The sequence below is a fragment of the Citrus clementina genome, unplaced genomic scaffold (assembly GCF_000493195.1).
Source record: "Citrus clementina cultivar Clemenules unplaced genomic scaffold, Citrus_clementina_v1.0 scaffold_3, whole genome shotgun sequence".
In the NCBI taxonomy this organism is placed as follows: domain Eukaryota; kingdom Viridiplantae; phylum Streptophyta; class Magnoliopsida; order Sapindales; family Rutaceae; genus Citrus; species Citrus x clementina.
Genome location: NW_006262339.1, coordinates 44,780,757 through 44,902,652, shown reverse-complemented (window position 1 = coordinate 44,902,652; position 121,896 = coordinate 44,780,757). Strand labels below are relative to the sequence as shown.

Genomic DNA, 121,896 nt, shown 5'->3' with positions numbered 1-121,896 from the left:
ATGGGCGTATCTAGACCCAAAGAGTGCAACCATACCCATATTTACTTCATTTAAAACGATGACTATATACCCACACACCCCTTACTACGCGTTAGAGATTAAGTTTAAAACGCGGTACGTACAATTGAAAGAAATTTCTACATATCATTTAAAAACTATGAAATTCATTACATGGTTTGTGGCTTTTTCAGTAGTCTATTAGAGTTTATGATTTTTTTTTTTTATTAATTTACATATAATTAAGTGGTAATAACTAACCCAAATTTTTTATTTAAAAAAAAAAGATATTTGCACTTTAATTTATTAAAAAAAATAAGAATATGTATGTGTGAAATTGTGTATACGCATATGTACAGCAAGTAATGAACTTTGAAGCAAGTGATGCACGACAATTTGTAATAGTGACTTGTGAGGTCATTTATTAGGAGGAGTTTCAGTTGGATTTGGAGACGGTGTCCGGTGATGTAAAAAACTTACTGCTGACACCTGACTCATGAATTGTTGGTTTTTATGATTGAAAGTTTGAAATACGTTGCATTGGTAGTACCCACACACATAGCGTATGAATTAGGTTTTGTAGATGGATCCCCTTAAGTTACATGCATGCAACTTATAACCCTCTCACATGAATAATGAGTGAACTTACACTATTTATTATTTATGTGAGAGGATTATAAATTACATACATATAACTTAATATTAACCTTTGTAGATAGAAAAGTGAGCACCGGTATCAACCATTACATGAATTTTAGCTTACATAATCACTGGACTGTCTTTTCCTATAAACTTAATCCAAAATAAAAAAATAATAATAATAAATAAATAAAGAGTTTCAAGCGTAATGGTAATGGGCAGAATTAAAAAATAAAAATAAAATTAAAACAAAAACAAAACTCGACCTCAAAGGCAAAGGCGAGTCTTTGTAACTTTTCTTTTTCAGTAGCAAGTTGTTTCACATTAAGTTTTCCTTTTTCTTTTTTTTTTTCCCCTTATTTAAATGCCGTAAAATAATCAGTGGATAAAATCATTTATGGGGTGGCTACCCTTTTATGAGTTTCCAATAAAGGACTAAGGAGCTAGCCCGTGAAGTTCATGAAGAACCAAATCCAGAAGGTCAAAAAAAAAAAAAAAAAAAAAAAAATCAGCCAGGTGAAGTTAAAGAAAAAGAATAAAGCCTTTCTCATGTGACGCTTCTGATTCAGGCGGAGCAGACGTGGACAATTTTAATGTTTATGTGGTGTTGGTCAGGTCAAGATTTACAGGCTGCTCAGTACTGGAACTAAAAGAGTTAAATTAAATTAGTTAATTAGTATAATGTTTCTAGACCCCCCAAGAAAAGGAAATTAAAACAAAACAAAACAAAACCTGAGATTGATTGGATTGGAATCAACTTCGGACTGTTTTGCCCTTCCCTGCAGTGTAGCGTATTAGGTAGCGAATGAAGTAACTGGCCTCACTAATTTTGAAGTAAAAAGATTGTTAATATTTAACTGCGTCTTATCAACATTCTTTGTTTTGATTAAAATATACGACATCGTTTGCAGAAGAGGCACAGCAAGGGCAACAACGTGCCAAGTATAATAGACAAATTTTTTATCATATTAATTGAGAAGGCTTGAGTCCTGGCCGATGTTAATAAAGCTTAAAACATAACAAACAAACAAAAAACTGATAATCTCACGGCCGGTGAGATGATATATAAATATTAAAAAGAAAAAAAAAGAATTATCTATATTTAATTTTTAAAGATTCAACTCATTAATTAAATCGCGCGCGCGCGTGTAAATATGTTATATCAAATCCAAAGATAATTCCAAGTATTACATTATATATATGTTACTATTATTAATTATAATTCCTAAGCTCAAGCTAATTAATTGATGATAATCTTTTGGATGCACTTAATTGTAATTAACCGGATCAAATTTTGAAACCAAAAGAATTCACGGGGCCTTCTAGCTTCTTCTAGCTAATTCATCCAAAAAAATATAAAATTATATAAAAATAATAAAAATACGTGTGATGTCAGCTTGATGCGTACACTCAAATTCGATGAATGAGTTCCAATTGAAAACAAATAGATATTCATTTTTCTTGTCAAATTATTGAAAGAGACATCTCTTAATTTCTTCCATCACCAGCAACGGTTGAGCGAGCCTTGTCTTACATTGTGCAGCAGCCCCCTCGAAGTGAAAAAAAAAAAAAAGCCCATTATCTTGGCTTTTGGCTGGATCCAAATTTTTGTTAAATACAAATAAATATAATATCAAATTAAATATTCCAATAAACCTTCTCATATCATATCTTATTTGAACAGTTTTATTTTTATTTTATGAGGAGGGAAGAGTGCCATCGTTCGTGCGTGCCATATGATGCTATGCTAGCTAAGCATCTTGAATTTTATTAAAGGCATTAGTTGATCAAATTCAACTCTAGGCCTACGTACGTACTCTTTGATAATAATGCCCAAAGGAGCTACCAAACCAAATACACAAATCAAGGGTCATTACCAATTTGCAATTACATTACTACATCGGCTTCACACAATTTGATTATTCTTCAACCGGCTTTTCGAACGGAAACTCAAAAATAATGTTTATCAAACCGATGGTGTCGTTGGTGGATAGAGACTAAAAGAATGACGGGGAAACTTGCGTAACCATTGTATATGTGTGTGCAAGTATGTTTTATTTATGATGGTTCTTGTCTTCGATTAAAAAAGATTTATATGTTATTTATATTAATCAAATTTTACAGACACAACACATTAGTCAATGCATCCAGAATATTTCAAATTGAAAAATGCAAAGTGTAGAGAAAGATGAGAGAAATAAATAAGAAAATAAAAGAGAGAGAGTGGGTGGGTGTAAAGAGAGAAGATAAATTTCTTTCATCTTTCTATATACCAAGCACGATTCTTTCAAATTTTAGGTTAATACTAAAATTGACTCATGACACTTCAGCAGAGACAAATAAAAGATCCTTAAAAAAAAATAAATTCTTGTTTGAAAACAGAAGGGGAACCAAAAATAAAAAAAGAGCAAATTGATAGAAACAATACATACAAGCAAGACAGAAGTTGAAACGAAAGCAGGAAGCGGAAAACAAGGCAGACATATGATGCAGCAACCAAACCAATTTTGGAAATAACAGGAAATACAAAATAAAATTAAATAAATAAAATTGGTTCGTGAGCCTGTGGAGATAGATTATCATGGGCTTAGCCCACTGCTAATGAACTTATATTGGGCCGGTCGAGAAGTCCATTCTTAGAAGCTTGTTGCTTCAGTGTGTGTCGCTCACAACTTCTTAACTCCATTGGTGAATGGTGAGTATTGCACTTCGAAATTTGTAAGATTGAAAACAAAGAAATTATAAACATATAAAGGTAGTAATAGTATGGTGAAAAAAAATTCCACATCCATATCATCCATGGTTTCCATTATTCAAGTATTCACGTTTTGTCAAAAAGAAAAAGAAAAAGAAAAGAATTTCTCTTGGGTATAAATGTTCTTGCGTTAAATTTCGACCATCACATTGTTAAAGCAAATTGCAATTTTAGGTTTCTTCGGAACCAAAATGATATCATTTGGGGTTTATAAGATTTTTGTTCTAAGAGTAACAATATCTCGGTCACAAAAATTAAATTTCAAATAATATAATACTTGATGGGTCAATTCAATTATTGATTCGTATTAAAAAAACTACCACATTAATAAAGAAAATAAAAATAAAAATAAACTCTTATGACACACACACACATCAGATAGGTGACCGATATTACTCTTTTCGGAATGGCTTTTATATTGTCTCACACACAAAGTTTTATTCCCAAATGGAACTGCATTTCGATTTTAAATTAATTGGTAACCAATCTTGATTTAATTAAACCCTAGACAAAATGAGGAATAAAAGCGATGTGCCGGAAAGAGAAACCTCAAAACCACTACGATCAGTTAAGCTATAGGTGGATTTAAATATGATTCATCAGTTCATCCAAATTTATATATATATATATATATTCATGTACTTTGATTATGAGAAAATAAAAGATGCACAAACAATATAATTTTATTTGACATGATCAATCCCAGAAATCAAGTGGGATGATAGACCCTCACAAGATATTAATACAATGAAGTAATAAACAGCATAACACAAGAAGATGAAATTAATAGCAATATAATTGGCAAATATTATCAAAGCAACACAAACCCCCATTATTCATGAAACCTTAATTTCAGGTAATATTGTGACAGAAGAGGCGGCACCCCATCAGAGCTTATAATGCAGAGGCATTGAAAAGATTTCATTTGTTGGAGTCAGTCCCTGCACCAGCAAAGCTTGACATAGTCCTGATCATCTTCTGCTTAGCACGGTTGATATAATCCGAGAAATGATCTTTGCCCGCCGTGCCTTCTCCCCCTCTTGCTGACGGTGCATTAATCTTTCCGTCACCTCCAACACTTGACGGAGCTCTAATCTTTATCCCTGCACGTTTGATGTATTTGCTAAATACATCTTCATCTTCGTCAATAATACTATTCGCATTCGTTTTGTTGTTACTGCTTTCCATCCTGCGGCCAGTGGTGGCCTTGTGCCTCTTTTCTTGAGCAGCAGCTGCCTCGGGCTTATGCTTGGACGCAATATTTTTGGCTTGAACAAATTGTGATACAGGAGGTTGCATGTTTTTGTTTGGTGCAGGTCCACTGGCCACTTTGCCATTATTCGGCGCAACCGGTAACTGTGATGTTGTTGCTGCTGACTTGGCATATGGATCAGGAGCTGAATATTCAAACTTGATGGGAACAACTTCAGCTGGGGCTACTACTGGCTTGGGATGTTTCTGAGTCTGGTGATGATGAGTTTTGGCCGAAGGATTGGAAGGCTTGGAATCTTGGGGGCGATGATGACTTGAGATGCGGCGGCTTGGCCTGAAAGGAGAATTAGCAGCAATTGCTTTGAAGAATTTCTCACATGCACCAACTGGGCCGCTGCTGCGTTTGTTTTCCATTGATATCACCGAATAAGTTGAAAATACGTAGAAGCTGATTTGCTGATTGTGATGAGGCTTAACAAGTAGTGATTTACAATTGCACCAGTCTGAAGATATAATTCAAGAGTTAGGTGAAATTTATAATGCACATCAAATGGCACGGTTCTCTTCTCATTGATGATCTGCCGAAGCTTCGGCCTTAGATTCCATGACACTCGTTTCTTATGGGTAAAGCGATAAACTTTCCCATTTTTTCAAAATGATGTGATGGTTTGGGATCATATTCCCTCGCCTTTTTCTTCTGTCCTTTTTGATCTTCGAAGTCTGGAAACCGGAATCTTGATTACCAATATTTTACTAGTGTCTAGCTGTTATACACAATTCAATACGACACAAAACAAGTAGCTTAGTATACGTATGTCTATGACAAATAAAGATTAAGAAGGTATCAGATTCACTAATATGTGCAAACACACGACTTCTTGATGAACTTAAAGACACGAGAGCTTAAAAAAAAGGGTTTTGTGGCAAATTTTGTAATTGTGTGCCGCAGATTCTCGTGTTTGTTAATGTTTCATTGCCCAATTGGGTAGTTTCCTTCCCGCCGATTGAATTGTTATTATTATAAGCTAACATATGAAACATTTACTGTTGAAGTATATGCCCCCCTAAATCCTGAGGCGCCTGGATTCGAAAATAATCTAAAGCTATTGATAAAAGTTTGACACGTCTCAACCCATATTTTAGGCGAAAAGTGTGAAACTGAATACGTGTTTGGTTAAAGGAATCTAAAAGAGAGAGGGTGGTGAGAACATGAGGGAAAAAATTTATTATTTAATGTGACATTTAACCATGTGATCTTCTTTCTTTATTTTTTTTCCTTTCCTATCCACATTCGCTTCTCCTCGCTTTTGTTAATTAATTCATTCATTTATACCAAGAAAAACAAATTTCCTTTATTGCTGTTAGCTTATAAATGGTTTGTGTCATCATTCACATAAGCCTGGGGCACCACCCCTAGCCTGTAGGACTAGGCCTTAGCCACTGCCATAATTATTAATTTATGGAAACTTAATTTCCGATGAATGGCAGGCGGAATAGATGGTCTAATACACACTAATAAATTAGGAGATTGTCACTTTTCCTCCCACTGTAATTAACATATATTATTTATTTTTTTGTTATTTTTATAATGGCCAAAAACCTTTATAACAGCATAAGTTTATAATATTACCCTTATTTTTAACTACTCTTTTATTTATATTTATTATAAATTAAATAAATTACATGAATAGAAACTAAATAAAAAAATTAAGTATTAAAAATAAGAAATGTATGTTTTGATATGAGCAAAAAAATAATAATTTTTTTTCTTGTAATTATTTATTTTTTGAACATTTTCTTATAATAAATATTTTGTAATATTTTAAAATTAAATGTAAAAAGTATAGGCAAAATATTTTATTATTTATCTTATAATAAATTTTTATTTGTCATTCAAGTTTTCTTATAATAATTTTTTTATCATGTTATAATAATTTTCTTATATATTTATTATAAGAAAATTTTTACAAAATAAATAAGTACAAGAAAAAAAATTCATTATTAATTTTTTTGGTCATATCAAAACATATATTTCTTGTTTTTCATGTTTAATTTTTCATTTTGTTTCTATTCATGTAATTTATTTAATTTATAATAAATAAAAATAAAAAATAATTGAAAATAAGGGTAATATTGTAAACTTATGCCGTCAGGGGGTTTTTGGCCATTATGAAAACAGTAAGGAGGAAAATGGTATATGTTAATTACTATAGGGGGAAAATTGACAATCTACCCTAATAAATTCAACGCATAGATATTGTAGAAGAATATACATAGATAAATAAACATGATGAACAAATGAAAAAGGAACTCAAGTACCAATATACTTAAAAATAAATTTAACTGCAACCACGTATAAATTCATTCTTCTCTGCTCTAAACATTTACATAGACCGTTGAGAAGTGAGGAGTTAGAACATTTCCAAAAATCTCTTCAAAGATTTTATTACTTATTTGAAGAGATACATCAACATTTAAAATTTTAAAAGATACTCTAATTAAGATTTTTAAAATAAAAAATGATTCTCCCTCTTTAATTTTGTAGAGTTACTTTTTCTCTCTTCAATTTATATTTTATTACTTTTTATTAGAGAAAGAAAAATATTTTAATTACTATTTATTTTTCCTTTGAAAAAATATTTATTTGATAAAATAATATTAACTTATTTATATTTGAAGAGTTTTTTGAAAAATAATATATTATTTTACTCTTCTTTTTACCACATAAGTAAGTAAATAGATATTTAAAGAGTAAAATGAATACGGCCTTTTGGAGATGCTCTTACACAACATGTTACCATGTTAAGTTACTGCAATCATGAGGAGAATTTTACACCCTCAAAATCATAAATGGCTAAAAAATTAAGATCCTGAACATCCGCACATTTCTTAGCAGTACAGTTGCTACAAATATATCAGAAGCATGCAAATCCTCAATGCCGGAAAGTCCTCACCACCTGATCGATCCGTCTCCGACAAAGAGGACAGTTTGTCAAGCGCGAAGAGCATATAAGGCAACAGCACAGATGACCACACCTACAGAACATAAGCAGCAGGCAATTTGTTCAATTCCAAAGCTGCATAAGTCGAAACTCAAAATGCGATTTATACAGACTGTCGATTTATAGTCTTTTTCTCACAGTTATTCGACAGTCTGTACAAATCAAATAATAGAGAGCGAGTGTGCGTACGGGAAAAAAACAGCATTGTACTCTTGCTCAAGGCATATCACACATAGATCTGGCATCACACGATCTCTTTGAGTACTATCTGATCCATTCTCAGCTTGCCCATTTGTGCCTGAAAAATAAATGCAACATTGTGAGACTAGATCATATCTATTTTATTTGTTCTTTTATAACAACAACTATGTAACTAACCAGACAATTTACCTTCATTATCTTGCTCTGATCTCTGGACTGCTGCTGCAGCAAGAACCCTACATGGACAGAGCTTTACAATTCAGTTTATCATGAAAAAATAAGAACTATCTGTGTTACTGATGAAATAATATCATGATGAATTTTTGGCAAAAGAATTGGCCAACCATGATTTCACTTTCAACTTGCATGTAAATACTTATGTTCAATGACACAGGTTTATCACTGGTGGCTACATACAGAATCTCGTTATGCATGTATGTTGACTGTTTGTATTCTGTTCTGCGTAATGATCAATTAAGCATACCGTCTACGTAATTCCCAACGTCGCTTTCTTTGCAAGATACAACGAATAACACGCTTAGCAATCAAGAAAGCGCCGAAGATTGTTAAACCAAAAGAGGCATACTTGTACCACCTGGTAGATACATCTCATTAGTTTCTTTCTCTCTATTATTCTAATGGATTCAAACTTGTGAATTTGTGTGAAAAAAGGAGCAATCATTGTGTGCTTGTGTTATAAACAACCTCGCCCATTTCCCAAGGTTTTCAAGGAGCTCATCAATTGTTTTGGGAGATACATAAAAAGGCCCTTTGTGTGGTCGCTGAATCCTAACTGTTCCAATATCGTCTTTCACAGCCTGATTGCAAATTAAAATAACAAAAGCAGATGCAAGTAAATAACTTAGCATAATCATTGGCAAACACATATGATGAACACAGGAAAAATGGCTCACATTAAATCAACAGAAATTGGAAGCGGACTACATATTAAACATTGACAAAATGTTGCACTATGACAATACAAAACTCATTGGCTGGAGCAAGTGTAATGGTTTTCCACCCACAAACTAACAACAAGGTCAATTGTGCTGCTATAAAGAATTCGTATTCCTATTCATGCAAAATTCATTCTTCGACAATCAGAATTGACTTGCAGAGACCCACATTCTGGATTCCAAGCAATGTTATCTTCCCTTTTATTTATTTATTTTTTCCCTTTGTCATGCGTATTACTAAAGGCAATTACTTTCAATACATCTTCATCTAGTAGACCTTGTTATTTTAGCAGTATATCTATCTCAAAAGTTAAATCTGATAATGTTCAATCGCATTGTATACAAAAAGACAAGATGCCATATTATTTTATTCACTAAAGTAAGCCATACCTCTCCAACTACAGTCAACGAAGTACCAGTTGGGAGTAGCCGTCCAATACGCTTGACTCCAAGCATCTAAAATCATAAACTCCCATCAAATAAGCCAAGCAAGAACAATGTGGGTGTTCTCGTATAATGAAAAAGTTGAAGAACAAAAACCTTGAGGCCTTGGAGGTAGTCTAATGTTCCATGTACAAGTGATCTTCCTGACTCTTCAAAAACTTCACTTCCAACAGTCAATGCAAAACCTGTGGCACCACGGGCTCCCACTACAAACACACAGCCAGTCCCATCATCCTGATAAGTGCAAAAGAAATCATCAATGAATCCCCTCGAATCCAGCATTGGAGTTTATATATGATACAATAGTAATCATAAACCTTCACTTTTGGCTTTCAAATAAGCAGTTTCATCGAACCATCAAAAGCAATATTTACAGTGGATTTACTGACTAAACAAGCAGGTTAGACAGAGAGATAGAGAGGGAGTCTCACTAGATACCATGGAACCTCCTTGCTCATTGACAACATTAATGCAGAATCTTGGATCCAAGACCCGGCATCATTGTGTTTCAGAAAGTGTCGTTCAGTCTGAAGAACCAAAGGACAAGAATGTTTATGTATTCATACAAAAAGGAACGTTGATAAATAATGCAATTTATGCTCGTAATTGAAAAAAAAGAAATTAAGTTCCACCGTTTCCTCAACAATCACGCCTCTCAACCCACTATATTCACAGCTAATTGGTGTTTCAGAGCCAACTCTTCCAGAGACCGAAACAATGGATGGCAAAACTTTACTTCCACCATCCAATAAGTGTGCTGAAAGGTGAAAGAAGAGAAAACCTTATTCTTTGGGAAAGATATTGCAGCATCAACAATGCCATCAGCAACAAACTAAATCGGCAACCAACATATGTTCCACATGTAACCTAAGTTGTCTGCACTACGCCTGCAATATGAACTTCAACAGACATTTGCACTAATGTCCCCTAGCTCATTTTTCAACATAACAATCAACCCAGTTGCCAATCAGGGTATAAGTTTTAAATGTTTCAAGGTGGATAACTATTCCAACAACTTTATCAGAATTCGATCACGCAATATCAACAAATCAGTATTCACAGGTGGAAATAGAAAGAACGAGTATACAACCAGACTTATATGTTCCTTTCACAAAATTCAGTCATAGCATCAAGTCTAAGTCATTAACATTACGCATAGGGAAATACAAATACAAATACATCCATATTGCCTAATTATGTTGTAAATATGTCTACAGAACATCTTTTGTGTCAACATCCAAACCAAACAAAAAACTAACAATCTGCAAGCAGGCAGGCGAGCATTTAAGCCCATCAAAACCAAAATAACAATTGGACCTTCACATACCCAACTCCTCGAGTTGATTGACACGCGTGACTGTCTTAAGAAGCTCCGCATCTCTGCAACAAACCAAAACACACAAAATTTAACAAACAAATAAAATTACATGAAATTCATGTTTCTATATACCTAATCTTTTAATGCCAAAAAAGAAAAAGGAAGAGAAATTAGGGAGTTGTGACCTGCCACTGCTCCGGCCGAGCAGATAAAGAGCAGCTCCACTCAAGCAGCAGCTGATGCCGCCCCATGAAATCATCTTTAACTTACCCCTATCAAAACCTAATTTCTCCAATCACATACTATCTATTGTAAGCAATTCTCATGTGCAGAATCAGAACGAAACGACACTTTATGTAAAACGACAGTGCAATTTGGAAAAAAAAAAAAATGAAAGCAGATTTGGAAATTAACGAGCAATTAAATAAGTTGACGCTTGTTAGTTTATCAACACTCAAGGGAGAATTAGATGCGAGAATTGACAGTGCAATTAAAACAAGTAGCTTAATGAACGTGTGTCTATGACGACTTCAAATAAAGATCAAGAAGGTATCGGATTCGCTATTATGTGCAAATGCACGACTTTGAAAGACACGAGAGCTTAAAAAAACGATCTTGTAGCAAATTTGTAATTGTGTCGCAGGTTCTCGTGTTAGTTGATGGTTCTTCATTGCCCAATTGGGTGGTTTCTTTCCCGCGGATTGAATTGTGATTATTGTATGCTAACACATAAGACATTTACTATTAACGTACATGGCCCCCCCAAAATCCTAGGGCGCCTAGATTCGAAAATAATCTAAAGCTATTGATCAAGTTTGACACGTCCCAACCCATACTTCAGACGCGAAGAGCGAGTAACTGAATGAATACATGTTCGGTTAAAGGAAAGAAAAAGAGAGAGGGGTGCTGAAAACACGAGGCAAATGTAAAAGTAGCAAGTTGATATAAATGTGAAAAAAAAATATGGTGTAAAATATATGTTAAAATTTTGTAGTGGTTGAATGAATATAAAGTAAAATAAAGATGGTGCAATGATAATTTCTCATTAATTAATTAACAAAATCGAGGAGAAGTGAATGTGGATGGGAAAAGGAAAAAAAAAAGGAAAGAGGATGCGATTTTATATCAAATCTAAATTTAGTAAAAATCAGTTGAGCACCTCTATTTGTGATTTATTTTTTATTAAATTTAGAAATATTTTTATGATTATAATTTTTAATTTTAAAAGTTTTTATAAGATAAAATAGTATTTTAATTTATTTAGGAGTAAAATTATTATTTTATTAAAATTATTTAATAACATTAATGCAAAAGTGGCTAGTTGATATAAATATGAAAAAAAAAAGTGATGCAAAATATATGTTAAAATTTTGTAATGATTGGATGAACATAAGATAAAATAAAATCGATACAATGATAATTTCTCTTAATTAATTCATTTATACCAAAAAAAAAAAAATTCCCTTATTACTGTTAGTTTATAAATGGCTTGTGTCATCGTTCGCACAAGCCTGGGGCACCGCCAGCCCGTAGGACTAGGCCATAGCCACTGCCATAATTATTAATTTTTCGAAACTAAAACTTAACTTCAGATGAATGGCAAGCGGAATAGATGATCTAATACATACTAATAAATTCAACACATAAATATTGTAGAAGAGGATACATACATAAATAAACATGATGAACAAACGAAAAAGGATCTCAAGTACAAATTTACTTAAAAATAAATCTAACTGCAACGATGCAGACAGTCATTCTTCTGCTGGGAAAGGAAAATATTTCTAAACATTTACATAGGGCGCTGAGAAGTGAGGAATTTACACGTGTTACTTTGTTAAGTTACTGCAATCACGAGGAATATTTTACACCCTCAGAATCTTAAATGGCTCAAAAATCAAGATCCTGATCATCCACGCATTTCTCAGCAGTACAGTTGCTACAAATATATCAGAAGCATGCAAATCCTCAATGCCGGAAAGTCCTCACCACCTGATCAATCCGTCTCCGACAAAGAGGACAGTTTGTCAAGTGCGAAGAGCATATAATGCAACAGCACATATGACCACACCTACAGAACATAAGCAGTAGGCAATTTGTTTAATTTCAAAGCTGCATAAGTCAAAACTCAAAAAGCAATTTGTACAGACTGTCGATTTATAGTCTTTTTCTCACAGTTATTTGACAGTCTGTATAATTCAAATAATAGAGAGCTAGCGTGCTTACGGGACAAAAACAGCATTGTACTCTTGCTCAAGGCATATCACACATAGATCTGGCATCACACGGTCCCTTTGAGTACCATCTGATCCATTCTCAGCTTGACCATTTGTGCCTACAAAATAAATGCAATATTCTGAGACTAGATCATATCTATTTTATTTGCTCTTTTATAACAACAACTATGTAAACAACCAGATAATTTACCTTCATTATCTTGCTCTGATCTCTTGACTGCTGCTGCAGCAAGAACCCTACACAGACAGAGCTTTACAATTCAGTTTATCATGAAAAAATAAGAACTATCCATGTTACTCACAAAATAATATCATCATAAATTTTTGGCAATAGGACTGGCCAACCATGATTTCGCTTTCAACTTGCATGCAAATACCTATGTTCAGTGACACAGGTTTATCACTGGCGGCTATGTCAACATACAGAATCTCGTTATGCATGTACGTCAAATTTTTGTATTCCCTTGTCCCTTCCCCCCCACCCCCCCCTTCTTCTTTTCCCCTCATATGAATAATGAATTAGGCATACCTTCTATGTAATTCCCAACGGCGCTTTCTTTGCAAGATATAATGAATAGCACGCTTAGCAATCAGGAAAGTGCCGAAGATTGTTAAACCAAAAGAGGCATACTTGTACCACCTGGTAGATACATCTCATTAGTTTCTTTCTCTCTATTATTCTAATGGATTCAACCTTGTGAATTCATGTAAAAAAGCAGGAATCCTTGTATGCTTGTGTTATATACAACCTTGCCCATTTCCCAAGGTTTTCAATGAGCTCATCAATTGTTTTGGGAGATACATAAAAAGGCCCTTTGTGTGGTCGCTGAATCCTAACTGTTCCAATATCGTCTTTCACAGCCTGATTGCAAAACAAAATAACAAAAGCAGACACAAGTAAATAACTTAGCATAATCATTGGCAAACACATAATGATGAACAAAGGAAAAACAGCTCACATTAAGTCAAACAGAAATTGGCAGCAAAATACATATTAAACAACAACAAAATGTTGCATTATGACAATACAAGACTCATCATCCAGAGCAAGTGTAATGGTTTTCTACCCACACACTAACAGCAAGGTCAATTGTGCTGCTATAAAGAATAGGAAAGAATAGGAATGGAATATTCCTGTTCATACAATATTCATTCTTCATCAATCAGAATTGACTTGCAGAGACCCATATTCTGGATTCCAAGCAATATTCTCTTTCCTTTTATTTATTTATTTTTTTCTCTGTCATGTGTATTACTCAAGGTGATTACTTTCAATACATCATCATCTAATATACCTTGTTATTTTAGCAATATATCTATCTCCAAAGTCAAATCTGGTAATGTTCAATCGCATTGTATACAAAAAGACAAGATGTCATATTATTTCATTCACTAAACCAAGCCATACCTCTCCAACTACAGTCAACGAAGTGCCGGTTGGTAGTAGCCGTTCAATACGCTTGACTCCAAGCATCTAAAATTATAAACTCCCATCAAATAAGCCAAGCAACACAAATGTGGGTGTTCTTGTATAATGAAAAAATTGAAGAACAAAAACCTTGAGGCCTTGGAGGTAGTCTAATGTTCCACGTACAAGTGATCGTCCTGACTCTTCAAAAACTTCACTTCCAACAGTCAATACAAAACCTGTGGCACCACGGGCTCCCACTACAAATGCACGGCCAGTCCCATCATCCTGATAAGTGCAAAAGAATTCATCAATGAATCCCCTTGAATCCAGCATTGGAGTTTATATATGATACAACACTAATTATAAAGCCTTCACTTCTGGCTTTCAAATAAGCAGTTTCAACGAACCATCAAAAGCAATAATTACAGTGGACTTATTGACTAAACATGCAGATTGGATAGAGGCATAGAGAGGGAGTCTCACTAGGTACCAAGGAACCTCCTTGCTCATTGACAACATTAATGCAGAATCTTGGATCCAAGACCCGGCATCATTGTGTTTCAGAAAGTGTTGTTCAGCCTGAAGAACCGAAGGACAAGAATGTTTACGTAGTCATACAAAAAGGAACGTTAATAAATAATGTAATTTATGCTCGTCATTGAAAAAAGGAAATTAAATTTCACCGTTTCCTCAACAATCACGCCTCTCAACCCACTATATTCACAGCTAATTGGTGTTTCAGAGCCAACTCTTCCACAGACCGTAACAATGAATGGCAAAACTTTACTTCCACTATCAAGCAAGTGTGCTGAAAGGTGAAAGAAGAGAAGAACTTATTCTTTGAGAAAGATATTGTAGCATCAATAATGCCACCAGCAACAAACTAAATCGGCAACCAACATACGTTCCACATGTAACCTATGTTGTCTGCACTACACCTGCAATATGAACTTCAATGGATGTTCGCCCAAATGTCCCCTAGCTCATTTTTCAACATAACAATCAACCCAGGTGCCAATAAGGGTAAAAGTTTTAAATGTTTCAAGGTGGATAACTATTCCAACAAGGCAACAACTGCATCTGAAGTTATCAGAATTTGATCGCACACTATCAACAAATCAGTATTCACAGGTGGAAATAGAAAGAACGAGTATGCAACCAGACTTATATGTTCCTTTTACAAAATTCAGTCGTAGCATCAAGTCTTAACCCATTAACATTACTCATAGAGAAATACAAATACAAATACAAATACAAATACATCCATATTGCCTAATTATGTTGTAAATATGTCTACAGAACATCTTTTGTGCCTACATCCAAACCAAACAAAAAACTAACAATCTGCAAGCAGGCAGGCCAGCATTTGCACCACAAAATTATTTTCAAACAAATAAAACTTCATTTAAGCTCATCAAAACCAAAATAACAATTGAACCTTCACATACCCAACTCCTTGAGTTGATTGACACGCGTGACTGTCTTAAGAAGCTCTGCATCTCTGCAACAAACCAAATTACACAAAATTTAATAAACAAATAAAATTACATGAAATTCATGCGTCTGTATATCTAATTTTTTAATACCAAAGAGAAATTAGGGAGTTGTGACCTGCCACTGCTCCGGCCGAGCAGATAAAGCGCAGCTCCACTCAAGCAGCAACTGATGCCGCCCCACGGAATCATCTTTAACTTACCCCTATCGAAACCTAATTTCTCCAATCACGTACTATCTATCGTAAACAATTCTCATTTGCATAAACAGAACGAAACGACACGCCGCTTAATGTAAAACGACAGTGCCATTTAAAAAAAATGAAAAATGAAAGCAGATTTTGGAAATTAAGGATCAATTAAATAAGTTGACGCTTGTTAGTTTATTAAGATTTGAGGGACAATTTGATGCGAGAAGTGAGAGACAGGAAAAAACCAGGGAGATGAGAGAGAAAGCAAAGCACAAAATAGCCGGACGTGTTTCTTCGAGATGCGCGGAGCGCGTGAGGATTTAGCTTTTTATGCGCACCGCCTCTTTTCAATCGCCTCTGTCTGTCCAGGTTGATGATGACGCTGCCGTTCACGACATAATTATCGGCTAATGGAAATAAAAATAAAATTAATTTCTCTCTCACTCTTTTTTTTTTTTAACTTTGAGTTTATTAACTTTCTTCCTGTTTTACTTGTGTCGCAAGTCTCTAATTTGACGAGAAACATTGTAACCCAATTTCAGTAAATGTAATTTGGTTGGTTAGGATGTACAAATTGACATGGCAAATGAAAATATCGGTTTGAAAAAAAATTATAAAAATTAAAATAAAAGAAAAATAACATAATGATGTTAGGCTAATTGAATTTGTGTATGAGAAAGAGTCGGATCATAAATGTAAAGGAATAGTTCTTCCACAAATGCTTATGAAAACGTATATAAAGTAGAATGAGACTTGGCTTTCTTCCATAAATGGTAACATTTGGCTTTCTTTATATGCAATTTAATTGCTTGGATTTGATTGTTACTGGCTTCAAAGAACTATTACTTTTACAACTTATTTTAGGTTGTATTCGGTATTAAGGTATTATAGTTTTTAAATTACGGTTATTGTAAAAAAAATTGTAATTATAAAATAATAGTTAATACTTTGTAGTAAAAATATAATAGATTTTTCTTTATATAAGTATAAAATTAAATTAATTTAACTTTTAATGTATAGAAGATGGTGTTTACTAAGGTCCCGTTTTGGGATTGAGTTGCTGTAGTTTTTAAAGTACAACTACTGTAGAAAAAAAAAAAAGGTATAACTATCAAATAAAAGTTAATAATATGTAGTAAATATAAATTTTAAATAATAACTTTGACAAAATTATTAAAAATAAAATAGATTTTTCATTATACAAGTAAAAAATTATATCAACATATCTTATAAGATAAAGCAGTTAGTGTTTAACAAATATTTTAATATTGTAGCTTAAATTATAGCTGTCCAATCTCAATTTCAAATGCACCCTAAATACTTTAATGTTGTAGCATATTCACCCTCAATTCCAAATAAGGCTTCTGTGTAATGGTTTCCATCCCAATTTACATATTCAGCAGTGTTGTTGCATGGAGTTGCACTCACTGTGCTTCCGCTCAGATTCTTAGTTTCCCCACAAGCAACCCGATTGTCGAAATTCAATGGTGGCCCGCCATACCCGCAGCAAGCAGCCAAAGGCTCCTTGAATCCTGAAAGCCATTGTTGAAATTACAAGGATCCAATTAGTATGCTTTACTCTATTTCAGACGCATAAAATAAAATAAAATAAAATTATTCAATGGACAAAGTGACAACTTACCATATTGAGAATAATTTGCAATGAGGTCTAACTTTACCGAGAAAATGTCAACATAGGTAACATTAACATCAGGAAATTGATCCTGAAAGTTTGTACAGAGATCATGGAGTCGTAGGTTGAAATTATTCGCAGCACTATTGTGTGATCTAACACATCCAACCTGGTCCAGCTTTGATGAATCTGTTCCAAATGTTGCAATGATTCTAGCTATGCATCCAAGGGGACCTGTGTTATGAATCCAGAAATTTCTCGCACCCTCATTGTATAATCTCTGAAAAGGGAAGGAGAAAGCTGTAAGTATCTAATTAATTAGGTATAAGCTAATTAGATAAACCAACCAACCTGAATTCCGGCCTCAAATTGTGACAATATTGTTGGAATAAAAGCCATTACTTGATCCTCTGTTTTGGAATTGAATGCACCATCAAGATCATTCTGACCCACATCCAACATGTAAAGGCCCTGCTTGAAATAGTCTTCTGAAGGAAGGTATTTTTCTAGTTTCTTATCTGAAACGGATCCCATATTTCTAGTCACTAACTTGATTTTCATAACAACAATGTATATACTTTGCCAGAAACAATTGGTGATACTGTGATACCTTCTGCCAGTAACTGAAGAACTCGGGCCTTGAATCTTGCGAACTGAGCTACCTGAATGTTGAAGGAAAAAGGGTTTCTTGCACCTGCATTCGCTGGAAGAATGGTAGCCCCACCGGTTGCAAAATTACAACCTGTTTGAAAGCTGGGTGCACCAACAGAATCCAAGTACGGATTGAGAAACGGATGGTCCATCGCATCCACTGCAGCTTGTAACCAAAAACGAATACATCATGCAATTTGGTGTACATTCAGGCCCCGCAGATGTGCAGGATGCATGTCAGATAACTGAAAAGGTGATTGCGAAAAAAGTGCTATTAACGAGTATAGATAGATATATTACTTAGAAAATCAATGACCACACGGCCATCACAGAATCGGCCAGATGGTTCATGGAAGTATGTTTGCCCGTTAGGGGGTCCAACCGGAAATGCAACTCCTGCAGCGAGGCCGCCTGTGTCTGAATTTGAATCGCCAAAGTTGAAAACAGCTGGAAAGCTGAAATTCAAAGAGCTAGCCGTAGCCAACAAGCATGAACAAATTACGACTATTAGTTGGGACATATAGTTTTTAAGAGCCATGGAAAGTGAGTGAGCCAGCAAGAAACAAAAGAACCCTGGGCAAAACAAACCATAATGAACTACTTTTAAGTGGCTAGAAGGCAGCAAAATTTAAAGTTTGGTAAGAGATGGGGGTGCCTTGCAAGTTAAAAATAGAATATTGTGGCATTTTTTGAATCCGTCCTGTATTTCAAAGCTAACAAGTGTACAACTAATACAAATGAATATGCTTACAAGCATAGACAAAACATCAGCTGAAGCCCCGATTAAACAATTAATATTAAAAGTTTAAAACAAAAGGCATAGATCTCTATAACTAGAAGTATGTTGGGATATGGGCAAAATGTTGTCTTTGACTTTTGGAATTTGATTCTAATTTGGTTTCGATTCTATTTACAAATAATGTACTGCCAGGGGCAAGAAATTACTTTTAACATTTTGCATGTCACTATTAATAGAGATGAAATAAATATAAATGACTTGCATTTGTCATTCTGAAAATTAGGGGTGCAAAACGAATAAACGAATTATATTTGAATCAAATCGTAAATGAATTGGGTTGATTTAGATTCGATTTATTTATTAAATGAATACTCGATTTGATTTGTTTAATTTATTTATTAGAATTAATAAACGAAACGAAACGAATCAAATCTGAATTCATTTACTATTCGTTTATCATATAACGAATCCATAATGAATTGGATTGAATATGAATTCCTTTACAAAAATATAATTAATAAAAAAATTAAGCAAACAAAATTTAAAAAAAAAACCATAAATTTAACAATTTATAAAATGCAAATTCATTATCATTTATAATTATGGAGATTGTCAATTTTCCCCCTACAGTAATCAACATATACCATTTTCCCCCCCACTATTTTTATAATGGCCAAAAATCCCCTTAATAGCATAAGTGTACAATATTACTCTTATTTTCAACTACTCTTTTATTTATATTTGTTATAAATTAAATAAATCACATTAATAGAAACCAAATAAAAAATTAAGCATTAAAAACAAGAAATATATGTTTTGATATGAGAAAAAAATTAATAATAATTTTTTCTTGTACTTATTTATTTTATGAAAATTTTCTTGTAAGAAAGTTATTATAAAATGATAAAAACAATTATTATAAGAAAATTTGAATGGCAAATAAAAATTTATTATAAGATAAATAATAAAATATTTTGCCTATACTTTTGACACTTAATTTTAAAATGTTACAAAATGTTTATTATAAGAAAATGTTCACAAAATAAATAATTACAAGAAAAAAATTTTATTATTAATTTTTTTTGCTCATATCAAAACATACATTTCTTATTTTTAGTACTTAATTTTTTTATTTAGTTTCTATTCATGTAATTTATAATAAATGTAAATAAAAGAGTAGTTAAAAATAAGGATAATATTGTAAACTTACACTGTCAGTGGGATTTTTTACCATTATAAAAACAGCAAGGGGGTAAATGCTATATGTTAATTACTATAGGGGGGAAAGTGGCAATCCCCCTTTATAATTACTATGTTAGCCTTCAAACTTTAAATTTTTTTCATCCATATTTATGGATAAATAAATAATTTAATTAAAAAATAATAGATGAATTTTATAAGAATGGATCGTATTCGCTTATGACCTATTTATTAAACGAATTATAAACGAATAAACAAATCAATATCCTCATACTCAGATTCAATTTAATCAGTGAATCAAATTGAATTCACTCATTTATTAAAAAATCAAAATTTTCAAACCCAAACCCACTTAATTTGCATCAAATCAAATTGAAAAAACGAATGCTGACCCAAATTACTATCCCTATTGAAAATTCTAGTTTCTTCATCATTTTTCTGCACAACATATTAATTATTATTTTTTAAAAAATTAAAGGAAGTAAGATTGAACAAAGTTCAAGTTAATTTTTTACCTCTCTAAAATTATTTGAAAGGTGAAAATCGCTTGGTCAATCTTCTAGGCTAGATAATCCACACCTTATTTCATTCTGAAAGAAATTCTTATTACATGCAAAGAAATTTTAAGGGGATAAAAAAAAAAAAAACAAACGATATGAATGGACTTGATGATGAAGTTGGGTTGGGCCAAATGGGCTTAAGAGAGTAGCGGCGACAAGAACTCCCATCCCCTCTCTAAAACCCTCGAAGAACACTAAAACCCCAATTAACACAGTACAGATATCCGCCCCTATCACTGAGCGAGGTTTTACATACAGCTCGTTTTGAACATACTTTCTCTCACTCGCTCACTCGGAATCAATGGCTTCGGTGGTTCTTAGAAACCCTAACTCCAAGAGAATTGTGCCGTTTTCATCCCAAATCTACTCTTGCTGCCGCGGCTCTCTCTCCATCTCCGACGCTTTCTCCGCAAATGAAACTTCTGCTACTCGCTGCGGCCCCTCTGTTAACCCCTGGTGGAGATCCATGGCCACCTTCACTCGCACGTGCGTTCTCCTTCTGATCTCAACATCACTTATTTTTATATGTCTTCTTATTTCAACAGTTTTTTGTGTTCTTATTTGTATATTTTTTTTCCAAAAGTAGACATTTTTTTCTTTCTTAGTGATCGATTCACCGGGTAATATTTTTGTAAAGGTGACAAAAGGTGAATTTTTTTTTTTAAGAAAGAGAAATTTTGGTGGTTATATGAAGTGGAAGTGGGAATTTTGGGTTCTGTGTTGTGAATTGGGTGTTGCTTTTGATTTCGTTATGTTTTAAATATATATAGAAAGCTTCACGTGAATGTGGGAACAATTGGACACGTTGATCATGGGAAGACTACACTTACTGCTGCGATTACCAAGGTTTGGTCTATCTTTGATTAGACTTTTGTTTTCCAATTGTTTTGTGATATGATATGATATGATATGATATGATATGATATGATATGATACGATACATGGTAATGGAATATGCATGGCGTAAATCAATGTTTTTGTTTTATTATAGCTGGTTTTTGGTGTCTTATCTGCAGGTGCTAGCAGAAGAAGGGAAAGCAAAAGCTATTGCCTTTGATGAAATTGACAAGGCCCCTGAAGAGAAGAAGAGAGGAATTACTATTGCAACGGTTGGGATAATATTTCTCTTCCTTTATTTAATAATTGTTGCATTTGATTTTGCCACTGGAAGGATATGTGCAACTTCTTCAACCCCCCCACCCCCCAAAAAAAAACAACAAATAATAAATCAATGGTGTTTGATTTTTTATTTTTTTTTGCAGGCCCATGTAGAGTATGAGACTGCTAAGCGTCACTATGCACATGTTGACTGTCCTGGACATGCTGATTATGTTAAAGTAAGAAGTAAATATTCAATGCTGCCGGGTAAATTTAGTTGTTAGAGCGATCCTCTGGGAAATTGATGTATTCTCAGTGAAAAAAAAAAGAGAAACAAAAGAAAGAAAGAAAAATTAAAAAGGCAAAAATGATGTTAAGAGAATTCGAAGCTGCTGAGGTGTTAGTATGTTCCCTCAACAGCAACCTAATTTTATGGATAAAGTTTTACATTTGAAGCATAGCAGAAGCAAAAGATTTAGCATGCTAACATTTTAAAGGACCTGCATTCATGTCTTGCACGGTTTAGATATTTCATTTTTTTCTTGAAGTTTTGTCCCATCTAATTTTCTAAACTCATATTCATTCCAGAGATGTCAACAGGTTTCCGAGTTTTTTAGTTAACCACATGAAATAATCATGTAACAAACTGTTTCTTGTGATTGATTTGTAGAACATGATTACTGGAGCTGCCCAAATGGACGGTGGTATTTTGGTTGTCTCTGCTCCTGACGGGCCAATGCCGCAGACAAAGGAGCATATTCTTCTTGCACGTCAGGTGGGCATCTTTATCAATTGTTTGTGAAGCATATTTGATTTGCAAGTTCTGACCAGCATTTTTGGATTGGAAATATGTTCTTTGAACTTTCTGGGTGCACTGTACAGGTTGGTGTGCCCTCACTTGTGTGCTTCCTAAACAAAGTTGATCTTGTTGAAGATGAAGAGTTGTTGGAGCTTGTGGAAATGGAGCTCCGAGGTAAGTTGGCCATTTGAGGTTATTGTGATCTTGGACTGCTATTGTTTGCTAAATTATAGGTGTAACCTCAAAAAGTGTTACATGAGCTTATGTTCTGCAGAACTTCTTAGCTTCTACAAGTTCCCTGGTGACGAAATACCCATTATTAGAGGCTCTGCTACATCAGCTTTACAGGGTAAAAATGAAGAAATAGGCAAAAAGGCTATTTTAAAATTGATGGACGCTGTAGATGAGTACATTCCTGATCCAGAACGTCAACTTGACAAGCCTTTTCTCATGCCAATTGAAGACGTTTTTTCAATTCAGGTAAAGGGGAAATGCTGTTTGCATTTATTTTGTTAAGTATTCATTTTAGAACTGCATCGCTGCATACTTTTTTCATAATTCCTTCATTCTTAGTTTTGAATTCTTTTTATACCGACTGTTGCTCCATTATTCTGGAGCATTCCTATTTTCCTAGTTTCTTTTCCTCAGTTTATGAATATTCGGAACTCAGGACATGGTTTTTCTGTTCTGTTACTCATCTTTCTGTAAAATTCGTTCGGCTGTAAAAATGCTGTTGCTGTCAGACGAGTGGTCGCTTGTCATTGATAGAGTTTGTGTTTTGAAGGGACGTGGAACTGTTGCAACTGGTCGTGCTTCACAGCACACTGGCGCTGGTGAAGAAGTTGAGGTTTGGGGGTTAACACAGGTAGATGTGCAAAATCATCATTTTCTTAGAGCTGTTATGGACTTCCTTCTTGTGAATAATCTTTAAATTGATAATGTTCTCTGCAATTTCAAGTAAGCCATTTGTGAGTGGAGCTGTGAGGCTCTTAGTTAAAAGTTGTGTGTTTAATGTATGTTATTTTCGTGCAAGTTCCTTGATATATTTTTGAGCAGATGACTGTTATGAACAATAATTGACCCTAACATCGAGCTTTACTCCGTAGGGTCCTTCTTTGAAAACCACCGTAACCGGTGTTGAGATGTTCAAGAAGATCTTGGATCGAGGGGAAGTAAGTAACTGGTTCTTGGTTCTCTTTAGGCTATCCATTAATTTTGTGCTTGTATTCAGATATAGACCAGTTTGTATATTTTCCCAGGCTGGTGACAATGTTGGTCTTCTTTTACGTGGTTTGAAACGAGAAGATGTGCAACGAGGACAAGTAAGTGGCATTATTTAAGCTTCATGCAGATCTTATTCCTGTGGGTTTCTAGTGTAATATCTTGAGACTTATGAAACGAATTCAATCTGTATCTAGACTTTGGAATGAACATTCACCACATTTTCTCTGCATTTCAATCTTTTGTCATTGATTAATTAGCCTGTGGAAGTTTTGTTGATTTTATTATAAATAAGAATAGAAATGCATAATTGTTCTTTCAATATATTCTGTGTAATATATTTGTGATTCATTGCCTTTTTAAAGAATTTTAAATTTGTGATGGTTGTCAGAAACCCTCAACTTTATTTAGTTTGTAAGAACTTCACGAGGATGTTCTTACCATTCTTTACTTCATACTGATTAGGTGATTGCCAAGCCAGGATCTGTAAAGACATACAAGAAATTTGAGGCTGAGATTTATGTCCTCACAAAGGATGAAGGTGGACGCCATACTGCCTTTTTCTCAAACTATAGACCACAGATTTATTTGAGGACTGCAGATGTCACTGGAAAAGTAGAATTGCTTGGAGACGTTAAGATGGTTATGCCTGGTGATAATGTGAATGCAGCTTTTGAGCTGATATCACCCTTGCCTCTTCAACAAGGTATATTCCAATTAACATCATCTTCCTTGAAAGAAAAATGCACTTCGCAGTTGCTCACTGTTTTGCCAATTTTCATGCATTTATTAAGTGAAATCATTTGTTCGTCATCTTTATATTTTTATAATGAGATTTATATTTTAGTACAAGGTATATGCGATTACCTATATGCATCCATGCATCATACACACTGCAAAATCCACAAGCACCTTATTTGACAGCAGCCATCTAGTGCAAGTATTAATAATGTCTTTATGCAATTGAGCTGAAACTTTCTAAGTAGTTCAAATTTTGTATACAATTACTCTTATTATAATATTGTCTTTTATTGACAAACAGGACAAAGATTTGCCTTGAGAGAAGGAGGCAGAACAGTTGGTGCAGGTGTAGTCTCAAAAGTAATCAGCTGATTTGACATGGTTCTAGAATCTTTTTTTATAACTTGTGTCTGGTTAGTTGCAAATTTGGGTAGAAACATAAGGCTTAATGCTGCTTCGTGGAAACCGGGATGCCATGTTATGTGAGAAGTCTGAATTTCATTCTATTTTCCAGGAATTGTTCAGAAGGTTGTTAGTTATTTGAAAATTGAGAGAAATTAAAGGGAAAGCTCATCTTTATATCGGATTTTGTGATCCAGTAATTATTGTTTTTACTTTTCTGTTCAGTCAAAACAATTTTTTTCCGACCCTGTAAGAAATAATATTCTTGTTAAGAAATAATTTTATGTGAATAAGTCTGTGAAATGTGCTGCAACCGACCAGCGGAGGAATAGGGTAAATATAAATTGTCAACTTTCTTGAGATTTTTGTGGCAAAACTCGTCTTACAATTACAGGCGCCTCCCCCGCGGGACTCGGAATGGGGCAAAACTTTGCGAGGCCCCTCGCGGCGCCCGGGGGGAGGCGCGTGCAGAGGCCCGCCCAAAAATAGTGCCCGCAGGTCGGGGGTCAAAACGCCCCAAGGGCCTCAAGACGGGTGCAGGGGCGTGGCGTCCGCGGCACTCGGAATGGGGCAAGACTTTGTGAGGGTCCTCGGGACGCTCGGGGGGCAAAACGTGTAGAGCCCCGCCCAAAAATAGTGCCCGCAAGTGCGGGGGCCAAAACGTCCCTGGAGACCCCGAGACAGGTGGGCTATAGCCTTGGTGGGGGCGGCGGGGGTGGCCTTCGCGGCACTCAGAATGGGACGAGACTTTGGGAGGGTCGTGGACTTACAATTTTTGCCGATGTCAAACTCACCAGTCATCACTAGTCCAATTGTATTCCAGCTTCCACGGAAATTTAGTCAAGACTCTGAATTCTAAGTTCCTACTTCTAGTATTTGAAAATCAAACCAGCCAATATCAATATTTGGCTATTGCTGGTGCAAAATTTTTATATGCAAGTTGTTCTGACTCTAGTAAGGTCCTATTGAATTGCACCTAACACCCGCAATTCAGTTGAGGCCTGTTTTTTTTTTTTTTTTTTTTTTTTTTCTTTTTTCATCTCCACAGGAATCAATTGATAAAGTACAACATTATCCCCAAAAATATTTGATACAGTTATACAATAATTCATACAATATCCTTCCGCTTGTGCTCCGGCGGCCATATTTGGCTACACCACTTTCTCAGTTCTCACCAACAAACCAAAAAAAACAAAAAAAACAGGTACAAAACAAAGAAAAATAGTTCGCGGTTCAATGCACAAAATTGTGTTATATGTTAACAGTCTCATCACTACGACATTTACCTTATAAACCTTCTATCAATTTACAACCTATCATACATTAATCACAACCACGAGGATGTCTGGCTGACTTATGATTATATAGCGCTACGGCTCATTGACCTCAAAGTCATCTTAAGACAGGGTTACTTAAGACCAAAACCATTTGGCTCCCCTGCTATTTCCTGGCCCGGGAGTATCCGCTACAGAATCATGCAAGGCCAAACAACTAAAGCCATCTAATCATCGCTTAACCAAGCTACAATATTCAGAAAAGTAAGTCACCCAGCAGTCATCTTGACATTTATGCAAGCCTCAACACAGCTACTGCCATCAAAGTCGCAGCTCTGAAGTAAATATCTTTCACACTTTTATCTACTCTCTTCATCATCTCCTCATCCTTCAAACCCGTTTTGCTTGCATTCTTGCTGATATACACAATTGTATCCCTCAGTCTATTTACTGCCCAAGAGAGCCAAACCAGCCCAAAAGCAAGACCAGTGTTCAAGACTTTATACCCACAAAAAGGAACTTTCGTACAAGCTACTTTGCAGATGACGGAAAAAAGAACAGCAAGGCCAGTCCCCGCAATGCCAGCAGAAAACTGATTTAGAAGCTCGGGAAGTTCAGGGCCAGATTTCTTTAAAGACAGGATGGCTGTTTTCTTGTTTTGTCTCTTGTTGATCATCAACGATAGGAGGCTCTCACATGCATGGACGTAATTCCTTCTATAGAGATCTCTCTCTTTAAAAATCTTCTTGCTGTTCTTCTTTGATGGCGGTTTGACCTTAATTTTCTCAGGACTGTCAAAAAAGATTACATAAGGACAAAATAGAGACGTGCCTTACAGAATGCTTTTGTACAAGTATCATTACCTCACCTAATTCACATGATGGAAATGTAGTAATATGCTCATTCACATCATGAGAAAATTGAAGTCGAATACCAAGTCAATAAATGAAATATATAAGAACAAACCCATGCACCTTGGCATTCCCAGACAACCCACCCATTCAGAGTAGCATTCATTCTTAAAATTAAAAATATGACTGAGTTCTCAAACTATCTCAGTTTAAACCTATAACTCAAAGCTCTATCCTCAGTTTTAACTTCGGTGTTTATGGATATTTTCTTGGCAAATCTCCAAAATTCTTTATCTAATCCAAGTTTCAAATAAAAGAACAATATCACACGTTACCATAAAACTCATAAGAAAATCCAACCTGTAATATAGAAAATATTCACTAATACATGCCAATCTCTCACCTCTAATTAGAACTATCTAAATTAGCAAATTAATCCCAAACATACAAGTAGTACTTAGATTCAACATATAACAAATAACTTCTCTGAAAAGCACAACTATCTTAATTCCTTTCAAATCATTTTTCCCAAAATGGCAGTAATATGAAATGCAAGAATGCAAAATTTTCCTAGTGGCTAAAAGTTTGTAGCCACAGCAAAATATTAGTCAAATAAAAACAGTGTAAAGGAAGAAAAACCAGAGAAGCATATGACCCAGCATGGGTCTGAAGCTTGAAGTTTAGGCCAACTATTTGAAACTATTAGGCCAATAATTTGAGACTTCAAAACAGGAAAATGTTGAATTTCCTTTCTTTCACAATTTCTCACAATCATATTTATTATAAAGCTATGATCAGAACCAAAGTCACAGATGTGGGTAGATTGAAATACTTCTGAAAAAAGATCGATGATTTGGTTACCTCTTCAAAGGTGTAACTGTTGTAGCTTCCATTGTCAAAGACGACACATGAATATTAGCCTTAGCTTCACTGCTTGGCAGCCTGTTCAATACAATAGTTCAAGAGGCAGGTGTTTAGTGACTGAATGATGAAGAACTGAACAAATAGGAAATACAGGATGTGAACATAAGAGTCTGTGTTGGGGTCATCGCCACTTTAATATACTATGTCAAATTAATTGGAGACCATACACTTCATGCACGGGTTTCAGCAGCCGAATATCGAATAAAATGACAGATATAAACCTGTCCACCGATGCAATAACCAGAGCTTTATAAAACCCAAACTGTAGGAAATAGTGGAAGCAGGGAGAGAAAGGGACAAGAAAAATCAGCGATCAATTCTCCATCCCATAAAACTATACATCTGAAAAATCTTATTTTCTAAGTAAAACCTCCTGATACATTAACACCTTGTCGTTCTACAATGCCGTATTCCTGAACTACATTTCTACCTATTTTCCCCTTCTGTCTATATGATTAACTTATGTTTGCTAAGCCTTAACAGGAAAAAAAAGAAAAGCTAAATACTTTCCAGAGTGAAGCCAAATGCTTCTAGAATGTGTTACCATTTAAGAGATGATATCAATAGGAAGCAATATACTCTTCATAAGCAGAGGGACTGTAATAATTTGTAAAACCATTCATTTGGGTATTGCCGTTCCAAAAAATGGATCAGCAGTCGAAAAGATAGCATCATTCATCATATCCCTCAAAACATATCAATGAAACTAATATGTAGATAGGGGCAAATGAACAGCTTTCACAATTTGCAGATGCCAATCCACGTTGCCCGTTAAAAATTAACATGCATTCATACTGCAGTGTTGATGAATCAACCATATACATACATCCATACCTGTCAAAATATGGGATCAATAGTGACTGTTTAGTCCACCTAGCTGTGTTCTTTGATAAGTAAAACTCAGCTAGAAGGGAAAGGAAGTCATTCATCTCCATCCCAGTTCCTGTGAATAAGACTCTACCATCCGGATGAATGGAGATTTTTGAACTACGCGCCATATCTCCCACAAAGTCTAGAAGCGGCTTCTGGTCAAAAAATTCGTTAGTTGGATAAATGAGAGAAGGAGCTGAAGGCTGTTGGCGCGCATCAAATGAAAATTCTTCAAGTCCCATCAAATCAGATATTGAGGACAAATCTAAAACAGTTCCCTCTGCTTCACTTGATCTGGATGTGAGAAACTGCAAGATTTTTTCATGTCTGGTGCATTGCTTAGCTATTCCAAGGCTGAAGCGTGCTGAGTCTGGTTGAGTGTCTGCACACAACAAAACAGTAAATAAGTCGCGCACTATCCAACTTATAGAGCATGCAGAAGGGAGAGGGTTAAAAAGGATTTTCAGCATGATACGCCTCCTTTCAAAGAAAATGGGAAAAAAGGGCATGATATGCCATGTCATTCTAACAAATACGGCTCATTTTTAGGTAGTAATAAGCAATCACACTTGCTCTGTCCTCTCCAAATCTTTAAAGCCGTTCCTCATTCAACCCAGACTGCTTAATCTGATTCTGCTAGAGTTTATTTTTATATTCTATTATTTTTTATAATTTCTGCTTGCGCATTTAACAAACATAATACTCTTTTTAACTTTCCTATTATCAACACACACACATGTAGCAGTTTGGTAACCCAGCATTTGGGCTTTATAATGCTAAGGGTATTACAAAATCAATAATTACTTTTGATGCCATTTGAGGTATAAAGAGCACATGGAGACATCTTAGAGATAAAATAACTTTTGACTTGCATATGTTCTTCTATACACAATTAGCACCAAAGTGAAAATATAATCTTAAACCTACCCTTGATTAAATCTTGTAGCCTACAAATAAGATTTTCTGCAGAAAAATATGAAAGACTCCAACAAGATTAATTAATTAATTCATGGGGTTATCAAACTTCTCCTCAACAAATGATGATTAAAGAAATCAGTGAGAGGGGTGATTATCTTTGAAATACTAGTGCCCACTAATAAACAACAAACCTTGCACGTCAATGAGCACAGCCCTTGCAAATGTTGAGTCAAGCTTGACAAACTGACTAGATTCGCAAAGCCCACTTAATGGTTTCCACGACTTCTCAGGTTGGTGTGACTTTAAATTAAAGCTGTCAGATCTTATAACCTCCTGTCTAGCTCCTTGACAGGGCAAATAAGGTTGACAATCCTGAGGCAGAAAAAAATGAAGAAAGATTCAATAATCTAACAGACAGAAGTTAAAACAAAACGAGACCAAACAGATCGCGACCATGATGCCAAGACCAATAACTTGGATTAAAAAAATACTTGCCTGAGCAATCGTGAAACCATGACTCTCGGAGTTCAGGTCATATGGAGTTAACAGATTGATGTCAACCACGGGAGTACTAAACCCAAACACGATATAGCTCAAACTAGTATCACAATTTTAACCTATTTGAATAAGTACTCTAACATACACGACTTAATTTAAGCACACAGCAATTCAATTAAAACCAAATAAATAAATTAACATGTCAAGCGAGCAACAAATTATAACAGAAACACGAAACATAGCTCCAAGTTAATACAAATTGTTAACTACAATCACACCAAACACTCAGAGACCGAAACAAATCACCATTTACCTTGATGACCCTGCTCATGCCCTGTTCCTGGTGAAGAACAAGCCACGGAGGGTACCCATGAGAAGCCATCAGACAGAGCTCACCCATTTTTTTTTTATTAATAACCAAAGAGAAACCCAGTTCTCTGAACCCAAACCTCTCTTCTTCTTTTGTTGGGGCTTCGTTATGCCACCGTAGACGTACCCATCACCTAGAATCTCTCACTAAAATCTCAAAATAAAATGATTTACCACAATTATTAGAAATTTGATAGATCGATAGACAAATAAACAAATAAATAAATGGCTGGCGAAAAAGTAGATGACTACCGTTCGATTGAGACATTCCTGTGACACTAATCTGTGCGGCACACACTTGCCTTGGGAATCCAGTCCAGTTGGATCCTTGGCGTTGAACTGGACGACACAAACCTTTATTTGTCTCTTTCTTCTTGTTTTGTCTGCTTGTGCATTATTTGTATAATTTTATATATTTTGGCTCGCTGTATTGTTTAATTTTATATTAATCTTAGCCGTTAAATTTTTATCGAAGTGGTGGCTCAGATTAATGGGTTTGGCGGCATGGTGCAGAAGCAATGAAGCCTGGACCATGGTGTCGTTAGTACGGCATGGGAATCTAGAGCGGCCCACAGAGTTTTATGCCGATGTATCGCTACCATCAAATCCGCTTCCGCATAGTTTTATTAGGAGCTTTAGGCATCAAAAACGAAAATAATAAAAGAAATGTGTGAAAATTACAAGTTGGGTTTTCTATTCAAGAAATGTGTAAATCGTCCAATTACCAGCATACACCTGGTTTTTTAAAATTAATAATAAAATTACAAAACTTATTAGATGGTACAGCATAACGCTCCTAACTTATTAAGCTACATCATTAATGATAACGGTTTCACAAATACAAGCAATTAATTCTTAAACATAAGATTTTAATTCTCCCTTTTTGATAACACGGATCAACATGTATCTCTTCAAGTAATACAATACAATATGTTTTCGGTGGAGACAAATTTTTTCAGAATAATGTAAAATCTATTTTTATTTGAAGAGATTTTTTTTTAATAGATTTTACTTTTTTTTGCTCTTGTATTTTTTATATAGGTAAACAAATACAAACAAATAGGCATTTAGAAAATAAAATACAGCACCACTAAAAGATTTTTCAAATGAGATTTTACTTCTCATTTGAAGTTGGGGATTTTTCACTTCTCATATGAAGAGTCATATAATCAATAATGGTTCTAAAAGAATCTTCAAATATGATTATTATTCTATCTCTTCAATTTTGAAGAGTGATTTTTCCCTCTTTAATTAGTATTATACTATTTTTTTACATCATCATTATTAAAGAGGGAGAAATATTATAACTATATTATTGAATAAATGAGAGACAGTTAAATTTAAAGAATTTTTAGAAGATTACATTTTTTTTTCTCTATGTTATTTATCACATAATTATATAAATAAATATTTGAAGAATAAAATTATATGAATTTTTTAGCGAATACTCTTTAAATGAGAATTTTGGAATTGCCTTATTTATTCAACAATGTTAATAATATTTGTCTAAATTAACGAATCAATCATAATATTTGTTTTTTTTTAATCAATACTATCGGTGAGCTCTTAATTATTAGATTGAGCTTTTGTTTTGGTGGCTATAAAGAGCTCTTTGCCTTTGTCCACTTGCAAGCTTACAATTAAATTATTTTGGGCTCGGCCCCGACCATAAGCTTTGTATTTTAGCTCACATTTATCACGTAAAGGACCATGTTGAGTTGATAGTTTTCTGAACATGTGGCTGTCTGAATACCGGCCAATAACAGGGCAAATTCACTTCCACGTTTTACAAGCATTCATAACCACTTAGAATTTAAATGAAAATCAAATTGCTGCCTTAATTTCTTTGAAGTATTATGGATAATAAAAGCAAATGTTAATGGTAAGGATTTAAAGTTAATAAGGAGCATCTTAAAATTCTGGCTTTTAAAAAAAAATGTTAATTTTCTATCTATTGAATCTACTTAATTTGATAATAAAGATTTAAAGTTAAAAAATAGAATTTATGTATCCATTTATTTATTATTGGGTTGATTGGATCCAATGGCAAAAAGTTAACTCACTTTCTATGTCAAATTTTTAAATTAAGAAAAGAATACCCAAACCCAAATGTGTGTGCGCCTGTATATATATCTATATATATGACAATAACTTATTTTATAATTTATTTCTACTTTATATCTTATAATATTGCTAATGTATTGAGTTAAAAAAAATCAAATAAACTACGGGTTAGATTGGCATCACAATGGCGGATAAAATAAATTATTTATGCTATGTAGGTAATTTAATAACTAAAACATAATTAGAAGACAAATTCTCAAATAACCCACCGCACACCCAAAACATTTACAAGCATGATACATATTAAACTCGTACGTTCACCTCCATCAACCAGGATTCAAAGCTTCAATCAAATTAACATTCCAACAAGCAACCACTCCAGAGTCTGAGGCCTTAAATAATCATTGACCATTGGGTTTCTGTAATGGAAATGGTCTGGCTGCTTGCTATTATTATGCACACCATTAATAATTAGCTGCCTTCAATTCAGGAAATTTTGCATCTGACTGAATACAATAATAATAATAATAATAATAATAGAGAAACAACCTATTGAATTTTTATTTTTATTTAACCAATAATAAATTATATTAGTTTGTATAAAAGAAATTTATATTCTAATCAATACTGATATGAGTATATTTGATCTATAGAACTGATTGACAAGTACTCTTATTGACTTATTGTCATGGTAAACATACTCTCTGTTTCAAATCATCTAGCCCTTGTAACCTAATCAGGGCCAAGTCTAGAGTTCAGGGTTTTTAGCGAATTTTTTTAATGAGATCTATTTACATTTAGCTGTTTTAACACTTAAATAAATATAAAATAGTTTAAAATTCAATCAATTTTTGTTTTTTAACTATACTGTGAATATCAACAATAAATAATATAGTAAGAAATTAAAAACAAAGTAGTCAATAAAATATCTTTTTTACTTCTTTTGGAAATATTATTCCAAGAACTTTTTTTTTTCCATTTCAACAATGAGTGAATAAATGCAATAATTTATTTTTTATAGAGAAGAGTGTAAGAAATTTTGTTTAATAATTAAGTACTTTTTCAATAGGTAATGAATTTAATATTTTTATTATAAAAACTAATAATAAATTAACAGTTAGACAATATTATTAATTATAGATCTTTAATACTAAGGTTATCAAATATGGAATTTGAATAAAAAATCTTAATTATATGATAATTATTAATTAAAGGGAGCTTCAAAAAACATGCTTCCTTATTATATGTAACTTAAAAAAAAAATCTATTATTTTGAGTATATTAAGGAGATCCCCCTTCCCTCCCCTCGTCCCCCGAAAAAAAAAATCATCATAACATTTGGGACTTAACACGACTGTAATAAGGCTTGTCTAATATATGAGACCCTAAATGACCACTTAATTCGTAAATGCTTAAAACCATCCTTTAACCTAGTGAAAACTCAATTTTTTTTTCCCTAAATGCGAGTTAATTCTTTCTTAATGTAAGAGTAATGACTTCGGCTGCACCATAGTAGAAAGATGTCCATTGGCCCAATAGATTCTGATGATATAACATTAATGGTATTGTAGTTATAGTTAAAAAAATGATACTCTTTTTTAAACTGATTAATAGAGGAACAGATTACTTCACCTAGTGCACATGTGATTAAAGTTCCAACTAGGCTTGGCAAGAATACCCACTCGACCTAAATTCGAACCTGTGGACAGTCCGAATGTGACATTAAAAACCCGGCTCTATGCCCAGAAAGATTTTTTTTTTTTTAATTTACAAAAATAATGTAAAAAGAAAATATAAATAAAAATTTACCAAACCGAAACCCCAAACTCTCGACATAACTAAACACATTGAAACACATTACACATACACACAATACAATCTGCCACCCACCGGCGACCTTTAAGCTGGCAACCACCAGTCACCACGACTCCACTTGCAAAAATTACTGTCCCTGTGCCGTAATCTCACCATAGAATCAGCACGCAGCAGCCAACAGCTACAACATCCCTTCTTACTTCTCAGCTGCTGACGTTGCTGCCTTGCTGGCCTTCGTGGGCGGCTTCACTCCATACGCTGCTAGCCTTCGCATGCGACTTCGCTTCAGTATCCAAACTTGGGACCTAACCCGGAGTTTTACAATCCCTAATTCCATACTCCACATGTACTGGCGGCACAATTTAAAGAAAGATTTTGTTTAATTACTGGCTGTCTGGATTTGGCAACGTAGACATTTTGAAGCGAGGGGGTTAAAAAAGAAAAAGAAAGGAAGAGTTTGGATGGGCAATGGCCATAGACATGTAGGCAGAGTGAGATGGATGATTATTCGTGATTGTGGTAGGAAATGTATGAGAAAGTGTACGATCATGCAATGGCACAATTACCATCACCTACCATCGGTCCTTTCGTAGCCTCTATTTTTTGTTTTTGACATATCACATCCTCTCCATTGCCAAAGCCTCACGCGCCGATATATCAACACTTTTAATAACTCTTGGCGGGCCCCAACTGCCAATTCTCCTCCCTCGTCGTGCTAATCCGACGGTCCACGTTGGAACCATCCTTCAAAGTGATATCCAAAATCGCCCATGATCTTCACATCTGTTGACAAAGTGGGGCGAGTTGACGAATTTCATACATCTCCAGTTACGCTATTTAGCATTTTAGCAAGCACGTTCTCCCACCAATAATTTCACTGTCGCAGAACAAAAAAGTGAAATGAATAATAATATGTAAAATTTTCGAACTACAAAGTGAACGTATACTGAACGTCATCTTCTTCGCTCATTCCTCTTTTGTTTTCGTTTTTCTCTCTCTTTTTATTCCGCATTCAAGGGGGGAAAAAGTTAATTTCCCTAACGTAACCCTAGATTTTCTCGGCCAACCAAACACCCACTTTCCCGAGAAATTCCCAAACCCAAACCCCAATCACACACCCAATTCACCCCACCACCACCATTCAGTCCCCTCCTAACCCGTCGTTTTCCGGAGAAAATCCCGCCCCCCAATCAAATTTTGATTTTCCGAGAAAATTCCTCCTCTGAAATTCCCGGTCATGGGAAAGATTTTCCGGGAATACAGCAAGCCCAATAATGCCTCTTCATCCTCCACCTCCGAAAGCAGCACCACGTCGACGTCGATCACCGAGACGGTTAACGGATCTCACCAGTTCAAAATCACCGGGTATTCTTTGTCGAAGGGCCTGGGGATCGGCAAGTACATAGCGTCCGATACGTTCATGGTGGGCGGTTACGCGTGGGCGATTTATTTTTATCCCGATGGCAAAAGCGTGGAGGACAATGCCGCGTACGTCTCGCTTTTTATCGCGTTGGCTAGTGAGGGGACTGACGTGAGGGCGCTTTTCGAGCTCACTTTGTTGGATCAGAGCGGCAAAGAGCGTCACAAGGTTCATAGCCATTTTGGCAGGACGCTGGAGAGCGGGCCTTACACCCTTAAGTATCGCGGTAGCATGTGGTGAGATTCCTTTTCTTTGATATTTCTCTGTTGATTTGTGTCAATTATTCGCTGTCACATTTTCAAGAATTTGTTATAAACCTGGGTGTTTATGTCTGTTGTTTGAAAATGATAATAGTTGAATCCTTGAAAATGGAAGCTAATATATTAAGGTTCAGGGCAACTAGAGCTTGAAATGTGTCTCTTGTACTGTATGTGGTTTGGATGACATTGGTTGTATTATGTTCAGCCGGTACAATTGTTTGTTTCAAGTTCTTGTAGTAATTCATAAACATGCAGTTTATCATAAGTATTTGCTTTCCAAGCGCCTTATAGTGGTTTGGATGACATTGGTTATATTATGTTGAGCCAGTACAATTGTTTGTTTCAAGTTCTTTTAGTAATTCATAAACATGAAGGTTATAATAAGCAATTGCTTTCCAAGCGCCTTATAGTGGGTGTGATCATTGGATGTTGTTGTAGGGGGTACAAGCGGTTTTTCAAGCGAACTCTTCTGGAACAATCAGACTACCTCAAGGGTGATTGCCTCTCGGTCCACTGCAGTGTTGGTGTTGTGAAGTCACACACAGAGGGGCCTAAGATTTACTCCATAGCGATACCGCCTTCTAACATTGGTCAGCACTTTGGCCAACTACTGGAAAGTGGGAAGAGAACTGATGTAAATTTTGAAGTCAACGGTGAAACATTTGCTGCTCACAAATTGGTTCTTGCTGCTCGTTCGCCTGTTTTTAGGGCCCAACTTTATGGTCCGATGAAGGATCAGAACACCCAGTGTATAAAAGTTGAGGACATGGAAGCCCCAGTTTTTAAGGTTCCTTACATCTTCTATCTTTTCCTGGTCTTGCAATCTTAGCTTTTGTTGTAATTTTGTTGTATGTATGTCTGCATAGTAATTTTGTTGGGATCTGAAAGTTCTTCTGATCTATGTGATTAGTTTGATGTGTGATATGTCTGATGCCAGATTGTGACCCATGTTAACGTTTTAGCAGAATCGTCTGATTTCTTTTTCACTTATTCTTCTATCCTGCTTAGCGCATTTAGTCGACAAATAAGTCATTTAGTGCTTATTTCTATGTTGGCAATTTGATTTGTGATCATGTGACACTAATTGCCTTTGGTTCTTTGCATTTCTGATTTGTTTATAACCTATCAGGCTTTACTACATTTCATATATTGGGATAGTCTACCTGACATGGAAGAGCTTACCGGCATGAGTTCAAAGTGGGCTTCTACTTTGATGTCTCAGCATCTGCTCGCAGCAGCTGATAGGTATGGTCTGGAAAGGCTTAGGCTGCTATGTGAGGCCAACCTCTGTGAGGATGTTGCCATTAACACTGTGGCAACCACATTAGCCTTGGCAGAGCAGCACCATTGTTTCCAGCTGAAGTCCGTATGTCTCAAATTTGTTGCAATGCCAGAAAATCTGAGAGGTGGTTATTCCATAGATTCTATTCATATTCAGCAAATATACATTGTGTCTAATAATTTCGTTATAACATTGTGCTTCCTAGTTTGGAAAGAAAAAAAATTATTTTATGAACTCTGCCGCCCTATAAAATGTAGTTCTATTGGTCTATCTGATTGACAATTATCCCTTGTACATACATCTCGATGCCAGCATTTTAAACTTGTGTTGTGCCACCCTCCGCACAGCTGCTTGGTGAAATGTCATTAGAATGGGATGGCAAGTGGTCATATCTTTTGGAAGCTATGTTATCACACAATGCATGTTTCATTTACTAAAAGTTCATTTCATTGCTGAAGACCAATGTACTTCTTCACATGTCAATGGCATTTTGTTTGAAAACCCTTACTGGAAAGGTCATTGTTAGATCTTAACACTATTTTACGTGCATTGTTATTAGGTTGAAAGATGTCCAGATTTCTTGGATTGTTGAGGTTTATTTTCTCTCGTATTTTTTTCCTTTTACCTTTTGCCGATGTGATGCTGAAACCTGTTTTGTATCATTGTTTTTGCAGCTGTGATGCAAACTGATGGATTCGAGTACTTGAAGGAAAGTTGCCCCTCGCTATTGACTGAACTCTTAGAGTATGTGGCTAAAGTGAGTGAGCATTCTGTGGTAGTTTGCAGGCATGGGAATGAAGCCATACTTGATGGCAGTGACGTGAATGGTAGACGGGTGAAGCAAAGGCTATAGGAAAAACATCTTTATATGCGTTTTCTTTCTATCAAACAAATATAAGAAGAAATCAAATCCTCTCATTTAGGATTAGAAACAATTTTCCCCTGTTCAGCTTTTCTATTTTGTAAGTGTTGTAAATTTAGTTTTATCTTTTTTCGCGTTTGGTTTCACTTCGTTGGCTTGTTATTTGGAAGTTTTTTATTCTGCATATTTTGCTTTCCTTGTTTTGTGGTATAGTTTCTTGGATTTACGCTAAGCATCTTACTCAAAGTTCCGTACTCAAGTAATTCTTTTGAAATATAAGTTTGGTTATTCACTACATTCTATTGATATTTATAATAATGAAAAGTCCTAAATCGCTTTTGTGATATCGCGGATCAAATATGCTGGTTGTATAAAACACCTTGCACAATGCGTACTACTGGTGTTGGTCGGTTCAAATTATATTTTAAATGAATCTATAGGACACTTACAAAAGAACAAAAACAAACTTCGATAATATATGTATATAGCCTATATTTACATAGAGAAAGTGTGTGTGTGTGTGTGTGTTAGCATTTAGGTTCTACCGAGAGATTTCACATTTTAGTTAAAATGTATACGTTGGGTTTTATTGTGTGTAAATTTTAAAATAAAAAAAGTAATAAGTTCAATGGCTTAAACAAGGTCATTGAATGTCATTTTAAAATGTCTGAACATAATTTTTTTTTTTAGAATTAATACGTGCAAAAGAAAACTTAGAATTGCGTAAGAGAATCAGATGAAATTAACTTAACTAGAAATAGGTTTATTGATGTCAAACAAGTAAATAGTAAATAATATAGGATTACTTGTATAAGTAACATGAACATTAAGGAGAAAAATGAATATTATAAATTAAAAGAATAATTAATTAGTTAATTAAATAGGCCCTTTTGGATGTGGAGCGGGAAGTTGGGCCCTTGGCCTCCGTGCGGCTATAAAATGAAACTTGTAGTGGGTACCGCGCTGGCATGAGCGAATTCCGAAAGCAAAGAAGCAGAACCCTGTCCATTACGGCGACGAAAAATGGTAAAGTTGGCTTCTTTGGAAAATTTTGCCGATTGGGTATACTCGGTTTCGGATTTATTGTGTTCCTTTCCGAATCTTTGCAGCATATATGTATTTGTATTGGTAAAATTTTGGTGTGTGCTCTTTCAAATCGCCGGGTTTTGATTTTCTTGCGGGTTTTGTCTGTTTGCAGCTGTTCTTTTCATACTTCAAGGATTTGGTGGGCAGAGAAGTGACTGTTGAGTTGAAGAACGATTTGGCAATAAGAGGGACTCTACATTCAGTTGATCAGTACCTCAATATCAAGCTTGAGAATACGAGAGTGGTTGATCAAGACAAGTACCCTCACATGGTACGTACTCAAACTGTTTCACTCCTAAATTTGTAGGTCTTTTTTTTTCATTTTTTCCCTTCAATTATCTGTTTTAATTTCTGGCGTGGGGATTTTGTGAATGAAATTAGAAATTTTAGGGTTTTCGGACTCAATATTTGAGTTTTAATCTATGGGGGGTGATTGTGTACTGGGTGTTATTTCCTTTACCTCGTTTGCTTTCAGGGTGGGAATGTTCAAAGGTGATTTGGAACTTTGCATTTTTAGTTTACTTTACGGTTAACATAACTTTCAATGTAGCATTACGCGGATGTAGGTGAGATAATATTGTTTTGTCATTGTAACAAGGGTAGTTATTTATCAGTTTGCTTCTGCAAGGGCAGGTTGCTCTCAATCCGAGTTGTTCAATTTTTACAAATCTTGGTGTCTATCCTTAGTTTCCTGTAGCCCCATAAGCTTCAAGTCCAATGATGTCCCTCTTATTTAGATCCCTTGAATATGAACTATTGTACTATCTTCTTTTATTTTTTATCCAAATCTTGGAAGCCCTAGAAGATATAAGATGGACCAAAAAATAAGCTAAGCAGATATTAGCGGTTGATGTTGCTTACTAGCTACCATGAGCGTAGTCGTATAGAATCTGGTGGCGCTCACCTTACCTTGTCATCTTTCTGTGTCAGTCTGTCTCTCAATGAATATGTTTTGTCTTGGCGTTTGACTTCTTTGTCTCTATTTGTGCTGAAAGTTTATTGGCTTTTACTTTGGTCTTTGTATGTGCACTCTTTGAAGAAGAGTCTGCCTTTCGACATAATGTGATGCTTGTCAGGGATATGGTGCTATCTTGCTTTCAGCAATAATTATTTCTTGATGTATCTGTTGAACATTGATGGAAACTTGATCAGATCATAGTTTTTTTCATAAGAGATCAGATCAAAGTTATCATAGCAGATATGGTGATGTAATCATAGAGGTGTTTTTAGATTTAATTTGAATTCTTGGGTTTGTTGTAAGGTTTTTGAATCTTTTAGGGACGTAAAACACTTTTGTTTAGAGTCAAAATCATTATAATGTAACACTTTTTTTTAGAGTCAAAGTTATTTTAATGTCAAAGACACTTTCTATCGAACTTCAAATTATGAACAACTTAAAATGTTGTTTGGGTATTCTAAATGAATGAATGATTTGCAAAGATAATTTCCTACTGCTGTGAGATTGAATTGTGTGGAATTTTTAAAATCTAATACACATGACACGAGAAACTGTAGTTGCAGAGTGTTTAGACTGGAGCCTAGGTGTTCCCTGTTGGGGATATTATCCTGCATCAGTTGATAACGATTCTTTGGTTAAGCATATGAGGCGTGAGCAACCCTCAACTTTAGAGTTAGCTTTTGAGTATGAGTTAGCCCCATGGGCTTCTATGGTCACGTTCTTAGTTCTGCCTGCTTGTATGTTTTGAAATTTGTTGACTATGATAGATTTTGGTGACCTGATTAATACATGTTCTGCGATGCATTACCAGCGTGGAAGTAAATTTTCCATTAAGGTCGTGGTAGTGTTTCTGACATTCTCACTATCAATTAGTATCCTTTTTATTTATTTATTTGTTTTTTGTCTTTCCATCTTCCTGCATAATTTTTGTTTATTTTCAAAGTGCTTTAATGTTTTGCTTGAAATGCTTGTCTGGGGATATCACTGACTCTGGTTTTTGAAACCTCTAGACTTGTGTCCTTTTAGAACTTTTTAATGCGCTTACGTCTTGAGTTATACAATAGGTCTTCATATGTGCATCTTCTGGTTGAGTGCAGCTTTCAGTGAGGAACTGTTTCATCAGAGGATCAGTGGTTAGATATGTTCAACTGCCTCCTGATGGTGTTGATGTCGACCTGCTTCATGATGCCACAAGAAGAGAAGCTCGGGGTGGCTGAAGTTAGTTGTTTAAATCTTCAATGTACTTTTGTAGACATTGGTTTTTCTTCTTTTAGATGTAACTGTTTTTCTGTTTAAACAAAGCCTAATTGACAGTATAAAGGCTGTATATCTGTTCCCTGTGCTAATGTGGATGGAGTCCCTCCTATTAATTGGGAAAGTGTTGCTGGTTGTGTGAACAATCTGTTTATCTGGGATTTTTCTGAATTCAATTATGGAAGCATTAGCAGTTGTCGCTTTTTATTTTGTTCTGTAAATGCAGTTGTTCTTGCTGTACTTCATTTCTTCAAATTTAGACGTGCAAGCTTAGTGTGTTTGTCAAACATTAGGTCAACGCAGTTCAAATTGAGTCTTTTTAGCAGCAGCTTGATGCCAAAGGAATATACATATATATTTAGTCACCCAAAATATCCAATAATCGGATCCCGAAATTTCCTCTGGATTTACATTCCTTTAAAAATTGACACATCTCTTCTTGCCATTTTCTATTTCGTTCCACATCTGTCTGGATGAGTAAATATAATTCCGATCTTACTTTGTCTACCTCCGTGCTTTAACCGTCTTCCAACTTAAAATACTTAAATCTACAAAATTTAATTCTTTAATACATTATTGAATTGAAGGAAATTGAGATTCTCCCATATTTGGCAATTAATATAGTTTCTTATTTTACACTTCCTTTCGTCAAAGATTTGAGTACATAAATCTCTCTTTACCTTCAAAAAAGAATAGGGTTCCCATCAGCCATTCCATTTTTTTGAGGTTCAAATGGCTGACTGTAACACACCAACTCAGGTATATGCATCTTGTTTTATATCTTACTTTATATTTTTTTCACTCTTTTTTTATTCATGCAAATCCAAGATGTTTTTGAACTATGCATGTACAAGCAGATTTGCGTTCTGAAAGTGGAACTCCAGTGTTGTGAAGCATGTCCCAGTAAAATGAATAAGAAGTTGCTGAAAATCCAAGGTTATGCATATATATTGACTTGTACCCTTTATTTCTTTGTGGTAACTGGAAAAGGGCAAAAGTTGAAACAAATAAAGTTTAATATTTTTATTTTATTTTATTTTATTTGCTTTGTGGTATAGGAGTGCAAGGTATTCACATAGATACAGAAGAAGGATTGGTAATAGTTACTGGTTTACTAGATCCAGCCATAATCATGCAGACGATAGGAAAACTTGGCGTAGAGGCAGAGCTATTGGCGTACGAAAAGGATCCTAAAAAGGCCAAAAAGAAACTCGATCACTTCTTGAAAGGCAACTCCAAGGACAACAAAAGAAATCTAGAGGAGATCGACGATCACGACCACGATGATCGTGGCGGGTATGAATATGATGCTCGTTACGCGATGCCTAATTGCACTTCCTGCCATCACCCAAACTATGGCACGAGAAGAGTGCTTCCAGGATTTCCAAGGCCAAACTATGTGCATCCAATTAATCAGCCGGTGATTTATAACAGGCCTCCTCCACCACCGCGCTATGTTAGGTGGACAAGGCCACCCCTGCCATATCCATTCAGCATCTACGAACCACAAGGGCAGGACGTTGGCAACGCTCCCCACCACACATTCAGTGATGAGAATGTCAGTGTTTGCAGTGTAATGTGAGCTTATCTGCTTGATGTCATCTCAAGTTCTCAATACGATGATTAGTAGTTAGTATTAATTATTATTCATCTATCATTGTATTATTGTAATAAGGAAATTTAATGGACGAAAAATTAAGTGAAAAAATTCTAAGGTTCAGCGACTTCTCTCCCATATATATTTATTACTAAACACTTTAGTTTCAAGATTTTTATTCGACACATTTCGTTTTTTTTTCTTCTTTTATAAAAAAAAAAGAAGCTATAAACTCACACAATCATTGAAAATTGAATCTACAACCTAAGTCTTATGAATGACTGGAACTAAAGCTTGGCGTTACAAGTGTTGTTGCTGTATTCTTGTATTCTTTGGCATATTGATGAATCAAATCTTCTAAAAGTAGCACAATTTTGAAATTCGGTACCTTTTAAAGCGACAAGTTTAACACATGAAGTTCGGTACTCAACAAAAAAATTTGGATGGTAGAAAGTTTTAAAGTTCACATACAATTTCATATACCTTTAATTTTTTTTTTTCCCAAGAAGAGAAAAAAGCCCGTGGGTCAACGCCGGCCCAATTTTGCATCTGGGAGGGCCGAACGTGGGCTTGGAAATGCCCCCGTCCATTTGCCTACCCTTAAACATAGAGCTTCCTTATTTGGGTTTCTTCTGGGCAATTAGGTAATTTCGATTTCTTTTAAAGGGTTTTATCCTTGCTTCATAATAATTTCAGCAGAAAGTCGATGAAATTTCCGAGTCATCAGGTGTTGAAATGGACACTGAAGCGGAGCTTCCGAAAAGGTCAACGGCAAGGTAACACTCTCTCAATTACATTTTGCTAAAAGAGGCAACGGTCGATACAGCAAAAATGAGGGTTTTGACTTTTTGAGAATAATTAGTTAATGCAATTTTGAGCTATTTACCTTTTTGGGTCATCAGAATTTACCCTTCTTATAGTTATGTACTCGTCTTCTTAGCTTTGTAAAGTCTAATGGGTGATTTTGTCAGCTCTGGTGATTGCATTTGCTGTGTCGGTGCTTCGTTGTTTTTGTGTGCTACACTTGTTGAGACAATGGTCATGGGTAATGTGACTCCTGTGCTTACATTACTTTCAGGCACAAATGTGTTGCGTGCTACAAACAATTTAAGCGAAAGGATCATCTTATTGAGCACATGAAAATCTCATACCATTCAGTTCATCAGCCAAAATGTGCTGTCTGTCAAAAACTCTCTAAATCTTTTGAATCTCTGCGGGAACATCTTACTGGTAAAATATATTTTCATGTTCATTCTGATTGGTCCATTCGTCAGTTGCTTATTTTGTTTTCCTTCTTATAGGTTCTTATTTTATTTTCCTTCTTATAGGTCCATTATCAAAAGCACATTGTTCGGGGATTTTCTCTGACAGAGGGTGCAATCTTTGTATGAATATTTTTGATAGCCCCAGTTCTCTTATCAAGCATAAAGAAGCATGTTCCCTTTCTGCACCTGTTCCCTTTGTAAGTTGATTATTGAATTTTTAGGGTTGCCGCTAGGAAACTTCTAGGATTGTTATCTCATGTAGTTTTTAAACCTTTTGACAATCAATTGCAGAACATCTGATCATTTCCTAGACATTCACACTTTGAATATTTTGTTGATTGCCGCAGGAAAAAACACTGTCTAATGCAGAATCTCAAAAGAAAATTTCAGGGGCAATTGATGAAAAGCGCACATGCAGAGGTCCCAAAGCAGTTGCTATGGACTGTGAAATGGTTGGTGGTGGAAGCAATGGAACACTTGATCTTTGTGCTAGAGTTTGCCTTGTTGATGAAGATGAGAATGTAATTTTTCACACATATGTTCAACCCCAACTTCCTGTCACTAACTACAGGCATTTCCCTGCCCTACATTGTTTTTGATTCTGCAAATTAATCATTAGGAAGAACCTGCTGATCATTGATATATCTTCGTAAATAATTTCAGATATGAAGTAACTGGGTTGACTGAAGAGGATATAAAAAATGCCATGCCTCTTAAAGAAGTGAAGGATAAAATTTTGGAAATTTTGAACAATGGAGAGTCTACCGGGAGGCTTATGTTGGATGGTGGAAAGGCCAGACTTCTTGTGGGTCATGGTCTAGAGCATGATTTGGATAGCTTGAGGATGAATTACCCTGATCACATGCTGAGGTAATATAAATATTTTAAAGATTTTTGACCTGTCTAATTGATTTAAGTTCACTTTCATTGAAAGATACATGATAAAAAGGATGGATTGTTATTTGAATCGGACAAATGTCATAATATGGTTCAAATCACCCACTCAGCTGGTTATCTATGTTCAATTCAAAGTAAAATGTGTTTATAGATCTTCTCAATCTGCAATACAATCAAACTTGATTGTGATTTGGGATCTGGAAATGAGAATCACACTTCTTTTAAAACAATCTTGTGATGTATCTATGATTACCTCCTTTACCTTATTTCCTGGGCTTAAACTTCAAGTCTTCTCCAGCAAAGGCCACCAAACTCGAGCAGCCACAGTTATGGTAAAAGTTTTGATGAAATTTCTACTAGTAGCATTTAAACTTAGCTTCAAAAGTTTTACTTGGAGAAAAATAACTCTGAACTCTGTTTGTATCTAGTTGCATTGGTTTCATAAGTTTCACTTGGTGAAAAAATAAACCTGAACTCTGTTTGTATCTAGTTTCATGTGTTTTGGCTCTCACAGTTTTGATTTCAATATTTTAAGACATTTTCGATTATCATATATTTTGTCTATGCAGCTGTATTGTTGCATTGAAGCATGGCCTTTTTTTTTTGCGCCTTAAAATAACCTTTTCTTTGTGTAGGGATACTGCAAAATATCGTCCATTGATGAAGACAAATCTGGTTAGCCACTCGCTCAAGTACCTCACCAGAACGTATCTAGGGCAAGTTATTTTTGCTTTCAGCACCCATCCTCATCACTAACACCCCCACCCCTCTCCCTTTAATTTTTTAAATTTTCTTTGTTATCCTGAAGTTTCTTGTTCATGTGGAGCTGCTATTGATATTTCTTTTCTTTTACAAGGGAAAAAGGAAAGAGGAAACTTTTAACTGATTCTAACATTTCACTATTCCACTGTTAAACTATAAAGGTTCTTGGATGCTGTTTATGTTAGAAAGTCTCGTAACTTTTTTAAAATTTATAGTTGATGTGATAGGGGAAGCAAGAATTCCTAAAGAAGGTCAAAGAAGAAATTTAGTAAAATGAAAGGAAAACAGTCTTTTGTTCCCATGCAATATCTATATGCATTTTATGATTTCAAATAACACGTCGGCAGAGTATGGTATGGTCGGCCACTTGGTGTCTATTCAATGTTTGGAGTTCTGCGATCACTAATGTAATCTGTAAGAAGGATAGAAAATCACCGTATTTATTTGCTTCACAGGTATGATATACAGTCTGGGGTGCATGATCCATACGAAGATTGTGTATCTGTCATGAGACTGTACAAGAGATTCCGCAGACAAGATCATCAGGTAGAAGAAATTGGAAACCAAAATACTACCGGCAGTTTTGATTCTTACAAATACAAGGAGCTTGAGAAGATGAGCCCAAATGAACTGTACCAGATATCAAAATCAGACTATAGATGCTGGTGCTTGGATTAGTATGGAGCCTTAGCTTGTGTACCTCTGCTTTCTTCATCTCTATGTATATAGCAATTTTTATGAAGCACCACCTTTCTGATTTCGCGCGCACATGAATGAATGCTTTTCTATTGCAAATGAATTACGGTCTCCATCATCAGATATCGCGCCATGTTTCTAGTTTCAAATTAACCTTCTTTCTTTTCTGTTTTGTGCAAATGGGGACAATTTGAGGTACAAATATTATATAATTAAAAGGGAAACAAACGAACAAAAATATATATATATTTTTTCTTTTTTTGGATGCCATGAATTATTTTATTCATTCAACCGGCCATCAAAGCGGCGTGTAATATCCTATTAAATGTAATCGCGCAAATATCATTTCAGTTGCGAAAGAAGTATTTAATTGTTTGATAGTCGCTGTACCTGTTGATGTTATTTTAATCATGCGGAACTGCCGGCCCGCCCGCCTTTTGCTATCTTGACTTTCGTAATATTTACAGCAAAGTGACAAAAGCGCAAAACGTTTTAATCAATCTGCGAAGAAAATCAAACTAAATAGTAATCGTATAGAGACTTTTCCGCCCTTATCTCATTTAACGTGTCGCTCTCTTACCGTGTAACTAAATGGAATGAAAAATTGTATCTACAATCTCTAGAAGAAGAGCCTTGAAACTGATGGCGGTGAATCATCAACAACAGAGTCTATGGCGCGAAGTGCTGGAGCTGACGAAGACGGCGCAGGACCGGAACACCGACCCTCTGACATGGGCGATTCAACTCAGCTCCACGCTCAACTCGGCCGCCGACGGGGACGGGCCGACTCTCCCATCCACCGAGCTGGCTCACCTCCTCGTCTCTCACATCTGCTGGGACAATCACGTTCCTATCACATGGAAGTTCCTCGAGAAAGCCTTGACTTTGAAGATCGTCCCTCCCTCTCTCGTTCTCGCTCTCCTCTCCACGAGGTTTGAATTTTCATGTTTTTATATTTATGCTTACACTTACAATTACATAGTTTTTTTTTCTGTTTTTTTTTTTAAAAATTAACTAAATCATGGGAAATGCAATCATTTATTTACTACAGGGTCATTTCAAATCGGCAGCTTCACCCTGCAGCATACAGGCTTTATTTGGAATTTCTTACGCGGCATGCCTTTTCTTTTGCATCACTAGTGAATGGGCCAAATTACGATAAGTATGAATCAAATTCGTTTCTTTTTATTATGTCACACTTATTTGACTTAGGCTCTGTTTGATATTGCTCTATCTATCTGCAGCGGTAAAGTGTTAACTTTGGTTTACTTACTATCAACTTTTAGCTCTTATTTTGCAGCTGGAACTTCATATTTCAGCTCAGCTGCATGCATTCTGTTTCATGTTGTTTTTGTTGGATATTTTGCTTGGAAATTATTGATGTAATGGGCACTGACACATCTTCATTGTGAAATTTACAGGATCATGAATTCTATAGATGATGTTCTTAATCTTTCCCAGATTTTTGGCCTTAAAGTGTGTGAGTCGGGGGTTCTTCTTGTTGAGTTTGTCTTTTCAGTTGTATGGCAGTTGCTTGATGCATCATTAGATGATGAAGGCTTGCTGGAATTTGCTTCAGACAAGAATTTCAAATGGCCAACTAGGCCACAAGACATGGAAATAGATGGGATTGATGGCTTTATTGATAAGAGGTCTGAGCACCACGAGGGACTTTTCAGAGCTAATACTACAATGGCCATTGAGTTAATTGGAGAGTTTCTTCAAAACAAAGTCACTTCAAGGATTCTTTACCTGGCACATATGAACATGTGAGAGCTTGTTTTTATTAGATATCTTTTAACTTCATCTTAAATAATGATTGACATTACTAATATTTGAGTTGATTTCTTTTAGAGTTTGGAGGAAGGTTACTTTGAGATGTCATTAATGCACGAACCCCATTATTCTTCTCAGGCCATCACACTGGGGAGGTTTCATTGAGCGGCTAAGGCTGCTTGCACTGAAGTCAGCTGCTTTGAGGAATTCGAAAGTTATAACTCCTGAGGCCCTTCTGCAGTTGGCATCTGATACACGTGGGGATTTGGGTAGGAAGTCTAAAACAGCACCACAAAAAGAGTGTCATGCAGTGGCATTTCCTGGTTCTTTAATGTCGTTGGCCGGTCAATGTAATGGGACAAGTCGGTCTGCCCTGTGGCTTCCAATTGATTTGTTTCTGGAAGATGCTATGGATGGAACTCAAGTTGCTGCAACTAGTGCTGTTGAAATTCTCACTGGTAAAATTGGATTGTTGTATTGTGATGCTAGTTCATTGCTTTCTCTACTTCTTCTAGGCAGCGTTATTGAGGCAAGTCAATAATGCAGGTTTAGTAAAGGCTCTGCAGGTAGTAAATGGTACTACATGGCATGATACGTTTTTGGGTCTGTGGATTGCAGCTCTACGGCTTCTTCAAAGGGTAGGAGTTAGTACCAGCTTGATTTTGTTGCTTCAAATTTTGAAAATAGCTTTATATCAGCTTGCCTAAACTTTTTGGGATATGGTATCGCTTTATGGCTGAGGAATCTAAAACATCTATGTTGTGTCTAATGTATGGATTACATGTTTTATAAATAGAGCCAGAACATGAAAAAGAAATGTTCGAAAAATAGAAATGTATACTGTGAATTTAGTAACTTTGAGCATGCATGGATGGAATTTGCTTACTCTTATGTTTATGCCAACTTACATTTTATTGATTCCCGATTGGATCTGTCTAGCCAATCTAGTCACTTGCAATTTGACCTGAATCATTTTCAAGGTTCCAGTGTAATTTTACATGCTTCTGTTTCGAGAAATCTATAATGACATGCCTTAATTTTTTATTTTGGTGTATCTTTTAGGAAAGGGACCCATCAGAAGGCCCTGTACCTCGCATTGACTCTAGCTTGTGCATGGTATTGTCTGTCACAACACTTACGGTTGCTGACATTATTGAGGAGGAGGAAAGTGAGTTGATTGATGAAACTGAACAAAGCCCAAGCAATCTTCCAAAAGACAAGCAGGCTCCAGGAAGACGGCGGAAAGATTTAGTCACAAGTCTACAACTGTTGGGTGATTTTGAGGACATGTTAACTCCACCTCCATTTGTTCGTTCAATAGCCAATCAAGCTGCTGCAAAAGCAATTATGTTCATTTCAGGTCTCACAGTTGGTAATGGTTACTATGAAAGTGTGAGCATGAATGGCTTGGCCACGAGCTGTTGTAAGTGATATTATTATTTCGGTTTCACAACTTTATTTATGTAGTTTATTTTGTGGAGAAAAGTAAGTAAACTTTTCTACATGTTTCTGCCCGGGCCCATCTTCGCATATATCTCCCCCAAGCTTTTCTTGAACAAATATTTTTGATTAATCAATCATTTCGGAAATTTCCCTTAATTTAAGATTTCATAAAAGAAATTTTTATGAACTAATTGAATCTGAAAATTACATAGCCCCTTTCACATTATTCATCTTAGATTCTTATTCTTGAATATGTTTTTGAATTTCCCTTTCATTGACTGTGGAGAGATATTGTCTTGTCTTCTTTAAATAACTTTGCTTTCAATCTTTCACTTTCCTTGCAGTAGGAAACATGCGGCATCTAATTGTCGAGGCTTGTATTGCCAGGAATCTGCTGGACACATCTGCATATCTTTGGCCGGGCTACGTGAATGCTTCAGACAGCAACCAAGTACCCTGTAGTATTGCTACCCAAATGTCCGGTTGGTCATCATTGATGAAGGGGTCGCCTCTAACTCCATCTTTGACAAATGCTTTAGTTGTAACTCCAGCTTCTAGGTATGCTGCTTCTTGAATCTCTCAATAGCATATCTATTAATTTCTTTTTGTTCTAGATCAATCATTCTAATAATCGCCCTAGAATCACACATTTTCTATCAATTTCTTTATTTTATGTTCATTTTTTATTATATACATAATTTATCAAGTGTAGTGCCCTGCTAACATTAAAATGCTTGAATAAATGAAGTAACTTTGACAAAAGTAGATCTAATCTCATAATATTAGTCAATGACCTCACTGAATTTTTTCAGCTGAAATATTGATTTAGTGGCCTGAATGATTCTGCCTAATATAGTTACACAAATGCAATTATGATGTCAGTCAATGCACGTAAAAAATGCATACTTGAAGTAATAGCCTTTATTTTTCCGCTATTCTATTTCCAATTTGGCTAGGAAAACAGCATGGTTGTCATGTTAACTGCAGCATTCCTGGTTTTTTCTGACTATGACCTGGTCTTCAGTTACAACAATCTTTTTCCTGAAGCCAGGTATATCAGATGCTCTTTTTTGTAAATTTACCCAGTGATATGGGAACTTAATCTAAGCTCATGGATTTGATGGAAGCTTAGCAGAGATCGAGAAGGTATATGAGATTGCAGTCAATGGTTCAGACGATGAGAAGATATGTGCTGCTACAGTTCTTTGTGGGGCATCTCTGGTTCGTGGTTGGAGTGTTCAGGTAACATAGTGGATGCTATTATGTTTACTTACAGACTCTCTATCAGCCAATGGCAAACTTTCCCGCCGTCTTCCTTATTGGTTCAGGAGTCGTGTTACTTTTCCTGGTTCCTATGTCCTTTATAGTGAATTTTTCTTTTGGTTCTTGTTTGTAGGAAAACACCATTCTTTTCATTATAAAGCTGCTGTCGCCTCCAGTTCCTGCAGATTATTCTGGGAGTGAAAGTCATTTAATTGGTTATGCTGCATTACTGAACACTCTTCTTGTTGGAATATCATCTGTGGATTGCATCCAGATTTTTTCTTTACACGGCTGGGTAGGTTCTATTTAAGCATATTATAGCTTCATGTTTGAAATTTGAACTAATTGCAAAAATAGTAGCGAAACAAGTTCTTGAAGAGGTTCGGTTACTAGAGTCCAGAAAGAATATGTCCTTGGTTCATGGAAAATAAATGAAATCTAGAGGGCTCCTATTTATTTGAAGATGAAGAAAGGAATCCTCCTAAGTTCTTTGTATCTATGAAATAAAAAGAAACCCTGAGAACAAAATATGAAGACCAGAAAGAAATTGAAGTAGCATCGCTTTCCTCATCCGTGTAGGTCACTTCGCTAATGATCTTAGCTAATGATGCATGGCTGCTTGCATATATTTCTGCTGACTCAATAATTGAAAATATTGGAATTTATTAAAAATAAAAACGGACAAAAGCTAAAGGGACAAAAGCTAAAGGTCCAATCTAAGGAATGAAGAAACCTAAGGTCTTCATGTTGTCAGCTAATTTTGTTCAATTTCTATTGCCAGGTTCCACTACTTGCAGCTGCATTGATGCCCATTTGTGAGGTTTTTGGATCAAGCATACCAAATGCCTCATGGACTCTTTCATCGGGAGAAGAATTCTCTTGTTATGCAGTGTTCTCCAATGCATTTACCATTCTAGTGAGATTATGGAGGTTCCATAAACCTCCTCTTGAACAGTTAACTGTAGACATGCCACTGGTTGCTTCCCAACTAAGTCCTGAATATCTCCTGCTAGTTCGTAACTCTAAATTAGCATCTTTTGGGACTTCACCAAAGGATCAAATGAAAAGCAAAAGATTTTCAAAAAATATAAAGTTTTCTACAGATCCCATATTTATGGACTCTTTTCCCAAATTAAAGCGATGGTATCGACAGAATGAAGAGTGTATTGCTTCCACCCTCACTGGTCTTGTACATGGGACCTCTGTTCATCTGATTGTTGATGCGCTTCTCACTAAGATGTTTAGAAAGATTAATAGAAGTGGGACGCCTTTAACTTCTGCAACTTCTGGAAGTACCAATTCATCTGGTTCTGGTTTGGAGGATGTATCAATTAAACTCAAAGTTCCTGCATGGGACATCCTGGAAGCAACTCCTTTTGTGCTTGATGCTGCTCTGGCCGCCTGCGCCCATGGCAGATTGTCACCTCGTGAACTGGCTACAGGTTTGTCTAATATACTTAAAGAGGGAAGGAATGCTTTTGTTATTGAATCTTTATCATCTAGGTGCGACATTTACTTGAAAGATGAAAGTACACTTGGAGCTTGGTGAGAAGGGATCTAGTGGTTGGCGGTTCATGCAGTTGATTATTATATGTTTATTTCTATATGCTGGGCCTATATAAACAGTAAATTAGTGGCCCACTTATTTCATATAAGATAATGAGTTTTCTTTTTCTTAAGATATTATATTTTTCATTTACAGAAATTTAAATCCACTTTGGGAAGTTTCATATCAATGTCTGAAATTCTAGTGTCAAATTACAGTTTACTCGATGTATTGTTACAAAATTACCACTGACCTCAATTTTTCTTTTATATATATCACCATTTACAAAAATATTGTTTGTTGATCTGCCCGTATTATCTTTTCAATGATCTAAGCATATCTTGTTGGCATCTGTGAGGTGGTAAACGTATATATGAAATGTATGACGGTTTTATTCATATTTCTCAATATATCATATACTTGTCTGCCTCTTAAAATCTTTTTACTCTTATCTCAGGACTCAAAGAACTTTCTGATTGTCTTCCAGCAACTCTGGCAACCGTTGTTAGCTACTTTTCTGCAGAAGTAACACGGGGCTTATGGAAGCCAGCCTTTATGAATGGAACTGACTGGCCAAGCCCTGCTACAAATTTATCCTCTATAGAACAACAGATCAAGAAAATCCTAGCTGCCACTGGTGTTGATGTCCCAACCGTTGCCGTAGGTATTTCTTCATATTGTCTGTTATGTGAGTTATTATATCTGCTTTGTTGAATGCTCGTCAATGGACACAATGAAATTTCTTCACATCTACTGCCTTACTGCCATCACAACCAAGAATAATCATCCTTTTCCATTCAACTCTTTTGAGTAAAAGTCGTGTCAGTCAACTCTCCTAGACACTCTGTCACTTATGGTTGAGCTGGTATTATTTGTAAGGAAAATATGTACCCAGGAATTAATAATTTAACTTGAGATTTTGATCAACACATATACATTCTTAAACAGAGGAGGTTCGGCTCCTGATGATAAAGGTGGAAGAGTGGAATTACTTGCGGTTTTTTTGATGTTATAATAAATGAGTGCAATGAATGAAATATCATTTCAGATTTACCGGGAATTTTATGGTTCTATAAATCAGTCTGTTTGATATTATGCCTCAAACTTGTTTGCTTGCAGGGGGAAATTCTCCAGCTACGCTTCCTTTACCATTGGCTGCCCTAGTTAGCCTCACAATAACATTTAAACTTGATAAAGCCTCTGATCGTTTTCTCGCTCTAGTAGGCCTTGGCTTGAGTTCTCTTGCCTCTAGTTGCCCCTGGCCATGCATGCCCATTGTAGCCTCACTATGGGCTCAGAAAGTAAAGCGTTGGAATGACTTCCTTGTGTTCTCTGCTTCTGGCACAGTCTTCCACTATAATACTGATGCTGTAGTCCAACTCCTCAAGAGCTGCTTCACATCCACTCTTGGGTTGACTTCCTCTCACAATTACAGCAATGGTGGTGTAGGTGCCCTTCTTGGCCATGGATTTGGCTCACACTTTTCAGGCGGTATCTCTCCAGTTGGCCCTGGTATTCTCTACTTGCGAGTTCACCGTTCTGTTAGAGATGTCATGTTCATGAAAGAGGAAATTCTCTCTATTTTAATGCATTGTGTTAGAGATATTGCTAGCTGTGGGCTGCCCAGGGAGAAATTGGAGAAATTGAAGAAGACCAAACATGGAATGAGATATGGGCAAGTATCTCTTGCTGCAGCAATGACACGTGCCAAGCTTGCAGCTTCACTTGGGGCTTCATTAGTTTGGATATCTGGTGGATCAAGTTTGGTGCACTCTTTATTGACAGAAACTCTGCCATCTTGGTTTATATCAGTGCATGGACTGGTGCAGGAAGGAGGGGAATCAGGATGCATGGTTGGCATGTTGGGAGGTTATGCACTTGCGTACTTTGCAGTGTATTGTGCAACATTTGCTTGGGGTGTGGACTCGGAATCACGAGCATCAAAGAAGCGACCAACGGTTCTTGGGACTCACCTAGAATTTCTTGCAAGTGCACTAGACAGGAAGATATCAGTGGGTTGTGATTGCGCCACTTGGCGGGCCTATGTATCAGGGTTTGTTACCTTGATTGTGGGTTGCACACCAACATGGATGCTAGAGATTAATGTGGATGCATTAAAGAGGCTGAGCAAGGGTCTGAGGCAATGGGATGAGGAAGAATTGGCCCTGACCCTGCTGGGAGTAGGCGGCGTTGGTGCAATGGGTGCAGCTGCCCAATTGATTGTTGAAAGTAAAATTTAGAGGTATTAGCTTATAAGGTAGAAGATTACTTGTATGGATTATATTATCTAATATAATCCTTTCCGTCTAGCGGATGTTTGTAACAAAAAACTGCTACATTAATTATTATTATTATTATTATTATTATTGCTTGTAAAATCAAAACATAATATGATATAATGGAAAATCAGGTTAGAATTATGAACTAGCTACCTAACACCTTTAGTTATGATATCACAGAATCCCTCGAACCCGCTAGGGAAATTTACAAAAATAGCCAAAAAAAATTAGGCATTTTTCAACTTTAACCCCTCAAATTTTTTTCTATCATAACTAGTCAAACACCCTATTTTTGGACTATATTACCCTCATCATTTTCATCAAATTTACAAAGGCATGCCACTTTCCCTTATCAATTCCAGCACTTCCACCTCTTTTCCCTTTTCAACTTAACAAATTTCATCACTCAACAAACTCCATTACTCTCAATAAATTAGCAAATTTCATCAAACAAGTATTACATAATTGAAGATATAATTATCAATTGGAGAGCTTCTTAAGGTTAGTTTATACTCTTACCATAACCTAAACTTTTAATCTATTGATTTTATCATTTGAGTTCGAAATTGAAGTGAGTTTTTATTGCAAATGTTGTTATTTTTCATTAACAAAACAATGTGACTTGTTAAAGTAGTTAGTTTGAGTTGAGAAATGAAAATCAATTATTGAAACCCCTGAAAAATCGAGTAAAACAGAAACCCAGAACAAGTGAGACAGGCACCTGTCTCACATAAATCTACTGGTTTTATGTGAGACAGGCACCTGTCTCACTTGCCTGTCTCACCAAAATATGTGCGACAGGCAAGTGGGACAGGCGTGTGAGACAGGCGCATGTCTCACTTGTTACCACTGGTTTTATGTGAGACAGGCAAGTGGGACAGGCGCCTGTCTCATTTGTTACCACTGGTTTTATGGGTGAGACAGGGCAAGTGGGACAGGCGCCTGTCCTACATAAATTTGTTGGTTTTATGTGAGACAGGCAAGTGGGACAGGCGCCTGTCTCATTTGTTACCACTGGTTTTATGTGAGACAGGCAAGTGGGACAGGCGCCTGTCTTACATAAATTTGTTGGTTTTATGTGAGACAGGCACCTGTCCCACTGCCTGTCTCACTAAATTTAAGTTATTTTCCGAAAGTAATAACTTGGGCTACATGTGTCCGTTTTAGGTGTATAATATATCATTTCGAAACTTACGATGAGACGAAGTAAATCAAAAATTGTATACTTCATTTCATCCACATAAATGTACTGCATATTCATTTTTACTAGGTTTTGTAGCGTGAAATCTTATCTCTTTTGTTTTTTTTTTAGGTTTAATGGATTCCGTTGTACTTCAATTATGTTATGACGGTTGGTGGGAGACATTAGCAGATGGCCGTATGGAGTACGTGAATGCGAAGAATACAGCATTTTTAGTTCGGAAAGATTGTACGTTTGAGCAATTTATGGCAAGGGTGTATGAAGTTTTACAGATAAATCCTATTGAATATAGTTTGTCGATGAAGACAACTTTGAGATCTAGTAACACAATGTATCGTGCATGTTCACTACCTATGGATATATTTAATGATGAAATGGTTAATGTTGTGCTGCACATGGCCTCTGATGTGGTCAATTATGGATGCATCCCTATATTTGTCACCACACATTCTCGAGTTCCGGCCGAAAATCCTGAGCCACTTGTGGAAAGTGAAAGTTCGTTTAGAGCAAACGAGCCTGTCCCTGATATTGAGGAAGAGGTGTTACCACAACAAATGTCGTTCCAACAACATTACTCACCAGTCAACGAAAACAATGACACTATTGATGATAATGGCATTACGATATCGGATGTTGAAGATAATGTGTTACCATTAGGGACATCGTTAGGGCAACATTACTCTCCATTTCAAAATAATGAGTTCCGCAGTTATGATGATCCTGGTTATAACACCAACAACACAGAAGCTGATAATGTGCAAGGCATGAACTCCAATACTGAAGTTGATGATAGGGACACTGGTCATTCCGATATTCCTATCAATAATGAGGATGAGCATCAGTATGATATTCCTGTTAACAATAGAGAGAATCGACCTATTCCTCCGATGGCCCGTTCGAGGAGGAGGACAACAGTTGATCCCCTGGTGAGTCTTGCTCCAGTTTTGCCTTCAAACTTGGTTGCTCCAGACTTAGTTAGAAGCTATAATTCTGCGGACATTAGTGTGGGAAAGTTGTTCGTTGAGAAGAATGAGTTAATACTGGAATTGCGCAAAGTGGCCTTGCGGGAAAAGTTTGATTTCAAGATTGCACGGTCCACAACGACACGCTTTGAGGCTCATTGTTCTTCGGAATCATGTAATTGGCGTCTTCGCGCAACAAGAGGTTCGGATGAGCATAATGTTCCTTGGGTAGTGAGAAGAGTTGACAATGTTCATACGTGCTCTAATGAGGTTTTGCCTAGTGGCCTCCGCTAAGTTAGGAGTCGGGTTGTTGGCCATCTTATCGCGGATAAATTTATTCAGGATAAACGGATATACACGCCGAATGACATTAGAGCAGACATGCAGCAAGAATACGGGGTCCAGTTAACATATCAGCAAGCATATCGGGCTAAAGAAGTCGGTCTTGAAATAGTACGAGGGAACCCTGCAGAGTCATACAACTTACTTCCCAAATACTCTCACGTTTTGACTAAAGCGAATGAGGGCACAGTGACACACCTCCAGCGGGATGGAGATGATAATTTCTTATACTACTTTGTTGCGCTTGGATCTTCCATTAAGGGCTTCACACAGTACATAAGGCCTGTGATCGCTGTAGATGGCACTCATTTGAAGGGGCTATATCATGGAAGCATGTTTGTAGCAACATGTCTGGATGGTAATAATCAACTGTATCCGTTAGCTATTGGGGTCATGGATTCAGAAAACAATGATGCTTGGGAATGGTTTATGACGAAGTTACACGGAGTGATTGGCGATAGGCCAGAGTTAGTATTTATCTCTGATCGATGCACTGCCATCAAGCGAGCCGTTTTAAAAGCATTTCACACTGCTAGTCATGGAGTTTATTTTTACCATGTCAAAGGCAACATTAAGTCTAAATTCAGGATGTCCAAAGCTATTTGGGATCAATTCAAGCCAGCTTTTATTAATGCAGCAAAGGCATATGGACACGAAGAATTTAAAAGACAACTTGAAGGGTTGTGGATGCTCCACTCGGCCGCGGCTGATTACTTAGAGAATAATGTGGGCACGTGTAATTGGGCAAGGTCCGGATTTGAAGGTAGGAGATACAGCATACTTACCACCAACATTGCAGAAAGCGTGAATTCTTTAATGAGGGAACCGCGAAAATTTCCTGTTACTCATCTTGTTGATCACTTTAGAAAAACATTACAGCAATGGTTTTATGATAGGAAAATTGTCGCTAAATCGATGAGCACTCGTCTAACGACGTGGGCAGATGAGATACTCGGCGAAATGAGAATTTTGGCCGAAAGAATGACCGTTCGGCCAGTGTCTCAACATCGATTTCATGTTTTGGGTGGTGGTATGAAGGAAGGGATAGTTAACATTCATGAAAGAACTTGCTCCTGTAGAGTATTCCAACTCGATCAGCTTGTTTGTGCGCCTGCAATTGCTGCTTGTCTGATCGTCCGTGTGGATTACATAAGTCTTTGCTCTGATTATTACTCTAAAAATGCATTGGTCATGGCATATGCAGAACCAGTAGAGCCGGTTGGGGACATGACAGATTGGGACATTCCAGAAGAAATCCAGGAAATCAGAGTTAACCCACCGATCAAAGCACCACCACCTGGTCGTCGTCCAGAGTTAAGAATTCCTTCTATCGGTGAGGATGTTAACCGAAAAACTGTGAGATGTGGTCGATGCAACCAACCAGGTCATAACCGCAAGAGATGTAAAAATCCTATTGTGTCGAATCCAAACTGACTGTGTCGTTGTAACTAATTATGGATTATGAACTCTTATTATAATTTATATTACAATTATATGTAATGAGGTATATTATGTTATGTTCATTTGCATAATGAGTACTAAAGTTGATCAATAATTACTTATAGCTAAATATATGAATATATCAAAAGTTTATATCTATTAGAAAAACAATCTACATCCATACATCAAGTCTTAATACAATACAACGACTTACAAGGCAATATCGCCCGTGAATATATCTACAGCAATTTTCTTCCTGAAGTAATGCCCGTGGCTACTATCAAAATCAAGTTTTAGCCCGAACATCAAATACATTGTAAACATCAACATAAATACACCGCAATCACCACTTCCAGGTGATTGTTGGGGCACATCCTTAACGATTCTTACTTTCCAAGGGTCGGCACTCTGCAGCTCAGATCGAATGTTGTAGAATCCAACATCTTGAAGCCATTGAGGGAAGACGACCTGAAGAGGTTTGAATTTACGCAAATATGTTTTGTCCTCGCGAAAGGTAACCAACGAGTCGTAAATCCGCATCCTCCTCGCGCGAAGGTTCGCTCGAGCTAGTACCCAATGATCGCCGCCCAAATTCACAGGGATTAATATCTACATAAATAAATTGGTAAATTAGTATATTTTATACACAATTACCATAAGATTGAGTGACAATTCTTACCATATCGACATCCGTAAACAGTTTGGACATGAGATCTTCCCGCCCATCCATATAGCTGCTCAAGTTGTTGCCATATTGTAATGAATTGACATCACAACTACCATTGTTCCATAATTGCTTTAGGAACACCTATTACACGATGAGTAGAAAATTAATAACATTTCGAGATATTTAAAACATCGAAATTATAATTAATGATTATAAAATTTGAAAACATGCCCAAAAGTATGTATCTGTATGCGTGACGCGTTGTGGTAGTGCATTTGGAAACCGTCGTTGCTTCTCGCTGATCAAGCGGTAATACGTGTGAATATGCTGTGAAGGGATTATACCAAGTAAATTTATATCAATATCCATGCCAGCAGAAATATTATTGTGTATTGTAATGTACTGACCATTAAACACGCTTACCTCGTCACCAAACCACCCCATCGAAGCATTGCCCATAAGTATTTCAAAGAAATTTCGAGACTGTTGGACGGGCCAATCCACGGAAATGTTGCCGGCAAACCACTGATCAAACTCCTCACATAGTCTTGAGTCTTCTAGTCCCCTAAGCGGATTCATATCCACACTCGATCTTTCATCAATTTCATAGTCCGTAATGTTGAGTGCGGGTAGAGGCCTGACATTCCTAACTCTCTTGAAATGAGGAATGAAGTAAGGACTGCCAAATATATACGATGGTCGGTACGGACGCCCAAACTTACTAACGCCGGGAGGTGCCTCCGTGAATATCTGTACACTGTCATCACATATGTCCCCATGTAGACTGTACAAGGACATAGGGGTGTGCTCGTCGTCATTACCAGCATCAGTATGCGTACTATAGCCAGCATCAACGTTCGGACCATAGCAATCTGGGGCCTGTTGTTTCGAGGAGATGAACATATTAACATAAGTTCGGGTTTGAAATCATAATAACATAACGAAAACATACGAAACTTGCTCACCGAGGGCGCGGGGCCAAACGGAGAATCACCGTACGCGCCCTTTGAAGCACCCGCGCCAAACGAAGCCATAAACCCCATGACCGCTGCTCTATATTGTTGTGCTTCTCTGCGTTCCGCCATAAGTTCTGACCTCAGTTCGTTAATGGAACTGTGTCCAGTCTGAAGTTCCGACCTCAACTCGTGAATGGAAGACTCTATTTTATCCAGTCGTCCAACGAAATAATCATTGCGGAACTTAGTCCTTGCCTACAATTTACGCAAATAAGAAAGTAATGACAAAATGTCGGATAAGTATATGTGCATTGTAAATGTTCAAGACGACAGAAGTTACCTCTGGCTCATTTCTGTCATCTGAATCATGTGCGGATTCATAATGGTCGTCGGCAGCACCGGCATCCTCAACAAGACTCTGCTCCAGTCCTATTGGGCTCGTGGGGTCAGGATCCACCTCGTTTGGCCTTTGTACTGGATGTCGCATTGATTGAAGGCTGGTGCTGCACCAAGTAAAACAGAAAACAGTAAATACAAAAAAAACAAACATATAAATGACTTTGCATCCGATTTTCAATGATACTATAGATGATACCCACATTACGGACCCAACTTGGCAAATATGGCACGTAATCCTCGACACTCTTCCAATAATTTGTGGCTCTCTCCTTTGCATCCGGTTTCAGGGTTTGGAAAATGGTGTCATCCTGTCGTAAAGATTACCAAATTTTCAATTAGTATAACCATATATTATGTAATACTTATATACAAACATACATATAAATGACTTACAAGACGCTCGTTCAGGTATGAATACACTTCGCCGAAGTTAATATTTAAAGAAGCCACAGGCTTCCATCGCACGATCCGAGCACCCTTCCTCTTAATTTTCTCCACCCACTCTAATGGTAGTCCTTCGATCGCTTCAAAAATCCATGCCTTCAACAAGGAAATATATGAAGTAAAAAAACGTGTCATTAAATATTTATTATAACAAAACTAAGTTATAAAAAAAACTTCTTCACTTACATGCACTGCCGACGTAAAGCCGTAAAAGTTGTATTTCTCAATTCTATGCAATGGATTTTCTGCGCTTGCCTTCTTAAATTTTTTAGCTTTGTCGTTCAATACATTATCAATGCTTTTATATATTGTTTCCCATGACAAACGACCCCACGGAATACTTCGAAAATGATTTATGTCATCTACCTCATTAAGTAAATTGAAATTGATTTGACAATGATCCTTTCTTCCGTGTAGCACTCTATCAGCAAAGTAAAACATGGCAATTTTTAGCGCATCGGTGTCATTCATAGTCTTGAAGCGTAAGTTCATAAATATTTCCTCGAACTGGCCAAGATTTATATCGCGAATCCTGCCTCCAAAGTACTTATTAAGTAACCTATGATTTGTTTTATGCTTCGTCAGGAATACTTTTTCGCCATAACAAAGTCCCGTTACTAGGCACCACTCTCCAATCGATAGTCGTATCAAATGATCGCCAACTTGAAACCATAACTCATCTTTGTCATTTCCATCGCCATGTGACACTTGCCGAAGCAATATATTGTGCACAATCACGCCACTGAACGGATAGCTCCGGCACTATAGGAAATGCCCAAATATATCGTCTTTGAATAGCTTCAACTATTGCCTTGTTAATTTTTCCCAGATGGCATTAACAACGACATCTAATTTGCACATACTCGTGATACGCCTAGGGAAGTGATCAACATAAGGTATTTTCATCATTCCCGGTTCTTTAATCAGTCCGGGTGGGTTATGCAATGCTAATTTTGATTTGCCCATTTATCTGGTCCAAGTTAAAAGTATCACACATTAAAAAAATTATGAACAAAAGAAATAAAAATTAAGGCAACACTGCGCACTGCCTCTTGGTGCGACAGGTTCGCGCGAGGGAAGCCAAGATGGGCGCAACGTGCGCATCTCGCGTGCGACGCAGCGCCTGTCGTACACGAGATGTGCGCACGCCGCACGCATCTCGTGTGCGACGCAGCGCATGTCGCACGCGAGATGCGCGCTGCGCGAGCGAGCGAGTTGGCTTCCCCCCTTTCTCTTCTCTTCCCTTTCCCACATGCATCTCACCCACCACCGCCATTAAAACACCACCAACAACAACAACATCCCAAACAACAACAACAACCCAAACAACAACAACATCCCAAACAACAACAGCAACAACAACAACAACAAGAAAAACGGCAATAACAACTCACCTAGGGTTTTCAATTTTTTTCTTTGAATTTGGAGATCTCCGAAGATTTTCAACGTGATTTAGCTTCTTTCAAGTGCCAACAACTTCCTCCGCTGCCGATGTACGCCGCCGCCGACAATCTATAGAACTTCCGGTGATGAGATTTTGGTGAGAGAGGAAGGAATTTACTTGAGGGAAACGTGAGAATGAGGAGGGTAATTTCGTCTACAATTTGGTAATTTGGCTAATGTTGAAAGAAAAAAATTTAAGAGGTTAAAGTTGAAAAATACCTTTTTTTTTGGCTTGTTTTGTAAATTTCCCAACCCGCTAAGATCATTTTGGGCTGTGCTGTCAGAATGCAGAGTCTGCTGTTCATGCAATTCTCTTTATTATTAATAAAATATTATTTTGTACGCTCTTCCTTTCCTCTTATGGTGTGCTTCCTGATCAAGAGGTAAGGGCAATTTGGTACTTGCAGAATTCATTGGGTACTTGCAAGGTGAAACGACCGGTCGTAAAATCTTAATCTTTAACCGACACGTCATGCTCTCACACTCTCCAGTCCATATCCTGACCGCGGCGCTCTCTCTCTCACTTACTTCGCTTTGGTTTTATTTTTTATTTTTGGCCTTTTTCCCCCTGTCGAAGACAAAAATGGAGGCAAAAGTTTTCCCGCTAACATGCGCACCTCTTGTGCCATCGCCATGTTTACTAAAAGCTAACGTGAACGAGCGTATATCATTTTTCAAGACTAAAGCCCTACATGGCGTAGGTTAGTTCCTTAACTCAATACACATAAACTTCCTGTTGCTTTCTTTGTGTTTCTCTGTCTTTTTTTTTTTTTTTTGGGGTGCGTTTGTTTTTTTTTTTTAAATAATTGAGTTCGCAGTTTTAAGGAGGTGCACGGACAAAGAAGAAACGCTTTTAGAAGGCATGCCGCCCGAGTACTACGATGATGTGAGTGTCCAAATACGCTCATTTCATATCTCGCTTGCTTTCTTTATTTATTTTATTTCTGGGTTTCTTCCTTCTTTTAGGATTATTACCGTCTGATTGTTGGGTATTCTACTCTATATGTTTGGTGTTATTAATCAACTACTATGACATTTGAGTTTGGATTCAGTGCTTCTGTTAATGGAGTTGCTTGGATTTTTCACCTAGTAATACGAAGCAACTCACTTTGCGCTAACATTTGGAGTTTGATTTGATTCCACATGGCTGGTCTAATTTTAGAAAACTGGGAATGGCATGTCACATTCGGCTCTTACGTGAATGAGTTCGTTTGTCATGTAGCTGTATTTATAATGATTCCCTAGTTCCATAAAAGAAAATTTATTTGTTATTATTTATTTACAGTACTTTCAGTATTGATTGTAATTCATTAAATCGATGTTTCAGTATTTTTCATGATTCTAACCTTGATTGGCCAGGAATGGCAAGCTCAACGACGAGAAAAGACTAAGGAGTTGCATCGAAGACGTCAAGAGGAAGATGAAGAAGAGCGAAGGAAAATTGAAGAGTACCGAGATATTGGCATGCGGTTGAAGGGATATCCTGAAGAGGATGTAAGAAATGCGAGAAAACTAGTTTCTAGCTTTATCAGAGCTGAAGAAGAGGTGGAAGAGGTACAGAGTCCAATTCACTGGAATTGCCATTCTCTTTTTCTTTTTTTCTTTTTTTCTTTTTTTCTTTTACCCCTCAAATTAAGTTTTTAAGAAGATGAGCCTTTTGATCATCAAAGGTGCCTCCCAGATCCTTGTAGACCTTGTTCTTGCATACCAGATCCTTGTAGACCTTGTTCTTGCATACCAGATCCTTGTAATTAGGTATCTTTTAGCTAGACGGTTTGGACTCTTTCAACTGGGTAGCTGTAGCGGCTTCCCTCAACACACCTGCATTCCAACTTATTATCTAAAATCAAAGGCTTTGTGTTAAGGGTGCAAATATCAAACTGAGGTTCATGTTATATGTAAAGTTGCTTCATGATTGAACACCCTAAGTGGAACAAATACCTTGCTCAGAAGTGTGAATTAGAAATTCATGAGCTATTTGACTTCTGGGGATATGAGAAATGATAATTCTGTCAGTATATGGAAAGCAAAGGAATGTTCTTGAACCTTGAGAAGACACCATATTTCACATGCTTTTGCACCAGAATTTCTGGCAACTCATCTTTTCTATCTGAAAAATGTGCTTTTTTTCTGCACACAGAAGTTGATAGGATATTTTCTGAAGTGAAGTTCTTTGGAAATGTCTTGTACTTATCTAGTCTCCACTATTACTTATACATAATTTCAAGTATTTCTCTGAGATTCTCTGTTTCATTTTCCTTTATGTCATGCATTCCCATGGATCTTCTGGGTTGTTGATTTTAGGTAAAAGCACTTATGTTAGATAATTGATGTTAGGACTTCGTTCCATGCAGAGAATTGAAGAAACTGCTGAAAGAGGAGAACTCACTGAACTTGTTCTTATGGTTATATGGAATCGCCTTGATCTTGCCCGACGTGATGTAAGTTGGTGTGCTATTATTGAAAGAAGTTGGTAGTATCTTTACCATGTGTCGGCTTATTGTTCATTACCTGGTCCTTCTTCCACATTCCTCTTTCCTTTGAGGCAAATTTATTGATCTTTTCTCTGAGCTAATATAAATGATGGCATCCTATATGCCGATGCTGCCAGTCATTATGATTGATGCTTATGGTTTTTCCATATTAATGCATCTTATGATCAAAGATTTTATAAATACAGAAAGGATTTTTTGTGCACAAGTGTAAACAAGTTGATTTATATACTTTGAAAGTCATATTTGGGAATTGAAATTCAAAATATGTGTTAAATAGGAGATGAAAATTTTAATCCCTGATTGGTTGTTTTCATACATATCGACTTGCGTGAATGCATATATATTTCATTAAGTAGATCTGTAAGTTATTTGCTACCATATGTGATCAGTTGGATCTTTAAAGTTGATTTCCATAACTACCTTAAGAGGATAGTGTGATGATTGATACCACTCTCACATTTATCTTATTGATGTGTGTGTGTGTGTGTGTGTGTCACATTCTTCCAGGAAGAAAAGGATGCAATAAGAAGTCTCGATCTGCTTTACAGAAGGGTTGAGGTATGCACTAGATGCACTATGTGAGAAAGTTGTTACTCCCAATGAATGGGCTTGCAAATGGATTTTAAACTTCCTTCAAGTTTTGAAAAATTCCTATACATAATTCAAATTGTTCTAGGCTAATTGACTGATTTTGGTTAGACTGATCTATTTTTTCTTCTCTCAGTTTTCTGCATGTGTTGATGTCAATTTTGTATGGTATCTCTGCACTTTGAAGTGTCTGCCTCCATTTATCAAAATCCATGAAGCAAAATAACTATTAAACAATAAATTTGATCTATTAGATCCCTGTTGATTTGTCTTAAAACAAATATCTGTTGGTTAAAGTGATGCAGTCTTTTTTTTTTTAAACCTTTGATATTTTATTGACTGTCCATTTTTACTTTATGGTATAAACTGCAGGACTGGGTTGAAAGTTTTCTAGGCTTTATTCTTTCAATAAAAGATAAAATTGGAAAAAGAAAGTTACACATTCATGGTATTTTATCAACTTATACAAATTGTTCTACATGCTATATATTTCCTGCTTATTCCAGCCTAGCACATGTTAGACATGAAATTTTGCTTTTCTACTCTTTTTTTCTTTAATTATTTGAATTTCTAGATTCTTTGTTCCTTATGTTTATTGGAAAAGAATGAGATGATTTAAAGTTCACTTGAAATTTTAGACTGAGATTTTGAAAAGGGAGGCCACTCCTGCCATGAGACTGCTCAATGATCTATTGAACATGCATGATGGTTTTGATGATGAAGGGTGGCTGAAAGAATGTAAGAAACATATGGTTGATACATTTCCACGAGAGGATCCATTTACCATTCTTGCACCAGCTGGGTTTGACATTGATAAGGTATGCTGCATTTATGCTGTCTGTGTGCTTTATATGTCTGTGATTACGAAATAGACCTGCTTGAAGGTACACACGTACAATATCAAAATATTTTTAAGGACCCTACATGGTAGACAGGATTTCCTGGCTTCTTGTCAATTCAATTGGATTACTGGTTTAGACTTCTGCTTTCCTTAAACTGAGAGTGAACCGTTCGAGTAGGTGCTAATTCGCTTCTTATTGGTAATATTCCTTGTGTCACAAAATCATCAGCCATTTTTATATTATGGAACTGCAGCATTAGATAGTCTGGTGATTAATACTTAATATTAATAATATTAGAAAATAACAAGAATGATGAGGGAAATAACTATGAATTTTGCAGCTATTTAGGACGTGGTTAAATTTTTATTATTATTATTGTTATTATTATTTTTTTTTTGTGTGCTTGTACAGTAGTGACTGTTTCAAAGTAAATATCACCATACTGTAATTTTTCCAAATTTTAAGTAGTTAATCTTATTAATTCGCGTACTAAAAATGCATATGAATTTTCTTTTGCAATTAAAAGGACTACAATGACTCCCTTGATCTGTATGCAGCATCAAGGACCACTGCCACCACCCCCTGAAGTAGATGATGTTCTTCTGAGAGTAGATTTCGTCAGAGAAGTAGACGCATTGTTAAAAGAGGTTAGATTGGAACAAAATGAAGCACAAACTGCAGAAGGGCTTGATCCTGAATCTGTTGCCAGAAGGTTGAAGCAACAAGAGAAGCAAAAAACCATACGCCAAGTTGAAGCTCTGCTAGACCTGGCCATTAATTTGAAGTGGTAATAATCTTGGGAGAGAAGATGCAGGTCCTTAATTCGGCACCCGGTTCATTTCTTAGCTTTACAGTGCTGTCTATATAGAGTTCTATGTAGTGAAGATCTTAGCACTTAATGGAATTTATTTTATTGTATTCGCCATATGGCACTTTTATTTTTGTATTAGAATTTTGTACCATTTAATTTACAGATTTTGTAAATACAAATGTACGATCTTCTTCTGTTCATGGCGGCCATTTTTCAGTTAACATTTCCCGTTTTGAGGTGAGGGGGCCTAGCGGGTAAGAGTCATTATTCCTTTTCGAAGAGCCCAGTTTACAAGTATGTTTCCAATATTGCGCTTTATATTTTAATGATTTGAGAATCGTTAAGAAATTCAACTGACTGTAGATCCGATTCTGCGCAAATAATCGAAGGCCCCAATCGAAAATCTGCCCCGCTATGTTATTTGCCAAAAACTTACACATGATTAGACAACCCATCAAACAGTGTTTCAGAGATCGACCATTTTTTTGTTTTCCATAGAAATAATAAAAATTTAACAAATGAAGGGCCTTATTCAAAGACAAATTGAAAACTGACCGCTGTTCGCTTGAGTGTCAATTGCCTTGTTACCGCACCCTGCCTGATTCACTATACTTGTGACATTTTTATTACAAACAATTTTGTACAGAAAACAGCTACATCTTTTTCTTGTTTTATTTCTTTCTTTTTTTTCTTTTTTCTTTTTTAACCAGAAGGCATTGAGAAACTAACAATTGGAGAAGACTTTAATCGTTTCCATTGCTTGCTTCAAATAGAGTGCAACTGTAAGGCTTCATTTCGTAAGTATACAATCCCGCCATCTGCTCAAGAACAGGCTTACCTTCAGTTGAGAAGAACCCAGGGAATGGAAGAGCTGTGTCAACTAGATGATGCCATGTCATCCCTTCTGGAGGTGGGGGTAAAACAACACTTTCAGAATGGTCAGCTGCGTTGCAGGCAATATATAGATCACCTTTTGTTTGAGACGACTCAGAGCTTAACTGGCTCTCTGCCTTGTCAACCTTCAACCTCATGGCCAGGAATTTGCAGTCCGGATCTTCCCATCTAGGAGGAGAATGGTCGCTTCCATGCCAATCAATATTTTCTTCTTTCAAAAAGTTCCGCTGTTCAAGAAGGTCACTTCGTTTCAGTCTGAATGAACTCAAAAATGAGATGAACTCTGTGATCTGAATGCCAAAACCTGTTGCCAGAGCATTCCAATCGAAAGGTTTTCTGTCAGCATATGAAGGGGAACCCCAAGAAGACTGGCCACATTCATCCCCCATATTTAGGATGGGAACACCCAGTGAAACATACAAAACAAAGAGAAAATTGCGAATTTGCTTGAGTCGTCTTTCAAGAACAGCAGTTTTAGTTGTAGGTCCTTCTTCTCCACAATTCCAACTTAATTCTGAAGCTAGTCCACCACCACTGAAGCTGACCAGATCTACCAGGGGAAGTCCTGTGTTCCTGGCAATATAATTGAAAGAAAATGCAGGCCCTCGCCCATCTGAAAAGATATCCCCACTCCCACAAAGTCGAGTGGCCAGGTCACTAAGAAGACCCTCACCTCTAAAAAAGTTCCTCACATCATTACAAAAATTAGTATTTAGCTCTGCCCATCTCTTCCAATGAGGAAAGCGAGTGTCCTTTGGTGCCACACCATGTGGGTCCCAATAATCCGCAATGAGTTTGGCCTTTGAGAGTAGGGGATCAAACGCAATTGCTTCAATCAATGGAGGGCGGGACAAATATTCACCATGAAACCCTCTCAACAGAGATGAAGCATTTATGAAACAGAAACCATCAATGTGAAACTCAGTCACCCAATGCCTAAGACTATTTAAAATCATCTGTTGAACTGTGGGATAGTTACAATTCAAAACATTAGTGGTTTCTATGCCCTCACCTCTATGCGCATAGTAATAGGATGAATCATCAATTCCTTGTAGTGCACCATCAGCCGTACGGGTAAAGACAACTTCCAATAAGACCTCTATTCCATTGGCATGCAACTTCTTCACCATCTCCTTCATTGAATTAATGGCAGATATAGAACCACGAGAAGGCCCGTGTAGTTTTGTTGGTGAGAAGAAATGACGTGGAAAATATGGCCCTTTCTGTTCATCAAATGATAATATTGGCTCCAATAAGATTGCATTTACGCCAAGATCCTTCAAATGGTGCACCTTCTCAGTTACACCAGAGAAGGTCCCTGCTATATCAGGAGGAAGCTTACTAGACTTGTGCTCCGAAAAACGCATGACATTCAACCGGTAAACCACTAATTTTTCCATTGGTAAGTTTAGATGAACATCGCCACCCCAGTCAAAATCAGGTTCCTTGCATAATCGTCCAAGATACTTTGGTGGCAAGCCCAAGTCGTGATGGTTAGGAATAGAATTCACAATAATTTTAGCATATGGATCCAGAAGAACACTTTCCAGATGAGACTTATACCCATCTCCCTGACTGAAGCTTCCCTTGAACCGATAGCCATAGCTGACAAAGTTCCAGGTACTTTCCATCGAGGCATGCCAGATGTCTCCAGATCGATTGATATATGGATCAAGATCAAGCTCTAAAGCAGGTCTATCTGCTGTAGTGTCGTCGTACAAGCATAGAACCACGCCTTGTGCATTTCTTGAAAAGATAGCAAAATTCAAGGAACCATCAATGGAGAAGGAGAGACCCATAGGAGATGGTACACCGGCATTCAAACCAACTGGCACACAAAACTTTGCACTCAGATGATTCCTGATTTCAAAATCACCCGAACCATCACGTAAAGGAGATTTCAACAAGAAAGAGAGATAAAAGGGAGTTTGTTTTGCCTCAAACCCCAATTCAAGGGCAAAAGTATCAAAAGAAGTCGGTGTAAATGGGGTTTCAATGCTCCCGGTTTTGGCATCTGGAGTAAAACATTGAGAGCCCAGATGCATATAAGACGACGAGTCAGAAGTGTAGACACCCCAGATGAGCACCAACTTGTGGCCACCTCGAGTTGTTTGCAATGAAGAAACATCAATAGTGACTGCATAATTAACATTTTTCTCGCCAACAGAAACACTCACCAGACCGCCGAGGTCAGTCCTAAATAGATAAGTGGACACCTTCTGAAGCTCATCAACTTCAGTAGTCGGAGTAAAGACGGGCTGAGTTTCGTCAACAGAAACTCGAGATGAAGAAGCACACGCTCTGAAATCAGGACGAGTTGTCACGGCATTCTGACAAACTTGTGCGGAAAGCGTCTTTTCCACTTCCAGCCTGGCAGGCCTTCGTGTACATTTCGATTTAAAAACATAATGCGAGGCAGAGGCAGAGGCAGCACATAATTTTGAGGGTGGTGATGATTCCACGGCCCCACAGTTGAAACAACAGGGCCGAAATGCAAGTGATGGAGCGAGAGTTGCCATCTATTGTTGTAAAAGCAGAGATTTAGCAGAAATAAAAACCCTTAAGAAAGAAAGAACTTGCCAAATACAAAGATAAATCAATTCGATTGAAGGATGTATAAATTAGTCAAAATCAGTACGCCACCAGTGCACCAATCAACAATAGAGAATGGAACTTACGTCATTTGATGATTTTGATCTGATCAGTTGAAAAAGCCAGCTGAGCTGATGAATGTGTGATGTTCGATGAAATTATTGAAAGCAAGTGGCAGAGGCCAACAATGTGCGAAACCGACTCCAAGCTAATAAGATTACAACACACACACACACACACACACACACTCACACTTACCGTCTAATTTGTTTTCTTTTCAAAGTAAATAAAATAAATTGGTGTTCGCTTTGGACCGCACAACGCAGCATTTTACTGACGAAGCCTGTTCGGTATTCACAATACAGACAGACAGACAGACCGAGACAGACAGATTGGCTGCTTAAACTTTGCGACGGGACGGGAACGGGAGTGTTTGAAAATTGAAAAATACAAAATCTGCAAGAGATCGACTGATCGAGAGACCCAAAACGACGCGTTTCAGATTTTCTTTTCTTTTCTTTCATTACTTTTATATTTTTTTTTTGATAATCCGATTATATCACTATACTTAATTAATACAGACCGTCCATTAGTACTTGTACATTTTTTTTGTTTCAATTTTCTATATTTTAATTGGATTATTAAGTTTGGTATTAACAAACCGGAGGTGTCCATCGTCATCCCTAAAAACAGCTCTCCCAGCCAGTGGGAGTCCTCATCATCAGTCAACAACTCTGATTTGAGATCGCCCGTCTATTTATTTATAATTTCCTTTCTTGACACTATCCCTTGCCCAGCAGCAATAAAAATAAATAAATTTAATTTAATTTAAGCTGATCTTTGCATGTGAAACGTGTTCTTTTTTTCTTTTTTCTTTTTTTAATTCACGGGCAAAAATAAAAATAAAAACAATTTTTTTCTTGTTGATGAATAAAGCTAGGCCAGCAGCGGAGTTGTGTGATTCTTCCTCCATTTCTCTTTCACATGTATATGTAATATGCATGTACAATAATAATCTCTCTCTCTCACTCTCTCACTGACCAGTACCACTTCCAGCTTTAGAACTGGCATCAGACTCATTTTTACTAGCATTCCAATTCCTCCTCTTCGTTGCAACAAGTGGGCTGCTATCCTCCTCCTCCTCAACCGCCGGCGGATTCTGCTCCTGAATCCCCTTGAAAACAGGGTGCACGTACGCATCCTGGAGATAGGTTCTCAAGTTGAGGTTTGGTTCTGTAGCCCGTTCAAGTGTATCCTTCACCATTGCCTCCTGCATTCAGCTTTCATTTCTCAGAAAACAAACATCATATATTCGCCACCCAAATAACCCCGAATACAAATATTCCAACAAACCTGTAATGGGAACGTCACAAATGCAGGCTCGAAACGACCCTTGCAGTACACATGAAACCATATGGTTATAACTGGAAGCAGGATCAGCAATGGCGTTGACTTGTCAGCTTTCCTTGTGCTCAACAATCCCATCAATAGAAGTTGAGATATTATTAGATTTATTATTATACGCCGATGCACATCAGGCCAGAATGCAGCTCCACTCTCATATATTTGGTCGTATACATTGATAACCTTACAACAAGCAGCACCAGCAAATGTGTACATAGAGTCAACCATCAACATTCAACATCCTCACTTTTTGTTTTCATCCAAATACAAGCAATTCATTTTATTTTATTTTTTTGAAATTGAAATATATATATATATATATATATATATATATATATATATATTAGAGGATTTTCAAGAAAAAAAATGTTACCAACCGGGAGAATTTGTCAATACCTAGTGGCAATAGTACGACTAGTTCCCTGAACACACCTATATGATCACCACCCATATCTGCCCAACATGAATATGTCATGCCCTTTATTGATACATGACCATTTGACAAGGAGAGTAAGATACTTTTCTAGATAATAAATCTACTAGAATGAACCCGAAACAAACATTTTTCTTTTCTTTTAGATTGATTCATCCCCCTTTTTTTCAATATATTTAAAGATTTTATTGAATATGATGTTCCTCTCAGAAAGAAAGATAAAGAGAGGTCAGATGGAATATTTTTACGTCAACATGTTTAAAGTAACCTAGCTAACTGATTAATGAATAAGTATGGCAGCATACCATCAATCATGTGTGGAAAAAATTATGCATGCATTGATTCACAATAAATAACTGAGATAATGAAAATCTATGAATGAGTCAAAGGTGCATAAGCAAAGACAGAAAGTATTCTGAACAGAGCCATATCAGTTACCATGAGAAATACTCAACTAAGCCATGTGGAGCAAAGGAACCTTAACATGTTACCTATAGGTTTTTTCACATATAGGAGGGAGGGAGAGATATACAGACAAACTTATTGAAAGATGAAAATGTAAAACTGAACCTTATTTAGGTACCTGATGACGAAATACCACATAGGAAAAGGCAAAGAAGACGATGATGAAAGGAAGAAGTATGGGTGTGACAGGAGCATATACGAGTCCCAGCAAGATATAGAACTGGATCCGAGGTTCATTTGTCCCAAATCTCAAGTAACCAGGATCCATTGCCTCATCCCTGTCTTGGTCTGTCTTAACCAAAAATGTGTTCTTCAGGTGGAATATTACTAATGGTACCAATCTGATGATCTCAGCAGCAATTCCAGCCCAACCATCAACCATCGTATATGTAATGAAGAAAGTGGCTTTCATTGGAATGGAAACCCCGAAAGTTTTTGGAATCCTGAAAAGCAATACAAGCTCATGTTAATTGCCTTCATTGGAACAAGGAAATCACTGACAGTGCATAATAGCTTGTGACATGGAACACCAAGAGAAATGCTATGGCACTGAAATTTCGACAACACATCGTTGATTCTTGGAGATTTAAGTCATAAACATCTTTGCAGAGTAACAATTAAAAGCATAGAAGTTTAGCACCCACCAAAAGTTTGCAAGCCTAATTCTCTGCAGAAAACCAACTTTTTAAAAAAAAAAAAAATTGTCTTTGTTTAAAGAGAATATGGTGCTCAATGCATCTCATTTTTCTTTAGAGATTGCAAGAGAAAAATTGAGGACAAGATAATTTCGGACCACTGTTTTAAGTAATCATGCATAGTTTCATGCATTAAGGAGGATTCTGGAAGTGTTTTTCTATAACTTAGAGTGAGTAACATGTAGATAATGGTAAACACAGTTTCCTTTAGGTTAAATGATTGTGATAAACAGACTGGTAAAGCAACATACTCTGTCGGGGGCTCATTAAGAAAAGTATTAAGCTGCTGGAGTGCTGTTCCTGTAACAATGCTTCCCAGAAACACATTGAAAAGTATGAACAAATAATACTTCCCAGCCGATCTCTTCTCCAATGATGAGAGTGATGTAAATCCTTCTATCTTGGACATGGTCATGAGAATTAGTGGAAGTAAAATAAGAAATATCTTCAGAGCGATTCCAGGAAGAAACCCTTGAATAAATGACTTCACAAACCCACTGCAGGAAAACTAAAAATTCTACAATTAAAAACTCCGACCATCCCAAACATGAAAACTGTCAGCAATACAGGGGGAAGGCGGTCAAAAAACTAGCCATCCATCATTATAACCATCCCATGACTAGAAGTAGCGGACATCATTATCACAAGCTCAATCACTTTCTCCAAGTAAACTTTGCTGTCTCTGTCCTTTGCTTTTTCCCAATAAATCCAGTTTAATTAATATTAATCTGTGCATAAGTTTGCCTGGTTTCATCATCAAACCATTCCTGCTCAAGATTGAAGCACTGCTAGAATCTAAATTTCCTTTTCATCTTAGTAAATCAGAACCTTTATAACAGTTGCCACCAGAATTCAAGCATTGCTCAAAAGGGTAAAGGGAAAAGTTAAATTTCCTGAATTACCCTCATCATATTGAAGATCATTTCTAAAATTTAATATGTCCATTCTTCTCAGGAGTTGGTGAATGGAAAAGTAAAGACAAGATAAAACACAGGGATGCTCTCAAGGACTTGTAGCATTTTACATACGTGGTCCCGTAAATAAAAGAAACAAATACTGCATGCAATATAAAAGCTTTTAAGTAATAGACGGAAGGAAAAACTTACAAATCTATCAATGGCTTCAGGAAAGGTAAAACCTTTTGGATCCCCTCAATGTTGGCAAGGGATTGGACAAATGCTATAGGGATCATGAAAAAGAAAATTAAGGCAAATAGAGAAACAGCCATGAGCAATCTCCGGATGGTCAGCTCAACATAAGGTATTGACAGATTATCCCAAAAAATGTCACGTGGCTCAGGAGCCCAGTTTGTCAACCAAATTGTAGGGTTACGTGATTGCTGAGTTTGAGCACAGACTGCCGCCCCCCATCGGGATTTGAATGAAACAAATGCTGCTGGAATTATAGAATTGGCATCACTTATGACCTTTTCTCTCTCTGCGTTCTCCTGCGAAATAAGTCATTGTAAAATTTCAGACAAAATAGTCCCCTGTAGGGCATGTTTAGTCATGTTATTATTTTGGGTTATTTAATTTACATTTTTTCAAATATAAAAACAGGCGAAATATGTGGAATAACCCCCTACAAGCTGAAAGTTCAGAATAGATGCGACCTTCAACTGTTGCTTTCTCTGTTTCTGATTGATGCAACTCTTATCTAATTGAGCAAATCTTCCTATTCTATCCTATGCACTCCTGAATCATCCCATTTGAAAAATACTTATGTTCAGAATATTTTATGATTTCCATAAAATACTATCTTGAATAGCTTTAGAACCTGTATGCGTTTTAGCTGTTCACCTATGCTGAGGTTCTATTAGCTTTTCCTTGGATAGAAAGTTCAAGCCTATAAACTACCTGCACATCCCTCTGCCCATGACACAATCCCTGGGTTATTCTACGTAACCATTTGTTCAGTCACCCTTAATTTTAATTGTCATATTTAATATGGAGCTGGGAGATTGCCTGAATTTCACTCAGATATCATATGGGGAATCAACACAGAGAATGCTACATCAATTGTCACCTCTTCTTAAATCTACGGTCAGGTAAAATTATCACATGAACTGTGAATTAGGGGGGGGGGGGGGGCTAAAAAGGGAAGGGATCTATGTTAAACAGCCAGAGTCTTTACCAAGTTCTTAAAATATAGCCCATCACAAGAACAATAAGAGCAACTGTGGCCATAAGAATAATAAAGATATGTTCGTAAGCAGAAGGAAAATGCTTCATAGAAGTAGCTAACGAAATGATGAAACCTTTATTGTAACGTATCAAAACTTACTTCTTCAGTTAACTTGTTAATCTCAGCAGTATAATAGTCAATTGCATCCACTCGAGTCCCCCAAAGTCCCCAGAAACCTGTCTATATATGTAGACAATGAGATGGCAAAGTAAATACTTTTAAATCAATGATTATATACAAAATGATTTATACCGAACAAATTAGGTAGACCCCGCTATGAAAGAAACATAGAGCAACAAAAGACAATTAAAAGTTTTTCATGCAGTTGGAAACCTTTGTGGTTGGCTTCTTTGAAGTTCTCTCGTAAGTATTTTTGTAGTAGGTTAACCAATTTCGCAAACTCTTCTTGTTTTCAACCAATTGAGCGAGCTTGTTTGCATTGTAGACGACCTAGAAATTTGGCAAGGTGAATATTCAGTGCAATTTGTGAAGTGGATTATATGAAAAGCTTGAAACATGAAAGGTGAGTATTTAGTTTTTCACAGCAGTACACGCTGCTAGAACATGAGTCGAGTTCCTAACCAAAACAGCTATTAAAAGAAATACCTGATGAGTAAGATAATGATCGGGATGATTCACGCAGAAGAAATGTTGAACATGCTCACTAACTGATTCATCTGGATCGGGAGGAATGTTTCTCACAAGAACCTGCCAATGATGTAAAAATCAATCTATGGCAAACGATGATCAAACTATAAGGAGAAGCTACCTCTAACAGTGAAAGATGGCCCCAAAGAAAAATAAGAAAAATTAGGAGTGACAAAAATCTAATTTAGGAGAGAACAGCAAGACTTACTATTTTTTTATGAAGATAGCTTGCATAATTTATGATCGAGAAGCTGAGTTTTATTCATCTATTAGAACCTGAAGTTCAGACAAGCCCTAAAGTTCATTTCTCATTCTTTTCTTTGATCATCAGTTTGGGAAGGGATCTATTGTAGTTATATGCAATTAATGTTTGAAACTGTACATCATTGTGTAATTTCTATATGTAAGACTAGTTCTGTGATGGGCATCGGCAGTTTCACATAAAAATTTTCAATTATTTATCCTGCCCAAGCACTGAAAATAGTTGACTTCATCATAGCTTGGCTCGTCCGTACATAGAAGACGCTAATCTCACAGCATATATCTGCCTTCAATTACAGTCCAGATAATACTACCAGTCAGAAAATGTATCTCGTTTCTCAAACAAGATTCCTTCTTAGATGATTAAGTGTTGTCAAACATGGCATATGTTCCATTATATTTCTGAAACATACTAGTCATGGTAAGATTATATGTACAAACACACTGGAGAAACAGAGAAATGGTTTAACTAAAACGTATCTGATAAACTCACTGTGAATTGATCAGGGCGCCGATTTTGAGATGCTAGAAATCGCAGCCTCATATCTGCTATCATCTTATACTCATTTCGCAGCACATAGAATGCCCACAATGTGAAGACATAGGACATAATCGTATGTGCATATAGCCTGAAAAGTAATTAAAAAAGGCTGTCATACAAGAATGTGAACTCATTATAACAACGTAAGAATGTATTCAACATGAAAACAAAAAACATGAATAGATTCTCAGGTCTAACAACTCTTGTTATACATAGTCACAGCTTAAAGATCATACATTCTGGGAGTTACTTCCTGAGTGATATTTATAAACTCGGCTACTTAATCTCTAGCACCTTGCTTTTACGATATCATGCAAAGATTGAATTGCCATTTCAGTAAGCAAGATAACTGACAATACCAATAGAGGTCAAGCTCCAAGTACACTATATTCCAATTTAAATTCTATCAATATATTTTTTCAACAAAAAAAAAAAAAAAAAGCAAATGAGATTTTTTCATACAAAGTGAAAAAAAAAAAACAGAAACAATAAATCTATAGAAGAGAGACAATAAACCAATTTTGACCTTTTCGATCCAGCTGGGATGTTGGATATTGACAGCTTGTCGATATCACTGAATGACACATTTGTAGCGTGCTCTAATGTCTTCCCCGTCCAATTGATGGGCACCAAAACCACAAAAGCAAGAATAGCTAGCGGGACAAAGATTTTTAAGCTGAAAATTAGAAGTGTCATTCATGTCAGATATTCAATCTACATAAAACAACATAAAAGAGAAAGTAAACAGTGTGCAGAGATGTTTACACATGGACATCTGTCCATATGGCCATATTAGCTTTGAACACTTTCTATTTGATTCAGGAACACGATATTGTAGATACATCAACAAGTCAATTTAAAAGAACAAGGCAGAGGCATAATCTGGTAGTCCGAAAAAAAAAAGGGCAACGAGTTCATGTACAGTAGAGTAAATGGGAGAAGGCAAGACAGAAAACAAACCCAAGGAGATAAATCCGGAGGTATGCAACAGAATCCAATCCCGCGTGATCAACAAGCTCGGATTCTGGCATTTTGAGAGCATCGGGCATCCAGTTCAAGAACCTTAAGTATGTTCTCAAGTCTAAGTTAACAAATTTGTTGGCAAAGGTTCCAGAGTGTGTTGGGCTGCTTCTTACTCCCTTACGATACCATTTTGGGAAGTAGACTCTATCATTTACCGGTTGAATTCGTAAAATTGCAAATACCACAAGAAATGCAAAAGCAGAGAGGAGATTAATAGCCGCTGAAACCCCTATATCTTTTAGATTGGCCATCTCCTTCCTTTGAAATTATTGGTGTACTGCAGCAAACGGTGACGGACAAGTGAAAAACATGTCAAATATTTTTAAAGACAGTTGACAGCAGCAACATTCATATGACTGTCATTCCAACAGTATTATTATTTAGACGTTTATAATTAAGAGTATCCCATTAATCAGAAATCAAGAATTGACATGCACCGCTCCAGCTCAACCATATGATGGCAAAGCCATGGCGCCTAAACAGAATGACATTGCATTAAAATGAATTAAAAAAATAAAAAAGATTGTAAGATCAAAATTACATCTGCAATTAGATACCACAATTTTGAGTTTTGAGCCATTTCGGTGATATTTCAGTTGTAGAGTTGTAATTCAAAGGAAACGAAGTCGTCTTCTTAAGAAAAATCAAGAACCAAAATATCCAAATTTAATACTGTAATTCCTCACGTAAATGTAACGGCCATACAAGATTCTACATTGTACACAAAAGAAGAACGTAAAAGTCAGGTGGCAGAGGAAATTCATCATCATAATGATTAATGAGATATCTGCATTCATTGGTTCAAAATCCTAAACATTTCTCTATATGTCAAAAGCAAAAACCATGAACGCATAATCAATTAGCGAAAGTTCTTTGATTGTAAATTCGCGAGGGAGAAACATATAAAACATATACCTGAAAATGTCTGGCTTTTGAGTATTTGAATATGTAAAATAAAGTTTAAAAAAAAGAAAAAGAAAAGGGATTTTGTTATGTTGGTTGGATGAGTTTTCTTGTATTTGTTAAAAACCTGGAGAAATGTATGCGACTCCCATCGGATGTAATGGCGGCAACATGCACGGAAACGGGTCCTGTTTTTGCAAGCTATAATTAGCAACGACGCCAATTATTTGAATGATTTGTTTGACGAAATTGCCCCCTCGCTTCTTGTCTCCTCATCAGTTTACAGTATATTGTTTGTGTGTTGACGGGTGTCAGCGGGGGATTCAATTCGGTGATTTTACCCAGTATTTGCAATTTGCAGCGTGCGAACTAAGTACCTGGATCTGGCATTTATAGTAAAACCCCTCCAGAGTAATATTGTGTATATAAATAATTTTTATGTTGTCATTTTCATTATGATTCTGTTTTAGATTACTTATAAATAAAAATAAACTCAAAATTATTGTAAGTTATAATTTTTTTACGTTCTGTCTTAAAAAACGTTATAATTTTTTTTAAATCTCATTTTAAGAAACTTACCTACATATAGTAATATTTATTTAAAATATAATTTTTTTTTAAATCCCATCTTAAGAAACATTATAATCTAACATTATGATTATAACGAGATTTTACTATATATGAAATCCAATTTTTTTAAATGATAATATTAAAACTAAAGTTAGCACTTGTTAAATCTTATAAATATGTTGTTCCTGACCTTTGCATCAAATCGATAGAATTAAAAAGATATTGATTGTATAAATTTTAGGATTCAGCTACGTTCAATTTCGGCAATCAGATGTATTCATGACCTTATTATCATGTTTAGGAATGCTAGTTAATTTAATTAATATATCAGGTTGAAATAAGAGATATGAGATTAAAATATCTCTTACATAGTTGGAAACAGAGGAGTTTTAATTTCTAACTAGTATGCTATGCATGAGACAATTTTTTTTTTTTTTTGGGTCAAGCTACAATTTATAAAGAGTAATGATACAACCATAAATTCTTATACAAACTTATTTTGTACAAACTGTCGTGGCATTAATTCATTAGTTGAATGAAAATATAAATTAATAAAAATAAATCATGTGGGCAAAGTGATATTTAATTCAATCAATTTTATTATGACACATCAGTTTGTACAAAATAAATTTATACAAGAATTTGTAACTGTATCATTACTCATTTATAAATTATTTATGGTAATTTTAATTTAAATAACCGATGATCCATAATAATATTGTATTTAATTAGTAATGTCCGCTCCTCAAACTTAACAAATGATGGGGGGAAAAAATGACTTAATGAGCTACAGTGCCGCTGATCCGTCCAAGTCATGCAGGGTGCCCGACAATCATAAAATCTCAGGTTCTCGTAATATATTAAAAAAAGGGAAGGGGGGGGGGTGTTTGGGGGAAATCCTCTAAAAAAACAAAGTGAGCGGGACACGAAGGAGAATCAGAAGCTAAATTGCACAAGAGCATCGAAATGCGGAAACGAAACGTGTAATAATTCCACGTTAGCACAAAAATGGATATGGCTAATTGGCTATATGCTAATCGCCTAATCCTAATACTGCACTTAAGCTACAACAATTTGATCCACTCAGGTGAGATTTACAAAAATGGATTCACAAAATTACATTGGAATGGAACCAAAACGCAACAGAACAAGTAACAGTCAGACCCCACTAAATGCAACATGAGGTTCACACTTTATCACCGTCCGATGCTCATGATTATCATCAAGATCATAAGCCCCATCAGGATCATCACCACCGTCCTCTCCGTCTTCGCCATCTTCGTCATCGTCTTCGTCACAAGCATCTTCTTCGGATGATAGAGGAACGAGCCAACAAGACCCGTGCAAGTGCCCATTTATACAAACAAAATACTCCAAACCGCCGTCATGCGACCCAAGCCTGCGAGCCGCGCTCTTGGGGACAAGCCGAGCCGCAGTCATACTCCAAACGCGGGCCCCACAGTAAGGACATTTTACCCTCTCCTCGAGCTCCACTCGCCGTCGGATCAAACACGCCCTAGTCGTCGATTTCAAAAATCCCCGAAATACACCTCGGAAAATCCCCAAATCATCCTCCTTATTACCCATTGGATGCTCGCACGGGTCGCTCACGTACAATAAATCCCCCCGGCACTTTTTAGTCAAAAAGCTACGGCCAGAAGTTTTAGAAAATCGAGACGCTTGAACAAAATGAGCTGGAGAAGCTTTACTCACTTTGAAATTACGAGTTGACTCGCAACCGCAACAGTGAAACATCAGCTTGGCCAGCGCGTGCCATCCGCCGTTAATTCGACCGTTAGGCGCACCGTTAGCCAATGTCTCAATCATGCGCGGGGCGCGACACTCACAGAGCTTGCGCCAGAGCAGTCGTTCTGCGATGGCGCGAAGCTTGCGGTCGAGAGAAGCGGTTAAGCAGAGCATGTGAAGGTCCCATCCGACGGACTCGAAGACGAGTAGGAGTATCCGCTCGTTGAATATCCCCGAGTCGCCTGACTCGGGCACTTGACTTGGTGGGTTTGGTCTGAGTCTCTTGTTCGCATTCCCACTCATCGGTGACAATGCTGAAGATAGAGATTGTGTTTGCGTGCTCTTATTATTATATGCCTGGTTGTGCGCATCAAAATCTGAATGTTTAGACACGAGTCGTGTAAGCAATTGAGTCTCATGGTACCCTGGCCCCAATTCGGGGGCACGTGTCACCTTTCTACTGGTGCAGGACGCGTGTCCGTTTTGTACTGGAGAGATGTAGTAAAAGAGAATCGAGGAATTGCATCAGCTATTGGACTGTAGGGAGATCGAGCTCCACGTGTCATCACGGTCTCAGATCACGAAATATCTTTCTTCGTCGCTCCAAAATATCTGTGATTCCACGTGTCCGGTAGCAGTTAAGTTCCGGAAATGACACAGCTGCAAGTATCCTGGTTAATCATGTAACAAATAGATCTAAACAAATAACTGAGAGACACGTGGCAACTGTTGGGAAAGATTGGTGCAGTCTTATTTTATTTATATACTTAAAGATAACGGTGTTTAAACAATGTGCCAGCACGTGGTCACGGTATGGACCAAAAAGGCAAGGAGAGATTAAAGAATAAAGCGGGCGAGGCGAGTCAGTTAGGGGGCCTGCAAAGACAACGGGCGATGTGTCATTAGTGAGACGTGTTGTAATGATCACTCTGTCCCGTTGTGGCACTTTCATTGAAGAGCGTGATGATACATTTACTCGACGCCGACACTCTCTCGACTCTTTCCACTTGGATTTCATAACCAAGCAAATTTTAAATTGGCAATTTCATAATTAATTAATGGATTGTAAATTTTATGGGAAATTTACGAAAATAACCATAAATATTTTGTTATTTTTGTAACTAATCCTCTGAACTTTTTTCTATCAACATTAGCCAAACACAAGCCTTTCTCTCTAAATTACCCTTCTTTACGGACCAAAACTAATCGGCATCGTGGCATGAGTTATTTTCAAACTTATTGATCTGAGTCGGAGGATGAATCTGATGACAGGGTGCCTGTCGCACCAAGTTTTGGTGCGACAGGCACCCGTCGCACCAAAACTTGAAGTTGTTCATGATGATGTTTGTGATTCGTCGGAAACGGTGGCGTTTTGGCCGGAAATTTGGGATAAGTTGTAACTGTTTGGTGATGCTTAGATTCCGGCGATGGGTTGGTCAATCGGAGGTGGGGAATAACGAAAGAGGTTGAGCTCGTGGAGAGGAGTGGATTGATTACGGTGGTGCTGGCTAAATTGCGGCGGAAACCGGTGAATGACGGCACGGTTGGCGCGGCTGTTTTGGTTGTTTTTCCGGCGATCTGTGGCTAATCAACGGTGTCCGATGCTTGGGGTTTGATGGCCGGCGATTTATGATCCGTTTAGTGGTGGTTGCGTCCGGATCGGTGACGGAAAACGAGAGCCGGCAGCCTTGGACGGTGGCCGCGGGCTGAAGCTTTTGTTTCTGTTCTGTTTCGGTTTTTTTTTTTTTTAAATAATGAAGCTAAACGGAAGAAAACAAAAAGGTGAAAGGAAAAGCAATCTCTCACCCGCGTCGAAGTCGAGAAAAGTTAGAAGCAATTTGGGCACGAAGATTATGGAAGGGGGAATGAATATCAATGGATTTGCAGGTGAAAGCATTAATAATAATAATGCTGATAGAATACAACTTGACAAATTTTCCATCTTAAAATCATGCAACAAGCCGCAAAAGATTAGATTTTTTTAAAAAAAAAAAATCAAGCTTTTTGGCCATAGAACAAGTTTTTTGGGGGAGAGATGAAGGAGGGGTATTTTAGTCTCAAAAGTTGTTTTATGGCTAATGTTGATAGAAATATTTTTGAGGGGTTAAGATGAAAAAAATCAAAACTTTAATGGTTATTACTGTAAATTTCCCAAATTTTATAGATTTACTAAGTAACCAAAATACAAAGCGAGCCAACTGGAAGTAGACACGATAAATGATAAAAATAACTGCTAACCCCGCCACGTCGAAGCCCAAACAGATTCTGAGGGAGAGTCGGAAAAAAGCTGTCAAATCTGGTTCGTTCTGTCCGAGAGATGGAGACAAGAGCTTGGCTGGCTAATGATGATTGGAAAATTCAGTGTAGCGCGTACCTCAGACGACGATTATAAAGTCAATGTTGTACGAGCTTATGACGCGTGTCCTGAAACGTGGCGGTCACTTGCGTATTCGTCTGGGGTAATAGTATAAAGACTGAAGTGACTGTCCATCGCATTCTTGGATGACACATGGTGATTGATGCAGCTTCCACATCATGGTATGTCTGATACGTGGCAAGCGATGAAGGCTGATGGACTACCGCCACATTTCGATGTCTGATGTGGAGTGCGATTATCCTTTAAATCCGGATGCTTTCTATCGTCTAAGTGGGGGGTGTCTCACACGGAATTGCAAATATATTCTCTAAACGTTTATTCCCTTCTCCATAACAATTTGCCCCCATAACTCGTTTGATACTTTGATATTTTGACGCTTTTTATGACTTGAATACCATTGTCACCATAGCCTTATTATTGTCTTTTTAACACTTTTCAATTGAATAATTTGGCAATAGTATTGTTATTATAAACAACCAAGCTGCTGTCTTCTTCTTTTTAGACTTCTTTTCTTGCTTTGTGCTTCCTTTGGCCACCGGGCCTCCCCTTTTATGGCCTCTCATTTTGGAGTCTTAACGGAATTTTGCAGGAGGTGTTGCAGTGCAAGACTCCTTGAAGTTGTTTTACACAAATGGAATTGAGAGGTTAGTATGAATGCGGGATGATGTTTAAGCGCTTTTCTCATAACGTAATTGAAGGGGAGTGCTGCACACTTCAGTTTGGAGATGTGAATTGCGTGGAAGAGTCTTGTTTAGTGCTTGAGCTTTGCACACCTCGTATTTTTGAAGCCGATTAATATGTTGAAGAGTTTGGTCACATAAATACTTGACATTTTACTTGTTTTTCTTTTTTTTTTTTAATTAATAGATCCATCTAGTACGTGTCAATTAACTTTGTATGCGTTTGGCAATTTCTCAATTAAACTAAGTTTAGGGAAGGTAAAAATATCTTGTTTCGTCTCGAATCCATAAAAATTCGAAATATTCAGATTCACATGTTAAAAATGTAAATTCAAATCCCAAAACTTAAAATCCGTGTCGATTTAAATCTAAATTTGGATGCACATGTATCTGAAAAATTGGATATCCGAATTTATATTATTTTTTAATTAAATTATTTATTAAATTAAAATTAAATAAAAAAATATAAGTTAAATGAAAAACAAAACATAATAGGATTAATTAATAAATTGAATTAAGAAGCATATTGGGATCTGCATTATTTTATGTGAATTTATAGTGTTTTTAAAATTTTATTTGTGGATTTATGGTAGTGTTAGATTTGGATTTATGTTATTTTTTTATATTTGATTTATGTTGTGGTATTTTTATTTGTGACTTTATGGTGTAATATATTATTCTAATATTGAATTGTTGATTATTGAATTATAATTGAATTTTATTTGATATTATTAGTTAAATTGTTGAATTTTAAATTATTAAATTTTAATTTATGCGGATTCAAATATCCATAATATCTGTCTGTAATACTAAATTTTGCTATCCCTCTTGAGTTCTAAGTGGCAGCTTATGGTTGCTATCATTACAAGTATGATTGATAATATTAAAGCAATCACAAAATAATCACGTGAGATATATAATATCTAACATTTTTGTTAAGTAAGGATCTTTTTGGTATTGAAGTATCGTTACTTTTAAATCACAACTATTAGGAAGTAAAAATTTATAATTATAAAATAAACGTTGATAATATGAAGTAAATGTAATTTTAAAAAAATAATTTTAAGTTTTTAAATATTTTAATATTGTAATTTAAAAGTTAAAGTTGTTTAACCTCAATATTAAAGGAAGACTTAAATGTGCTTGTGTCTGAAGGGGATAAGTGGATAATTACTTGGGTGGACAGATTAGATAAAATTCAGATATACAATGATTATTATTATTTTTATTATTTTTACTTTTATTTGTTAAGAAGATGAAAATTGAGATGCTTTTTAGCCTGCACGTAAGAATAAGATTTTTAATTTATAATGAGGAGGAGATCAGTTAGTTGTTCTTTTCCAATATCCATCATTCAATTGGATGTTCGTTGTGGTTCAATTCAGAAAATTCTATATGTTTACAAGTTCGACTAAAAAAATTTGGTAAAGCTTTGAGAGAGCGCCGAGTAAGGTGGATTCGGTACTCAATAGTATGTCATGATGAGATGCGAGGCTTAAAAGAAATTAAAATTCTTTCTTAATCTGATCATGTCTTAAATAAATAATTAAATTGTTGATTGATAATTAATAAAAAAAATAAAAAGAAGTTAAAATTTTATCCATACACTACAATTAAAAAACACATGATAAAAGATTTTTAAAAATTCAATAGAACTCATATTAAGAGAGAATTCTATTCCCTTAAAAAATAACGATATACGGAAGATTGGCGCCATATGTATGTATGTATTTCTTTGGTCCCACAAAGGGTGGTAAAAGAAAAATGATTGGTGTACAAAAATGGGGAGAAATTGAGAATACAAACTAATCATAAATTAAAGACACGTGTATCTATGATAAATTAATCAAAGCAAATGATTTATTTTTTGGTGAGATTATTTGAATTTACTAATATCTTGTATAAACTTATTTATTAAATTAACTCGATACGAGAATATGAAAAATTAAGGTTTCATTCTAATCATCCACCTTAATACTAAATATGTCCTTGAATCTATTTTAAACACGAATAGAAACTAATTTCTACACCCATTTTCATTTAAATGCGAACCAATTTTATTAATTATAAAATATTGTGGTTTAGTATTAACAGAATGCATATTTGACTGGAATTAACCACACAAATTAGCAAAATAGAATTAAAATTGTGCTTGAATTTTTTTTTATATACATCCAGAATATATATATATATATATATATATATATATATATATATATATATATATATATGACCGTCAATCTGCTTGCCTAAAGTATTAAATTAAAAGAAAATCAATATAAAAAAAACTATAAAAGTTAAATATCATAACTTATGAAAAACTTTTGTTGGAAATTATTTTTGCTTGGGCTTGCGTACTTTTGAATGAGACATCATATGATTTTGTTGCATGAGATGTTTATTTTGTAGACAAGCTTCAGTTTGCAGTTTCTTCCTTCGTTTTATTAACTCGTCTAATGTCTGATAATTATAATTTAAGTTTGGAGTGTATTAGAAACAAAAATATTTGTTAAAATGTGGTTGCAACGAGTATCTTGATGGTTCTTGACATGCTTGCCCTTTATTTTTAAGTTTTTGTATTTTTGTTTTTAAGCCCTTTGTTCCCAATTTTACCCTTTTAGACTATATTTACGAATGAATTAGAGCTATATAATGTATATGGACATACGTGCGCCACAATCAAACTAACGAAATCAGACAACGTTGCGACGTCAAAAACATGTATTTAATTAGAAAACAAATTAAGCAAAAGAAAACATCGGGCCAATATATGAATCAATCTTACACGAATCCCACTCAATGCGGCGTCTTTTTCTCATTAGAGATCAGCACTGTTTCGTACAACAAAGATAAAAAAAAGAATCAACTGAATTATCGTTAAAAATTACCCATTGCGTACGAACAAGGCACTGTACAAAATATCAATCTTTTTTCACAATAACAGATTAGCTTGGTATGGATTTTGTTTGATCGAGGCTTTATCTTTGATTTGCCGCCACTGCCTGCCGCAGGCATGAGTTTTCGAGAATGCTAACCAGAACATCAACGTCCTTCAATTTTTGCTCCAAATTGCATCCAGCATCACTAGTCAAATATTCGATGGGCTTCTCTAGGAACTCGCTAACGATCTGCCCACTCATCTCCTCCGCCGCCATAACGCTGCTATCATTATGCGATACTCTGCTCAAGAACTTTTGTATCTCCACCTCTCTCAGCCTCTCCACCGCCGTCTTCAATCTCATCATAACATTTGCAGCCTCTTTCTCCAAATATCCTTCATCTTCTATCTTGATCGGTTTCATTAGACGACCATCTTCTTGGTCCACGACCAATGTTCTTGGCCTTGTCCTGAGAGAAATTCCGTGAAACGGGGACGTTCGTGGTTCTGCGGCGGTACGACTCGTCGATTCAGTAGCGAGCGAACCGGCCAGGCAGACCGTGTTATTATTTTTAATATTTGCGTGCAAGTGAATGTTTAAGGAACAGGAACAAGGCATTGGCAAGACAGCCATTTTTGGTTTCTTATTTTGTTTCGCTTTCGCACTACCGTTTTTTGAAGATGGCCGGAATGGGTTTTAGGGTCTTGGGTTACAAGGTTTCGAAGAGTTAGGTAAGAAACTAAGAATGTGGCTGGTGGTCAAAAGAAGACTTTATAAAGAGGAGTTAGACTTTGTTGACTTGGCACGCGCTTTTGAATATTTCTGGTTTGGACTTTGGGGATGGAATTGGTTAACCGGCCTGCTTTATTTACTTAACTCCGATTTGATCGCACATTTCACACGTGCGTCTACATTGGTACCATGCACGAACGGCCTGCGTCTACATTTTACCAAAAAAAAAAACACGCATGTACGGATTGGTGCATGTGGGTGTCCTGTGATCAATAGTTGATATAATACGTTAATTTTTTTAACATATAAATTGGGAGATTATGGTTGATTAAAAGCATATTTAAAATTCAAATTGTACATATAATGGCACATATTTCATAGGAGGTTGATTAGGAAAATATGCTTCAAATTTGTGCATTTGATGGCATGTATTTCACTTAGTGTCGGAGCCACATAAGGACCAAGGCGCACCCCTGATTAAAAATTTTATTAATCAAATTGAATACATAATTAATAATATCATATAATTAGTTAATTACAAGTTTTATTGACTAAACTATCATATTATAGATAGCAGTTGACGCATACAGATATACAAAAAAACAATCTCTATCATTACTCTATTTTCATTATCCGTTTAAGTTCATCTCTGTATATGCAAATGAAACTTTCGAAATTTAGTAAGTTCTTTGATTGCTCTTTGCTAAATCCAAACTTTCAATAGTTAATTTGACAAATTTAAAATCACTGATCGATCTTGTTTGAAAAAATGTCATGTTCTTTTCAAATTGAGAATTGCCATGTTTATTACTCTTAGTCCAAGAAATTAAGTTTCTTTCGACCAATGTGCAAATTTTTTTTTTTTTCCAAACAAGGGTAAGAATTAAGAACGCTTTTGTGCTTGAAAAGAAAGCTAGCCAATGACGCAGCCAGCTGGGTTTTGGTTTGGAACCAAAATAATCTCGAAGAGATTTTTTTTTTGCCTCGCTCTGTTATGTCATATGCTACGAAGATTGGATCCTTCTTTAACTGGACTGGATATTTGGCCCACTCGGATATTAGGCCCAATCCTGCAGTGTGAATATTGCAATAAAAAATGAAAGAAAATTTAGAATGCATCCTCAACAGATTGTACTATGATGAAAATTTCTTTAACTATATATTCTTGAAGAATTACACTAAAATTGGTGTTCTTTGTTCATTACCTCGTCCTTGAATGACCAAAAAAAATAAAAAATAATAATAAGTGATTTTCCTTCATCATATATCATTTCCCTATAGGAGGAAAGATTGTAACCTCATGAAAAAATGACAGCAAACTTGTTTCATGAAACAATATGAAAGAAAAATATTATCATCAAATGTTGAAATATTTTTGAAAACTCATTTATGTGGTTTTCTTACATTAAATTAAATTAAAAAGAAATCATAAGAAATTGTTGTGGCTCAAATATGTCCCCAATGGACGATACATAAAATAGTTGTTTTATTCACCGTCATGTCTTAGAAGGACTATAAAATTAATAGATTATAATATCTTTACCATTCCTAAAGAATTATACAAATTAAAAAATCGTAATTTTTCTTTACCATAATCTTCTTGAAAGAGTTGAAATTAAATATTTTATGATAAATTATCAATTTATTCCTTTGTGGTAAGTTAATAGAAATTGTAACTTCGAGGGCTTTTAAGTACTGATATTTTGATAGTTTATATGATTTTCTATATTAAACTACGTGAGAAAAGAGAATCATAAAGTGTATATGTTACAAAATTTATGTATAATGGCTTGAATATTTATATGCTCCTGAAGTAGCAAATTAAGAGTTTCAAAAGATGATAAATAGGATATCTTTCTCTTTGTTTCCTTTTGTTTGGTTCTTAAAATCATCATCAATCTCTAACAATCCACAAATTTCATTTGATGGAGTGAATGGTTCTTAATTGATTAACAAGGAAATATAACTTTTCAAAGTTATGATGGCCAAAGGTCTTATCATTTGATATAAAAAATCAAATGTGAAAATTACACCCTCATAAGTGGGATAGACTCGGAATTAATATTTGGTGATAGGCCCCAAGTTCAAATCCAACATCTTCACTAATTTGGCTTAACAAGACTAAATGCATGAATAAATAGAACTTCACATGAATTTCAATCAAGGAGTCATGGATTCTTTTGATGATTCCATATTCTATCGAGACAAAGAAAATTACGATGAATTGCAAATATTTGTGAAATTGAGAAAACCATGAATATAATATGATTGTGGCTGGTATACATGGTGTCATTGAATGATGAAATAGTCATACAAGTAAACATATGAATGCTTGAAACATGTGATAGATTAATTGATGCAAATACTTTAATTCTTGCAAAGTCGAAGCGAAATAATTCGATGCTTTTGAACGGACCATGCTTGCATGTATAGCAAAACATTTTAATCTATATTAATTATTGAATATATTTGAACTATATTAAATTATGGAATATAATATCGCTAGAGAGGCATGATATACTAATTAGAAATTGATTATCAAATGCCCGTGAAAAGGTCAATAGTGAGAAATAAAGAGATTCAAATTGCCTTATAAGATACATGCATACAATTTAAGAAAGAGAGATCTTTAACCCTTACAAAGTATAAGTATTAGAAACTTTAAAAGATCTCATTGGGACATATATTAAAAAAAATAAAAACATTTAATCGATGGCATGCTAGTGCTTAGCGCAAGAGAAAATTTGAAATTGACATAAGATTGTTGTCAATAAAAACTTAGTTGTTGTGATAAAAGCTTCAAGATCCTAAATTATAAAATGTGAAGATCATCAAATCATATAATTGGCTAAAATTGTAAAATATTTGCATCTATAGTCAAGAGGCTAGAGAATGTAAAGTTGATTAGTAAAATTTGAAGAGTTTTGGACTTGTAATCCATACACCTGAAGTATAAAATTCATTACTAAAATATGAATTTGAACTATAGCATGTCAAATTTAAATTGAAGAATTTCTTTACTTATCTTAAAATAATAAAATGCTCGAGAGAAGTAATTGAAGTACTAAATCAAAAAGATTGCACCTTATGTATTCTTCATAGATCTATAATCATATTTGTGTACATTATAACAATTTAGACTTATAAAATATAATCACTTCAGTAATGATTTTTTGTAAGTGGGATATGCCATTATCCATTTTGCTGCAATTTTAATAAAAACTAAAGCTTAAATTTGTAATTTTTACAAAATATGTTGATGATTTCATCATAAAAAGACTTATGAAGAGTTTATGAATTTACTTCTTTTAAAAATAAAATTCAAGATGAAAATTTTTGAAATGAAAGAATTTCTTTCAATTTATGAATTAAAATTTATCAAGTGGAATGCTGATATTATAAAAATAACAAAAGTATTTCATGTTAAAAAATTGTTATATTTTAAAATATAATGTACATGTCTTGGTCCTGAAGTGCCATATTTTATTCAAACCAGTGTCTAAAAAGATAATGAAAAAGTTGCATCATTGCAAATTAAAATATATTTATCATTAACTTGAAAACTATCAAAAGAGTCTGAAAACTATATTGTACTTTTTTCTTCATATTGATGCTAAAACTTGGTTTTATTCGAGAAGATCGACAAAATTATGAAGATATATGTACGACGATATTCTTCAATCAAGATGATGGTGCCTTTGATTTATTAAATGTTTTCAAGTTTTTAAAGGATAGTGTTGACACTGTATATCATTTCATCAAATTATTATTACAATAAAATGTGATCATTGAAGCACACATGTCACTTTGATGGGGAGTGTAATTATTGAAGGGAGTTATTGATACGAAGGGACATATGAAATCATGCCCAATACTTTTTTTTTCATTCATTAGGTTTTTATCTCATTGAGTTTTTTTTAATGAGGTTTTAATGAAGTAATTTGTATTTTCTTACAATATAAATGAATAGTATATCTTTTTCAATCGCTATTTCTTTTTTTTTTTAGGGTTTTTACTAGCAAAACTGTTAATAAGGCATATTTTTTGTAAGATAAACATTCAAGGGAAGGGTTATAAAACACTTATTGTGTATGTGAATATTCATCAAAGTAAACTTTTATCTCTCCACAAGCAAACTCTAATCTTCTTATAATTCCCATTAACTCCTTAATTTGAGAATTATTATCTCTTTTAATTTTAATATATTATTCATCATTTTTTATGATTGTATCACTAGAGAAGGAGGCATCTACTCCTTCTTTAAATATATATGTGGTTAAATAAAATTTATCTCAAGACATTATATCTTTTATTTACTTTCTTTCTTTCTCTTACTATACTATGGTGATATTGGTAAATAATTTTATCGGAAACAATTTTTTTTGAAAATGAATCTACATTGTGCGCACGTTAGCGGATATCCCACCACCCGGCGGTGTTAACCTACGCCGCAGCTCACTTTAGCCAAGCCCCCACCGATCCATTTCAATATCTGTCAATTCTCGTTTGTGATTGTGCGTGAATACCCTTCTTCAACCACGATAACCCCCCACCCCCAATATTTACACATAAACAGTCAAGACACTCACATTAACATACACAGTCGCTTGCTTGCTCCTACATAAATTAGGGTTTTGAGATACTCATCCCTCTCTTTTCCAGCGATTTGTGCGTTTCAATGCCTGCAAATTTCATTGCCAAATCGTGCCTCGAGAACCCTAGACAGAGCCAAATAGCTCCTTCGCGTGAGCAATTTTGGCGTGTTTATCTCAGTCCGTCTGTTTTGTTATAGCCTCAACTCGTTTGTTGCCGTAGAATTTTATCGATTGAGTGTGGTGCAATTCTCCGATGGCGCCGAGTCGGAGAAAAGGAGCGAGCAAAGCCGCGGCCGCGGCCGCCGCTCGTCGCCAGTGGAAGGTCGGCGATCTCGTGCTTGCCAAAGTCAAAGGATTCCCCGCTTGGCCTGCCACGGTATGCAACGCATCATATATCTCTTTTTGTTTACATGATTAATTTCAACAACCAAAAGATTGTTCTTTAAGTGATTGTTAGTTCAAGAATATGCATTTAGTTAGGGTTTTCCTGGTTTGGTTTGAGCGTACGGTCTGGGCTTGCTGGGTTGATCTTTATTAGGGATTTTGTTAATTGGGTGTGCTTCTCGGTCTGTATTGAAGTTTAATTTCTTGCCCATTGTTAATTGATTCTTTTCCTAACTGTAATTGGTATTTGCATGTTCTTGTGATAGGACTTATATTTTCAGTGGACTGTTTGATCGATATAATTTTTATTTGTTGGGTCAGTTTTTGTGGTTATTTTTGAGATTATTTGATGAATCAGCTTTAGAACTCCCAAACCCTAGTACCTAAAAAAAAAAATTACAGAGCCATTTGTTTATATCTCATTAAAATGAGGGCTTCCAGAGGAATCTATTTATTCTTTTTTCTGGTTAAGTCGAAAATTGAGTTAAATTCTATGGGTATTTTATTTTTTTCTCTCTTTATGCTATTGAAATGCTTCTGGTACCCAAAAGAAGTTTATTCTTTAGCATGTAGTACTTTCAGTTTTACAAACTGAAGTCTTGAAGTCACAATTTTTTACTTTTTTCAAAAATTGCTTTGATTTTTGGTTGGTTGACCATTGCCTTTTTTTTTTTTTTTTAATGGCAGGTAAGTGAGCCGGAAAAGTGGGGCTATTCAGCGGATTGGAAGAAAGTACTAGTCTTCTTTTTTGGAACACAACAAATGTGAGTGCTCAGCTATATTGGGGTGTTTTGTCCTAAACTATTTTACACATGATTGTGAATCATATTCGTTTTGGTTCCTTCAAGTTAATTGATTGCTTAGTTACAATATGATGCATTCATATGGGTTAATTGATATCTAGGCATTTCATATACACCCATTTCTATTGGTTGGTTTTATATTTTCTCTCTATATGTTACTGATTATTCAATGGGAGTATGATTGTGGATCATGCTTTATGTGGTGCATAGTTGTTTTCTGTAAACACTTGTGTGCGTATATAGTAAAGCCCTCTTGTGTTCTGAACACGTCGGCTTTTGCTAGATGAGAAAAAAGTGCTGAAAGGATTTTGGAGTTGTATTTTGGCTATTTTATGGGTTATTTAGCTAGAAAGGAACAAAAAATGCTTGGGATAGAGCTCAGTTCTTAGCATCTGTTCATATATTTGATGATTTGGAAGTTCTTTTTTTTCAATTTATTTTATTTTATTTTCTTATGTGTGGAATGTCTTTACCTTCATTGAAGTTGTTGATTCTGTTTAGTCCATAGAAGCTTTCTTTTTCAAGATGTTCTCTTAATTGTAAATTCTTGGGTGTAGTCAAGGCTGGTGGGCAACTTTTTCACCTTTTGTGAATCTTTCTTTTTTCAATACGTTGTTCTTAGCTTGTATCCCTATAAACCTGAATGCCTATTCTTGAGCAGTCATTGGATATTTTTTCTTGTTTTTTCTTAAAACTCAATCAAATGGTGGTTGAATAAAATAAATGATGGAAAGATTAGCATCCCTTGGTACACTTTACCTTCTAATTTGTTTGATTTATGGCACCATAAGGCTAGTCCTTAGTTACAATTTCTTATAATCCTGTTTATTACTTTAGGAATTTTGTGGGAATTACCAAGATTTTTGTGCATTCAATTCCTATGTAGATTTTATTTTTGGACATGTGATTGAGGTGTTTTGGCAGATTATTGTTGAAGCATTATGTTGCATTGGTTCTAAGGTCTCCCTTGGCTTTTGCATCTTGAAGGTGCCTTCATTGCCCTTTTTTAATTTGTTGTCTGTTTTATGATGCTGCTTTTAGAACAGCATTTTAGAAACACATAATTCATTCAGTAGAACTAGTATTATGTCAAGAATGACTTTTGAGTCTTTTTATGTGTTTTGGGTTTCCTACCAATTGTCTAAACTACAGCTGAAAACGCTATTGCATTTTTTCTTAAGCAGCTGAGTTCCAAATAAGCCACCAGATGTTGAATTTCAAAAATATTATTGTTTTTTGCTTGTTTCTTTTTACAATTTGTTTTTGTTTAATTGACTATGTGACAAGATATCTAAGCAGCCTTTGAATTTTTACGATACTTTGTGTGAATTATCATTGTGATTGACTTATTGAAATGTTTGGACTAGGGAGTGGAGCGTTTTGGCATTGCTATTTGTGAGTGAGATTAGATGTGGGCATTTTTTTTTTTGAAAAGAGATGGCTTGTTGTTGATACAACAAATTTGTGATATAATATGATAGAGATACAGTCATGATGTGACTGTATGCTAATTTATTTCAAATTATTGTAATTAGACTTGCAAAGAGTAGAAAGTTAAATTGGGATGTTGCGTGAGATAAAACAATATTAAACGGGTTTCTTCCATATGCCGGACAGATTTTGAACCAATAAATATCGAATATTCATGTGTCTAACGAGTTGTCTTAGAAGTCTAGAGGCAAGTTAAGTTAGGAAGACAATCCTGCAGCCAAGGAAGGGAATGATTTCATAATATAGTGTTATGGGCATACCTTCATACTCAATTTGATCTGATTGCAATGTTCCCCCCCCCCCCCCCCCCCTGTTTTCAGCAAGATATTTATTTGTTATAGCTAGGAAGTGCAATGATGGAAAGGAATGCTTTTATCTTTGACAAATGATTAAATGATAGATTTATTGACCATTTTATGAAAGCTGAAAGCAATTAAATTGGTCAGTTGAGTTCTTATTTTTGAAAAATTACTCTTTATGTTATGAATCTCTGGGTGGCAAATTTATCACTTACTTGAAGGAGTGTGTGCGTTAGTTGAGTGTGATGCATTCGACAGCTGATGGCTGCAACCTGAGCTACATTTTTTTAATTGTTTTATTTTATTTAGGTTTCATTTGAAGACTGTTAATTTTTAGGTAAATGAGGCCTCCAATTTTGTGCTGGGTTTTGTTGGAAGATTGTAGTTAGATTCTTGTTCATTTCTGCAGGTGCCTTTTTTTTTTTGGGGTGCCCATAACCAAAAACCTAGATTATATTCTTTATTCATAATTTCTTTTGGGCTTCTTTTTCTAGCAAGTGCACTGATCCTATGTTGAAATACACTTCATTTGGAATTTATCCTTGTAAGCAGCTTTGTCAAAGGGGAAAAATAGAACCATGGTTGAGATGTCCAACGGTTATTTAGTCTTTTTGGTTTTTCCACCAGTTGCGTATATGACAGAAATTGCAGATGGTTGCAAAATGTTCTCTTTTTATTGAAATTTCTTGTCTGTTGTGGTCTATTGCACATGAAGGTTTAGGAAGTTTTCTTGTCCTTTCACCTTGACACTTTGTTTGTTCTAGTAAATGCAATAAATTTCATTTGCAAAGTTAATATTTTTCTAAATTATAGAATGTTTTTCAGAATAAGGACGTTATTTCAAATAAGGTTATGGTAAAATACCCAGAAATATTGTCAGCAATGCTTGTGAAACATGAGAAAAATATATTCCCAGCATATGAAAATATTTTTTATCTGACATCAACCATGGGATTTATGATATATTTTTGAAAAGTTTGAGCATTTCATTGCATTGACATTTAATCCTGGGTTCCTCTTTAATATAACTTTGAGTTTCTTATCAAAAAGGATATTTAAATAATGGCAAAACATTAGTACTTGAAAAATATTTAGTATCAAACATCAATTATGGTAAGATATATATTTAGAAGAGAATTTATCTGCATTGATATTTATACACAGGAAAATATTATGTCAGGACTTGGGATTGCCGAAGGGACTCTTTGATATATTTGTAGCCTGCATTCTTGTTGTGTGTGCGGTGACTTTTCTGTTCTTTGCTGTAGGCTGATTTTGTTGGGCTATCACAGTTATAAAGAGATTTTGATGGGCTAGTATGCCTTCTTAGGGAGATTAATTAAAAGTTAAGATTCCTAGTGTGGCAATTTATGTGGCATTAATCTGTAAGATAACAATGACATCTATTTGTTTGCAGGTAGTTTTATATGTATGAACTGTTTTTTCACCATTTTTTTTTGGCTTATCCATTTGTGTTATTGCAAAGTGAGCAGGTGGATTTGTGTTTGTGTTATGTATACTTTTTCTGTATGAGGATTCGCTTAATGCAGCATTCATTATTTTTCATTTAAAAGAAAGGCTGCTTTCATGTTATTATTCATGTTATTACTCCCTTATTGTTCCTATCCAAAAGAAAATTATTGTTCCTATTGTAGTTTTTTTGGTCCTTGAAATAAGTACACTAGTACCTTTTTTCTTTGTATATGAATTTTATTTTTATTTTTTATTTTTGTATCTTTATGGAGTTGTTTGTTCACTTTGTCAGCCACATATCCTGGTGGTAGATTTTTGTTTTATTTATTTATTTTTTGGTGGTGGGGGGATGATGGTGGTTTGATGCTGTTGGTCCTTTTTTTTTTTTTTAAGGATGATTTTAGTTTTTTTTTATTCTTGTCTCTCTCCAAGTGTTTTTACAGTTCTTCTAGGAGCTAAATATTACCTTGTTTCTTAATTTGAATGGATACTTTTCATGCAGAGCCTTCTGCAACCCTGCTGATGTTGAAGCATTTACGGAAGAGAAGAAACAATCTCTTTTGACGAAACGCCAGGGAAGGGGTGCTGATTTTGTTCGTGCAGTGCAGGAGATTATTGACAGTTATGAAAAGTTAAAGAAACAGGACCAAGTTGATTCTAATTCTGGTGATGAGCTCACTGTGGCAAATGGTGGGAATTCAGTGAACTCGATTTCCCACTTGAAGGATCGAACAGAAGCTTCTGAGGCAACTCTTGATTCACAAATGAAACCTTCCAACTCAACTGCTGGTGATGGTCTAAATCTCCCAACTGAGGATTCTCCAGCTGGAAGACAATTGGATGCATTACCAGCTAAAGAGCCATTACCTGAGCAACCTTCTGAAAATTTGGTTGCTAAAGCAACACCTGTTTTAACCACATACTCCTCGAGAAAAAGATCTGGAGGGTCACGATTACAAAGTACTCAGAGAATGGCACCTTCAACTCGAAGGTCGAGAAGCTCGACAATGGTTGAATCCTGTAGATTGCAAAACTTGATGATGCCATATAATAATGAGGGGAAGAATGCTGAGGGCATTTCAGCTAAAAGTATCCTAGATGGATCCCTCATAAGGAATAAACGAACAAGGAAGTCTCCTGATGGCTCTGAATGCAATGATTTGGATTCATCTGCTTTGATGTCAAATGGTAGCATTGAAGATAACAGTTCTGAGATTGTAACAGTTGAATCTGATGCCTTTAGTCTGAATGAAGGCAGCACTGTGGATTCTGGTTGTAAAGTTGAAGACTCTGAGACTGTTCTTGAGTGTTTGGATGGAGATGAGATGTTAAGCAAAAGGCTTGATTTTCAAATAAAGGCCGTTGTTGTTAAGAAGAAAAGAAAACCAAATCGAAAGAGAGTGTGTAATGATGCTGTTGATCCTCCTGCTAGAATTAATACAGCAACAGAAGTGGATGTCAGTACACGTAACACTTGTCATAGTTCAGAAAATACTGGTGGAAATTTGGATGAAAGGGATTTTAAAGAAGATGGAGATGAGCACCTGCCGTTGGTGAAACGAGCCAGGGTGAGAATGGGCAAACCATCATCTGAAGAGGAGTTGAAAAGCTCCTTGCAGACTGAAGAAAAACCCTCCAAGGATACTGCTGTCAATCTTGTGGAGCATATCAGTCCCTCATTAAACAATTATGATGAAGGTTTTACTGAAAAAGGCCCTTCTTTAGTGAAGGAATCAACTGATAGTGTATCACCTTCAAAGGTTTGTAGTGAGGTTTCAGGAAATAGGCCACAGCTTTGGAAGGGGACGACAAATCAATCATTTGGTTGTTCAGCAGATGGTGAAGCTGCTTTACCTCCATCTAAACGCCTTCATCGTGCCTTGGAAGCTATGTCAGCTAATGCAGCTGAAGAAGGCCAAGCATCTGTTCAGGCGTCATCTTTGATAAACACATCTATTAATGGGTGTTGTGTCAATTCCATTTGTAAATGTTCTCATGAGACCGTGGATAGCAGAGAAAGGAGTGGTTCGGGACTCCAGAATGTTCCCACATGTGATCAACTCTCCGAGAATTGTAATAGCCAAAAACAGGAATCTTTTAGAGATGATGTAGGGTCTGTAGACAATGTTGATGGCAAAGATCTTCCTGGGTCGCCTTTTTCTGTTCATACTATTCAAACTGCAGTTCAAACCCAAACTCCAGTAAATATTTTGCCGGATCCTAAAAAAAGACATTCTTCTTTCCAATTGTATCAAAATTCATTGGATCAGTTGTCTTTAAAGGATGAAGGCAGTGCTGAGGATCTTCAGTTGAAAGATAGTAGAGTTGAAAATGTTGATAAAGAGTTCAATACTTCAGCGCTTGTGGAATTGAGTCTGGATCCTGTCTCTGGGGCTGATGAAAGTGTTAAACTTTCTCCTCAAAATGGTTCAAATGAGCTTCAGTACAGTGTACAGGGCATGAGTTATGAGAATTCTGAGTCTTTGAAGTCTCAAATTGATGACAACTGCCATATTAATGCTAGGTAAGTTCGTGGGCCTAATTTTGCTATGGTTATTCTCTAAAGCACTAATACTAGATTCTGTTTGTTCTTTAAAGATTCCCCTCTCCTCACCTCTGAAAGACCGAACTTATTGTATTTCAGGTATATAGTAGTTAATTAACAATGAAATTATTCTCTTTGGTGATAGGACATTGATGGTATTTAAATTTAAACATTAAATTTGTGATTGCTGGCCTTGACTGAATTGTCATTTTTTCTTGTTCGTTATCTGTTAGTGTCATTTTTAGCATCTTTGGCATGAATATCGATATCTTCTTTACATCTTTGTATTAGGTGTGAGGCTGTGGAAGAAATCAAACAAAATGAAAAGCAGAAGGAAATGAGTTCTGTTTCAATTTCTGATGATCATTTGGGTGACAAAGGTGTTGCAAGTGTCCTATTTAGTTCATCTCCTGCTGAGGGAGTGGATTCGCCTGCACGGGTCTCTCCACCCAATACCTCGCTTTGCCATGTCTCCACTTCAGAAAGTGCCAATATTGTTCAAAGCAGTAGCTCTAGTCCCTATGCCCGTTCACAGTATAAGAAGTCCTTAGGGGCACCAGTTGCTGATGAGGGAAAAGTTGACACAACACTGACTCAGAGACCAAAATCTGTTGGAAAGTGGAGCAGTTGTTCAGAAGCACATGCTGCTCTATCTTCCTTTGAGGCTGTCCTTGGATCATTGACTAGGACCAAGGAGAGCATTGGTCGAGCAACACGCATAGCAATCGACTGTGCAAAGTTTGGTGTCTCTTCTAAGGTATAAAATATCATTGTTTACTTTTTTCCATACTTCATTTGATTCACCTTGTTAAAAGTATTAGATCTATAATGTTCATTGATGATGAGGATTGATCTGTGGATAATTACTAAGACCTCAATTTTGTATCTTTACGTAAGATTCATAGTCATTTTAGGTGAATGATATTGATATGCTAAGTAGAAGTTCATAAATGGACAAAATAATATAGTAAAGAACGAGTTTAAGAAATTTTAGGTATTTTAATGCCGTGATAATATTTTCATTTGGTGTTTGTAAGATTTTTAATGCATTTTTTTTTGGTCTTTTTTGGGGGGGGGTGTGGGGGGATTTGTATAAGGTGGCCCTTGTGAATATAATGCTCAGAACTTTTTGTTTAATAGAATTAACATCTAATTTTTGTTCTCTTCTGATATTTTGGCAATTAATTCAATGGAAAAACTATTGGGTTCCATATGTTATAAGCCATATACCAGTTGCCTGATTGGAGATTTTTTTTGTCTGTGAGTGCTTCAAAAGGCAAAACACATTTTCTTTTGATTAGAGTAGGGATCACGAGAGAGTGGATAAGACTGAAAAACCACTAACCAAAACAGATGAATTGCTTGCGGGCTCTTTGCGGGATTGGTTTTTTTTTTTTTTTTTTTTTTTTTTTAAATAACAGAAATGCCAGAACGAGACTGTCAATTTCAGATGGAACTCAAATCTTTCTCCTTTTCAATGCCTTGATGATTTTCTCGCTTCGACATTATTTTGTTTGTGAGCATGGAAGCATTTGCGACCTGAAATGTATGCCTTAGGCAGGACCTCAAAGAAAAGACAAACATTGATAATTTAGTGGTGATCATTAAGTTAGGTGGGGTTTCTGGTTAATGATATTTCTGTTTTGATTTTTTATGTTTGTTGTTGTTTGGAATGATAATATATTTAACACTTTTCATGTGCTGAAGGCGCTATTTATTTTTTGAGACAATGTGCAGAGGACTTTTTCTTTTAATTTATATTTATTATTATTATTATGTGGTTTTGTTGTTTGTCGCTTTGAAATGTCAATAGATATTAAATTTTTGTTTAATTCAGTGTTATTATTCTTTGCATGGTTATGTTGAATGCTTTAGTATGGCCTTACTTTGCACTTTATATGTTTTCTTACTGTCATTCCCTTTTTACAAGTATGAAGTTGTAATATAACATATTCATTATGGAAAGGTGAACTCATGAACTTAAAATGATAATATAGTTTTAATGCAATAATAGACTATTTTCCTTTTTGATATTCTAGTTTTCTGTGTAACCAGGTTGTGGAAATTGTAGCCCGTCATTTGGAAAGTGAGTCTAGCTTATACAGAAGGGTGGATTTGTTTTTCCTTGTGGATTCTATCATGCAGTGTTCTCGAGGTATGAAAGGTAATGTATCAGATGTCTTAATAGTGCAAATACTTAGTAATATGGTAGTTTAATTGCATGATTACTTTGTGATGTGTTTTGTCAATCGCACATGTCTGTTTATATGGGTGTTATGTTGATATTGACTTTGAATACCCAGGTGATGTTAGTGGTATAATACCTTCAGCTATTCTGACGGTTCTGCCAAGGTTACTGTCAGCTGCTGCTCCTCCTGGCAACGTGGCTCAGGAAAATCGTAGGCAGTGTTTGAAGGCAAGTGAGAATGTTTTGTCATTCATTGTCATAGTTTAATAAGTTTATTGTGTTTTGGTTATTTCTTACCCAATTTATGTTCCCTTTTATAGGTTTTGAGACTTTGGCTGGAAAGACGAATCCTGCCAGAATCCATTATTCGCCACCATATGCGTGAACTTGATACCGTTACTTGTTCATCTTCTGCTGTTGCTTATTCTCGCCGCTCATCAAGAACGGAAAGGGCTCTGGATGATCCTGTTAGGGACATGGAGGGTATGCTTGTTGATGAATATGGAAGGTAGCACTTTGTGAACCGTTTTTATAGTCTAAACAATTTAACTGTTTATACTCTTTTACTGATGCATTGCTGTTGCTTCAGCAATTCAAGTTTTCAGCTTCCTGGATTTTGTATGCCCCGCATGCTCAAGGATGATGATGATGGAAGTGATTCTGATGGGGGTAGTTTTGAGGCCGTCACTCCTGAACATAATTCTGAAATCCCTGAAGAACGTGATGCTAATCCTTCAATGAAAAAGCATAGACATATCTTGGAAGAAGTAGATGGTGAGCTTGAAATGGAGGATGTAGCTCCCACTTGTGACAATGAGATGAGTTCAACCGTTTTAGTTGATATTGCCCAGACATCACATGATCAGTTATTGTCTTTTGTCCCTCCTCTTCCGCAAGATGTGCCCCCATCATCACCACCACTGCCATCATCTCCCCCTCCGGTTCTGCCACCACCTCCCTCCATTCCTCATTCATGTGCATTCTCTGACTCCTACTCTAATGGAGCTAGCATGCAGGTATGTGCTATCCTTGTTTGGATTTCTAAACTTTCATGTAAAAGAATATGGATATGAGTGCTAATCCTGTTTGGATTTCTAAACTTCATTTAAAGGAATATGGATATGAGTGTAATCTGTTATTTATTATTATTTTTTTCCCCTACATTTTCAGAATATGCAAAATGATGGGCAACAATCTGTAACCCAGCAGTCAGTTGCCCCAAGAATCAATTCAACGGTGTCCACCAATGCAGTTCATTATCATGCTTCTGAATGTAGAGATCATCAGATGCCAATGCAGATGCCTGAGTCTACCAGCTCTTTTGGCTGTTACTCGATGTGTCCGTCAAATAATTTTCAACAAACTGATGGCCCTAGGTTCCATAACAAACCATACCCTCCACGTCCACCACATGCTCCACAGTCAAATCATTTTTCATATGTTCAGGCAAGTCAAAGTGCCAAGTCCCGGAGGGAGGCTCCACACCCTTCAAACTCCCACAGGTTCCACCCTCATCCAAATTTTGATGGGGGGAACTTTTACAATAACCATGATAGAATGAAACCGGGTCCATATGAACACCGAGAGAGCTGGAGGTTTTCTGCACCCTCATTTTCTGGTAAGGTCCCTCCATTGAAGTCTATTTCACTAGGAATGATAGCAGGTTTAGCTCTGTTCTCTGGTTACATTGTGAATATTCATCTCTCTGCATCCAGGTCCAAGATATCCTGACGAAGCCAGAGAATGTTATCCATCTGGCTCATATGGTGGTCCACTGCGTGAGCCACCAAGATACTCAAACCGAGGGTGGGCATATCCTCCCAGGCCAATGAATCACAGACACATGAGACCACCTTCTGGAGGTGCAGTTCCAGTTGGAATAAGAGGTGTGTAATCTTTATATTAGATTATCTTCATAAAGAAAACCAAAAATGTTTGTTATTGGCTGTTTGTGAAGTTTCTATCTGTTGCTGGATTTGTTCTTGCAATGTCATTGAAGTAATCAGTAATTCAGTTAGGAGTTAGCAGTTGATCTGCTGTAGTTGGTAGGTACATGCAAGTGTTAATATTACAAAACTTAGAGAGGCTAAGTGCAAAATTTAGAGGGGCTAAGTGTATTTTATTTATTCATTGATTTTTTAAAAACTTTTTTCTGCTGTTTCAGCTCCAGGCGCTTGGCGGCCAAGGTGAAAAAGTATTTATGAAACGTGAGGGATCGGTATGTCATTGTTAATAATTGAACTGATTCTTCATGTCATGGAATGGCTGAATTGTATGCAACGGGACATGCACCTCGTGTGAAACAGAGGGCTGCAATCGCCAATTACATAGAATTCGAATTTGAGAGCTATAACCCATGCTAGTGGATGGGCATTATTAAATAAAGTTAAATACATCTAATAAGATGCCATATTAACTTATGGAATTATGTCTGCTTTGCACTATTTTAGGTACGGCCACCAATATTTTTGATCTGGGTTATTGCGGCTTGTTGAAACAGAGAGACTCTCTTTGCTGGACAAGTAATAGAAACTTCAGCTGAGCCCAAGGGCCAGAGGAGCAGCATGCTGGTGACATGCTGGGTTGTATATATAAATATGTATACTATAAACCCATCTGCAAAAGGAGAGGGGAGGGCGGTCAGAATTGTCTGTGGTAACTATAGAGAGCTTTTTTTTTTGTTTTTTTTTTGGGTGGGGGGGAGGGCAGCTGTGATTAATTCTAGGATATTGTCTAATAATCAGTTTTAGGCTCGTTTTATTCTTGGAAGCCGGACCATTATAGGATTTCTATCATAATTTTAACATTGGGGGTTGGGGGGCTAATGTCGGTTCCGCTATTTTGCTGTAAACAGTTGGTTGTTCATACATTTGAAATTCTATTTCACCGGTTTTGTTAGTTTAAATTAGAATTTAGATTAGATGCTTGAATGTCTCGTGTGTGTGTGTGTGTGTGTGTGTGTGTGTGTACACAGCCAGCCTTACTGTTATAATCATGTTGTGTTTTTTGAATAGTTATTATTATTCAGCAATTTTGTTAATGTAAAGGAAGGACATACGCACACATGTTAAGTTTCGAACTGTATTATTAGCTGCATTAAGCTGGCTTTCAAATATGTATGACCCTATTTCATGAAAGAGTTGGGTGAAGGTGGGGTTGTAATACGGATATAGCGGGCATAAACAACGTAGTGGGGAGACCCGGATAATCAATGGTATGTATGCAACTTGGAGCCAATCAGAAGAAGGAAAAAAGGAAAAATAATGGACGGCGGATATTTGACGTCATAGAATAGAAGAGTTGCAATGAGCGGAGTTCAAGACGCGTAATTGAGAACATGTTTTAATAGCGTAGAAAAAATTTAAAAACCTAAATTGTTGAGTCCACCAAAAGTGGGGTGGATGATTCTAGAGAAGTGGAGACAGAAATGAAACACAGAGATACATGTGTGTGCGCGTGTTTGGAAGTATTTTGTAGATGTCGTTATGTACTACTAGAACGGGAAGGCGGCAAGGCGCGCGCTAAATTTAGATAACACGAGTAACAACAGATTGTCCAGCCAAGCAGTGAAAAATCGACCAACTTACCGGATCAGTTATGGATTAATAATATTTTATTATTTATATAACTCATCTCAGCGACAGCGCATTTGCTTTGATGATTTCAAAGAAGTTTCTTATTATTATATTATTATTATTCCCAGCAAAATACGGCGTTAGAAGATAGATTCAGAAATTTTATATATATATTATGCATTTATAATAGGAACGCAAATGTCAATTAACTACAGTGTGAAATTAACAATAAATAATAATAATAATAATAACTGTCCTGGAACAGTAGTTGAAGGTAAAAAAATCAATTTGACAAAAAAAAAAAAAAAAAAAAAACCGATACCCGACTGGTAAGGCAATTTCAGTCACGGCCGTTCGGTAAATTAATTTAATTGTTATCCCAACTCCAATTTCGAAATTTGAACCCCCTAAAGGGAGGTGAGATAAGAAAGCACAGGACAGCACGGCATAGCGAAACAAAGCAAATGGGTGCTTCAGAATCAGTCCCACAGAAATCAATCTACGAGTTCACTGTCAAGGTATTTCATTTCTTCTTCCGTTGTTTAGATTTTGAGTTTATTGGATGATTTTTCAGAATATATATATAAAAAAAAAATCAAATGGGTGGGGGGGGGGGGGGGGGGTTTGGTTTGGAGCAGGATAGCAAGGGCAAGGACGTGGACCTTAGCATTTACAAAGGCAAGGTTCTTTTGATTGTTAACGTTGCCTCCAAATGGTTCGTCTCTTTCTCTTTCTGGGTGTTTTTTTTATTTTTTATTTTTATGATTTGATATTTTTCTTTCCTTTAATTATATCTGATATTTTTTTTTATTTTTTTGGTTTTGCCTCCTTTGGTGATGTTTTCCTTTGAATCAGTGGTTTTACGGATTCAAATTACTCCCAGTTGACTGATCTTTATAACAAATACAAGCATAAAGGTCACTTCTTTTTCCCTTCTGTTATTGTTTCGTCATCTTCAATATGTCTATTATTTTCTTTTACTGTTTCTTATTTCAAGTGCTTCATTCTATTTTAATTTCCTTATTTCTTTTCAAACCAACTCCAGTTTTCTGATATGCCCTTGACCCTGGGGTGCCTACTGTAGGTTCTATTCTGTTCATGTCTTTTGTCCTTGCCATGAACTAATCCTAACGTTAATTAATTTGTTTCTTCATTGCTTTTCTGATTTTCTACTTATTAATTTGAACCTTTTTTATTTGCATATTATGCTGCTGCTTAATGTTTTTTATTTTCTTTGCTTTCGAAAATCTTCTTCCCAATTTATTTTTTCTCCTATCATTTCAGGTTTGGAGATCTTGGCATTTCCGTGCAACCAATTTTTGAAGCAAGAGCCTGGGACAAGTCAGGAGGCTCACGAATTTGCATGTACTAGATACAAGGCTGAATATCCAATCTTTCAAAAGGTACACTATCTGGTTTTTTGCCTCCTGTGGCTCTCAATCTTGTCTTGTTTCCAAAATAAACATTTTTCTTTTGAAGGTCCTTGATATAGTTATAGAATTATTTGATGACTAATCATTAAATTCTTTATTGGGATTTGATTCTTTTTTTTTTTTTTTTCCCTTTCCCTTCTGAGGATGTTCTGTTTTTGTTAATGACTTGCAAACTGTTTTTTTTTCTTGTTCTGAAGTCTGTTATTTGAGTATGTGCTAAATGTGTTGGTAAAACATTGTTGTTTCTGGTGAGCAATGATTCACTAAAAGCCCAATGATCAAACCTTACTCTGAAGTGGGGACTAGAAAAAGTCTCTTTGCCTTTAAAGCATATCAAAATTTTATTTGATGGAAGAACAAGTAGTTGGTTCATAATGAAATCCATTCAACTTTTGCATCAGAGAAGAGGTTCTAATTATGCCAAATCACGAGAGTTACAGTAGTCATGAGTTTTCACCTTGAAACTTTTGGTATGTCTACTGTCGAAAATGTATTATGATTTTAGTTGATTTCATCTTTTGTTAGTTACAAGTTCAGCAGTTAGTATTTCCTTCTACATTGTTGACAACTAATTTTCTACTTCAGATCTAGAAAATTGAATTCTCTTATTCATTCTTTCTGGCTGATGTTGGCCTTTAGTGAGGAAAAAGCTCAATCATTGTTTTTTCAAGAAAGTCTACTGTTTTTGCCATATCTCTTATTAGGTTAAAGTATTTCCAGATATGTAAAAGGCTTTTCACTTCACCGTATGTTATTATATAAAACTTTAGCTAGTTTGTACACCGATAGCTGTATTTTCTGCACTTACTCTTCAAGTCTGTTTAGTGCTCTATTCTTTGTCAGAAAGTACCTCTGTTTTCTGGTAATTGATATAATATGTTCATTTCCATAATGTTTAGGTACGCGTCAATGGTCCAAATGCGGAACCTCTATATAAATTTCTCAAAGCAAGTAAAACTGGATACTTTGGGTCCAGAATAAAGTGGAACTTCACCAAGTTTTTAGTTGATACAGAAGGAAATGTCATCGGGCGTTATAGCCCAACCACTTCTCCGATGGCAATTGAGGTACTCCGTTTTTGTTTATATTTTGTGCAACCGATATTCATGACATTATTCTTCTTGTTCTTTTAAGTAGCTAGTTTTTGTCTGCCTTTTGGTGTTTGGGCACAGGGTGACATAAAGAATGCACTGGGAGATGTTTAGGAGATTTCTGGGTGACTAGTCATTCCTGTGCAAGACATGATATAATAGTGTATGTACAATGAGTGTTGTAGCTGTTTTGATTGTCCTATATTTTCTGTTTTATCACTATGTTTTAATTATTTAACTTTTTTTTTTTGTTTTTATTTATTCCGAGAGCAAAATATGTGTCTAGAGTATAATGTAATCGATTTATTTCTGTATTTCGGTACTCTCAGATTGTAAAGACTAGTAGTTTTGTAGATATTAATATTATTATTGTTGTTTGTTTTAACTGAATTGAGGTGATTTGGAAGGTGAGTTGAAGTGATTTAAGAGGTGAATTGAGGTGTCTTAGGAGGTGAACTGAGGTATTCCGAGTTTAAAATAATATGGAGAGCTCTGTGGGGTTAATTTAGGGGGTTGATATGGGGAGCTCAAGAGCACTCAGGGTATAGCTTTGGTGAACTTGAGGATAGCTCTGGAGAGCAAGCCTCGTGGTATAACTCAGGTGAACTCATAAAGAAAATGCAATTTAGGCAATAAAACCATTATAATAAGTAGAAAATAAGCATAAATAATAAAGAACACATAAGATCTTATGTGGTTCGGTCATTTGGCCTACATCCACGGGAGTAGTTAATCTCCAATCTACTATATATATGAAGTATTGCATGATTTACTTTACAATACCAGCAAAATCTTATTAAAGGTTAGTGATAATGAATAATAACACGAGAGAGGCGAGGGTCTTATGAAGATTAGAGAGTTTTCTAAGATAAGAGTAAGGGAAAAGTTTCTTTGAGAAATGAGATGGCCAAAATCTTTCATGGAGGTGTAAAAATGGAGGAAGAAGATGAAGCAGCCTCCTAAGAAATTACATCTGAAAAAGATCCCTGTTGTGTTTTCAGCTGAATTTATAGGATTGGTGTCTTAGGGGTAGTTTCGTCTTTTCAACTAAATGGAGATTTTTTATTAGTGTTGCTTTCCTCAAGGGGGGTTATTATTATCTTTTTTTTATTCAGTTGATAGTGACTAAATAAGCTTGGTGAGTAAGTAATTTCTCTATCTTTTATGTAGTACTTGCTCTTCATTACATGGCGGAAGCTGGTGTAGTGGTCCTATTATTTTTTAGGAGAGCAGTAAATGACAGCTGACATGATCCCCTCTTATTGATTTGCTCAAAGAATTTTTATTCTTATTGACTCTTTATTCTTAGTCAAAAAAAAAGAAATTTTATTTTTTTTCTCATAATGGTGCACACTGTTCACATGCTATCTCTGACCAACAATATCCTTTGATGCTAAGCATATTTACAAAAATTGAGAGCATACTGCCATCTCGGTCAAATAAGTTAACTTCACTTCACGGACTTTCTTTACCACGTGTCATTAAGTCATTAGCCGAGATCAGCATTCAAATTTCTCCTTCTTAAACATTGCTGTTATATTTCGGGATAGAGCTTAGTCACTTACCTGCAATCGTGTGGTTGTCAATTCAACTGTTATCCGTGTCCGCTTCCCCTAAAGGCACTATGAAAGCATAATGTAGATTTCCCTAAATCAAGGGAAATGTAAAAGTCAAATACTTGTGTCTTCTTTCTTTCCATTTCATCTACGAAAAAGACTTATTTCGGTCTGTATTAGACGAACTGCTTTGATCCAATAACTTAAAACAGCTACCGAGGCAAGTAGTATATATGATATTAAAATAAACAAAGTTATTGTGACGTAATTGAGATTGGAGGCATCCCACTCCCACCCTATCATATTCAGAAGACGGCTCAGGAAAATCTATCCGACATTTGGGATTTTTATTAAATTTAGGGTTACATACAGATAACGGATGGTTTTACTACCAAGTTGATGAGACGATGATACTTCGATTTTGCCCCACTGTCAGTCTGGTTGGTGGTGGCAACCAATTTGCTTCGCTTTGCCAGCCCTCCAGAAGACTCTTGTTGAAAGTTGATAACGACCCAACCATACACGTGTCACTGACCCAGACCAGAAATTTGATCTCAGGCCTGTTTGGCCTTTTTTTTTTAAATATTTTGTAAATGTTGTTAGCGCTCGCGCTCGCATTTGCATTTTAGTTACCCGTGGGCCGTGGTTGTATAAACAAGATAAGCTCGGCTCCCAATGCAAGAAAAGCATTGAACAATGATGAAATTAATGTTTCATGATTTTTGTTCTTTTTTTTTGGGAAAATTATACTTTCAGTTTGTAATCACAATTCCTTCGGCCGACGTCCCTTTCCGATTGATCACATCCATGCTTCAAATTGAACTAATTAACAGGTGAGACAAACAAATGGTTTGCACTTGCACTGATAGTTACTCTTTTTTTTTTTTAATTACTGATATATATATATAGTACAATCAGATATTTATTAAAATCATTCAGGTCAATTTTATTGTGAATTATTTTATATTGTATATTTAGTCTACCCACAGAATTAGTGGGAAAATATCTGCCTTTACTCAATCTTTAATTAAGAGAGAAAATGAGAGCCTGCTATAAGATCAACTCAAATGTTACTTCATTCCCTAGTAAAAGATTAATAATTTGTAAAACCCAATATGATTTCTAGTAAAAGAGAGAATGTTAGGACATATTGGAGGGCCAAATCTTAGTTTTTTTTTAAAAAAAAAAAAATTGGGAAATCGACATTGGATTTATTTTATTTTATTTTATTTATATATATATATAATTGATCTCGACACATGCATCCTTCCTAAGTATTCTAATGACGTATGAAACTACTATCCATACTTGACATCTGTAAGTTTTAATTGCCTGATGATTTGAGAATATTATGACTGAGCTAGATGGCTAACACTTTAATAATTAGTAGGGAAATTATCTATGCATCATCTTTACTTTGTAATACTTACATTTATCCACTACAAAATTTTAACATATTCTTTACACTATCTTTATTTATGAAAGCTTGTATCAATCAACTATTTTGAAACTAAAAATAACAAATTTACCCCTAAATAAATTAAAAGACTATTTCTTTCTACAAAATTTTAGAAAATAAAAAAAATTATAATCACAAGAAAACACCTAAATTCAGTAAAACAAATAAATCTCAAAATTTAAGATGATAATTTTTAAATGAAATTAATTATAATTTTTTGTAATTATAACTTCGTTTAATTTTTGTAATTAAATTAAGTATAGGGAAGTTTACAAACATTAACATGAAGAGAAAAACGCCCTATAATTATTGTAAACTTCCCCATAATTAATATTAAGAAACTTCCCTATACAAATTAAATGAAATTATAATTACAAAAGTTTAACATGATAATTTTTTAAATGAAATTAATTATGATTATAAAAATTAACATATTGGATTTGAGATTTATTTATTTTATTAAATTTAGGGGTATTTTTTAATTATAATTTTTTTATTTTTCAATATTTTGTAGAATAAAATGGACTTTTAATTTTTTTTAATGATAAAATGATCATTTTTTAGTGTCAAAGTGAGTGGTTGATACAAAGTTAAAAATAAAAGTGGTGCAAAGAACATTTTTAAATTTTTATGATAGTTAGATGTACATATGATAAAATTAAGATGGTGAAGAGATAATTTCCTTAATTAGTATATATTTGTAATGTTTGATGAATGTTCAATTAATAATGTTGAGTAGACGTAATTGCAAGCTCGTAGTAACATTAAAATATTAGCATACACAACTAACAACAACCAATTATTATTGGTATGCTTTTTGTTTGAGAGATTTGAGTATTTTGATTCAAGATATGTTTTTTCACATGTCATATAATAACTGAAGTATAATGAAGGTGCATGCATAGAAATTAAATATCATACAAAATAAACTAATTTTTAGTTCATAATTCTTTCCATTTTGACAAAATTTGATAAAAATATTATACCAACTATACCGAATACATAAGCAGAAATAATGCGTGAACATATATAGGAATTGACGCGATGCGGGGCAAAGATGATGAGAAGTGGTTATCAGGCCGCTGGGACACACTAAGCTAAACATTTTTTTCTCTGCTTTTGTCTTCTTCCACTTGCTCCAAGAGTGGGTCCTCAAGCTAATTAGGCCATTCACGAATCACGAATCAACCACAAATCACTTCCCGAATATCTTCAACAGAACTTCTTCTGCCCTATATATATATCCCCAGCTATGTCTTCATGAACATCAGGTGATTCAACACACAACTTCATTCAATTTGTTCATGGCTGCAACAAGCATGTTCTCAGTAAGAAGCATGAAGCTAAGGAAGCTTTCGAAGCATATTCGGGAGCAGAAGGCACGGCTTTATATTATATGGAGATGTTCTGTAATGCTTCTTTGTTGGCATGATTAAGTAGCTGTGTATTTTTTGTTGACGTCCTGGCTACAGGGAGCTTTTTATATACAGTGAGTCAAGCAAGAAAATGCAAATTAAATTCTAAATAAAACTAATTATATGTAATGTATATATGACGTGCAAGTTAATTTTTGAAGTTACTTTCGGAAGCTCGCTGTTAGGGTATAGTAAAGAAAAGGGGGCTGCTAGGGTTTCAGTTCAATTGAAAACAAAGCTAATGGATTAATGTCTGTCCAGTTTTGTTTGATTGTACAATTAATACATATGTATGATGTATATATAAAACTATAAATTAAGCTGATAGTATAACACCTTTACTTTCAGTTAGATTTGCAAATTCACTTCTTTCTTAATTTCTTTTTTCTTTTTCTTCTTTTTCCATTTCTTGGTTGGGTAGTGATGGGTTCAATTCTTCACCATTGGCTATTGGGATTTGATTGAGAATCAGAAGGCGAAGATATATGAAAATCGATATATAGCCATTCAAAATACAATTCGATATCATAGACATTGCACCGGTAACGTAAAATTAATCCTTGAGTAAACACCCGGTGCCCTTCTTGCTCTTATGTACATTTAATGGAAAATTTGCTTAATTTTAATCAAAATGTGGATAATCTATGTTCATGATATAATTCGCATCCTTTTAAATGTATGCTTAACTTTACAATAAAAATATACAACCACTAAGGTAGCAAATCTAGTGGTCAAGAAACCAGAAAGATCTACTTATAGGTTAACCATTAGTGGCTTAATATGTGAACTAATAAATAATTATCATTTAAACAAGTGGGCAACAAATTTGAAATTTTCAGGTGTAGTTGTCCCTTGTTTTGTAAAATGTGAATTTGAGGTCATGATTGATAATTATTTAGAGAACAACAAATAATCATGAATTCCAAAAAAGCATTTGTGTCTTTGAACGCACAATTGAGCTCATGATTTTTATTTTTATTTTTCTAACTAGTCAAAGATAACCATACGAAAGTCCACTTTGTATAAATATAAAATACAAATCGTTCAAGATAAAAAAAAAAAAAAAAAAACCTTATTAGTTTATTTATTTATTTTATATATGTTGTGTCGTTTTGATGCAAGATCCAAAAGTTCTGTTGCAATTAGAAATTGTTCGGTCAAACACGTTGATGCCTGAATCATGAACTTGAAATTACTTCAAGTTTCCTTTGGATCATCTGCGGTAAAACACTTTGATGGCCACGTCTGTGTTTCATTTAGCGAAAATTTCTGGAAAAGTTGACAGAGAAGGTAGAATACTTTTTGGGAAAAAATGCTGGCTGAGTGACTGTTGTAACATGAAATGCAGCAGTTTGAATATGAGGAAGACTGAGAAACAGCTGGCTTTCTTAGTGTTCCTAATTACCATTTGATTGTTAGAGGATTCCGTTGAAATGGCACCGACTTTTTTTAAGTGGATTACGGACCACCACTTTTTGGAACTGTGACTTCGTTTCCTCCTTTTGAAATATCTTGTAAAGTGCATTTTGGTTATTTAAAGAATTTGGTTCACCGGAAAGAATATCTAGCTCGATCGAGCTCCCATGCACATCCTTGATGAGCTAGCTGTATGCACTTCAATATATGTGGTGTAGTGAGTGGAATTAAGTTGGTAATCATAGCACAGATTCATAGTGGCAATGTGTGGTTCACTACCTTCAGATATTTTGTTCACTTTTAATAGGAAGCGTGATCTTAATTTTCTCTTGAAAAAGAATGAGTGGGATTCGCCCAAGATCAATAGAAACTTCCTTTAATTTCCATAGAACAAATTTGTCAACATACGATGATTATAACAAACCACTAGATATCTCACTTCGAAATAAGTAATTGTTATAGAAGACCATAGCCTACAGAAAGATAAAACAACTGAACAGAAAAAAGGGCAAAAAAGATAACAACATATAAACAAAATTGAAGAGTATAAACACACACACACATTTCGACAATTAGAAGAATAATTATAAAGATTTCGGGTGAGTTACAACTAAAATAATGATTACGTAGAAATTGAAGCAGGTCTACCTACCTAGCTATCTCCTTCATTTTTAACCCAATAAAGTTACGAACTTGGGGACATATATATGGCAGTCTCTTTCTTTAAGTATGTGCTCAAATCTCATCATTACTTGAGCAATACGCATGGTCATCTTATTTTTGGGAGTGTCAAACGCCAATGATCCAGTTTGTCAATAGACTAAGGACAAACCGAGATAAATGTATCTCGAGTAATGAATGTTTTAATACGAAACGTAGCTATTTATAATTAATTATATATATGAAAAATAGTGGTAAAACACTTTCATCGTGTTTCTAGTTACAATTGGATTAATTTCATTATTTAAGGATTCAAACAATCGATTCTGGTGAAATGGTATGCTGCCTCTTTCTGCGCATGTTAACCTCCTTCTTTAATTCCGCAAAGCTAACTTGAAGAAATAGGGCATTTCAGTTACTTGAAGAAATAGGCGATCCAGCTCCCACACTCTTGGTTTGTCTACGCTTTAATATGTGTGGTGTTGGGAATGAAAGTTATTAATCACAAATAGCTCACATTCGTTGTGGCAATCGATTCGTCACTGCCTTTTAGATATTTTCTTCTTTATTGAATAATTAGATATTTTCTTTTTACTTCAAAAGGAAGTGTGACTTCTTCTCTTTAGAAAAAAATGAGGTGGGGTTTTCCCAAAAGATCAAAGAATCTGAAACACATTGGTCAGCTTCCTTTTCCATAGCAAAAATCTACGACTTTATAAACTACATGGTTTATATTGCTAAGAGAAAATGATCAAGTTTTATGGCACATCATAACTGTAAGTTTGTAACCTAATATCATGCCATTATCATCAACCGGAAGGGAATTAAAAAGGTGCAAAAGTTGACACTCTCATTGTGCCAAAAATGTTAAACATTGACATGGCAAATTCAAAACGTACAATTCTAAACATTGATGCAGATATTTGATTATTTATATGCAAGGTAATGCGATGATTAATAGAGATTGTCAGTTTCTCCTTACTAAAATTATATACTGCTCATCCCACTGTTTTCATAATATCTAATAACCTTTTTGACATAAAAAAATTTTAAAGAAAAGGAGAGATAAATAAGTTATTTGCTTCATATTTGATCTTGTGAATATAATTTTATTTGAAAAAAGTATAACAATAACAAAAATAAAAATATCTTAATTATTATTAATTTTGGTATTTACGTTGAAACATGTGTCTCTTATTTTTATTATTTAAATTTTATATGATTTATTTAATTTGTAATAAATATAAATAAAAAAATATACTTTAAAATAAGGATAATATTATAAAATATTTTTGGATTATTAGGCATAACTCTTGGATCGATATAAGTTACATTATTATATAATTTAGTAAGAATTTAACAATTCCCAAGTGATTAATTTGCATGCAGGAGAGTATGATTGATCGTCATAATTTTGAGACAGTCTGTCACAACACGACTCTCACTATCTCATCTTCGTGTTAGTCCGACCCCAATAAATATATTATATTTTTTTATCATGAATTTGGTTGAGATAAATACAATTTTATCTTATTATTCAAGAGCTTATTCAATTCTTGGTCATGAAGGACTTTTTAATTCTTAACACATGAGTTCACGAATTTCTTTATAATTTAAGCAACATAATAAAAGCCTTTTCATTATTTTAATTAGCAACTATTTTAAATATCTAGGACGAAGATTATTACTATTTTGAATTTCTACTAATACTTTTAAATAGAAATATTTTATTTTTAGTGTTATATTCAAAAAATCTAAAAACTTTGAATATCTAAAAAGTAGCATATATATATATATATATATAAGGTAACTCGTATTATTTTTAACTTTTCGATATGTGCTTTTAGCACACACTACATGTAGGTCAAATTTATTCTTTTTACTTTTATTTTTCGTTTAAACTTCTCAGTAGCTGATTTCTTTGAGGGGATATTTTTTCCTTGCAAATACATGTTTGTCATAGAACATGAACATAAACAAATGTTTGTGGAAGTATACTTTCTCCTTCTTTCTCCTTCTTTGTAAACAAATTTATGAATTGAAACTTCAATTTTGATACATCCAGAAAGGACTGACATACATTAGAATGGACTGATAAGACTTAAGATATATTTATTAGTAAATTTGTGATGTAAAATATTGAGTAATATTATATTTATTTTGCTAATATATATGTAAGACACATGTGGCAGTTTGTTTCTGAATGGAAGCTTATATATACAGATATGAGATTTTCGACCATTTCCTCCAGGCGGGTAACATGCTACACATTCATCATGATTCTTGTTCAAGCTTTCTACGACGGATTGATGATATCGATCCCCACTCAACTCATGACGGTTCTCCAATCTCCATTTATGACAAATAGGGGCGAAAGAAGGTTAAAAAAAAAAAAATCCTCCCCCGACAGCTTGGATTTTTATTGAATCGCATTCGCATTCGCAACATTCTCATAGCCCAAACAAATTTCTAGGAACCAATACCATGCATGCCCGGCCCCTTGTTGTTGCAGCTTTAATTTCCTAATCCGTCCCAATCATAAATCTCCAACCTGTAATGGGGTCACAAATCAGTCAGTATGCATGCATTCAAAGTGTTAATTTATTTTTGATACTTTCTCTCAGACGGATGGATAAGGGTTTATATCCCTCAATGCCAAACTTTTCTGCAACACTCGGCTCAGACTCAGTTCTCACCCACGTGGCCTGAGCCCACCACAAACGGAATCTTATGAACGGTTGACAATGACTCGAGAGGATGCGTGTCATGCTCTCGCACCACCGATTCAATAAAGGGGTGACCGACTGGCCCATAATTATTCAATGTGTCTACTGTTAGGGTTACAGAAGAGGCCACGTAACGTTGTAATTGGGATAGGTGCTGGGTCATGGCTTGCAAACACGAGGCGGGTGTAAATTTGTAATGTCAAAATATTGAACTTGTATTTGTGCATCCCATTGCTGAAAAGGATAAGTGGCCGGCATGCCGGATTGACTTGAACAGGATGTATCGGTTTTACCTTACCAAGACATGTGCACGTGATGATGGAAAGTCGTGATCAGATTACACAGACCGATGCTTCAAGTGGATTGCAAATTTCAAACGGCGGGCTAGGTTACCGTTTTCAGTAGCGGGATCTTCAAATTTTGCCTGAATAAATAATATATAACGATTTAGGTTTTCTCCACTTAGGATACAAAAAATGGGCATTAGTCGATTGGAGGGATGATCTTTGGCTCATGCTTTTATCACAAGAAAAAGTGCATGCTATGAGAATTTGGAAAGAAAATAGAAAAAAAAAAAAAAGAGTGGTGGGCAACATCAACATAGGTTCAACTTCAATTTGGAGGTAGTTTGAGGTTGACTGGTTGACCCAAAAAATAAAAAAATAAAAGAATAATTTTTCATTACTCACGATGCCCCGTGTTACGTTGAGAAACTAGAGAATTATTCGTTTATTTTAAATTATATATAATTGAAGGATTTCAATGCTTCGAGAGTTTGCGCGTATGTGAAGTAACTAACAGCATGATTAAGAAATGTTAATTGAGGTTCAAACTTGAAAATGTCATCTAGCTATGTCATAATTGAAGAGGCAGCTATAAGTTCAAGATAGGGATGGCAAAAATCCCCACGGGGATGGGTACCCTCGGGGATTTTCCCCATTCGGGGAGGGTACGGGGATAATTTTATACCCAATTTTTTTTTCGGGGAGGGGACGGGGAAAATTTTTTACCCAACTTTTTATTCGGGGAGGGGACGGGGATGAGGTGGAATCCCCATCCCCTACCCATTTCCCCATTTTAATTTTTAATTTTATTTTTATTTTTAAAATTACTAATAAATAAATAACAAAATTATAAATATTGTTAAAAATAATAAATATCAAAATAGTTGTATGTTGGGAAAGTGGTCACCCTTTGCCGGGAATTAGTTGAAGAGTATTAATTGAAGTTTTCACCAACTGTTTATTGCTTTGATTATACTGGTAGTAGTTCTTCTACTAGATCTACAGGGGATTCTTATAAGAAAGCAACCAAATGGATGACAGGTTTTAATGATTATGTAAACAATGGAGATTGTGCAGTTGTTGCAGATGAATTAGATTCATATTTGGATGAGAAAGTTATATCTCGGATGGAATATTTTAATATTTTGAGTTGGTGGAAGACAAATGCTAATAGGTATCCTACATTAGCTCGAATTGCTAGAGATATTTTGGCAATTCCAATTACAACAGTTGCTTCTGAATCAGCTTTTAACACTAGTGGTAGAGTTGTGAGCTCATACCATAACAAACTTCATCCAAGCACATTGGAGGCCTTAATGTGCTGTCAAAGTTGGTTACGAGCTTACAATAGCGGTATGAGTTTATTTTAATATGATTAATTTAAAATCGAAAATAAAAAATGTATTAGACTATTAATTATTCGGGGACCGGGGACCCTCGGGGATCCCCTGTTATTATTCGGGGAGGGGATGGGGATTCTCTCAAGCAATTTTGACGGGGACGGGGAGGGGACGGGGACATATGCAAAACATCGGGGATGGGTATGGGGAGATTGGTCCCCTCCCCTCCCCTCCCCATTGCCATCCCTAGTTCAAGATAATGCTATATATATATATATATATATATGGATTACCTATCAATTAATGATTATTAATTGATATACCAATTTACATCGCTATATTATATTTTAAATTCAGCTTTCTGACCGGGGTACCTGCTTTGATCAGTTTCTACGACAAACATTCTATCTGTGGATGTGAAGGTAATGAAAATTTTGGGCGGCAAGAAAGCTACAAGATTTATTTTTCAAGGGGTGTTTAATTAATTAACCCCAATCTAGCTTTATGGCAAATAATTAATTTAAATTAGTAAGAAAAGAATGATTGAAAAATTAATGTGAGAAATGTACAAAATTAATATAATTCTACTGTTGAGCATGAGCATTGTGTGGACGACACACAGTAGCAGTGGGCATGATTACGAGAAGAGATTTTATAATATCTATGTCGTATTTTTTTTGATATATTTTAAAATTTTAGAATATATAAGATAAATTTTAAAATGTATTAAAATTACTATGTGTATCTTAAAACAAAAAAATCATATTATGATATGTGTATATTTATTTTTTAAACAAAAACCACCATATAAGTGGAGTGATGAATTATATCAAATTTAATTACATATGTCATACATACATTAGTTAGTTGCATCACTTCGGATGTATTTTAGAATTTCTGAACCATAAGATAAGAGACAACAAGGACCCTCGATAGGGAAAGTTGATGACGAGTCCTTATCGGGATGGTTTGGCAATTAGCAGCTTGGTTACATATAGCGCTGCTTTGCATTATAATATTTTTCTCAACAAGTAGTAGGAGCAGGACCACCATTTGTTAACCTCAACCGCCACATATTGCTTCTCACATCATATATCCTCAATTCTATCATCCTCTAATATAAAAAGGCCTCAAGTCAAGAACAACTCAAGCCATAAGATTAATAAGTCGTTCATTTGTAAAACATAACTCATCCACCAAATTCAATTCAGCTACTCTCAGTCCTTGATTCTAATCCCAATTGCAGTTATCGAGATATGGCGGCACTGAGGAGCATCAAGTCCCGGTCATGGCAGCGGTGTTCAAAGCAAATTAGAGAGCACCGTGCACGGCTTTATATCATATGGAAATGTTCTGTAATGCTTCTGTGTTGGCAAGGCTAGACGATTTGAGCTTTGCTGGCTGTTCCTCCTGTCTTCAGCATCAGCATTCAGCAGCAGCGCAAATTAATGTTAATATTGGTGCTTTCCTGAAACTATTTATATATATTTTTGTACTAGAAGATGATAGGCAAGTTCGACGGGCGGGTATGTTCACTCTGCCTCTGCCTAGTTGTAAATTACTTGTAAGTACTACAAAAAAACTGGGCTACTAATACTATGACCACTTCTTGAACCCCCTCTTGCCGAGGTTCATTGATTCAATCAAACTTTTCATTTCCTTAAGCTCATGTTCATGTTCTATCTATTAACTTAATTAGTGATCCAAGTCTCCACACTTTGACTTTTTACATTGGTTTCGTCACCAAATTGGAGTCGCTAAATAATAAGGAATATTATTAGCAAATGATGACGCAATTTCCCTCCCCAGTGCTTCTTTTATTTGAAAGTAAGTACTTCCTCTACACCTTCTCAAAAAAAAAAAAAAAAAAGTACTTCCTCAACACAATCAACTATTCGAGACTGCCGCAACACATTCACACGTGTAAGGTAAGCCCGATTACTAATTAAAATCTATATCCAACAGAGAACTAGAGAAGATGCCGTATAGAGCAGGCATCTTTTGTTAAAACAAATAACCCATCACTATTGCACTTGGAAGAGAAGGCATTCAAGGTCACTAATTGCAATTCGAATAGAAGGTATTTCAAGAAAGAAGCTTTCCACTGGTTTATTTAAAAACAAAACTTCTATACATCACGGCCAACTGCTATGAATATTATAGTTCTGAATGTATTTACCCCAATGTAAAAAGAGTGATATATAGAATAGTTAGCTGACTCTTTTGATGGGTGAAATTGGGACTCTGTGGTCAACGCAGGAGTATCGTTAGGAATTAGGCGACCACAAAGACCTTAAGCCATATATGCCACCCCCATTTGACATAGAAATCATCTTTAAAAAGTTCCCTCATTCCGCTGTATCCAAAATTTACAAGGCTTTGCCATTCAGTTCCGTTTCATTCTCAAAGAGATCCCA

At 35.7% G+C, this 121,896-nt stretch overlaps 17 protein-coding genes and 1 long non-coding RNA gene across 26 annotated transcripts in view; 9 read left to right on the top strand and 9 right to left on the bottom strand.

Annotated features, from left to right (window-relative positions):
* Positions 1-7,352: 7,352 nt before the first annotated feature.
* LOC18048418 (E3 ubiquitin-protein ligase SP1) lies at positions 7,353-11,413 on the bottom strand. Of its 2 annotated transcripts, XM_006444082.2 has the most exons (11): positions 10,710-11,413; positions 10,534-10,586; positions 9,839-9,963; positions 9,638-9,733; positions 9,303-9,440; positions 9,153-9,218; positions 8,512-8,624; positions 8,291-8,401; positions 7,996-8,042; positions 7,795-7,903; positions 7,353-7,639 (listed from the first exon to the last, which is right to left on the bottom strand). In XM_006444082.2, the coding sequence occupies exons 1-11, from the start codon at positions 10,781-10,783 to the stop codon at positions 7,537-7,539; spliced, it is 1,035 nt and encodes a 344-aa protein (XP_006444145.1). In that variant the 5' UTR covers positions 10,784-11,413; the 3' UTR covers positions 7,353-7,536. The 2 variants fall into 2 exon arrangements, with proteins under 2 accessions (XP_006444145.1, XP_024043582.1); XM_024187814.1 differs by lacking the exon at positions 9,839-9,963 and having other exon boundaries at positions 10,710-10,800.
* Positions 11,414-12,218: 805 nt separating this feature from the next.
* LOC18048417 (E3 ubiquitin-protein ligase SP1) lies at positions 12,219-16,501 on the bottom strand. The gene is made up of 11 exons (XM_006444081.2): positions 15,784-16,501; positions 15,621-15,673; positions 14,856-14,980; positions 14,656-14,751; positions 14,320-14,457; positions 14,170-14,235; positions 13,511-13,623; positions 13,291-13,401; positions 12,952-12,998; positions 12,751-12,859; positions 12,219-12,595 (listed from the first exon to the last, which is right to left on the bottom strand). Exons 1-11 carry the CDS (start codon positions 15,855-15,857, stop codon positions 12,493-12,495), a joined length of 1,035 nt encoding a protein of 344 aa, XP_006444144.1. The 5' UTR covers positions 15,858-16,501; the 3' UTR covers positions 12,219-12,492.
* A 649-nt stretch (positions 16,502-17,150) lies between these two features.
* On the bottom strand, positions 17,151-18,705 carry LOC18048416 (GDSL esterase/lipase At1g54790). 3 transcript variants are annotated; one of them, XM_024189342.1, is made up of 6 exons: positions 18,441-18,705; positions 18,100-18,306; positions 17,841-18,007; positions 17,659-17,769; positions 17,499-17,580; positions 17,151-17,388 (listed from the first exon to the last, which is right to left on the bottom strand). In XM_024189342.1, the coding sequence occupies exons 1-6, from the start codon at positions 18,676-18,678 to the stop codon at positions 17,159-17,161; spliced, it is 1,035 nt and encodes a 344-aa protein (XP_024045110.1). In that variant the 5' UTR covers positions 18,679-18,705; the 3' UTR covers positions 17,151-17,158. The 3 variants fall into 3 exon arrangements, with proteins under 3 accessions (XP_024045110.1, XP_024045108.1, XP_024045109.1); XM_024189340.1 differs by having other exon boundaries at positions 17,499-17,769; XM_024189341.1 differs by having other exon boundaries at positions 17,499-17,769; positions 18,100-18,300.
* A 2,100-nt stretch (positions 18,706-20,805) lies between these two features.
* On the top strand, positions 20,806-25,079 carry LOC18048415 (elongation factor Tu, mitochondrial). The gene is made up of 12 exons (XM_006444078.2): positions 20,806-21,125; positions 21,410-21,485; positions 21,656-21,748; positions 21,902-21,976; positions 22,408-22,512; positions 22,620-22,710; positions 22,811-23,016; positions 23,321-23,401; positions 23,643-23,708; positions 23,796-23,858; positions 24,223-24,463; positions 24,800-25,079. The coding sequence occupies exons 1-12, from the start codon at positions 20,941-20,943 to the stop codon at positions 24,868-24,870; spliced, it is 1,353 nt and encodes a 450-aa protein (XP_006444141.1). The 5' UTR covers positions 20,806-20,940; the 3' UTR covers positions 24,871-25,079.
* An 880-nt stretch (positions 25,080-25,959) lies between these two features.
* Positions 25,960-31,004, bottom strand: LOC18048414. The gene is made up of 6 exons (XM_006444076.2): positions 30,857-31,004; positions 30,549-30,751; positions 29,929-30,109; positions 28,784-29,201; positions 27,887-27,967; positions 25,960-26,965 (listed from the first exon to the last, which is right to left on the bottom strand). Exons 2-6 carry the CDS (start codon positions 30,633-30,635, stop codon positions 26,467-26,469), a joined length of 1,266 nt encoding a protein of 421 aa, XP_006444139.1. The 5' UTR covers positions 30,636-30,751; positions 30,857-31,004; the 3' UTR covers positions 25,960-26,466.
* Positions 31,005-35,273: 4,269 nt separating this feature from the next.
* On the top strand, positions 35,274-38,578 carry LOC18048413 (BTB/POZ and MATH domain-containing protein 2). Of its 2 annotated transcripts, XM_024188079.1 has the most exons (5): positions 35,274-36,139; positions 36,602-36,950; positions 37,293-37,569; positions 38,005-38,038; positions 38,120-38,172. In XM_024188079.1, exons 1-4 carry the CDS (start codon positions 35,721-35,723, stop codon positions 38,007-38,009), a joined length of 1,050 nt encoding a protein of 349 aa, XP_024043847.1. In that variant the 5' UTR covers positions 35,274-35,720; the 3' UTR covers positions 38,010-38,038; positions 38,120-38,172. The 2 variants fall into 2 exon arrangements, with proteins under 2 accessions (XP_024043847.1, XP_006444138.1); XM_006444075.2 differs by lacking the exon at positions 38,005-38,038 and having other exon boundaries at positions 38,120-38,578.
* A 649-nt stretch (positions 38,579-39,227) lies between these two features.
* LOC18048412 (sm-like protein LSM2) lies at positions 39,228-41,812 on the top strand. Its single transcript, XM_006444074.2, has 3 exons — positions 39,228-39,333; positions 39,506-39,664; positions 41,449-41,812. The coding sequence occupies exons 1-3, from the start codon at positions 39,331-39,333 to the stop codon at positions 41,566-41,568; spliced, it is 282 nt and encodes a 93-aa protein (XP_006444137.1). The 5' UTR covers positions 39,228-39,330; the 3' UTR covers positions 41,569-41,812.
* Positions 41,813-42,337: 525 nt separating this feature from the next.
* LOC112100003 (heavy metal-associated isoprenylated plant protein 32-like) lies at positions 42,338-43,284 on the top strand. The gene is made up of 3 exons (XM_024187567.1): positions 42,338-42,364; positions 42,463-42,541; positions 42,664-43,284. Exons 1-3 carry the CDS (start codon positions 42,338-42,340, stop codon positions 43,185-43,187), a joined length of 630 nt encoding a protein of 209 aa, XP_024043335.1. The 3' UTR covers positions 43,188-43,284.
* A 628-nt stretch (positions 43,285-43,912) lies between these two features.
* Positions 43,913-47,000, top strand: LOC18048411 (RNA exonuclease 4). The gene is made up of 7 exons (XM_024186940.1): positions 43,913-43,978; positions 44,281-44,432; positions 44,531-44,664; positions 44,815-45,038; positions 45,131-45,337; positions 46,000-46,080; positions 46,582-47,000. Exons 1-7 carry the CDS (start codon positions 43,938-43,940, stop codon positions 46,802-46,804), a joined length of 1,062 nt encoding a protein of 353 aa, XP_024042708.1. The 5' UTR covers positions 43,913-43,937; the 3' UTR covers positions 46,805-47,000.
* A 191-nt stretch (positions 47,001-47,191) lies between these two features.
* Positions 47,192-55,270, top strand: LOC18048410 (mediator of RNA polymerase II transcription subunit 33B). Its single transcript, XM_006444071.2, has 12 exons — positions 47,192-47,754; positions 47,874-47,984; positions 48,244-48,591; positions 48,737-49,056; positions 49,145-49,236; positions 49,661-50,021; positions 50,386-50,599; positions 51,169-51,283; positions 51,438-51,599; positions 52,086-52,746; positions 53,308-53,514; positions 53,970-55,270. The coding sequence occupies exons 1-12, from the start codon at positions 47,465-47,467 to the stop codon at positions 55,088-55,090; spliced, it is 4,002 nt and encodes a 1,333-aa protein (XP_006444134.1). The 5' UTR covers positions 47,192-47,464; the 3' UTR covers positions 55,091-55,270.
* A 2,403-nt stretch (positions 55,271-57,673) lies between these two features.
* LOC112100002 lies at positions 57,674-59,068 on the top strand. Its single transcript, XM_024187566.1, has 2 exons — positions 57,674-58,438; positions 58,514-59,068. Exons 1-2 carry the CDS (start codon positions 57,674-57,676, stop codon positions 59,066-59,068), a joined length of 1,320 nt encoding a protein of 439 aa, XP_024043334.1.
* Positions 59,069-61,179: 2,111 nt separating this feature from the next.
* Positions 61,180-61,535, bottom strand: LOC112100408. Its single transcript, XR_002906779.1, has 3 exons — positions 61,490-61,535; positions 61,297-61,404; positions 61,180-61,200 (listed from the first exon to the last, which is right to left on the bottom strand). It is a non-coding gene; the product is annotated as an uncharacterized LOC112100408 (long non-coding RNA).
* Positions 61,536-63,446: 1,911 nt separating this feature from the next.
* Positions 63,447-67,990, top strand: LOC18048409 (protein PALE CRESS, chloroplastic). 2 transcript variants are annotated; one of them, XM_006444070.2, is made up of 7 exons: positions 63,447-63,684; positions 63,802-63,869; positions 64,343-64,537; positions 65,338-65,424; positions 65,986-66,036; positions 66,705-66,884; positions 67,466-67,990. In XM_006444070.2, exons 1-7 carry the CDS (start codon positions 63,456-63,458, stop codon positions 67,697-67,699), a joined length of 1,044 nt encoding a protein of 347 aa, XP_006444133.1. In that variant the 5' UTR covers positions 63,447-63,455; the 3' UTR covers positions 67,700-67,990. The 2 variants fall into 2 exon arrangements, with proteins under 2 accessions (XP_006444133.1, XP_024045571.1); XM_024189803.1 differs by lacking the exon at positions 65,986-66,036 and having other exon boundaries at positions 63,448-63,684.
* A 241-nt stretch (positions 67,991-68,231) lies between these two features.
* Positions 68,232-71,787, bottom strand: LOC18048820 (isoamylase 2, chloroplastic). Its single transcript, XM_024189740.1, has 2 exons — positions 71,292-71,787; positions 68,232-71,132 (listed from the first exon to the last, which is right to left on the bottom strand). Exon 2 carries the CDS (start codon positions 71,130-71,132, stop codon positions 68,463-68,465), a length of 2,670 nt encoding a protein of 889 aa, XP_024045508.1. The 5' UTR covers positions 71,292-71,787; the 3' UTR covers positions 68,232-68,462.
* Positions 71,788-72,137: 350 nt separating this feature from the next.
* Positions 72,138-79,110, bottom strand: LOC18048819 (CSC1-like protein At4g02900). The gene is made up of 11 exons (XM_006444068.2): positions 78,797-79,110; positions 78,363-78,512; positions 77,789-77,924; positions 76,993-77,094; positions 76,720-76,836; positions 76,486-76,566; positions 75,309-75,649; positions 74,454-74,699; positions 73,626-73,950; positions 72,559-72,792; positions 72,138-72,475 (listed from the first exon to the last, which is right to left on the bottom strand). Exons 1-11 carry the CDS (start codon positions 79,108-79,110, stop codon positions 72,239-72,241), a joined length of 2,283 nt encoding a protein of 760 aa, XP_006444131.1. The 3' UTR covers positions 72,138-72,238.
* Positions 79,111-81,164: 2,054 nt separating this feature from the next.
* LOC18048818 (EID1-like F-box protein 3) lies at positions 81,165-82,443 on the bottom strand. Its single transcript, XM_024188356.1, has one exon. The coding sequence runs from the start codon at positions 82,379-82,381 to the stop codon at positions 81,491-81,493; it is 891 nt and encodes a 296-aa protein (XP_024044124.1). The 5' UTR covers positions 82,382-82,443; the 3' UTR covers positions 81,165-81,490.
* Positions 82,444-93,260: 10,817 nt separating this feature from the next.
* Positions 93,261-109,013, top strand: LOC18048816 (protein HUA2-LIKE 2). 3 transcript variants are annotated; one of them, XM_024189542.1, is made up of 16 exons: positions 93,261-93,717; positions 94,413-94,489; positions 98,294-100,315; positions 100,628-101,093; positions 102,392-102,500; positions 102,640-102,752; positions 102,845-103,032; positions 103,114-103,540; positions 103,695-104,142; positions 104,240-104,410; positions 106,541-106,617; positions 106,738-106,814; positions 106,955-107,016; positions 107,384-107,502; positions 108,432-108,599; positions 108,705-109,013. In XM_024189542.1, exons 1-16 carry the CDS (start codon positions 93,595-93,597, stop codon positions 108,735-108,737), a joined length of 4,680 nt encoding a protein of 1,559 aa, XP_024045310.1. In that variant the 5' UTR covers positions 93,261-93,594; the 3' UTR covers positions 108,738-109,013. The 3 variants fall into 3 exon arrangements, with proteins under 3 accessions (XP_024045310.1, XP_024045309.1, XP_006444128.2); XM_024189541.1 differs by lacking the exons at positions 106,541-106,617; positions 106,738-106,814; positions 106,955-107,016; ... (1 more) ...; positions 108,432-108,599; positions 108,705-109,013 and adding exons at positions 104,689-104,742; positions 104,975-105,204 and having other exon boundaries at positions 102,392-102,491; XM_006444065.2 differs by lacking the exons at positions 106,541-106,617; positions 106,738-106,814; positions 106,955-107,016; ... (1 more) ...; positions 108,432-108,599; positions 108,705-109,013 and adding exons at positions 104,689-104,742; positions 104,975-105,204.
* A 12,506-nt stretch (positions 109,014-121,519) lies between these two features.
* The window catches only part of LOC18048813, a 5,444-nt gene continuing 5,067 nt past the window's right edge, over positions 121,520-121,896 (bottom strand). For both annotated transcript variants that reach the window (XM_024187839.1, XM_006444059.2), the window contains exon 9: positions 121,520-121,896. This exon is cut by the window's right edge and continues 280 nt beyond it. In XM_024187839.1, the coding sequence (XP_024043607.1) occupies positions 121,849-121,896 (48 nt within the window). In that variant the 3' untranslated portion in view covers positions 121,520-121,848.

Excerpts from the sequence above, each read along its gene's own strand:
- LOC18048418 (XM_006444082.2), bottom strand. The coding sequence starts at position 10,783 with ATGATTTCATGGGGCGGCATCAGCTGCTGCTTGAGTGGAGCTGCTCTT. Across the intron at positions 9,964-10,533 it reads CAATCAACTCGAGGAGTTGG|CACACTTATTGGATGGTGGA; the intron begins GTATGTGAAGGT and ends TTCACCTTTCAG. Across the intron at positions 8,043-8,290 it reads CGTTGGGAATTACGTAGACG|GGTTCTTGCTGCAGCAGCAG; the intron begins GTATGCTTAATT and ends CTGTCCATGTAG.
- LOC18048417 (XM_006444081.2), bottom strand. The coding sequence starts at position 15,857 with ATGATTCCGTGGGGCGGCATCAGTTGCTGCTTGAGTGGAGCTGCGCTT. Across the intron at positions 15,674-15,783 it reads CTCGGCCGGAGCAGTGGCAG|AGATGCAGAGCTTCTTAAGA; the intron begins GTCACAACTCCC and ends GGTTTGTTGCAG. Across the intron at positions 13,402-13,510 it reads AACCTTGGGAAATGGGCAAG|GTGGTACAAGTATGCCTCTT; the intron begins GTTGTATATAAC and ends TGTATCTACCAG.
- LOC18048416 (XM_024189340.1), bottom strand. The coding sequence starts at position 18,678 with ATGGCTCTTAAAAACTATATGTCCCAACTAATAGTCGTAATTTGTTCA. Across the intron at positions 18,307-18,440 it reads TGTGGTCATTGATTTTCTAA|CTGCAGTGGATGCGATGGAC; the intron begins GTAATATATCTA and ends TTTGGTTACAAG. Across the intron at positions 17,770-17,840 it reads AATTTGAGGCCGGAATTCAG|AGATTATACAATGAGGGTGC; the intron begins GTTGGTTGGTTT and ends TTCCCTTTTCAG.
- LOC18048415 (XM_006444078.2), top strand. The coding sequence starts at position 20,941 with ATGGCTTCGGTGGTTCTTAGAAACCCTAACTCCAAGAGAATTGTGCCG. Across the intron at positions 21,977-22,407 it reads GACATGCTGATTATGTTAAA|AACATGATTACTGGAGCTGC; the intron begins GTAAGAAGTAAA and ends ATTGATTTGTAG. Across the intron at positions 23,402-23,642 it reads AGGTTTGGGGGTTAACACAG|GGTCCTTCTTTGAAAACCAC; the intron begins GTAGATGTGCAA and ends TTTACTCCGTAG.
- LOC18048414 (XM_006444076.2), bottom strand. The coding sequence starts at position 30,635 with ATGGGTGAGCTCTGTCTGATGGCTTCTCATGGGTACCCTCCGTGGCTT. Across the intron at positions 29,202-29,928 it reads TGTGCTCATTGACGTGCAAG|ACACTCAACCAGACTCAGCA; the intron begins GTTTGTTGTTTA and ends TGTTGTGTGCAG. Across the intron at positions 26,966-27,886 it reads ACAGTTACACCTTTGAAGAG|TCCTGAGAAAATTAAGGTCA; the intron begins GTAACCAAATCA and ends CTTTTTTGACAG.
- LOC18048413 (XM_006444075.2), top strand. The coding sequence starts at position 35,721 with ATGGGAAAGATTTTCCGGGAATACAGCAAGCCCAATAATGCCTCTTCA. Across the intron at positions 36,140-36,601 it reads AAGTATCGCGGTAGCATGTG|GGGGTACAAGCGGTTTTTCA; the intron begins GTGAGATTCCTT and ends ATGTTGTTGTAG. Across the intron at positions 37,570-38,119 it reads AATGCCAGAAAATCTGAGAG|CTGTGATGCAAACTGATGGA; the intron begins GTGGTTATTCCA and ends TTGTTTTTGCAG.
- LOC18048412 (XM_006444074.2), top strand. Across the intron at positions 39,665-41,448 it reads AAGACAAGTACCCTCACATG|CTTTCAGTGAGGAACTGTTT; the intron begins GTACGTACTCAA and ends GGTTGAGTGCAG.
- LOC112100003 (XM_024187567.1), top strand. The coding sequence starts at position 42,338 with ATGGCTGACTGTAACACACCAACTCAG. Across the intron at positions 42,365-42,462 it reads ACTGTAACACACCAACTCAG|ATTTGCGTTCTGAAAGTGGA; the intron begins GTATATGCATCT and ends ATGTACAAGCAG. Across the intron at positions 42,542-42,663 it reads GAAGTTGCTGAAAATCCAAG|GAGTGCAAGGTATTCACATA; the intron begins GTTATGCATATA and ends TTTGTGGTATAG.
- LOC18048411 (XM_024186940.1), top strand. The coding sequence starts at position 43,938 with ATGGACACTGAAGCGGAGCTTCCGAAAAGGTCAACGGCAAG. Across the intron at positions 43,979-44,280 it reads CCGAAAAGGTCAACGGCAAG|GCACAAATGTGTTGCGTGCT; the intron begins GTAACACTCTCT and ends CATTACTTTCAG. Across the intron at positions 44,665-44,814 it reads TTTCTGCACCTGTTCCCTTT|GAAAAAACACTGTCTAATGC; the intron begins GTAAGTTGATTA and ends TGATTGCCGCAG.
- LOC18048410 (XM_006444071.2), top strand. The coding sequence starts at position 47,465 with ATGGCGGTGAATCATCAACAACAGAGTCTATGGCGCGAAGTGCTGGAG. Across the intron at positions 49,237-49,660 it reads CTCTACGGCTTCTTCAAAGG|GAAAGGGACCCATCAGAAGG; the intron begins GTAGGAGTTAGT and ends TGTATCTTTTAG. Across the intron at positions 51,284-51,437 it reads TTCGTGGTTGGAGTGTTCAG|GAAAACACCATTCTTTTCAT; the intron begins GTAACATAGTGG and ends TCTTGTTTGTAG.
- LOC112100002 (XM_024187566.1), top strand. The coding sequence starts at position 57,674 with ATGCAGCAAGAATACGGGGTCCAGTTAACATATCAGCAAGCATATCGG. Across the intron at positions 58,439-58,513 it reads CCACCAACATTGCAGAAAGC|CAATGGTTTTATGATAGGAA; the intron begins GTGAATTCTTTA and ends AAAACATTACAG.
- LOC18048409 (XM_006444070.2), top strand. The coding sequence starts at position 63,456 with ATGCTCTCACACTCTCCAGTCCATATCCTGACCGCGGCGCTCTCTCTC. Across the intron at positions 64,538-65,337 it reads CTGAAGAAGAGGTGGAAGAG|AGAATTGAAGAAACTGCTGA; the intron begins GTACAGAGTCCA and ends CGTTCCATGCAG. Across the intron at positions 66,885-67,465 it reads CTGGGTTTGACATTGATAAG|CATCAAGGACCACTGCCACC; the intron begins GTATGCTGCATT and ends ATCTGTATGCAG.
- LOC18048820 (XM_024189740.1), bottom strand. The coding sequence starts at position 71,132 with ATGGCAACTCTCGCTCCATCACTTGCATTTCGGCCCTGTTGTTTCAAC.
- LOC18048819 (XM_006444068.2), bottom strand. The coding sequence starts at position 79,110 with ATGGCCAATCTAAAAGATATAGGGGTTTCAGCGGCTATTAATCTCCTC. Across the intron at positions 75,650-76,485 it reads TTAACAAGTTAACTGAAGAA|GAGAACGCAGAGAGAGAAAA; the intron begins GTAAGTTTTGAT and ends CTTATTTCGCAG. Across the intron at positions 72,793-73,625 it reads ATGTGGTATTTCGTCATCAG|GTTATCAATGTATACGACCA; the intron begins GTACCTAAATAA and ends GCTTGTTGTAAG.
- LOC18048818 (XM_024188356.1), bottom strand. The coding sequence starts at position 82,381 with ATGAGTGGGAATGCGAACAAGAGACTCAGACCAAACCCACCAAGTCAA.
- LOC18048816 (XM_024189542.1), top strand. The coding sequence starts at position 93,595 with ATGGCGCCGAGTCGGAGAAAAGGAGCGAGCAAAGCCGCGGCCGCGGCC. Across the intron at positions 100,316-100,627 it reads AACTGCCATATTAATGCTAG|GTGTGAGGCTGTGGAAGAAA; the intron begins GTAAGTTCGTGG and ends TCTTTGTATTAG. Across the intron at positions 104,143-104,239 it reads TTCTGCACCCTCATTTTCTG|GTCCAAGATATCCTGACGAA; the intron begins GTAAGGTCCCTC and ends CTCTGCATCCAG.